At 40.2% G+C, this 144179-nt stretch overlaps 1 protein-coding gene across 1 annotated transcript; it reads right to left on the minus strand.

Annotated features, from left to right (window-relative positions):
- Nucleotides 1-27325: 27325 nt before the first annotated feature.
- Nucleotides 27326-93213, minus strand: pabpc1l (poly(A) binding protein, cytoplasmic 1-like). Its single transcript, XM_077223242.1, has 15 exons — nt 93002-93213; nt 73690-73883; nt 73330-73523; nt 72715-72830; nt 70496-70635; nt 67869-67963; nt 67650-67787; nt 67399-67494; nt 64365-64634; nt 64186-64267; nt 38977-39093; nt 38123-38253; nt 28146-28248; nt 27498-27628; nt 27326-27397 (listed from the first exon to the last, which is right to left on the minus strand). The coding sequence occupies exons 2-15, from the start codon at nt 73880-73882 to the stop codon at nt 27338-27340; spliced, it is 1866 nt and encodes a 621-aa protein (XP_077079357.1). The 5' UTR covers nt 73883; nt 93002-93213; the 3' UTR covers nt 27326-27337.
- Between the last annotated feature and the right edge of the window lie 50966 nt (nt 93214-144179).

The raw sequence follows: 144179 nt of genomic DNA on the forward strand, positions 1-144179 counted from the left end.
TAAAGGAAGATCTACGATAGATGCATTAGTGAAAGTTTGCAATGAAGCAGAAAAAGCAATTGGTGTGAAAGAGGTTATGAATATAGTATTTTTTGATATAGAGAAAGCGTATGATTCTATGTGGAGAGAAGGTTTAATGATTAAAATGCAGAGAATGGGGATTGGTGGAAGACTTTACAACTGGGTTTTAGATTTTCTAACTAATCGGACATTTCGTGTTAAAGTTGATGTTATGTCAGAAGATTGTAATATTATAAATGGTATCCCTCAAGGCAGTGCTATTAGCCCGATTCTATTTAATATTATGATAAATGATATTTTTATGAACGTTGGTAAAGACATTGGATCATCACTATATGCAGATGATGGGGCTATATGGAAAAGGGGGAAAAATATTAAACATGTGACAAATAGTATACAGAATGCTATATTGAATATTGAAAGATGTTCCTATGAGTGGAGATTTAAAATGTCAATTGAAAAGTCATGCTTCATGCTTTTTACTAGAAAGAAAAGGACAGATACGGTACAACTGAAATTATATGGTCAAAGAATGGAAAGGGTTACAAAGTTCAAATACTTAGGGCTATGGTTTGATGAGAAATGTACATGGAGGAATCATATTAATCAGATTGAAACTAAATGCAAAAAAGTAATAAATCTAATGAGATCAATTACTGGATATGAATGGGGAGCAGACAAAATATCACTTATGGATATTTATAGCGCATTAATAAGGTCGTGTATAGATTATGGGTGTATGGTATATGGAGCAGCAGCTAAAAGTATTTTGGAAAAACTTGATAAAATTCAGTTCAGAGCCTTAAGAATCAGTATTGGTGCAGTTAAAACAACATCTACTAATGCGCTGCTGGTAGAAGCTGGTGAGTTACCTCTTTATTTAAGACGTTCAAAGTTATCTTTAGCATATTGGGTAAAGCTAAAATGATCTGGAGAGGAGCAACCCGCTGTAAAGGTGTTAAGTGATTGCTGGGAGTATACACAACAAAGAAAATGTAAAGGATTTGTTTGGAATATTTCTCAGTAGCTGAGGAATATGGACTAAACAGGGTAGAGTATGGACCAAATACTGTATGGGGTAATGTTCCTCCATGGATATTCCCAGTGATCAAGGTTGATTTTCATCTTATAGAACTGAAGAGAACATGGGCTGAAAGGGAAGTGGATAATATTGGATGTTTGGTTCATAAATATGTGGGAATTAATTATTATGATTACATGACAATATTTACTGACGGATCTAAAGACCCAAGGAGTGAGCATGTAGGAGTAGGAGTATATATTCCAGAGTTTACCGTTGTAATATGCAAAAGAATTAATGATGGAGTATCTGTATTTACAGCTGAAATTACTGCTATAATCCTAGGATTACAATGGATAGAAGAGGTGAGGCCAGAGAGAGTTGTAATTTGCTCAGACTCTGCTGCAGCTCTTAGTAGCTTAAACTCAAAAGAAACCTCTAGAGATGATTTATTGTTGGAAATATTTACAACATTGTTAAGAATACAAAGAGTTGGAACTGATGTACAGTTTTGTTGGGTTCCTGCTCATGCTGGTGTAGAGGGAAATGAGAAGGCAGATGAGATTGCAAAGAGAGCGTTGAATTTAAATAATGTAATTATGAAAGTTCCATTTGGAAAAGGTGAGGCCAAATCATTAATTAATAAGGTAGTGAGGGATTTGTAGCAGAAGAAGTGGGACTCAGATAACAAAGGAAGACACTATTGTAATATACAAAAATCAATCACAGTAAAAACATATAAAGGAAAGTGTAGAAAAGAGGAAGTGGCTCTTGCAAGACTAAGACTTGGACACACCGGATTAAAGTCAACTTTGTTTTTAATGGCAAAATGCATTTCTGATAAATGTGGCAGTTGTAATGTACCAGAAAATGTTGAGCATGTTATTTTGTGGTGTAATAAGTATAGTGCTGAGAGGATCATTTTACGTGGAAAAATGTACTGATTAGAGCGTGGATGGAATTTGGAAGGGATTCTAGGAAGGAATGAGAAGATGAGGGAGTGTTGGGAGGCTCTCGTTCGTTTTCTAAGAAATACAGGATTAATTAACATTATATACATTATTACATTATTTTGCATATTTGTGTGAGTATGTATATATATATGTATGTATACATCAATCAAAAATCAAATCAAATCCTTTTATTGTCACACAACCATATACACAAGTGCAACAGTGGGTGAAATTCTTAGGTGCAGTTCCGAGCAACATAGCAGTATGACACGATGTGACGAAAACAATTACAGCAAACATCAGATTACATAGATTACACATCTAATGTGCGCACAATTACTCACAGTACCATATACACTAACAGAACAATAAATAATATACAATGTACAATATACAACAGTTTACAATATACAACAATATACAATATACAACAATTTACAATATACAACAGTATACAAAAATACAAAAAGAGGTAATTATACATAGAATAGATACTCGTAAGGTGCAAATATATATATATATATATATATATATATATATATATATATTATGTAAATGCAGTAGGTTATGTTGTGCTGTGTTGACAGTTAGAATGTTTATGGTTATTGATCATGAGGGATCAAGAGTTTAGAAATCTAATTACTTGTGGGAAGAAGCTGTCATGGAGTCGGCTGGTGTGTGTCCTGATGCTGCGGTACCGCCGGCCTGAGGGTAGCAGTGAGAGCAGCCCATGGCTCGGGTGGCTAGAGTCTCTGATGATCCTCCGAGCTTTCTTCACACACCGCCTGGCATAAATATCCTGGAGGGAGGGAAGCTCACCTCCGATGATACGGCTGGCAGTGCGCACCACCCTTCGCAAGGCTTTGCGGTTACGGCTGGTAGTATTGCCATACCAGGCAGTGATGCAGCCAGTCAGGATGCTCTCGACGGTGCTGGTGTAGAACTGTGTGAGGATGTGGCGGTTCATTCCAAACTTCCTCAGCCGTCTCAGGAAGAAGAGGCGCTGATGAGCCTTCTTCACGACGGCCTCAGTGTGGACGGACCATGTGAGTTCCTCTGTGATGTGGACACCAAGGAACTTGAAGCTGCTGACTCTCTCCACCGGTGCTCCATTGATGGTGATGGGGCTGTGTTCTCTGTCGTTCTTCCTGAAGTCGACCACTAGCTCCTTGGTTTTGCTGATGTTGAGGGAGAGGTTGTTCCTCTCACACCAGTGCGTCAGAGTGAGCACCTCCTCTCTGTAGGCCGTTTCATCGTTGTCGGTGATCAGACCTACGACCGTAGTATCATCAGCAAACTTGATGGTGGAATTAGAGCTGTGAGTTGCCACGCAGTCATATGTGTACAAGGAGTACAAGAGTGGGCTGAGAACACAGCCCTGTGGGGCTCCAGTGTTGAGGGTCAGTGATGAGGAGATGTTGCTGCCTATTCTAACCACCTGGCGTCTGTTTGACAGGAAGTCCAGGATCCAGCTGCACAGCAAGCTGTTTAAGCCCAGAGCCCGGAGTTTCACATCAAGCAAGGAGGGCACTATGGTATTGAATGCTGAGCTGTAGTCAACAAATAGCATTCTCACATATGTGTTCCTCTTTTCCAGGTGGGAGAGAGCAGTGTGTATTGTAGATGCAATAGCATCATCAGTGGAGCGGTTATTGCGGTATGCAAACTGCAGTGGGTCCAGTGAGGAAGGTAGAACAGAGCAGATGTAATCTCTGACTAGTCTCTCAAAGCATTTACTGATGATGGGGGTCAGAGCAACAGGGCGCCAGTCATTTAAGCAGGTGATGTTGGTTTGCTTCGGTACAGGTACGATGATGGACGTTTTGAAGCATGTGGGGACTACAGACAAGGAGAGGGACCAATTGAAAATGTCCGTAAAAACACCAGCTAGTTGGTTCGCGCACTTTCTGATGACGCGGCCCGGAATACCGTCTGGACCCGCGGCTTTACGGATGTTCACCCGACGGAAAGATCGGGTTACATCCGCTACAGAGACGGAGAGTGTACTAACCTCTGTAGCTTCAGCCGCGAGAACTCTCTCCGCGAGGGGGATGTTAGTTCCCTCAAATCGAGCATAAAAAGTGTTCAGCTCATCTGGGAGAGAGGCAGTGTTGTTCACTGTGGAGTTTATGTTTCCTTTATAGTCCGTAATGCTATTAATTCCCTTCCACATGCTTCTAGAGTCGGTGGTGTTGAACTGTCCTTCAATCTTGTCCCTGAATTGGCGTTTTGCTGCTCTGATAGTTTTTCGGAGGGCATAACTTGCTTGTTTTTGCTCCTCCGCACTCCCGGAGTTAAAAGCGGAGGTCCGCGCATTGAGTGCTGCACGAACATCGCCATTAATCCATGGTTTCTGGTTCGGGTAAATCCGTATTGTTTTGATCGGAACAACGTCTTCTACGCACTTCCTGATGAAACAGGTTACGCTATCAGCATAAGCCTCGATGTCGTCATCAGAGGCCGACCGGAACATCTCCCAGTCCGCGTGATCAAAACAGTCCTGAAGCATAGAGTCTGATTGGTCCGACCAGCACTGGATCGTTTTGAGGGCGGGTGTTTCCTGTTTCAGTTTCTGCCTGTAAGCGGGCAGAAGGAGAACGGAAGAGTGATCCGATTTGCCAAAAGGTGGGCGGGGGAGGGATTTGTAGCCATCCCGGAAAGGGGAGTAGCAATGATCCAAAACCCGGTCCCCTCGTGTGTTAAAGTTTATGTGTTGGTGGTATTTAGGTGCTATTTTCTTAAAGTTGGCTTTGTTAAAGTCCCCGGACACAATGAACGCGGCCTCAGGGTGCGCGGTTTCCTGCTCGCTTATTTCCCCATACAGTTCCTTTAGTGCCCGGTCTGTGTCGGCTTGTGGGGGAATGTACACAGCCGTGATAATGACCGCTGTGAATTCCCTCGGTAGCCAGAATGGTCGACACAGAAGCATGAGAAATTCCAGATCTGGAGAGCAGAAAGACTTGATAGAATGTACGTGCCTCTGATCACACCAGGATTTGTTGATCATAAAACATACACCCCCACCTCTGCTTTTACCTGAGAGGTCTTTAACTCTATCCGCTCGGTGCACTGAGAACCCCGCGGTTTCGATGGCCGAGTCTGGAATCTCAGCAGACATCCAAGTTTCTGTAAGGCAGATAATGCAGCAGTCCCTCGTCTCCCGTTGGAAAGAGATCCGCGCTCTCAGCTCACAGAGCTTGTTGTCTAGAGACTGAACGTTTGCTAGCAGAATACTGGGAAGCGGGGGTCGATTTGCACGCCGTCTTACTCTGACGAGAACGCCGGCTCTTCTTCCCCTTCTCCGGCTGCGTTTCCGCGGCCAAGCTGCCCAGACAAAGGGCTCCGCTGCCGTGTTTGTAAACAGCGGGGCATCACTGAAGAAATGAAAGTCCGGTTTTCGGTGTTCGATTGCGGAACCAATGTCCAAAAGTGTTTGTATGTCGTACTGAATAAGACAGACAACATCCGAGACAAAAAACAAAAGAACTGTAAACAGAACAAACAAAAAACTACCATGTTGTGACGGAGCTCGCAACGCAGCAGCCATACTCGGCGCCATCTTGAACATACATACACTTACATGTAAGTGTATGTATGTATATGGGTGTATATGTGTAAGTGTGTGTGTGTTTAATAATAATTATAAGTAGTAGTAATATTATATATATATATATATATATATATATGTGTGTGTTTTTTTTTTTAAGACCTGAAGATGTAAAGCCCTGATATTACACACTCCTGTACAGTAGGTGGCGGTATGCACCTATAAATGCTGGTTTGCGATCCGCCATTAAACTGAAAGAAGAAGAAGAAGTCAGGAAAAGGTGTGGATGGAGGGGAACACACGATTCTTACCGTAGCCGTGAGCACCCACTTTACCGACAGCTCTTTATTACTTTGCACTGGGTGAAGTACATTTTATGTGAATTATTCCCTTTTTTACCTTTATAATAAACGGCCAAAACAACGCCCAAAGAGAGCTAATGTTTGGAATACCTGTATGCCGAGGCTTATAGGATAGCCTCCACACTGAGGTAAAAGCATGGTAAGTTTTGTGGTTACTGTGCATTTACAAAAAATGACACATTAAAACTGCAAATACTGTGGTAAAAGCACAAGTCTGTTCATTTGTGCGGACAGTTGCACAAACTGAACTGGCATTTTAGGGGTTTAAGATAACAAAACATAAAATATGTATTTAAATGTACTAAAATAGAACTGAAACTAAATAGGTTTTATAGATTAAAGTGATGTATGTCATGATTTTATCAAATTATGTTAAAAGGAAATATGCGTCTCGATTATCAGTGCGGTAGAACGTGTGCGCGCATCGTCTACGCTAAGCATTGTATGCGCCTAGTCGTAGTTTTAGATGGTACACCAGGTGTAAATATTCATTTAAAGCTGGATGTAACTAAGTCCAGCGTAGAGCTTACACCCACATTTTTTTTCGTCCAGCTGGTGTAGCCGGCCCCAGGTCGCTCCAGATGTTTCTGCCCGGTGGAGAAGAAAATCACCTCAGCCAAAACAGGATAACTAACAAGTATTGGGCATATGGGAAGTTAGTACAGACCAGATAGAGTTGAGACAACTGCATTTACTCCAATACATTTTTTTTTAAAACTATATTTTATATTATCATTTTTCATTTTAACAATGTTATGCATGGTCACAGACATCTGCACACATGCGCGCACATGCACACACACATAAACATAAATATAATATAGTTCATCAAGTTGTAGCTAGGACAGGAGGTTTAAGTAAAAACTTATGAAAAAGATGTTAAAAATACTGCTATGTGGTCTGTTTTTATATTTATGCATTGTACGGGGACAGTTGCAACAGTTGTTGCAACTGTCCCCGTTCCTGTGAGCCATGATAAAACCTCCTGTGCTAGCTAAACAATTGACCTTATTACATGCTAACCATACTATCTTAAAGTTAACATATCACTCATTTAAACCATATAAGTTTGAGCTGAATCACAAAAACAGTGACAACAGTTTAACAAAACAAAGCTCAAGAAAATAAATACTATCACACTTTAAAAACAGTTTTTCTTCAATAAATCCTGATGAAGCTCAGGAATCTCCTTGATTTTTCTCTGCAAGGGGGGGGCATCCAATTGAGCATGTGCAGTGTGAGTGTCATTACTCTACCTTGTTTCTGGTTGGAGAAAAATGACATGTTGCAACCATCCCCTGTTGCAACTGTAGGATTGCAAAAAGTGGTCTCCCCCACTTTAAAAAGGTAAGAGGTTTAAAGAAATAAGGTAGTATATTATCAGTACATCTGAATCAAATTAGCTTGTGTATTAAAGCATGATAGTTGATTATTGCTCTCTAAAGTAGTAGTTTTAGGGGACGTTATCAGATAAAAGATGGGTCATTGGATAAAGTTAGTAGCGCATAACAAACCACGAACAGTCTATTAATGGTTAAACTCATTCTATTAATGCAGTTATCCTTTGTGTAATAAGAGGGAAAGACTTCTAAACAGGGGTTCAATATAACATTGGGAAGTGTGATAGTGATGGGTGGAAGTGGTAATAAGAAAATAGCCAGTTCATCGCTTATTAAATGTGCAATAAAGGGGAAACATTTTTATATTTATATTTAAAATTTTATGCAATATTTTATATTGCATATTCGAGTAACAAAAATGTATGGGTTTTTTGGTATTGTGTTTCTGTTGACTATTATCTCTCTATATTATGTTTCAGCTCAGCTGATTTTTGGATTGATGGGAAAAGATGAAAGTTTATTCGTGAGATTAAAAACAATGCTTAATAGCAGCAGGCCGTTTAAAAAAAAACAAATCACACAAGGCTAAATGGGGAATCATACTAAATACCATAACTTTTATTATATACTACTAGTGTATATAATTTGTCCCGTTTTTGTCTCCTTTATCTCTTTCAACAAAAGAAGCACAAAAGGGATTCAGTGGATCCTGAAGACTCTCTGCACTAATGCTGTACTCACCTCCAGTCTCAGCTCCTTGGATTTTTCGAGACTTTCCTTGCTCCTTATTTTAATAAACATTAAACTTCCCAGTGTTGGTCTTTGTGAAAAAGTGCAGATACACCCAAGTTTGATTAGCACACAATTTAGCACAAAATCTTTAGTTCTATTTAGATCGCTCCTGCTGACTTGAGCATATTTTCTCCTCTCTGTTTCGGACACTACAAGAATAACATAGAGGAAAGGACAGACAACATGCTTGACATGCAGTTTATGAGACATTTATAAATCCATTGTGCTAAATCAGTCCAAAAGTATATATGTCATTGACAAATAAAGCCTCAAAAAAGTTAAAAAAAAAATATATATATCTTTCCAAAACTGTTGTATGTTTTTGAGTCATAAACAATGTATTTAACAGGCTTCAGTTAACATTTCTAAGTGTTTAAATTCACCTGAAATGGAAAGTGTGTACCAAACTAGCCATACTTGAAATCAGCAGTTTTTACCAGTATTTGAGAGATCTACAAACCTTTTCACTCTGCCACAAGGAACATTTTAGGGTCCTCTGGACGATGCATTATCATGAATTATATTCCTTGTAATTACCTTGTCAATTCATAAATAAGAGCCATGTTTTCAATTGTGCCACCCTGACAAATTGTTGGTCAAAAGTTTAATTATCTCAACAGCTTTAAAACTACACTGATATTTATATCATTTGTTTTATATGAAAGGTTTTAAACCTAAAATTATGCCATAGAATTTAGTTTTGAATTTTTTATCCTTAAAGGTGCAGTGTGTGATTTTTAGCGATATCTAGCAGTTTGGCTGCGAGTTGCACTAATGGCTCAGCCCACTGCTCACCCCTCCCTTTCGAAGAAGCTACGGTGGCTAAAATGGGACAAACATATCGTCGTCTGAAACAGCAGAGAATAGCCAGAGTAAGCCAAGAGTGTGTAACATTGTCACTGACTGTTTCTGTACCACAGACCATTATAAACCACATCATGGATAAAGTTTACAAAGCCATATAGTCAGGTGAGGATCAAGGGTATAATATATAATCTAATAGTAATCAGGTGATTGTCTCACAAACGTAACCAGCACATTTCCCACCACATCAAACCCACAATACAGTAAGGGAGAAGAACCACATGAAACTATGCAACTATATATTTTTTCTAACAGGGTAGTAAAAGATTAGCTGGCTAAATATGAGCTGTTACTGTGGCTGAGCTGGTTAAAGCGTAAAGCCTTGTTTAAACTTGACGCGTCTGCATGAGCCCAAAGGTGCGCGCGGCAAAAATGGCATGATTGTAACAGCGTGCACGCCTCCGCATCCCCTAGACACCATTTACTACTCACAATAGGCTTTTTTTATCTGATTTTGAAAACTCTTCGCGATCGACTTAAAATGCTTCCAAGATCGACTTGTCGACCGTGATCGACGGGTTGGTGATTCCTGTAACATTGTTTTACGGTCAATGACAAGAGTATTAATCAGCTGTCTCAGGAACGTAACCAGCACATTTATGCCCACATAGCAAAGCCATAACACAGCGAGGGAGAAGAACTAAGTTAGATGAAACAACCCAACTACATATTTTACACCACTGACAAGGGAAAAGTCACTACTCACGGTGTGTTAATAATAATAATAAATTTTATTTATAAAGCACTTTTCATAAAAGAATCTCAAAGTGCTACAGACCATAATACAATAACAACCACAATAATTCAATTCAATTCAATTCAAATTTATTTGTATAGCGCTTTTCACAATACACATTGTCTCAAAGCAGCTTTACAGAAATTGCATTTCGGAAATGTACATAGAAAAATACAGTTAGTTAATCAAGTATTAATGTATGGCATAACATATCGCCGGCTTTGAGTCGTCTCTTCACAGGCGTTGGGGCATCTGAAGTCTCCGTGAGAGGCTGGATACAAACTGGAGCTGACGAACGCTATTTACCTCGGGACTAGCGTCCCGAGATAACAGCAGAAAGGCAGATGGGAAATAATTAGCATAGCTGATGTTCATAATGTTAATGCATTCGAACTGATTCAGCAGTAGTATCAAAGGTTAAGCATTAAGTGAATGCTTGGTTAAAGAGATGCGTCTTTAATCTAGTTTTAAACTGGGACAGCGAGTCTGAGTCTCGTACAATATCAGGAAGGCTATTCCAGAGTTTAGGAGCTAAATGCGAGAACGCCCTCCCTCCTTTAGTGGACTTAGATATCCTAGGAATGACCAGAAGCCTCGAATTTAGTGATCTTAAAGAGCGCGATGGATTGTATGGCGATAGAAGGTCTGTTAAATACACAGGAGCTAAACCATTTAGGGCTTTATAGGTCAGTAGGAATACTTTGTAATTGATACGTAACTTAATAGGTAACCAGTGTAGAGATGATAAAATAGGTGTTATATGATCATATTTCCTTGATCTAGTAAGAACTCTAGCAGCTGCATTTTGCACTAACTGTAGCTTGTTGATTGAGGATGCAGGACAGCCAGCTAATAAAGCATTACAGTAATCTATTCTCGATGTCATGAATGCATGAACTAACTTTTCTGCATCAGAAACAGATAGCATGTTGCGTAGCTTAGCAATGTTTCTAAGGTGGAAAAAGGCTGTTCTTGTAATATATGAAATATGATTTTCGAAAGTCAAGTTGCGGTCTAGTATAACACCCAGGTCTTTTACTGTAGTGGATAAAGTAACAGGACATCCTTCTAAATTAAAGTTGTATTGTAAGGGATTTTGTGGGTAGTTTTTTGGACCAATAAGTAATACCTCCGTTTTATCTGAATTTAATAGCAGGAAATTACACGTCATCCAGCATTTTATATCATTTAGACACTCTGTCAATTTAGATAAGTTAGTGTTTTCATCTGGTCGTGATGAGATATATAATTGAGTGTCATCAGCATAACAGTGGAAATTAATTCCATGTTTTCTTATAATATTACCAAGTGGCAGCATATATATTGAGAATAGCAGAGGGCCTAACACCGATCCTTGCGGCACTCCATAGTCTACTGACGTTATCTTTGATTTTTCCCCATTTAAACAGACAAAATGGTAACGGTCTGATAAGTACGATCTAAACCAGCTTAATGCCTGTCCCTGAACACCAGTGTAGTAATAAAACAATAAAACAATCAAAAATCAGTAACCAATAAAATACATAAAAAGAAAGGAAAAATAACAAAGCCTAAGGACCACTTAGGAAAGCCTGCCTGAACAAAACAGTTTTTAGCTCTTTTTTAAAATTGTCCACTGACTGGGGTTTTCGCAGATGTTCTGGGAGGGAGTTCCAGATGCGAGGGGCAGCACAGCAGAAACCTCGGTCTCCCATGGTACATAGTCTTGAGCGTGGCTGATGGAGAAGGTTTGCAGTTAGGGACCGGAGGTTACGGGTGGAAGATTGAGGGGTAAGGAGATCTTTGAGGTATTGCGGGGCATTGTTATGGATGCAAAGATGAGTAATGAGGGCGATTTTGTATTGAATTCTTGAAGTTATGGGGAGCCAGTGAAATTTCTGAAGAATGGGAGTAATGTGTTCATATTTGCGTGCCTTCATCAGAGTTCGGGCAGCACAGTTCTGAATAAATTGAAGTTTTTGAAGGTGTTTACTTGATACACCAATAAGTAAGCTGTTACAGTAATCAAGCCTGGAGGAAATTAAGGCATGGACGAGTTTCTCTGCATCAGAGAAAGTGAGAAAGGGGCGGAGTTTTGAAATGTTTTTGACATGAAAAAAACAGGTTTTATACAGATGTTTGACATGATTGGCAAAGGTCAGTTGTGGGTCAAACTTTACGCAGAGGTTGGTAACAATAGCTGAGAGGGAGATGTCTTGACCAGAGAAAGAGATAGTAGTAATAGGTGATGACTTTACCTGATGAGGGGTGCCGATTAGTATGGCTTCGGTTTTTGAGCTGTTTAACTTAAGAAAATTTTGACTCATCCATGCCTTAATCTCCTCCAGGCAGTTAGAGAGGGCTAGAGATGTAGGTGAAGCAGAAAATGAAGGGAGAGCAGATAATGATGAAAGGTCCGGAGTAGAGCATAGGTTTGAGTCAGTTCGCAGGTATAACTGAGTGTCATCAGCATAACAGTGAAAAGAGATACCGTATTGACTGATGACACTACCCAATGGCAGCATGTATAGAATGAAAAGCAAAGGACCTAGAATAGATCCTTGGGGGACACCACAAGTGACCGGGGCTGTTCTGGACCTAGCAGATCCCAAGCGAACCTGCTCTGTCCTGTCAGCGAGGTAAGAGGTAAACCAGTCCAGTGTGGAATGACGGAGACCAATGTCAGAGTGGAGACGACTTAGTAGGATATGGTGATCTACAGTATCAAAAGCCGCTGAAAGGTCAAGTAGAATGAGCAAAGAGGGGGATCCAGAATCTGCAGAAATAAGAAGGTCATTAGTTACCCTCAACAGTGCTGTCTCTGAACTATGGGCAGTACGAAAACCAGATTGAAATGTTTCAAACAATGAGTGACATTGTAGATGTTCCTGTAACTGCACAGAAACAGCTTTTCTAGCACCTTGGACAAAAATGGAAGATGAGAAATTGGCCGATAATTGGCGAGACATTTTGGGTCGAGGTTGGGTTTCTTCAGAAGAGGTTTGATAATGGCGGTTTTAAGTGACGGTGGGACATGGCCAGCATTTAATGAATGGTTTATTATTTGTGTAAGAAGGGGACTAATGGCCGACAGATTTGATTTGATGAGTGCTGTAGGGAAGGGATCCAGGGGAGAGGTGGAAGGCTTCATCTTTTTGATGAGACTTTCTACTTCAATCTGTGTGACTGTAGTGAAAGTGTTTAAAAAAGGAGGATGTGAACCAGCGGGAGGTAAGGATGGAGCTGGGGAACCAGAAAGCTGAGACCGGATGGAGTTGACCTTATCTTGAAAAAATGCAAGAAACCTGTTGCAGAGTTCTGCTGTTGGTTCAGTCTGGATTTGATTTTTGTGATTGATGAGATGATTTATAGTGGCAAAAAGTTGTTTGGAATTTCCTGGACTGTTATTAATAATGTTAGAGTAGTAGATGGACCGGGCTTGTTTAAGGGCCGCTGCGTAGGCCATCTGGTGATGTTTATAGGCTAGCTTGTGAACCACCAAGCCAGATGATTTGACACGCCTCTCAATGGCACGGCCACCAGCCTTCATCTTGCGCAGTTCATCCGTAAACCAGGGGGCAGAACGAGAAAAAAAACACAGTTCTTGTTTTGAGTGGAGCATGTATATCCAGAAGGCAGTGGAGTGAAATGTTATAATGTTCAACTAATTCGTTGTGCAACTGTCGACATTTGTGCCGACAGTTGCACAAACTGAACTGGCTTTTTAGGGGATTAAGATAACAAAACATAAAATATGTATTTAAATGTACTAAAAATGAATTCAAACTAAATAGGTTTTATAGATTAAAGTGATGTATGTCATTAATTTATCAAATTATGTTAAAAGGAAATAATGCACGTGGGCACTTAGGAAATAATTTGTGTGTGTATAATTATGTTTTGTTTTAAAATTTAATATAGTATGTGTTAGTAATAAGTAGATGGGGTGCGTAAGCATTGAAAACATTAAGTCAAGTCATCCTCATTTATGTAGTGCTTTTAACAATGTAGATTGTTTCAAAGCAGCTTTACAAAGATAAACATATACTTTAAGGTAACAGAGATTGGTTTGGTTTTATAGTGGTTCTTGAAAAATGTTTTTTCCAGCTAAAGTTAGTTTTGATTGATTCACTTCCGTCTAAATGATCATTTGTTATTAAATTAGGGGCCGCTAAGACGACACCGTTCTCTCTAAACAGACTTTAAACGTGAACCTGTGATAGACGCTGATGGCGTTCACATGCGCATTAAGAATTGATTCTATAGTTATGTGCGTTTGAATATATGTGCACAGGTTTGTAATTCCTTACAAACCATGCCTAAACAAACTACTTGTCTTGTTTATAAATTTTGATGCAGAATTTTATTTTATCACTTTGGGTAGGTACGTGAACCGAAAAATTCCACAACGCTTTATCTGTAGAGTGGAATAGGGATCCTCCATAGGGAGAGGCTAGTTGGCACTTCAGGACTGAATTGTCATCAGGTCCAGGCGAAAGTCTTCAGATTTGGAAACGGCCTGGATCCGGCAGGCTGCGGGAAAACCTTGGGATAAACAAAGACATTAAAATTAGCGTAGATGCCATTCTTCTTATGCTGTAAACAGTACATCAGGATTTAAGGGAAGTGTTCCCAGTTCCGACTGACCTAATCTAAGCAGCCTAATATTGAATTATAGAAGTCTATAGAGTGTTATGTGAATGCTAGGTCAAAGAGATGTGTTTTTAGTCTAGCTTTGAACTGACAGACTGTCTGCTTCCCGGACAATGTTAGGAAGATTGTTCCAAAGTTTTGGTGCTAAATAGGAAAAGGATCTACCGCCAGCAGTCGATTTAGATATTGTAGGTATTATCAACTGGCCAGAACTTTGAGATCGCAATAGACGTGAAGGACTATGATGCGTTAAGAGCTCGCTCAAGTACTGGGGAGCTAAACCATTTAGTGCTTTGTAAGTAATCAGGAATATTTTAAAATTTATACTATGTTTAATAGGGAGCCAATGCAGTGTTGACAGAACCGGGCTAATATGGTCGTACTTCCTGGTTCTGGTTAGCCTGGTTAAAACCAGACCATTCTCAGTTGTAACTGAGTTAGGGTCTGGCAAAGCTTCATAGACAAATCATTTCCAAAGGGGCGTCACCAACGGACGTAGCTCAAATGCCTCTTGGAGCAATTGGATAGACCTAAAACGATGAAGAGCGATTCAGAGCGATGAAGATGACGTATGCAGAGCGACGTTCGTCTGTTATAGAACAACTTAGTTTGAATAAACGAGCAGACACTGATCAGCTACTTGCTCAACGTTTATTTAAAATTAACAGCAAGACAACTGGAAGTGAATGTGCTTTCCATTAAATAAATCACACACAGTAAACAAAACCTTAACAAAAAAAACTTTGCAATTTAGACGCGCAAACTGGGTGCCGGTGGTGTGAGACGAACGGCTCGGGCAGATTCGGCTTGAAGTCGTTCATCCTCGGATGCGGCGCCGCGCTCGCTGTTACAAAATACCCGTCCACACAGGCAAGCGAAATGGGGTCTTGCCGGTCTTGCGCACGAACGCATGATTTTTGCCCCGCGCACCTTCACGCTCGTGCGGACACGCCGTGTATAAACAAGGCTTTACTCCGTGTCAGCGCGCGCTCTGATCGGTAAAGCGGCACAGACCTCTCCCGAATCATCTCCAGCAGTAGGAGCCTCCGAAGCACAACTAACTCCGCCTCCGTTTCCCTCGTAAACTGATATTAGTATTTAAACATTCTCTATGATAAATGTTTGTGAAAAAAATATTTTAATAACATGGTTTTGGCGGTTATAGAGTTCTAATGACGGTGTTCAACTATAACCGTCATACATAGTTCCACAGCGGCATCCATCTTTGTAAATGTAAAAAATCTGCTTCACCGTCGCTGTGCTGTCGTCATCGTGTAAAGCCCGCCCCAACGTTTCTGATTGGTGCTGCGCTCTTTGCCTGACCTACTTGCAGAGCAAATCTAAATTTGCCGGAAGTGGTCTGGGTTTTCCCAGGCTAGGTTCTGGTAAGAACTCTAGCGGCTGCGTTTTGAACTAGCTGTAGTTTGTTTATTAAGCGTGCAGGGCAACCACCCAGTAGAGCATTACAATAATCTAGCCTTGATGTCATGAACGCATGAACTAGTTTTTTCCGCATTTGTCAGTGAGAGCATATGACGTAATTTAGATATATTTTTAAGATGGAAAAATGCGGTTTTACAGACACTAGACACGTGACTTTCAAATGAAAGATTGGTATCAAAGAGCACACCCAGGTTCCTAACTGACGACGAAGACTTAACAGAGCAGCCATCAAGTGTTAGACGGTATTCTAGGTTATTACGTGTGGAAGTTTTTTGTCCAATAATTAGGATCTCTGTTTTTTCAGAATTTAGTAGTAGGAAATTACTAGTTTTTGATATCAACTATGCATTCCGATAATTTTGTGAATTGGTGAGTTTCGTTAGGTTTGGAAGAAATATAGAGCTGAGTATCATCAGCATAACAGTGAAAGCTAATTCCATGTTTCCTTATGATATCTCCTAAAGGTAGCATGTACAGAGTGAACAGCAGCGGTCCTAGTACTGAGCCTTGCGGTACGCCATACTGAACTTGTGATCGATAAGACATCTCTTCATTTACTACTACAAACTGATAGCGGTCAGATAAATATGATTTAAACCATGCTAATGCAATTCCACTAATGCCAACATAGTTTTCTAGTCTATTTAAGAGAATGTTGTGGTCAATGGTGTCAAATGCAGCACTAAGATCAAGTAACATTTTATTGTTTGCAATGGATTTTTTCAGACAATCACCTGTCACCCGCAAGTCTCCTGTCCTTGTGAAACCATAGTGAACATTACGTGATACCCTTAACGAGCATAAAAGTTTAAGAACACAAAAATACTTAAAAACAACTGCAACAGTCTTTTAGCCAGAAAATATGTTACAAAGGCAGGCAATGCTGGTTGACCACACTAATCATCAAATATTAGCAGATTTTTAACTTTTAAAAACAACATTGCTGTAACTACATGCTACATTCACATGTCAGTGTATTATATACATATTGTAAATCAATGTATTTATTGACAACAAATTACCAAAAATCACAGATCTACTCTCTAACTCGTAACATCGATTTGAATTGGTGCCGAAGCACTTCCTGGAACTATCTGAGGTCTACGCGAATCACGTGACGACCAAACTTTTTGAACTTCCGTTGTTGCAACTCTGGCCATTTCTCAATATGCGTTCTGGTCTGTACTTTTGTTCTTGTGAACTTGTGAAACGTCATCAGTCGCTGCCTAAGGAGCCGAGTCCAGTTCAAATCCCCGGATGTGTTCTTGATCAGCCCCTTTTACCGAGGATGCATCGAGAGGTGACTTGTGCTGCGTTCCAGTCCACTTTTTGGTTGTGTCCCAATATCCACACTACGCCCTAAGGTCTTCCACGAAGTGGACACTTGTTGAAAGTGCACTTAGTGGAGTAAGTGCGCAAGGCCCCGAAACTGTGAAGAGCAGAATTGGGACAGTTTTACACAAGGCACTATCTAGGCATTAGATAGACACTTCTGTTGTGATCAGGAGACCAAACACTTTCAAATAACAAACTTGTATGCTCATGTTATGGGCATGTTAACTTACTCATATCCCTGGCTAGAGGCATTTCTGTACCCCGTGAATAGCCGCTCATTCTCTGCCCTGAACTTTATAAAATTGAAAGTCAGCTTGTCGGACCCTGACAAAAGAAAGGGAAATCATTGTATCATCATGTATTATGTTATTTATCGCTCATATTCTGATAAAAAACTATTTTCACTTACCCTTAAAGGGACATTGTGTAGGAATTTCTCCAATCTAGCGGTGAAATTTTATTTTGCATTCAAACGAATTGTGCTCTCCAGCTTTTTGTTGCATCTTGCGTGTTGCATCTATGGTAGCGGTTATGTACCAAAAAGCTATGACAGGATGTCTTCTAATGGCACTTCGTTGAGTTTGCCTTTGGGTGAACAGGTTTGTTATTTCAAACGAACTGCAACTTGACACAATGAACAAACGAATGTTACAGTATGAATAATGACAGTGCAATGCAGCCTTTTAAACTTGCCGGGGGAGTGACAAGCGCCTCTCACTGCTCTGCTCCTCCGGTTCTGCTGCTTTCAGTTACGTCACGTGACTTGATGCTGGCTCTGAATGAAAAACACATCGTGGAAACGGGTTGGCCTAGTACTTTTTGTCCCTCTCTGCTATTATAGTTTTTCAAGATGTGGGAACGACATGGAAGCCTCCGTGGACCTACCCGTCACATGTATATAAAGATAACATATTCTTCGTTTACGGGGATAAGTCAGATAATTGGCAGAGGTATTTGTACACCATTGAGGACATATTTATGAATAAAAATATTGATTTTAGATAATAAAATACCTAAAACACTACACATTGTCCCTTTAAAAAAACCACCCCATTGGTTAGCTGTTCGAAACGTCACGACACAAGCCATCTGGGTTGCCCATAGCAAAAGGCTTGTTTGAGATTGTAGTATCCTGAGTACTAGTAAAAGGAAAACAGACAGTGAGGTAGCGTTTATCTGGAGTTTACTGAACACCGGGGATGAGCAAAAACACAAGAGCATGACAGACTCCTGCTCTGCAACACACTACATACTTCTTTAGCTGAACTACTACTCCCACCTAGGGGACAATTATAATATGACAAAAATAACCTTCCCCATCTACAACATTCCTCCCCCCTTAAGCTATTGCCTTCTTCCTGGAACAAAGATCACCCTGCAACAAATAAATTTGGTGTGTCAGTCATTCCTCTTTAACCCTGAGACTGAGAAACAATCAACATCAACATTTTTTTGTTTTTTTTAACACTCATAGTCCTTCAAAAAACTTGCTTTCGACACAGGCCTCAACGAGCCGGCGCAGACGAAGATTGTGACTGCATTGGAGTACCTGGAGGTTGAAAGTCCAACACTGATGGTTTAGTCTTTTCTGAAACAGGTTTTCTCACGCCCTGAGTGTTTGCTTCTGGAACACAGCAGTTTCCCTCCGGAATGGAACTCTCTGATGCTGCAAAAGCTGCCGCTGGAGCTTCAGAAACCCCAGGGGTTTCATGATCTTTGGTTCCACCAAGTCCATGTCCTCAGAGCTGGCCAATATCTGGTCGACGTGTCTGCGCACAATGTTGCCATCTCCTAGCATGACCTTTTAGGGGAAAGGACCTGTTATTTTGGTAATGAACCTGGGGATCGACTTAGGTCCATGACTGAAATTCCTTGTGATCACTACGCAGCTCCCTCCTGGAAACTTCTCCCTGAACCTTGCTTGTCATGATGTTTCTTTTGAATGCTCCGTTTACGTTCCACCTTCATTTGGCGGTCCGGATGAATTAGGTCTAATGTCGATCTCAACTTCCTGCCTTGTAACATTTCAGCAGGCGACAGCCCAGTGGTGGACTGTGGTGTAATGTCTAGACAGACAGCAACTAGACAGCACCCTTGACACTTTAGTGGCCAGGCTTCCCTCACCTGCCTTCTTCATCATTGCCTTGAATGTCTGGACTGCGCGCTCAGCACAACCATTGGAGGAAGCATGATAAGGAGCAGAAGAGATGTGTTCGATCCCATTTTTCTGCATGAATTCTCTGAATTCTGCACTCACAAAACATGAGCCGTTATCGGACACAATAGTCTTTGGTATTCTTTGATTGCTAAAACTCTTCCTTAGACATTCAATCGTGCTGGCTGAAGTTGAGGTCGTTACAGGGTAAACATCCATCCATTTGGAATGAGTGTCCATCAAGATCAAAAACATGTGTCACATAAAAGGTCCGCATAGTCAACGTGTAACCTTTGCCATGGTTTGCTCGGCCACTCCCAGGGATGAAGTGGTGCTGGAGCTTGAGAGTTACGGTGTTCTTGGCATGCAACACATCTTTTAACTACAGCTTCAATGTCTGCATCTACCTTTGGCCACCAGAAGTAGCTTCGCGCTAATGCCTTCATTCTAGTGATGGCGATGTGACCGTGATGTAGCTGCTGTATCAAGGGGTTCCACTTCCAACCACTTCAAGGCGTTCCAAGGTTCCAACCACTTTGGACGAACTGCATCACTCTGGACAACACAATATCTCTGCTCGAAGTTCGACACCTGGTTGACAGTGAGTTTGTAGTTTCACAAATGCGCACAGAATTATCAGCTTTTAACAAAGGCACGATCGGTGCTGCCCACTCTGAGAATTTCACTGGCTCAATAATTCCCTGGTTTGTGAGTCTCTCTAACTCCATCTCCACCTTCTTTCTCATCGCATAGGGCACGGGCCTGGGTTTATAGAACTTTGGAGCCACGCCTTCTTTATTTTGAGTTATCCGCGTGTATGTCCACGCCGAAATCTTTTGCGTGTATGTCTACGCCATTAAATGTCCGAGTGATTCCGCGTGTATGTGTACGCCGTTAAATGTCCGAGCGAAACGAAGCAAAATCTATATCTACATCTGTGGAGCGATATTTCTTTTCCTAGAATGGTAGGAGAACACTCATAAATGGTATTAACCCCAGTGACGGGTAGGTTTAGGGACGGGGTTGGGGTAGGTCATATATTTATATATACATAATACATTAATATAACGTTAAGTCAAAGGCGTTGATAAACACGCTGAAAAGCGGTTATGCGTGTTGATAGCACGCCAAAAATGGAAATACGAATTGGCATGTCATACATACGCCATTTCATGAGATCAGTCTGTGTGTGCTCCCTGCGGTCAATAATTTGTCATATTCAGCCTTTGACAAAATTGTCACGATACAGCGAGTATCCACTTCGAATTCCACAATGTTCTCATTTATGTAAAGCTGCGCAGTAATGGGATCTATTTTCGTTAACTTTGGATCTGTTAGATTGTACATCGTAAATAAATCTTCATCACTAGTGACATTCTCTGGAGATTCACTTATGTGATGCGCCGACTGATTTTTATTGTTTCTGAAACGACAGTCTCTTGGCCATATGTTCACCCCCACACCTGTAACATGCCAATGGTGTTGCCTTTCCTTGCCCTTTATGGTTTGACTCCACATCATGCACTAGCAGTTGGGGTGCGGTGTTACTCACGGTGCCATCCAGAGTTTTCAGTTGCAGATCACGCACATCCCTATTTGCTGTCTCAATGGCCAGTGCAACTTTCAAGGCTTTTTCAAATGTGAGCTCAGGCTCCGCCAACATTCTCCTTTGCATGCGATCGTCCGCTATGCCACACACGAGCCTGTCGCGTAGCATCTCTTTTAACTTGTCGTCATAGTTGCAATGTTGAGCGAGCTCTCGTAGCCCAGCCACATACTCCGTCACAGTTTCATTCGCTGATCTAGTCCTCGAATTGAACTTAAATCTTTGGACTATTTCACTGGGCTTCGGGTTAAAATGTGACTGAAGCAGGTCAGTCAAATCTTTATTTGACTTTTCGCCAGGCTTGTTCGGGCTCAGTAAGTTTCTCATTATACTGTATGTCCGACTGCCTATGGAGCTTATCAATATTGCCCTCTTCTTTCCCTCATCCTCGATCCCATTCGCAACAAAAAAATGTCCCAACACTTCAACGTATCCCTCCCATGTTTAGGTCTGACTGTCAAAAGCAGTAAGTGTTCCTTCCATTGCTCTTGGTTAGCGTTAGATTCCTCGTCAACCGACTTCCACCGAGTTTTCGCGTAATTGAACTCTCAAGCTTCTTATTGTTGTCGTTAACAATTTTTTCCGAGCTCAACCGTTTTCCTCGTCACCAGATGTAGTATACTGAGTACTAGTAAAAGGAAAACAGACAGCGAGGTAGCGTTTATCTGGAGTTTACTGAACACTGGGGATGAGCAAAAACACATCAGCATGACAGAATCCTGCTCTGCTACACACTACATATTCATTTAGCTGAACTACTAATGCCACCTAGGGGACAATTTTTTTTTTTTTTTCAGACCGTACCATGAAACGCGTAGATCAGCGGCCCATTTGTTCTTTTCTTGATTGACACTGGGCTGGTCCAATCACATCTTTAAACTCCACCCCCTTTGGGCTCTGAGCAAGTGTGCAGTGTCAAGTCTGTTTTATGCTTCTGCGTCGAATCGACGGCGTACCCCCGCAGACCCCTCTGCGTCGCCACGAACCCCTCTCCGACCCCTCCGACGTAGCTCGACGTGTACCTCCAAAAATTTGTGCGTCGAGGCAACGCAGACCGCAAGGGCTGTGATTGGTCAGATGCACTGCGATGCAAGCAACCTGACGCAGAACCATGAAACAGCCATGACGCCGTAGGAGTGACGGCGTAGCTACGCTGTGGAGTTGACGCAGAAGCATAATGAGGCCTTCAGTGTGTATCTGTCAAAATAGTCAGAGATGGAGAAGAAACGCAAGGAATGTGCAGAGAAATAGTGTGAAAAAAAGAAACGGGCCCTTCAAGTGTCTGATGAGGATATTGAGGAGGATCAGGAGAGAATGAGTGAGTGTAGAGAACTGTGGTAAGCAGAACTAGGCTACTTTCAGGACACTTATGCTTTCTGCACACCTAAAGACTTTGAAAAGATTTAGAAAAGACTTCATAAGATTATCAGCTCACATCTAAAGACTTGGGTTCACAGTTTTTAGTCTCAGACTAAAGACTTGCGATAATATCAAACATGTTTGATATGAAAGACTAGAGAAAGACTGGCATAAATCGGGTCGCCGACTGCAGATTATCACCTCACATTTGAGACTCCAGTAAGATTCCTGAAGACTGCCGGTCTTTTGTTTGGGACTGTGAAAATCCTTTGGTGTAAGCCCGGCATTAGGCTATGAGTGTAGGAACCCTTTACCCAGTTACGCATTATTTACACATCTGCATATAGTTGACGATTACGCATTTTACTAGAATTGTAATGAGACGCGTTTGTAAAACATTTTTCTGCCAAAATAAAAGATCATGTGTTTATCTCTTTCAATCATAGAAATTAGTACAAAACTAATTATGAAAGTTGCTTTTATTTTTCAGTGCATTTGTTTTACAATATATGGCTATTACTGTCATGGGATTAATTATAACTATTATTATGTAGTAATGTAATGCAGACAGACACTATCACAGCTAAAAGAGTTTTGAGTTTTTCTTTGTTCAATTTGCACACTGATTATGGGTTGGAGCTCTTAATTCTTAACTCTCAAAGTGCACCAGATTGATGAATTTAACATTAAAAAGCACAAATATTTCTTACGGAGACTCCCCTGAACCCCCCTGAAGGGACAGAGGTCCACCCACCAAAGATTTACCAAAAATCCTGTGTCAAACACTAGTATTGTTATGCCAATGCAGCTTATAGCTTGTTTTAGGATTCATTGTTGTGGAGTAGTTCGATTGTATTTTACAATTAGTAGTTATTTCATCTATTAACTCTTACTCATTCCTACTCACTCATTACATGGCTTTAATAGGAGTAAGTATACATATTCAGGGGCGTGAAAAGATTGGCTCTGTTTATGATTATATGTAGTGGGCCAGTCTAGGCCAAAATGCCAGGGCCGATTTTTAGTCCCAGTCCAGCCCTGGACAGAAATAACCTTCCCCATCTACAACAGAGATGCGCCTTGCTTCGCCTGAAATGTCGTCGAGAGTAGGCGGCTGCATTGAGAGGAGTGTTAAAAGCGCAGGCAAGCCTGACAGTTCTCGCTTCTCGCAGTGGATCTGACACCTGCGAGATCAATGATGGATTCACGGGATTCACGCTCGTGCACAGTGTTGCTAATAAACTGGATGTAATTTAAGTTCAGTTGCTTTTATATGAAAATAAATATAATGAACAAGACACCCAAAGTACTTATTTAATTTCATTCCAAATAAGTGTTTTTCTTTAATACAGACATAGGCTATGTGTGCGTGTGCGTGTGTTTTAAAATAATAAAATGATATTGCATAACCCATAGAGATCACCCACTGTCCGAGAGTTTGGGAATATTCACACATAACATACAGGTCCTTCTAAAAAAATTAGCATATTGTGATAAAGTTCATTATTTTCCATAATGTAATGATAAAAATTTAACTTTCATATATTTTAGATTCATTGCACACCAACTGAAATATTTCAGGTATTTTATTGTTTCAATACTGATGATTTTGGCATACAGCTCGTGAAAACCCAAAATTCCTACCTCAAAAAAATAGTATATTTCATCCAAACCAATAAAAGTGTTTTTAATACAAAAAAAGTCAACCTTCAAATAATTATGTTCAGTTATGCACTCAATACTTGGTCGGGAATCCTTTTGCAGAAATGACTGCTTCAATGCGGCGTGGCATGGAGGCAATCAGCCTGTGGCACTGCTGAGGTGTTATGGAGGCCCAGGATGCTCCGATAGCGGCCTTAAGCTCATCCAGAGTGTTGGGTCTTGCGTCTCTCAACTTTCTCTTCACAATATCCCACAGATTCTCTATGGGGTTCAGGTCAGGAGAGTTGGCAGGCCAATTGAGCACAGTAATACCATCCTCAGTAAACCATTTACCAGTGGTTTTGGCACTGTGAGCAGGTGCCAGGTCGTGCTGGAAAATGAAATCTTCATCTCCATAAAGCTTTTCAGCAGATAGAAGCATGAAGTGCTCCAAAATCTCATGATAGCTAGCTGCATTGACCCTGCCCTTGATAAAACACAGAGGACCAACACCAGCAGCTGACATGGCACCCCAGACCATCACTGACTGTGGGTACTTGACACTGGACTTCAGGCATTTTGGCATTTCCTTCTCCCCAGCCTTCCTCCAGACTCTGGCACCTTGATTTCAGAATGACATGCAAAATTTGCTTTCTTCTGAAAAAAGTACTTTGGACCACTGAGCAACAGTCCAGTGCTGCTTCTCTGTAGCCCAGGTCAGGCGCTTCTGCCACTGTTTCTGGTTCAAAAGTGGCTTGACCTGGGGAATGCGGCACCTGTAGCCCATTCGGCCACTCGGATACATTTCTAACTGGCATGCATTACGCGCTGATCACCGGTGATCGGTTCTGCACAGATTTTGCTCATCTCAAACAAGCCTAATGTGAGGTCTCTTTTACTGTCTATGGGTCTGATGCGCACTTGCGAAAGGGATGCATTAAGTGCGCTAATGATCACCCATGGAGAACACCATTAGAGGATCGGGACACCCTACGGTCTTGCACCCCTTAGCGAGAATGCGCATTGGACAGGGCCTTAGACACACACTTGCGAACATCCCTAAGCAATTCCCCTCAGGGGAACATAGACATCTATGCAGGGGAATCCCTGCCGCCATTTTGAAGTGCGTTCCACTTCATAAAGTGGACGAGGGAAGTTTATATGGACAGACCCTCGCTCCCTCGATTTTGACCGAGGGAGGGGAGATAACTAGCCTGGATGCCAGCCCGAACCCCGCCCACAAAATTTTAGGTCGAGAAGTTCGGTCTGGACTCGATCTGTTGAGGAGCTATTGTGGCCGAACAGAAAATTGTTCGGACCAATCAAATTTGTCAGGGTGGGCTTTATATGATGATGGATAGATGAGCAACGGTAACGTAACCATCCACGTCATCAGAGCGCTTGTGTTGAATTCATGGCTGCTGCTGGAGAATTGAGTTGTGTGTATTGTACAGGTAAAGCTGACTGAACTCACAGGTTTGAAGGGCTGGTATCTGCAGTCTGGCACGTTATATTCTGCTATTGCGTGTGTTATAGAATATATAGACTGCGCATTAATTTTAGAAGAGGAACAGAGAACCACAGTGCACATAGCTCCCAATACACTCAAACATTCTCTGCTTCCACATCTATTGAAATGTATTGCAGTTAATCAGTTTTCATTCGTTTTATGTTTTTTTTTGTCATTTTAAGTTTAAAATGTTCAAACGGTGTGCATGGAGTACATGCAACTCCGACACTAGGTATCCCGAGAGGCTGGGCGACAGTGTGTATTTTTTACCCTTTCCAAATTAAGCCACATCTCAACTGAGATGTGTGTCTGCTCTGGATTAAGTTATGCGGTAGACCACAACACCAACTAAACGTGGATAAATTAAACAAGGATGTCTACATCTGTTCTAAGGTAATGTTAAGTCAACAACGTATTTGAACGTTATTTTTAACATCTCTAACGTTAGCCTAACATTAGAAAACGTTAACGTTAGCTTCTAGCTGCATTGTACATCATGTCACTTAGCTTCAATAGCGCATCTGTAAATAACAGAGATAACAAATGTTAGCAGTGTTGTGCTGAATGATTCATGTAAATACTGTAGCACCAAACTAACGGAGAGGTACTCTTGGTAAAGATGGTAAAAAGGCTTGTCCTGGAAACGTATGCAACTTAGACCTGTATATATTTAACTTGATCATGAACCATTAATTACATATTAAAGCAAAACATTTTAGACAACTTTCTACCAAAACAACTGGGTGAACTTTGTGGGTTTTTTTTTTAGCAAAACATGTAGCCTTTTCACTCTTCAACATAACTAAACAGTCGGTTTAGTTGTCCGAGTGAGTGGAGGGGGAGTGGCTTAGCCATAGGTCAATTGAGTGCAGAGGCCTTTTATTTCCTGGTTCGGTTGACACACGCCCCATAATCACAGCCGAATGGAGCAGTATCAGACTCACATTCTGACTAGAATTTAAGTATGACGACGTCAGGCTAGAAGATAACCACTCTACCGACATTTGTTCTCCTTCCTTTTATTTGCCTCTTTCTCTTTGTGAACTGAGTAGGATGTTTATTTGTGTACTTTTTTTTAAACCCCCGTGTATGTTGAGGAGTGATGGCGAGTTTTCGTTTAAAAACCAAACAAAACTTTAGTAGCAAATTGTCATGTTAAAAAATATTAGTTTTATGTATTTTTTAACTGTCGTTGTTTGATGCACACGTTTGAAACATTGTTTTAGAAAACATTCTGGTAGCCTATAAAGTCGTTCGTGAAAGACATTCTATAACTTTTTTTGTTTTAAAATCTGAATGTGAAGGAAAACATTCTAACTTGTTTTACATGCCTACATCTTTGTATTTTAATAATAAGCAAATACAAAAATGAAAGTAAAGATGGCAGTCCCTCACGGTCGACTGCCGCCACACATAAAACAAAACATCAAATAAAATCCAGGCCTGGCCTCTCTCGATCTCCACTGTCGTCGCTCCCTCTTTTATGCTTCCGCTCCTCAGTGAGAGACACTAGACCGGTGCATCGCGCAGGTGTCGCTCATCAGTAATCACGGCACCGGCCTCGTACCGTTTTCTCACGGCCCTCGACCTCGTCCTGCTCGCCACACCTACTACTAGACTTAATTTAAGGCATGATATATATTAAATATTAATTTCTGTATTTCTGAATGTGTACACCGAGTAATTGGCAGCATGTAATTTGATTCCTGTTTTTTTTCTCCCTCTATTGTATTGTTGTCAATAAAAACCTCAGGAAAAAAAATATTCCCACATAAAAATACAATAAAAAAAAGATAAAAAAAAAAGAAGACACTTATGAATTCCATTTGCATGTCTATTAAGCCAGGATCATTTTATTGCACAGAAATTTCAAAAAATATTTTTTTAGCTTTCTTGTCATTTTCCTTTTTTCCTGTTTTTCTTTTTTTTTTTTTTAAACAAAATCAGAACAAACTTAACATTGTGGAGAGAAAAAGGACATTTGCAGTGTGCAAACCATGGATTAAATAACATGAAATCCTCACTTAGTTGACAGTTCCTTGGCTTGATGAGCCTGAAGTACTGCTACTGCCTCCTCAACCTAAAGAATAATAAAAAAAAAAGTCACAATGATCAAACAAAAATTGATCTCTGAGACTGCATCTATACTGGCTTTGAGTATTAGTTTTGACTGGTGGAACCTTAGAGTCCAGGGACTCTGGAGACTCAAGCATGTGCAGTAGTTCAGAGTTGTCAATCTCCAGAAGCATGCCTGTGATCTTTCCCGAAAGTGCAGGATGCAAAGCCTGGATAAGAGGATATAGCCGCTCACCTGTATGGGATTACAATTTAATAATTTTAATTACAATATGATGGAACAAAGCACATAAGTTCTACGTACTACAAGTCTTTTGAAGCCATAAAATAACTGCCGCTTTTACTTTACTTTTTCCAGCAGTATTGCTCTAAAGGGGATGCATGTATTCATGTCCATTGTATTACAGTACTACAGAATAAAGTAGTGTATTCAATTTATTCACTGTACTACACAGGTGTACAATCCAGGTCCTAAAGGGCCAAATCCCTGCAGAGTTTAGCCTCAATTTGTCACAAAATACCTGGCTGTAAGTTTCTAGTAATCCTGAAGGACTTGGTTCAGGTGTCTAATTGGGGCTAGACAAACTCTGCAGGACAGTGGGCCTTAGACACCCCTGCTGTACTATTTCTAGTAATACACTCCCTATTGAAGAGTATTGTTATTTCAAGTCACCATCACTTGATGAGATAAAATTACTCAAAGTGCTCACATCTTCAAACCTAATGTTTAATTGACCGTGTGCGTAAAATACCCAGGAGTTGTTTCTGCTCTTTTAATGGTGCAGCTGCCAGCATTGAGGCAGTAAGGGGCTCCTGGCCTCTCATATGAACTGCCGGCTCTGTATTCTGCACCACCTAAAGAAAAAGAAAGTCTGTGTTATTTGTTATTTGCTAGTACAAAATATTTCCCAATTTAACTGCTCACAAGTGTCAAATCATAACATTGCTGAGGTCTAAAACTAAACTTTTACTTTATGAAAAAAGTTATTTTTGTTCCTTTTCTGCACATTTTCGATGAGGTAAGAGACCAAGATTTTTTTCTTCCTCTCTCGTCTCTTTCGCTCCTCATGCTTCAGTCTCCTTTTTCTTCCGCCTCATCTGTCCTTTACCCCCAGGTGCCACGGCCGCCCTGACTGGGGGGTGGGTGTGGGAGTGAGCAGTCTCGGGAGTACCCTCATATGTGGCAAGCAGGGCAGGTCCGAGAGCCGTGAAAGAACAGCACAAGGCCGGTGGCATGATTGATAAGGGTCACCTGCGCACTGTACCGGTCTTGTTTTTTTTGTGGCATTCATCTTTGAGGGATAAAGCTACTTTCGTTTTTTGTTTGTTTATTTTGGAATTAAGCTACTTTCGTTTTTGTTTGTTTATTTTGGAATTAAAGTAAGTTAAGTATTCACCAGTTCCCACATCCTTCTTTCCATAACAACATACCTTGTTACTAAGTAAAACTGTAAAGTGGTTGTAACTGTGCCACGCCATTGATGTCTAGCATTCTCTTTCAGCGATGACGGTTTCATATGTCATAAATGCAGGGAAATACAGAGTCATTATCTAGTCTCATGTATTCGCAGCATTTAGCCAAGGCTGCAAAACCGACTCCAGAACAAGATGCTATCAGTCCGCTTCAACTGTGTTTGCATCTGGTCAGTTGGCATGTCTGTTCTTCCTATGTGGAGCAGCGTATCAAATTAAAGTATAAACACTTTAGTTTAAACATGCTCATGTTAATAGCTTTTATACAGTAGTTCTGTTGCGTTTGTTTTATGTTTGTTCTGAGAATAGACATGACTTTGTTGCAAGTTAGAAATTCCAGTAAGAAAAACAATTCGAAAACAACATCCGGACGCAATAAATACATTAAGGAAATTCTAAGATGACATTCTATGCGTTTGTTCGTGTGTACTAAAGTATGTCAATCATCAGAGCACCACCCTCAGCCTGAATAACGCAATGACATTAGAATTCTGCCATGATATAATTCAATATTAGGCTGCTTAGATTAGGTCAGCCGGAACTGGGAACACTTCCCTCAAATCCTGATGTACTCATTACATCATAAGAAGAATGGCATCTACGCTAATTTTAGTGTCTTTGTTTATCTCTAGGTTTTCCCGCAGCCTGCTGGATCCAGGCCGTTTCCAGATCTGACGAAGGACCTTCGCCTGGACCCGATGACAATGCAGTGCTGAAGTGCCAACTAGCCTCTCCCTATGGAGGATCCCTATAACACTCTACAGATAAAGCGTTGTGGAATTTTTCGGTTCGCGTACCTACCCAAAGTGATAAGATAAAATAAAATTCTGCATCAAAATTTATAGACAAGACAAGTAGTTTGTTTAGGCATGGTTTGTAAGGAATTACAAACCTGCGCACATATATTCAAACGCACATAACTATACAATCAATTCTTAATGCGCATGTGAACGCCATCAGCGTCTATCACAGGTTCACGTTTAAAGTCTGTTTAGAGAGAACGGTGTCGTCTTAGCGGCCCCTAATTTAATAACAAATGATCATTTAGACGAATCAATCAAAACTAACTTTAGCTGGAAAAAACATTTTTCAAGAGCCACTATAAAACCAAACCAATCTCTGTTACCTTAAATTATATGTTTATCTCTGTAAAGCTGCTTTGAAACAATCTACATTGTTAAAAGCGCTATATAAATGAGGATAACTTGACTTGATGTGTCCGCGATTAGAATATAAAGCTTACAAAAATGTATATCATAAACTAGTGCTAAGACCCAGAATATGCCCTAACAAAATTTTTAAATTAACCCAAACCTAAAGCGCCAATACTGCTCAAGTGATAAATCACGTTTGACATTTGAGCTGGCTACTGTATGCAGGCCACAAGGGCACCATACAGGCTTTATCAAAGAATTTGCTGATTTTCTATCGGAGTTAGTACCGGCAGCATATCAGTCCTAATTGTTGGTGATTTTAATATCCATGTAGATAATGAAAAAGACTAATTGGGATTGGCATTTACAGACGTTCTAAACTCTACTGGAAACAACACGTGTCAGGACCCTTTCATTGTCTCATCATACTTTAGCGATATTTTAGTCACATGGAATCAATGTTGATGCCATTGAAATTCTGCAGCAGAGCGATGATCATTATCTAGTCTCATGTATTCGCAGCATTTAGCCAAGGCTGCAAAACCGACTCCCTGTCACAAATATGGTAGAACTAATCACTTCTGCCACTAACTATTGCTTTATATTTATATAAAGCAATACTCAATACATCATCCACCTGGATGATGCGACGGGAGCCATATTGCGCCAGAACACCCACCACACACCAGCTTATTGGTGGAAAGGAGACAGAGTAATGAAGCCAATCAGTATATATAGGGGGTGATTAGGAGGCCATGATGGAAAGAGGCCAATGGGCAAATTTGGCCAGGATGCTGGGGTTAAACCCAAGTTCAAGTTAGTTTATTTCTAGAGCACTTTAATACCGGCTTTTGGCCGACCAAAGTGCTGTACAATAATCACAACAAATACACATTGAACCAACAACATTCCTATCGTCAGTCAAAATATGGTGCATTAAAATTAGAAATAGAAGTAAATAAAAATAAAAACAAGTAAATTACACATTGAAAGCTAATCTAAATAAATAAGTTTTTAGCGCTGTTTTAAACTCAGATAAAGTGGAAGCCATTTTAAGTTGAATAGGAAGGTTATTCCATAAAGTGGGGCCCCCCACTTCAAAAGCTCTATTTCCCCTCTTTTTCAAACGGGTTCTAGGAATAAGGAGGAGGAATTTGTTTCCTGATCTCAATTCTCGATTTAAAGTATATGGGTAAAATAAATCCGATAAATAAGCTGGTGCAAGATTATTTAAGGATTTGTAGACTAGTAGTAAGATTTTATAGTTAATTCTATATTGAACAGGTAACCAATGGAGGGACCTCAGAAGTGGTGTAACGTGATAAATTTTTTTACCTCCCTTCAAAAAACGGGCTGCTGCATTCTGAACAACTTGTAATCGAGAGATTTGACTCTTAGAAACCCCGTAGTGATATCTTGCGTAGTGATGAAGTGAAATTTCCAATTTTAACAGAAAAAGTTCTGTTAGTTAGGAAAGATTTAAACCAGTTTAACACTACTCCACCTAGTCCTACATACGACTCCAGACGGGAGATGAGAATTCCGTGATCAACAGTATCAAAAGCTGAAGACAAGTCCAGCATTGATTAGAATGACAGAAGATCCCGAGTCAGTAATCATTAAGATATCATTTAGGACTCTTACAAGGGCCGTTTCAGTACTATGTAGAGATTTGAAACCTGATTGAAACACCTCATAAATGCGATTAGTAAATAAAAAAGACTGAAGTTGCAGAGAGACAAATCTTTCCATCACCTTGGAAATAAAAGGAAGGACAGACACGGGGCGAAAATTTGCTAATATAGATGTATCAAGTGTGGGTTTCTTTAGCACCGGAGTCACTGTGGCCCTTTTTAAGCTATCAGGGACCAACCCTGACTGCAAGCATTTATTAAGTAAAGTTACAAGGCCAGGTCCTACAATATCAATTAATAACTTCAGATAGCGAGGGTGTATAATGTCAAGGGGACTAGAAGAGGGGGGACTAAAACCCCTAATCTTTTTCAAAGAACATACTGGGGTTTTTAATGACCACAGAGAGTCAGGACCTCTGTTTAGCGTCTCATGCGAAGGACAGTGTTCTTCAACAGTATAGTGTCCCCATCACCTTACTGGGGCATTAGGACCCACACAGACACACTGCTGGCCTCATTAACAACTCTTCCAGCAGAAACTTAGTTTCCCCAAGAGATCTCCCATCCAGGTACTGACCAGGCTCAACCCTGCTAAGCTTCAGTGGGCAACCAGCCTTCAGGGTGATATGGCTGTTAGATTAATTTAGTAAACTTCAAGTGTGTTAATTAGTAAAAAGTTAGTTTAAAAATAGTACACTTCAAGGTAACCAAGTATATTTTAGCTGTAATTAAATTGCAGTAAAGCATAACTAAGTGCATTTAAGAATACTTGAAATTGTTCCAATTTAGTAGACAAGTACACTAAAGTATACTAAGAATATGCCTGTGTAGGGACTAAGTACATGCTGATTAGTGTCGCTTTATTAATAATATTTCTGATCAGTTTCATCTCCTCAGCATCCCAGATAGCTTAGAAGAACTCGATATTGCGACAAACGTTTGATGCTCTCTTTTCCAGCACTTTAGACACAGTTGCTCCTTTGCGCTTGAAGATTAAAAGAAAATAGTCCAACGCCGTGGTACAACGAGCACACTCAGGCCCTTAAGAGAGCAGCCAGAAAAATGGAGCACAACTGGAAGAAAACATATCCGTATCTGGATCTGATGAAGGAACTGGACACAACGACAACTGTGAAGGCCTCCTTCCCTCCTCTTTACCTCTGTAAAGATAAAACGTTGTCCGGATAATTCTGGTTCACGTGGCTACGCGGAAGTGATAAAGTCTGTATTATACATTTTTCAAGCCTTGTACCTTGGTACCTATGTCATGATTTGCGTTCTTGAGCCACCAGGCACTGTTTTGTGCAAATGAGCAGCCGGATCGCATTAAGGGTTTTCTGTTAGAACTGTGTTGTGTTAGGAGCCCCCAAGTTAATAACTAATGATCATGGAAATGAATCAATCAAAACTAACTTTAGCTAAAAAATTACTTTATTCTAGAGCTGCTGTAAAACAAAACAATCTCTGTTACTTTAAATTTCCTATTATCACTGTAAAGCTGCTTTGAAACAATTTATATTGTTAAAAGCGCTATATAAATGAAGGTGACTTGACAAGTTCAGAATGGAGTACCGCAACGCTCAGTACTAGGACCGTTTGTGGCGAGGAGGACGAGGCCCGAGGGACGCGAGAGAACGGCGCAAGGCCGGTGGCGTGAGTGATAATGAGCGACACCTGTGCGACGCACTGGTCTCACATCTCTCACGGAGGAGCGGAAGCATAAAAGGATGAGCGACGACGCTGATGATCGAGAGAGGAATAGGCCTGATTTTATGTTGTTTTGTTTCTGTTTTGTATGGCCAGCAGTCATCCATGAGGGGCTGCTGGCAGACTTTTGGTTTTTGTATTTGTTTTATTTTATTATTAAATTAATTTAATGTCTGCCGGTTCCCACCGCCTCCTTCCCTGAACTAAAACCTTGTTACACCGTTGCTTTTTACCCTGTACACCCTTGGGAGTTATCATTGGGAAGCATGGCATTAGCTTTCACGGCTACGCTGATAATACTCAAATATTCGGAACGGTGAGGTGCGAAGAAATATTGATCTAAGATGTACCTTTTGAAAAAAGTTTTCGAAGACCAAAATCTTGTCTTTTAAAGAAAATACTTCATTTGAAAACTTTCATATAGCATATTTTTCATATTTAAATTCTTTATTTTATTTTATTGAAAGTATGGTAAATACTGGTAAAATTGACCAACAACAATCACATTCATAAATATATGTATTATTGACCATTTACCATTTCAGCTGTCTCACTGCCCAGATACCACAGATGGTGCCCGAGTCTAGTCCACCATGGCTGCTGTCATTACACGCTAAAGACGTACGGAAACGGCTCACGGAACTAAGGGCCAGGCTGATGCCCATATATCACTCTGGCCAACTGGCCACTGACTCAGTGTAAAAAATGTTTAGAAGCTAGGAAGAAGCTAGTTTCTTAGCCTGCTGGAATAGCACATAGGTGCTGATTTAGGCTTCTGCTAGTGGGTGCCCACCCCCAATCCTCCGTGATGACAAATCCACCTATGTCTTATTTTTGTTTATTGGAAACTTTCAAGTGCAAATACATTACAAACCAAAAATAAACTTTGTATTTCACCTCCGTTTCCACAATCAAATGATAACTGGGCTAAGAAAGGTGATACAGATATGCCATTTATCTTGAATAAATTTCACAAAAGTTATTCATGTCTTGCTAAGAGAAAAGTACGGACTGCAAATACATTACCAACATACGCAGAGCGTTTGTAAGGCTGGGCAAGACTTTGCCTGCCCCTGGCCACAGACTTGAGACTAGAATGGACTTTTCTTACTCAAACCACTACCTACTGCTGCTTCTAATTGCTTTTAGAGGGAAAAGCTGTTGGTCTAGGATCCGTTTTCTCTGTAATAATAGGATATTGTAAAACAAATTTAACAAACGATTGTATACGTGTCTGCACTCTGGAGAGCAAAGGATTCTATTTACAACGAGTTTTGCTGCATTGAGCAATGTAGCCCATCATAAACACATCTGATAATTAATGCAATGGCCAATCAGAGGTGTTTTAGTTAGCACTGAAAAAAAACTCTGCGTTTCGAGCAGTGTGGGTATTCTGAGTTCTGCTCCCTTGCAAATCCTCCACTCCATGAAGTGTAGACAGACATTATGTAAATAAGAGATTCATTGTGTAGTCAGCTTCATCTATGCCATGGGTCACCAATCTCCGTCCTGGAGGGCCGCTGTCCTGCAGAGTTTAGCTCCAACCCTAATTAAACACACCTGAACCAGCTAATCAAGGTCTCACTAGGCATAATAGAAACTTTCAGGCAGGTGTGTTGGACCTGGTTGGAGCTAAACTCTGCAGGACATCGGCCCTCCAGGACCGAGATTGGTGATCCCCGATCTATGCTGTAAGATCACGAAATAAGATGAGTTTGATTATAAAGGTCACTCTTTGCCCGCTTTCTACCATGCCAAATCCTACATACTGTTTGCTTGCTTTTCTGCTAAAATTAACAGTGGTGTGTGAATGTGCTTTAATAAATAATTTATGTACAACACATGAATTGTAACTATTACGACGAAATTTGTTTTTAAAGGGGAAGTGCATCTCCTTAGCCTGGTTCACCCTTCAGCTACAATTACCAACCAAACTAAAACACACAGAAGACAGGACAGATGACCAAAGGAGGGTCATTCTGCCCTTGTACCACTGTGCACATGTCTCTACATCCCTTGAGTCATTCCACCTGCACCCGAATCGCTTCGTGCCAGGTTCGCATAACAAAAATGAAGAGAGGACAGACAAAATAGGCTAAAAGTCCTTGCACACCGAGTCCGAAATTTCACACGAAAAAGTAATTAAGAAACAAGCATAAATACATTTGTGTGAATATGTTTATTGTTTTAAATAATATTTGAAACAATACATGGTACATATTATATATACATATATAAATATACATTTATACTATTACATTCATTTGAAAAATATGTTGGAACTTTCTATTTATGTATACTATATTGCCATTTTACTATAAAGAAAAGAAGAGTATGGATGTGCATGTATTAATAAAAATCTATTTGCTCAAAATTTGGCTTTAGTTAGGGCAATATATCTCTGGTAAAAAAATAAAAAAATATCATGGCCCTGAAGGGTTGGTCAAAATCCCTTGCCTCTTCAAATACATCTATAATCATATCCTTTTGAATGCTTATATACTTCCTTTATAAAAATCAATAATCAAATATATTCATTATCACATAATCATTTTTATATTCTTTGTGCTTGTGAAATTATATTGTCTTAAATGCATGTGATGCAAGTAACCAGTTTCTTTTAGGTGCATTCCAATCTTACTTTGAGATTGCACGCAGTACACGCAGGACACGAAGGCCACGTAACCCACAAGGCCGTTTGTCTCTTTCTCTGGTATCAGTAGAGGGTCCTAAAGGCAGAGTGGACACATATGATTCTTCGCTGGACATATGGTCAAGCTATATTGAGCGTTACTATATCGAACTTTAATTGTTGTATTAAAATGTATTCTTTCCAGTATATTTCCTTCCTTCGGAGTAAATGCCAGTGATCTGTTTTTCTCCCAAATGACTGAATGTTTTAGCATTATGTTTTGGTATACTTATATATACTGATAATAAGGAGCTCAGACTCTCTTCAGCCTTGATGGGAGCTGTTATTTGCTAGTGTCTGTTATGTGTGTGTGTGTGTGTGTGCGTATGACATTCTATGTAGGTTCTGGACGTTCGGACCAGACACCCTGGCGCCCTTCTCTAACCTGCCAGGCCACCACAGACCTAAATCTAATGAGTGGATGACAACTATCTTGACTAATGGCGATAGGCACCCCCATCTGCTCACATGTGTTAAATTGTTTAGGCTCTTAATGTTTCTTAGCCAATGAGAATCATTCAACCTGTAAGCAATGACGTAGCTTAGACCTTGGAAATGGTATAACTGCTGTGATCTTTGTAACTGTAAGCGGGGCGGCCTACGAACTCCTGTGCGAGTATTGAAGCTGACTTCTGCTGATGAAACTGCAAACTATCTTCAGTAAATATTTTCTTTAATTTTTTATAATTCTGACTCTGGGTCTTCATTCATCACTGTACACCCCTTACAGCCCTATGTCTGCTTTAACGCATCCTGTGAGACAGCCGAAAAACCGCGCCATGAAATGGGCTGATGGCACAATATGGTTGTGTGCATTGTCATTATTTACCAAGTTCAAGTCTCCATACTCTAATTTTCTTCATAGTATTAGTGGCAGTGATTATATATTATACATTTTTTTTTATCTGTCTTTTAAGTAATATAAATGATATTCATAAAATTTTTATGTAATATACATTAAATATATACATTATACGTCATCTGCATATAAGGAGATTTTGTTATGCCCATCTCCCAGACACACCCCCGACACGGCCACATCCTCTCTAAACATCTGAGCAAGAGGCTCTATTGCCATTGCAAAAAGCAATGGAGAGAGGGGGCAGTCCTGTCTCGTAGCCCGAAATAAAGGAAAATTGTTGGAAAAATGTGACCATTTGTAAGGACCGCTGCAAGATGATCTGTATAGAGTAGTCGCACCCACTTAATGATGTATTCCCTATGGCCGAATTTTTCTAATCTATAAAATAATACCTCTCCACAGAATCAAAAGCTTTTTTCGCATCAAGGGACTGAATGAGAGAATTAAAACTAAGGTCATGAGAAAGCTCAACTATATTTAAAAGCCGCTAAACACTGAGAAGATCTTCTACCTTTAATAAACCAAAATAAAACATTACATCCAGATCGGAATCAGAAAGATGATCAAAACATAGATGGAGATGATCGACTCCAACACCCCTAATACTTGCACAGTCCTATAGCTCGTCCTGGATTTACATTTCATTCAGTAACATTAGGCAGTTTTGATTTTATGCTGTTTAATGTTGGTGATCGCATTGTTTTTACATACGCATTTGATTACATATGATATTGCTTGTTTCTGCATCATCGGAAGTGTTTTGATCAGAAGTTTCAGTACTCTTTCAGAAGATGTGTAATAGCACCCTCTACCGTATAACAGTGTAAACACGGAAAGCCAGAAAATTGTAAACAGTGGGGAAGTGTTCTCACACAAATTACGGAAATTTTTGTCAATGGTGGGGAAAGATCTAACAGTACAAGCATCCCTCAACCCCACAGGTGAGCCCATTTGTATTTGGGGGGCATTTGCCTTGAATTTTAGGGACATTGTGTGTTCCCTGTGGTGCTTGGGGGCCAAAGATAAGATCTATCATGTTCTTTTTTGCAATATGCTCCATTCTGTTATGCTCCATCTCACAATCATGTTCGAATGGTCCGTTAAGTAGCTAATGGCTCGAATAATACTTGCCACACAAGCTCTGCTTCACGACAGCGTTCTGCTCGAATACGGAATAACAAAGTACAGGTGTGCATCTTCATTTTACCTGGTGAACAACAGGAGCTGGAGTATTGATGACCTGCTGCACATTTCGGACTCCTGCAGAGTACTTGTATTGACCGACTCCTCTGACTACAGCTCCAGTTCTCCCACCAGCAGTCTGTGTCCCGATATTGGCTAAGCCAAGAGAGAAACGGCACATTCAACAAGAAAAGACACTTCACATTCCAGCCAACAGGACACACATTATGAAACTTAATCTACTCAGCTAGAATTGATGAATGTTAATGTATAGATGTACCAAAGGTGATAGAGATACAAGGCTCACAAGCATCCATACCCAATGCATAAGTCCCATTTTTTAAAACTTATGGTTTCACTTTATTTTTATGGTCCCTTTAACCCATTCCGTTGACTATGAGTAACTTTGCACCTACATGTCTACTAACTCTCAGTAAAGTGTTAGTAGAGTAATTAGGGTTAAAATAAGTGGACATGTAGTTGCTAAGTTACTTATAGTAACTTTGTGGGGGACCAATGACCCTCACAATAAAGGGTTAACATATATTAATCAGACAGTCTACTAATACTCTGCAACTACATGTCATCTAACTCTCAGAGTTACTTGGTTAAAAATGTTCAAAAGGGACCAAGGCACCAACGTATAAATACAAGTACACGCACGTTTATTTTAGTTTTTTCATTATTCGTGGGGACATTACATTGACTTAGTTCATTTACTGATCTAATGATTAAAAAAAAAAAAAAAACATTCCATATCCATATTACTCATATTCCACTGGCTGTTCCCCACTGTATCGTTATTGAGGACATTTGGACACCACAATGTAGGACGCACACATGCACGTACACACACACACACACACACGAACACCTTACCCATTCGCTGGGTGTTAACAATGTGAGGAACCTGGGTGGAGGCCTGGCGGACTGTGCTGATGGTAGTGCAGGGCCTGCGTGGCACTGCTTGCCTCACAAACTGAGCTGTAAATGGAGCTGCAGCCAATAACAGAAATTAACTCATCCAAATAAAATAACAGAACATATAAGCAGACTAAATAGTTTAAACAAAGTATTTGAATGATTGTAGTGACATTTTATAATTGTATAATTATAAATGTTATCCAGTGTAAGTGATAAATCCTGTTTGACATTTGTACTGGCTACTGTATACAGGCCACCAGGGCACCATACGGACCAGCAAATTATTTGATAATTTTCTGCTTCGAAATTAGAACTGGCTGCAGACAAAGTCTTAAATGTTGGCGATTTTAATATAGATGTAGATAATGAAAAAGACACACTGGGATTGGCATTTACAGACAGACATTCTAAACTGTACTGGAGTTAGAAAACACGTGGCAGGACCCACTCATTGTTGCAATCATACTTCAGGTCTTTTAGCCAAGGCTGCAAAACAAACCTCCTTTTACAAATATGGTAGAATAATCCCTACCACTAAATATTGCTTTATAAATAATTTTCCTGATCAGTTTCTACTCCTCTGCATACCAGATAGCTTAGAAGAACTATGTTACAACAGAAACTATGGACTCTTTTTCAGCACTTTAGATATGGTTGCTCCTTTACGCTTAAAGATAAAGGAAAATAGTCTGACACCGTGGGGAGTTGAACAGACGACAGATGAATGCGTTTCCCAAAAGCATTGTATGCCCAAGTAGATTGTAGAACCATTGCCAGCAATGGTCTCTATGATAATCTTAGCTCACGATGCTTCTGGGAAACGCAGCCCTCGTTCTGTTCCTTTTTGGAAAGATATTGTATAGCCGAGGATTTCCAGTCAGGATTTAGACCGTATCATAGTACTGAGACTGCACTCAGAGTTATACATTATTTGCTCTTATCCATTCATGGTTATATCGCTCTATTAGTGTTACTGGATCTTAGTGCTGCATTGGATATTAACCACAACATTCTTTTGAATGGACTTAATTGCATTGGCATGGTTTAAATTATACTTGTCTATTACTTGATCGATTGCTCATTGCTGCTGCTGCCGAGTTACTTTTGCGTCTGTAAGCTTTTTATATCTTTGTTTTGAATCATTTACCATCATTCCCTGTTGTTTATACTGCTAAATATAACTTACTCAACATCACATATTAACCTGACATCACTAGCTTCAATCTAAATCGTTGCTAGCACAACACGCTAGTAATTCGCTAGCCTGTTAGCATGCCATCCGTGTGCTCATTTATTTAGCACCTTTAACAAGTCCATCAACTGTGGTGAGTAGGATCAGTCAACCAACACGGTGAGTCATGTCATCATTCCCTCTTATTGACACTTGCACTTCATGTAACATGTATGGCATAGCCTTCTAAAAGCATAAAGCAAGGGATTTACATTTGATAAATGCAGGCTGACAGAAGATTTCAGAACTAGAGACACGCATCCAAACTTTAATGGGGTTAATTGTAAGAGTGCAAGGGCTTTAGATACTGCTTTCGATGCGACTAGCTTAGTGAACACTGTACATTGTTCGGTTCTGGCTGTAGAGCCCGTGCAGCAGTGAAATTGGGTGACGGTGAGACGCTGTAGTCACGGGACAAAACACCGCTCTTCTGTTCCGATTACCATAACAAATAGATTCTTCTCACTCAGTGAAACACCCACTAATATACCTGTTGAATGTGCCCAAGTTATTGGCGATTCTATTACACAGAATGTGAAAATAGAGACACCAGCCACCAGTCACGTTTGCCTGGAGCCAGAGCACCTGACAAAGTAAATTTAAAAGTGCTGGCTAATGCTAATTGTAAACTCTATGATTATTATTCACGTCGGCACTAATGATGTTCGAATTCGCCAGTTGGAGATCACCAAAATTAACGTTAAAGAAGTGTGTGAACTCGCAAGTACGATGTCAGGCACTGTAATTTGCTTTGGCCCCCATCCTGTTCGCCGGAGTGACGAGATACTTGGTAGACTGTGCTCACTCAATGGCTGGCTGTCTAAGTGGTGTCCGCAAAATAATATAGAATTCATAGACAATTGGAAAAGTTTTTGGGGCAGACCTGATCTGTTGAAAAGAGATGGTATTCATCTCTCCTGGGATGGTGCTGCTCTTCTCTCTAGTAATATGGCACATAATCTTAGAGCTTGAACATGACAATCATGCTTAGGTCAGGAAGCAGACAGACTGGCTAAACCGACCATCTGCTAGCTGTCTCACGTCACTGAGGTCAGATAAATCACATAGCCTAGAGACTATTTCACCTAGATATCATTATATAGGGACTGTGTCCGTTTCCTGAATTAGGAAACAAAAAAACAAAAAATACACACCCATTTAAGGGTATTAGATCAATTAAAATGTAATTGATGTTCAACAAATAAAAAACAGATAATACAAATGATAAAGCTTGGGTTGCTGAATATTCGATCCCTTACTTCAAAAGCACTTATTGTTAAAGATATGATTACAGACTATAACCTAGATGTGCTGTGTTTGACAGAAACCTGGCTAAAACCAAACAATTACTTTAAATGAGTCCACCCCCAAGATCCCCAAAAGACCTCATCTGAAAGGCAAAGGGGGAGATGTTGCGGTAATGTATAGTAATATTTTCAGAATTACAGTAATATTTTCAGAATTACTAAGTCGTCTAGTTTCAGATATAATTCTTTTGAAGTGTTGGTACTTAATGTAACAATATCTAGTGTAAATGATAAATCACGTTTGAGATTTGTGGTGGCTACTGTATACAGGTCACCAGGGCTCCATACAGACTTTGTCAAAAAATTTGCTGACTTTCTATCAGAGTTAGTACTGGCTGCAGATAAAGCCCTAATTGCTGGTGATTTTAATATACATGTAAATAATGAAAAAGATGAATTGGGATTGGCATTTAAAGACATTCCTAACTCTATTGGAGTTAGACGACACATGTCAGGACCTACTCATTGTCATAATCATACTCTAGAACTAATATGATCATATGGAATCAATGTTGATGCCATGGAAATTCTGCAGCAGAGCGATGACATCTCAGATCATTATCTAGTCTTGTGTAAACTTTATTTAGTCAAGGCTGCAAAGCCGACTCAGTGTTACAAATACAAATATGTTAGACCCATCACTTCTGCCACTAAAGATTGCTTATTAATAATATTCCTGATCAGTTTCCTCATCTCAGCATCCCATGTAGCTTAGAAAAACTCGATATTGCGACAAACTTTTAACTCTCTCTTTTCCAGCATTTTAGACAGTTTTGCTTTGCGCTTAAAGATTAAAGAAAATAGTCTAACGCCATGGTACAACGAGTACACTCTGGCCCTTAAGAGAGCGGCCAGACAAATGGAGCGCAACTGGAAGAAAACAAAACTAGAGGCATTTCACCTTTCATGGAAGAATAGCTCCATTGCATAGAGAGGCCTTAAAAGCTGCTAGATCTGCTTATTTTTCATCCCTATTAGAAGAAAATAAACAAACCCTAGGTATTTATTTGAAACAGTGGCTAAACTAACGAAAAATAAAGCTTCTAGCGCAGACGTTTCCAAGCAGCACAGCAGTAATGACTTTATGAACTTCTTTACCTACAAGATTGATAATATCAGGGAGAAAATTATAACTATGCAACCATCTACTACAGTATTGCATCAGGCAGTGCATAGTAGTCTCCCTGACGAAAAATTAGATTCATTCATTGCTATAGGAGAGGAAGATTTTTTTAAACTCGTTAAATCTAAATCGACATGTATGTTAGACCCTATACCGACTAAGCTACTGAAAGAGATGCTTCCAGAGGTCATAGATCCTCATCCTAATGACAAAGATGATTTAATGATAATAAGAAATGTACCAAACTTAAGCTGGCTATGATTAAACCGCTTGTTAAAAAAAACGCAACTTGATCCTAGAGAATTTAATCAATTACAGGCCGATCTAAAATCTACTTTTTTGGTCAAAGGTACTAGAAAAGGCAGTATCTTCACAACTATGTTCCTTTTTTAGAAAGAAATGATATCTGCAGGGATTTTCAATCAGGATTTAGACCGTACCATAATACTGAGACAGCTCTCAGAGTCACAATTTGCTCTTATCCAAGCGTGGTTGCATCTCTATTAGTGTCACTCGATCTTATTGCTGAATTTGACACCATCGACCACAATAATCTTTTAAATACTTGAAAATTATGTTGGCATTAGTAGAATTACACTAGTATGGTTTAAACTTTAAATCATACTTATCTGACCACTATCAGTTTGTAGCAGTAAATGAAGAGATGTCTTATCAAAATTAGAAACAAGGTATGGTGTACCACAAGGCTCAGTACTAGGACTGTTGCTGTTCACTCTGTACATGCTACCCTTAGGAAGCATGGCATTAGTTTTCACTGTTATGCTGATGATACTCAGCTCTATATATTTATAACGGAAGGCATAGCAGATATAAAAAAACTGGATGACTAGCAATTTACTACTAAATTCTGAAAAAACAGATTCCAATTATTGGACAAAAACTTAATGTAAAAACCTAGAATACCGTTTAACACTCGTCAAGTCCTCGACGACGGTTAGGAACCTAGGTGTGCTCTTTGATACCAATCTTTTTGAAAGAACGTGTCTAGTATCTGTAAAACCGCATTTTTTCATCTTAAAAATATACCTAAATTACGTCATATGCTCTCAATGAAAAATGCAGAACAATTAGTTAATGCATTCATGACATCAAGGCTAGGTTATTGTAATGCTATTGTGGTTGCCCTGCACGGTTAATAAAACTACAGCTTGTCCAAAACACAGCCGCTAGAGTTTTTACCAGAACCAGGAAGTATGACCATATTAGCCTGATTCTGTCAACACTGCATTGGCTCCCTGTTAAACATCGTATACACTAAAATATTGCTGATTACTTACAAAGCACTAAATGGTTTAGCTCCCCAGTACTTGAGCGAGCACTTAACGCATTATTGTCCTTCACGTCTTCACGTCTATTGCGATCTCAAAATACCGGCTAGTTGATAATACCTAATATCAAAATTGACTGGTTGCGGTAGATCGTTTTCCTATTTGGCACCAAAACTTTTGAACAATCTTCCTAACATTGTCCGGGAAGCAGGCACACACTGTCAGTTCAAATCTAGACTAAAAATACATCTTTGGCCTAGCATACACAACACATTATAGACTTTAATTCAATGTTAGGCTGTATAGTTTAGATCAGCCGCAACCGGGAACACTTCCTATAAATCCTGATGTACTTGATACATCATGAATAGGATGGATGTATTATAAATTAAGCCAGACAAGTAGTTTGTTGAGGGTTGATTTGTGAAGGACTACACGCCTGCGGCCATATATATTTAAACGCGCATACCTATCGACTGAACACATGATGCACATGTGCGCACGGTCTTCATTTTTCTCGGGTTTGCGTTTGAGATTTGCGCAGATTTAATGGATAATCGTTTGCAACTTCAAACCTATTTCAGGGAGTGCATTCGAGACGCCAGGCACTTCAATGCAGATGGGAGGCCGGAGCGCGTTAATGGTTTTTCTGTTAGAGCGGTGTCGTGTTAGCGGATCTTCGCAACGGAAGTGAATCAATCAAAACTAACTTTAGCTGGACAATAACTTTATCCTAGAAATGTGGTAAAGCCTAAACAATCTGTTACGGTAATTTCTATTCTCACTATAAAGCTGCTTTGAAACAATCCATACTGTTAAAGCGCTTTATAAAATGAAGGTGACTTGACTGGACTTATCTGACAGTTACCAATTTGTAGCAGTAAGTGAAGGTGTCATATATCACAAGTTCAGTATAGAGTACCACAAGGGTCATACTGTTGCTTTTTATCCTGTACATGCTATCCTTGGGAGATTTCATTAGGAAGCATGGTGCTAGTTTTCACTGTTTTGCTGATAATACTCAGTTCTATATTTCTTTGCACCCTGACGAAACATACCAATTCACAAAATTAACAAAATGCATAGGTTGATACAAAAAAATTTAATGACTAAATCATGGATATTCAAGTGTTTAGTGGGGACCCACTTCAGTACACATTCTTTGTCAGAGGATTTGAACATGGGGTAGAGAATAAAACACAGAACAACAAGGATAGGTTGAATTTTATAGAGCAGTTCACCTCAGGCTTTACCCTGGGAACTGCCTCAGGGTAAAGTGCCTGTGCGTAGCGGTCAGCACATGCCTTCTGACAGAGGCTACAGTGAGGCTAGAAGACTTCTGCACCAACATTTTGGAAATGCATTGCCACAACATACACAGACTTGATAGCAGGCCAGTTCAGTGCTTTTTCTGTGGATAATAAAGCCTTAACTGATTTAGCCGTTTTCCTCACTGGTTGTTGCACTACTATAGGCAGTGTAGAGTACGTAGAGGAGATGGACAGTCCAAGTAACATGCATGTCATTATGTCCAAGCTCCCATTCAAATTGAGAGAAAGGTGGAGAGGTGTTACTTGTGAGCATCAAGAAAGGACAGGTGTTTCGCTGACCTGGTCAATTTCGTGGACAGACAGGCTATCCTTGCAAGGATAGCTTCACATCCACTCTTTGGCAATATTCAGCACTTCAGCAAAAGTTGGTACAAACACAAGGACAAACAAATCTGTCAGCTTAAGAATCAAGGAAAGGAAAAATACCTTTGGACACAAGAACAGGTACCACACTCGTTGCAAACCAAAAATCAATGGAAAAGGAGCCAGTAAAGTTAAGTAAAAGCAAAGCATGTCTGTGCTGCAATAAAGAACATGGACTGGAAGTGTGAAACACAAAGCGCATAAAGAAAAGCTTGATTTTCTGAAGTCACAGGGTTTGTGTTATGGGTGCTTGTCACCAGGACACTTCAGCAAAGGGTGTCAGCAAATGCTCACTTGTGAAAAAATGCTCACTAAAGCACCCAACTGTCCTGTACATGGCTGATAAAACCAAAGAAAGTGACAGCCCTCCAGATAGAAACAACCCCATAACTGGCATAAATTGCAGTACTATGGACAGTGAAACATCTGGATGTATAGGGGCCGGTCAATCAGCTTGCTCTTGGCTATTGTGGAGTAAAGTCCAAGAAAAGCAGTAATGAAGTCACCACGTATGCATTTCTGGACCCAGGAAGTTCAGCAACTTTTTGCATAGAGGAATTAATGAAGGACCTGAAAGTAGTTGGTAAAAAAACAAACATCTCACTACGCACCATGGGACAAGAAAAGGCAGTTAGCACACAGGTGGTCAACTAGGGCTGTGCTCAGAATATCGATACGATGATTAATAGTCATGAACTCCTGACGATGCGCGTATCGATACAGATACTGTCGTGCTTTTGAATGTAGCCAATTCAGGGCTCGAATTTCAGCACGGGATTGCGAGTATTACGCATTATTCTAATCATTCCCGCAGGTCTCCCACTTATAATGCGGGAAGTTCCCTCAAACATTGAGTGTCCGGCTGTGCCGCGTCTTCTGTCTCTCAAAATGGGTTGCTCAAGGCAATCGTCAAACGCGCTGAAGGCGGTGATGCTACACTCTCTCTTTTAGGAGTTGGGACATGATGGAATATTCACTTGCATATCGGGCAAGCATTGCATTGTCACTTAAGTTTACCATTCGCTCGTCTTTTTAAGTCTTACCACGCTAAACATTCAAGCGCCAAAAACAAGCAAAATGATGTCAAAAATGTCGGTCTTGGTGAGTATCCAACACAGTCGGTTGTCTTAAGCATAAAATGCATGTGATGTGACAGGATCCGTGCACTAGCTCTTAAAGTGACAGCAGCCATTTGTGTCTGTCATTAATATTGTTGTCAAAACAACAAAAGATAGCTTTAATAAGGAATCTGGATTTTCAGTCGATGTATTTAATTTAGTCAGGACTAAAATACTACCAAATGTTATTTTACATTTAATTACTTTATTAAGTTCTTAATACTAGTGCTAGACCTATTCAAAAATGTTTCTCTTTATTGGTAGGCTATCTTTATTCTATTGTATTTATTTGTTTAAAATGATTTCAACAATGTAAAGAAATTACTGTGTTTGGTGCACATTCCAACACTTATTCAAAACTAAATAGTTTTTCAGTTATCAACTGTTATAACACTGTTTATTCAATAAAGATATTACTGTTACTAAACTCTGCTCAAAAGAATTTTAAATTCCAAATTGATCCATATCGTGATACGTATCGTATTGTGGCTTTAGTATCGTGATGCGTATCGTATCGTGACATTGTTGGTGATACACAGCCCTAGTGGTCACTGGTCTAGAAATCAGCGGACTAGTGGAGAACAATGTTGTGGAACTCCCTCAAGTGTTCTCTCAAAAAGGACATTCCAGTCAACATTCAAAACATTCCACAGCAAGAGGATATTAAAAGATGAAAATACCTTGACAAGGTTTATATTCCTCAGATTGATGCAGGTGTTATTTTGTTAATAGGAACAAACGTTCTCAAGGCATTTGAGCCATGGAAAGTCATCAATAGCAGGGGTGAAGGGCCATATGTTGTAAAGACCATCCTAGGCAGGATTATGAATGGAACTTTGCAGACAGAGCGCATTCAAGAAAGTTGATACGTAGAGTGACCAAAGGTGATGGCAAACAGGATTTAACTGGTGAGTTTGGAGGACCTCATCCAACAGCAAATGAGGTATGATTTCCCTGAGTGCCAGCAGCGTGACAAATTAGAGCGGTCTATAGAGGATAGACAGTTTATGGACTCCATGTCACAGTCTATGAAACTGGTTGATGGGCACTGCAGCATTGAGCTCCCTCTAAGAAAAAAATATGTAGTGTTTCCCAATAACCATTGCATTGCTGTCCAGCGAGCTCAGTCCCTGAAGATGAAATTGAAAAGAAATCCATATTTCCACCAGGATTATTGCAACTTCATTGAAGACGCGTTGCAGAAGGGTCATGCTGAAAAGGTCCCTACAGGACAAATCGAAGGAAGACTCTGTAGGATTTGGTATCTGCGACACCATGGCATGTTCCACCCACAAAAGAACAAATTGCGAGTGGTCTTTGACGATGCAGTGACTAACCAAGGGATATCGCTTAACACTCAGCTGTAATAAGGACCTGATTTAAAAACTCTTGTTGGTGTGCTGACAAGATTTAGACAAGAGACCGTTGCCCTTGCAGCAGATGTGGAAGGGATGTTTCATCAGGTTGACCCTCTGGGGTCGGCGGTTTCGCAGGCGATACCAGCTCACTTTTTTTCTTATCAGTGCAAAAGAGACTCAAAATAGTCTGTTGATTTTGATCTTACATAAGTGTTATACATCATTCAAAACGGGTTAAATGTCTTTTATTTGTGTACACTCATGATAAAAACAAAATGTTGTGTTTTTCATAAAATAAAGAAAATAAACATGATGCGCGTTCTGCCGTCTCTCTCAATGTGAAGTTCATTCTGAAACACGACAGTTCATGATCTGTAACTCATCGAATGTTTGTCAGACAGACTTGAAATGTATGTCTTTACAAAGCTTGGAATCTCCATTTTTAAATTATGTAAATTATATCAAAAGCAAATATTCTCCGTTTAAGTAATCAGTATTAAAAGCAAAGACATGTATAGTTTCTCAAATACGTCCTAGTATAGTTTCTCAAACACGTCCTAATTAACTGTGACCACACCCACGCACGCAAGAGCGATTGACATGCAAATTATCCACGTGAAGGAGCAGACCTGAAAACGCCCTCGTCACCTCAAAACAAAGAATCAGCGACTTCAGTTTGGAAGACTGTTTATGCTGTGTTGCGCAGAGCACCTTGGATTTATCTCAGAGGAACGCGATTTGAAGATGAGAAAGATTTTTGAGGTAAGACATCCACTCATAATGTTATTGTTAAATAAACTTTAGATTGGCAACTAGTCAAACTGGTGCCAGATGGTGTTTACTCTAATATAGCAAATATTATAATGTTTGTGTTTGTGGATATCTGCTCAAACGTAGATATGTATATGTGGTAACAATAATGTTTCATAGTTTGGAGCGGCTCGATCGCTTCAGTAAAACAATAGGCTTCATGTCTTTAATCCAATCTCATTTCATAACGTCATAAAGAATGGAAACATTTGAAGTAACATATGATCCATATATTTTTCTCTAGTGTAGCGTTTCCGAAGTGTTCATTTTTAATGATTTATAGGTCACCTGCTAGGCTATTGTAATTTTATGCAGCTCTACAACAAAATGAACACCAGGTTGGTTGTGCCTTATAGGCATATTTATGTGTAGCCTACATGTATATGCCTATACAACCAACCTGGTGTTCATTATTTATATATATATATATATATATATATATATATATATATATATTAGTGGTGGGCCGTTATCGGCGTTAACGTGCTGCGTTAACGTGAGACTCTTATCGGGCGATAAAAAAATATCGCCGTTAATCTATTCTCAAAATTGGGTTGGGATCATAAAATAGCTTTTTCGAATATCGTTATATTTTCGCGCAATTCCAATGTGTCATAATTGACGCCGCGCCTACTGTCACAGATCGCGCAGCAGGGTATTTTCCTGTTAGGGACACAAGGTGTATACTTTTACATGTTACGTTGGGCGACGTTTCTCGTTACTTTATTTTAATGCAATACATGTTGTTAAATGAGTTTAAGCGCGCTGTATCTTTTTTATGGGCATGAGCGTTGCTCAATTTACAAATGAATCACTCTTTTGAGTCGATTCTGTTCAAAGACTTCATCAAACAAGTTGGGAGATCTGTCTAAATCGGTTCGCGAATCAGTTTGAATGATCTGTTCAGTTCCTCACGCACTGAATCGTCTGAAGCGCTTTAATTCACACTCGACACGGAGTAATAGCAGGAAGATTTAAGAAAATCAAGAGCGTTAAAGTGGCCGTGGATCTACAGTTTAGTCTAGTGAAAGCAAATCTGCAAATGCATCATATTTTTGCCAGCGATGAAGATCTTTATTAGTTGAACATCTGTCTGTGAATGAATGATTCCACAGGACGATATATTCGATTTCATTTCATTCAGGTAATACATTTTTACAATCAAACAGATTATTACCCCACGATAGCACAACTAAAAAGTATGACATTATCCGTTTTTGGACATATACATTAATTTATAGGCTACAAAAAAAAAACGCTTCAGAGCGTCGGTGCACTGGCAAAGGTTAACAGGTTTAAGCTACCATTGTCCACAGTGAAATGAACACCCACGGTAATGTGTGTGTGTATTGCGCAGTGGCATAGTCACACGAATAGTTTACATTGATTGAAACTAATTTGTTTAAAAAGGAGAAGGCTATTGCCGGTAACAAGGCAGGTTCACATAAAATCATTATGACATGACATTATTTTTTGATCTAACGAGCATCTGGTTTGGCGATGCAAAAACGGACTGTAGCTACGTCGTGTTTATTGTTTTTTTCTTCTTCCAATTAGCCTACTATGTTAAAAAAACGACGAAAACATGTTACTTGTTCAATTAATAAACAGTTTGTTTGATGACAAATGAAATTGTCATTTTCGCTAAAGATGAAATTGGCCTCCCTTTCTGTCATTGTGATTGTGCGTTTTTCCCCCTCTTTTTTTTTCGAACGATATTCGACTTTTGCTCCTCGATTGTCGAATGGCATTTTTGGCAGAAATTCACATCCCTACGCGAGGCGAACTATTCTCAAAGACTTACTTTTAGTCATTATTTGGGTAGCACACATATTCTGAATGCCTTCGGCAAAATTCAAATGAGCCATTTTAATCTAGATTAATTCCAAGATTACAGTGAGATTAATCTAGATAAAAAAAAATTAATCTATGCCCACCTCTAATATATATATATATATATATATATATATATATATATATATATATATATATGTGTGTGTGTGTGTGTGTGTGTGTGTGTGTGTGTGTGTGTGTGTGTGTGTGTTTTGTACATTTTAAAATCGCAATTTTATCCAGAAAAATCAAAAATGTATTCCCAAAATCATGCAGCCTATAGTTTATCTTGATAAATCAGCATGTTCACAGTTGTTTCTTTTTTTGTTTATGTTTTTTTTTTTTTTTTTTTTTTTACACGGACCAGATTATACTGCTACAGTCCTGCTGACTTCAACATTCACATGAGTCTGTACATGAACATGGTAAAATGAAAAATCAAACACCTTGGAAATGACAGGTATGTAGGCTACTATGTTTCAGGAATGGCATAAAGTTATGTGACTGTTCAAGTCTGTCTTTAGATCAATGTGTTCAATAATGTGCTTTTTTGTCCTTTGTTGTGCATCTCTGGATTATGTTGTGTTGTAAATTCAAACAATCAAAAATCCATTATTTTTTAAATCTCCTCATTCTTTGTGCAAGGATCCTCATAATGACTGGGCCTGATAGCACCTGATAGGGCCATTAGGGGAGGGTCTTTGTCTTTCTATTAGAAAAGGCAGTATCCTCACAACTGTGTTCCTTTCTTGAAGGAAATGCTATCTGCGAGGGATTTTCAGTCCGGATTTACATCGTACCATAGTACTGAGAATGCTCTCATTAAAGTCACAAATGATTTGCTCTTATCATCCGATTGTGGTTGTATCTCTCTATTAGCGTTACTTGATCTTAGTGCTGCATTTGACACCATTGACCACAACATTCTATTAAAAAGACTAGAAAACTATGTTGGCATTAGTGGAATTGCAACTAGCATGGTTTAAAATCATACTTATCTGACCATTATCAGTTTGTAGCAGTAAATGAAGAGATGTCTTATCGGTCAAAAGTTCAGTATGGCGTACCACAAGGCTCAGTACGAGGACTGCTGCTGTTCACTCTGTACATGCTCCCGTTAGGAGATATCATTAGGAAACATGGAATTAGTTTTCACTGTTATGCTGATGATACTCAGCTCTATATTTCCTCAAAACCTAACGTAACTTACCAATTCACAAAATTAACGAAATGCATAGCTCATATAAAAAATTGGATGACTAGTAATTTCCTTCTAAATTCTGAAAAAACAGATTCTAATTATTGGACAAAAAACTTCCACATGTAATAACCTAGAAAACTGTTTAACACTTGATGGCTGCTCTGTCAAGTCTTCGTCGTCAGTTAGGAACCTGGATGTGCTCTTTGATACCAATCTCTCATTTGAAAGTCACGTGTCTAGTATCTGTAAAAGCACATTTTTCCTTCTTAAAAATATATCTAAATTACGTCATATGCTCTCATTGACAAATCCGGAACAATTAGTTAATGCGTTCATGACATCAAGGCAAGATTATTGTAATGCTCTACTGGGTGGTTGCCCTGCACGCTTAATAAACTACAACTGGTCCAAAACGCAGCTGCTATAGTTGTTACCAGAACCAGGAAGTATGACCATATTAGCCCGGTTCTGTCAACACTGCATTGGCTCCCTATTAAACATCGTATACATTTTAAAATTTTGCTGATTAATTACAAAAGCACTAAATGGTTTAGCTCCGCAGTACTTGAGCGAGCTCTTAACCCATTATACCTGTAGTCCTTCACGTCTATTGCGATCCTAGAATACCAAAATCAACTGCTGGCGGTAGATCCTTTTCCTACTTGGCACCAAAACTTTGGAACAATCTTCCTAACATTGAACTGACAGACTGTGTCTGCTTCCCGGACAAATCTAGACAAAAAAAACATCTCTTTGGTTTAGCATACACATAACACATTATAGATTGCTATAATTCAATGTTAGGCTGCATAGTTTAGATCAGCCGGAACCAGGAACACTTCGCATAAATCCTGATGTACTTTGTACATCATAAGAAGGATGGCGTCTACGCTAATATTAGTCTCTCTGTTTATCCCGAGGTTTACCGCAGTCCGCCGGATCCAGGCCATATCCAGATCTGATGAAGGACCATCACATGGACACGACGACAACACATCCCTGAAGTGCCAGCCTCATCAACACTGTGAAGGCCTCATGGACACCTCAACAAACTCATCTCCATACCGGCGTGATGACTCTGACCCTAACCAGATGAACTGGATAAATATTGTGAAAGTTCTGATCCAATCTGACTTCTGACCTATTATGCCGCCTAAATCATAATCATACACTGTTCGATTGTTGGCCAAAGGAGGACTGAGCTTGGGTTCTCCCAAGGGTTTTTTCTCCATTCTGTCACCTGATGGAGTTTTGGTTCCTTGCCACGGTCGCCTTTTTTCAGCCTTCATTCGCCATTGGCTTTTGGTTTTCTTAGTTGGGGACATTTAACATTTAATTTTGAATTTAACAATACTATTACAACTTTACTTTCCTGTTATCTCTGTAAATCTGCTTTGAAACAATTTGTATTGTAAAAGCGCTATATAAATAAAAGTGACTTGACTTGCTCAGGTGTGAAAAACTATACATTAATGGGTGGTTTACGCCTCCTCGTATAAAGCTTTTACACAAACCATGTCTTACAAATTTTAAATCAATATATTGTCTTATCTGAATGAGTAGTCAGGATAATTTTCACAGTTTTGAAGCAAATATTCTAGGCCATGTGATACAATTTTCAAAAGTCTTGTCAAGAAATAATCAGTATGGGTTTTATGACCTTATTTCAGTGACATTTTTGTTTTGTTTTTTCACAAACCACGCATAAACGTCATTATCTCAAAACTAAAACTAACGTCATTATCTCAAAACTAAAACTAACTTGCATACATGCTGCTGACATATTACTGTAGCAGAGTTTGTGCTAAATACAGTGTAATCAGACTTAAGCCATGAAAATGTCACAAGTAACAGAAATAAGCACAAATGTCACAAGTAACAGAAATAAGCACAAATGTCAGAGCATGTCAGAACACCTCCAGGACCCAGAAAACACCTCAGACCCCAGAGGGTTAATGTTCCAGCTAAGGATACAGACCTGTTAAGGTTGCTGTGGTGGCCACAAGGGAACACCGCTTTGGAAATGGAGTATAGGATGACTGTACACTTATTTGGTGCCACATCATCTCCAGGTTGTGCGATTTATGCTTTGAAAGAGTGTGTACAGGACAATAAAGCACAGCTTAGGCCAGTGGTCATCAAAACAGTCATGAAAAACTTATGTGGAAGACTGTCTAAAGACCGTGGCTACGGAGCAGCAGGCTATTGCTCTGATGCATGATCTAAATGCACTGTGTGCATCAGGAGGATTTAACTTGACTAAGTGGATTGCTAACAGTTGATCTGTGCTTGCATCAGTATGCAAGGAAGACAAGGCAAAACCAGTCAAAGACCTGGATCTGTCAAAGGATAGGTTACCTATGGAAAGAGCCTTGGGGGTTCAGTGGTGTGAGACTGACACTTTAAGGTTCAAAGTCATGTTGAAAGAAAAGACACTGACCAGGAGAGGGATTTTATCTATGGTCAGCTCTATTTATGACCCTCTTGGGATACTTGCTCCAGTCATTCTTCCTGTAAAGCAAATACTGCAAGAGCTGCGTAGAACAAGGCATGGATGGGATGAAAGTATTCCAGAAACTCTTGGACAACAGTGGAACTCGTGGCTGTCAAATCTACACCAGCAAAACAACTTCAAAGTCAGATGTGAGAAGCCACCAAATTTTGGTGAAATTACCTCAGCACAATTCCATCACTTTGCAGATGCCAGTAAACAAGGCTATGGCACTGTCACATACTTGCTAATGGAAAACCACATAGGTATGAGGCACAGTGCATTCATAATGGGAAAACCACGGGTAACCCCATTGAAACCTGTTACCATTCCATGACTCGAACTAACTGCTACAACAGTGGCTGCTAAGATAGACAATGCGTTTCAGATCTGAACTGGATTTGGAGCTTCAGGAGTCTGTATTCTGGACAGACAGTACATCAGTCCTGAAGTATCTATCAAATAAGAGCTCCAGGTTCCACACTTTCGTGGCCAATAGAATCAGTGTGATCAGGGAACATTCAAAGGTATCACAGTGGAGGTATGCGAGCACCACATCAAATGCAGCTGATTGTGCCTTGAGGGGCCTGCATTTCTTAAAGAGAAGTTATGGATTACAGGTCGACCCTTCCTCACCATGGCAGAATCAGAATGGCCAAAAACACTGTCTGTTGAATACAATACAATTCAATGTCTGTTGTAAAGCCCGATTATACATCCCAGCTCATTCAGCATTATTCAGACTGGTATCGTTTGAAAAAGGCTGTTCAATGGTTCCTCAAATTGAAAAGCTTGCTAAGGATACTGGCGGAGAAAGGAAAGATATGTCCCACTGTATCAGGCCAAATGGGCCACAAAGGTACACATAACTTGGGTAACACAACCAGATGAAGGCCTTCAAAACTTCTCTGCCAGGTTTGTCACTGGCTGTAAATGACTTCCAAGAAGCAGAGGAAGAGATTATCTGCTACAGCCAAAAACGCATGTTCTCTGAAGAAATCTATTTGCTCCAACAAGGAAGAACTGTACAACGTACAAGTTGTCTCTAATTATACAAGACTGCATTCTAAGAGTAGGCGGCAGACTATGCAAATCAGCTTTGCCAGAATAGTTCAAAAGACCATCATGTTTCACACCTTATACTCAAATCCATTCATGAGGAACTGGGCCATAGTGGCCGTAACCACATGTTATCAAAATTATGGCAAAGATATTGGATACCTAAAGCCATTACTGTCATAAAGGAAGATCCTGTCCCAGTGCACAGTTTGTAAACTGCAGCATGGCACCGCAGGTCGTCAATTCATGGCTGACCTACCCCGTGACAGACTTATTCCAGATGAACCCCCCTTCACAAGTGTTGGCATAGACTATTTTGGCCCATTTGAGATAAAAAGGGGTAGAACATTGGTTAAAAGATATGGAGTGATTTTCACTTGCCTTACATTGAGAGCTTTCCATATTGAAGTTGCCAGTTCATTAGACACAGACTCGTGCATTCGAGCCCTAGGAAGCTTCATTTCCAGGAGAGGTCAAGTTCAGATAATGGAACAAATTTTGTTGGGGCAGAAAGAGAGCTACGCGAGGCTGTGCAAGGTTTGGTTAATGAAAAGATTCACGGCAACTTGGTCACATTCAGTGGTTGTTTAATCCACACACCTCCTTGAGGAGATGCAGTTGGTGTGAATGTCAGATAAGTACAATAAGGAATGTTCTTAACTCAGTTTTAAACAACAGACTCTGGATGAAGAAAGTTTGCAAACTCTGTTATGCGATGTAGAAGCAATCCTCAACAGCCGCCCCATTACTAGAGTTTTCAATGACCCCAAATAATTTATTGCTGTTTAAGGTCAAGCCATCAATACCCCCAGGACCTTTGATAGTGCAGATTTGTATTCCAAACGTAGGTGGCGTCAAGTCCAGTATATGGCAGACCTATTTTGTAAGCGATTGGTCAAAGAATACCTGCCAGATTTACAAGAAAGACAGAAGTGGCACATCCCTAAAAGAAATTTCAAACCTGAAGATGTTGTGCTAGTGGTTGATGACTCAGCACCAAGAAATTCTTGGGTTATGGGACCCATTTTACAGGTGTTCTCTGGTCATAAGGGACCGGCACAAGTAAAGACTAGCACAAACATTATTTTATGGCCCATTACTAGTGGAATTGCATTAGCATGGTTTAAATCATACTTATCTGACCGTTATCAGTTTGTAGCAGTAAATGAAGAGATGTCTTATCGATCAAAAGTTCAGAATGGCTTACCACAAGGCTCAGTACTAGGACCGTTGCTGTTCCCTCTGTACATGCTACCCCAAAGAGATATCATTAGGAAACATGGAATTAGTTTTCACTGTTATTTTGATGATACTCAACTCTATTTCTTCACGCCCTGACGAAACCTACCAATTTAAAAAAAATTAACAGATAAATGCATAGCTGATATAAAAAAAACTGGATAACTAGTAATTTCCTACTACTTAATTCTGAAAAAAAAAGGTTCCAATTATTGGACAAAAAACTTCCCTCACATGCTAACCTAGAATACTGTCTAACACTTGGCTGCTCCGTCAAGTCTTCGTCGTCAGTTAGGAACCTGGGTGTGCTCTTTGATACCAGTGTTAATTTTGACACCAAATTTTTATTTAGTTTTAGTGTTATTTTAGTAATCTGAATTGTTTGTTTTGGTCTAGTTTTATTCGACGAAATACAATAAGATTTTAGTCGACTAGATTTAGTAGACTAAAATATAATGGGTTTAGTTAAATTATTAATTTCCAAATCCCTATACTCCTGGAGAAAAAATCTAATAACCTGTTAATATGAATGATTTTAAAGTTTGAACATGCAATACAGATTAACTACTTTGACTTAAATATCTTAAAATAAAATAAATAAACTACTTGCATACATCTTAATTCTTTCAAGCAGCAGACATAATTATTTGTATGAATTAAATATAATGAATCCTTATTAAAGCTTTTAACGAGCAGTGAATGCGTTTCTACATGACATGCGGATCTAATTGCACTGATGCACATCTGATACACTCACAACTGTTTAAGACATAACAAATAGTGTTTATATGAATGCTCTCCAAAACGGACATTTAGACAATGTTGTGTGTATTTGTCTATTCCGACACAAAAGAGAGCTCAATTCACTCGCGAGCAGCATAGGTGTCTATGTGAATGGCTGCACACTTCGGGCCGGGTGTGCGCGCACAGAAAACCGTACCGAATAGAGCTCTTTTTTGCTTCGTCACTCTTATTCAGATCTATATGTCCGCTCTACTCATAAAATGTTAAATGTAAACGTCTGGGAGAATGAGACATGCAGCGCATGCAAACTCGTGTTCTGCTGGGTAGATTAGCACATTACAGTACAAATGTGCGCATCTACCACAAACGCAGGACATCAGTTCTGATTGGATAGCTTCCCAAATCGTCACTATCTAACATTTTCTGTCTAGTTTTTATGCGTTGACGAAAATGTATATAGATTTGTCATATTTTTTGTCATTCAAAACTAGTTCAGTTATCGTCTCGTTTTCATCTGTGAAAAATTGTCATGACGAAAATGATTCGTCAAACGAAATGAACACTGTTTGATACCAATCTTTCATTTGAAAGTCACGTGTCTAGTATCTGTAAAACCACATTTTTCCATCTTAAAAATATATTTAAATTATGTCATATGCTCTCAATGACAAATGTGGAACAGTTAGTTCATGCGTTCATGACATCAAAGGCTAGATTATTGTAATGCTATTATGGGTGGATACCCTGCACGCTTAATAAACAAACTACAGCTGGTCCAAAACGCAACAGCTAGAGTTCTTACCAGAACCAGGAAGTATGACCATTTTAGCCCGGTTCTGTCAACACTGCATTGGCTCCCTATTAAATATTGTATACATTTTAAAATATTTGTTGATTACTTACCAGTCCAACCAGAAAAACGCGATTATGCGATTGCATGATTTAGTGCATAAACAGCCAAAGTCCGCATATTCATACAAACCCTGCGACGAAACCATGATGAAGCCCGCAAATCATCAGTCTCATTTGCCAACAAAAATAAGCGCAATGTTTTGTAAGTTTGTGTTTAACACCATGTGTTTATTAAGGTCTGAAATAAAAAAGATGAGAACTTAAATATCCCCAGCACTTTCTGTGATGTAGTATGCTTGCTTATCATAGGAAGTAATAAGAAATGACCCTTACATTAAAGGCCATGTTGCAGGTTAACCACCACTGTCGATTAATGGGTACACAAATCAATCAAGATATGTATATAATTTTTAAAATGTCTCAAAAATGGTCTTAAATACCAGTTTTTTTACATTTTTGGTAGTAACAGGTTTTTTTTACGCAATTCGTCTAGTATATGGCCACGGACTGGGATGAGGAAGAGGTGGCAAGAGCCAACATGTATGATGCATGTCGAACCTGCCAGACGTGAGAGGGCAAATGAGGAATTGCCAAGAACTGATGGCCGTCAAAGCCAATTAAATGCATTGTCAGAGGAGAATGAGTGGAGAGTTGGTGAAGTGTCCTGGTGAGTTGCTATCATTTAGCAACGCAGCAATGAGCACTGGAGCTAGTCTACGAGCAGCAGTGCACAATAACGACACAAATTTTTTTTTACTGTCATTGAATACCACAGAGTGAAATATTTGTCTTTTTATCTAGTGGCAGTGATTATGACATTACTTCAGATAAGTACCGGTAACCTTTGTCATAGTGTCGTAGTACTGGTAAACTTTGTCTTTGTCATCTAGAAATAAAAGGTATCATGCTAGCTAGAAATAGAAGGCATCATGCTAGCTATATGGGCGTGGTGTGTTCACACCGAACGCAAATTTAATTATTTGCGCTAGTAGATTACATACAAAGTCAATGCAAAGTCGCGAATGACGCGAATTGGGCGACGCGTTTGCCGCGAACGTCTTCCGCGCAAGTTGAAAAATTTGGACTCGAGCGAATGTTCAAGCTTCTAACTAGACGCGTATTTGACGCTCTATAACACACCATAAGCGTTTATCTCTTCCTCCGGTGAAAATGTTGTTGCAAACGTAGCCGCCGCGTGTCTGTCCCGTGTTTGGCAGGTGCTTGTGTGGGCGGTATAGAGAGAGATAGGCAGACAGCCAGACAGCATAACGTTAGCACAGATGGCTAGCAGCTAGATAGATAAATAGATAGAAATATATAGTAGGTAGATTGACAACGTAGAGTTGGTCGCACGTCAGAGGCGACCGCGCCCTTGGATGTGCAGTTGCCGCATATACTAGCCTATCTATCTATATATATCTGTCCGTCTAGTCAAGTCAAGTCATCCTCATTTATATAGCGCTTTTAACAATGTAGATTGTTTCAAAGCAGAGATAAACATAATTTAAGGTAAAAGAGATTGGTTTGGTTTTATAGTGGTTCTTGAAAAATGTTTTTTCCAGCTAAAGTTAGTTTTGATTGATTCACTTCCGTCAAAATGATCATTTGTTATTAAATTAGGGGCCGCTAAGACGACACCGTTCTCTCTAAACAGACTTTAAACGTGAACCTGTGATAGACGCTGATGGCGTTCACATGCGCATTAACAATTGATTGTATAGTTATGTGCGTTTGAATATATGTGCGCAGGTTTGTAATTCCTTACAAACCATGCCTAAACAAACTACTTGTCTATAAATTTAGATGCAGAATTTTATTTTATCTTATCACTTTGGGTAGGTACGCGAACCGAAAAATTCCATAACGCTTTATCTGTAGAGTGGTATAGGGATCTATATATATATATATATATATGTCTATCTATATATCCATCTATATCTATGTATTTATCCATTTAATTTATCTATAATCTGCCATCTGAATAATCTCGTCTACTACTCGTCTCTCTCTAGTCACTCTCAATGCTCTCAAGGCAGTCTTTGGTAAATTCTCTCCCCTAGGTGACGTAATGCAATGCATTGTGTTGGGGAAAGGAGAATCGTTGCAAACCGCTGTAAGATAGTACCTACTTTTTTGTATTATATTGTTTTGTGATACCCAACAACATAAAATACAATGGATAACAGTTTAAATGTTTATTACCAACAAGCAAATTGCACAAATTTGTTGAAAAATTAACCCTGCAACATGGCCTTTAAGGTAGTAGCCTAGTGAGAACCAAATGTTGGGGAATCAAATTGTTTTTTTTTTTCATCAAACAGTTTTTGCAAGTTCCCGCAGTTTTTGCAAGTTGCATAAATATCCCGCATATTCCATCGCATTTTTTAAGAAAACGTGCCGCATAATCAAGGATTTTTGCCCGCAACAATAACAAAAAAAAAAACTGGAAGGATTTTTTCTGGAAGGACTGACTTATAAAGCAGTAAATGGTTTAGCTCCCCAGTACTTGAGCGAGCTCTTAATGCACTATAGTCAGTCACGTCAATTGCGATCTCAAAATTCCGGCCAGTTGATAATACCTAAAATATCAAAATCAACTGCTGGCGGTAGATCCTTTTCCCATTTAGCACCAAAACTTTGGAACAGTCTTTCTAACATTGTCCGGGAAGCAGACATACTCTGTCAGTTCAAACTAGACTAAAAACATATCTCTTTGACCTAGCATGCACAACACATTATAGACTTCTATAATTCAACGTTAGGCTGCATAGATTAGGTCAGCCAGAACCGGGAACACTTCCCATAAATCCTGATGTACGTTACATCATAAGTAGGATGGTGTCTACGCTAATATTAGTCTCTCTGTTTATCCCAAGGTTTACCCCAGTCCGCCTGATCCAGGCGGTATTCAGACACAACGACAACAGTCCTCAAGTGTCAACTAGTCTCTCCACGTGGAAGCGATCAAAAATTCTGTATTATAAATTTTTCAAGGCTTGTACCTTGGAACCTATTTCATGGTTTGCGTTCTCAAACCACCAGGCACCGTTTTGTGCAAATGAGTGCAAATGAGCGGCCAGATCCCATTAAGGGTTTTCTGTTAGAACAGTGTCATGTTAGTGGTCCCCAAGTTAATAACTAATCATCGTTGCGACTGAAGGGAATTAATCAAAACTAACTTTAGCTAGTTAGCTAGTTTAAGACAACTTTATTCTAGAGCTGCTGTAAAGCCAAAACAATCTCGGTTACTTTAAATTTCCTATTATCACTGTAAAGCTGCTTTGAAAACAATCTATATTGTTAAAAGCACTATATAAATGAAGGGTGACTTATATAACACTAAGCTTTGCTTACATTTAGAGGCAGACATGTAGCCCACCACATAGTCTTAATAAATGAGATTTAATTGCAAGAAATCATGTGATAAATCCTTTAGTCTTCTTTCAGAACATTTTCAAATGAGATAAAGTTTGACATTGAATTTGAGGGTTTCATTTAGGCTCTTAGTAATGTGTATTTTTGTAATTGTTTTGTGAAACAAAGACAATTAGGGGCCAGAATGTAAGAGCCAATTTAATATGCGGTCAATTTGTATTATTCTCAGCTTAATTCTGTTTTATGTGCAGTGAAGTATTATTTGAGAATTTACTTGAAGTTATCCTGTATAGAGTTTCCTTAAAGTTTTCTTTGTATTATTTACTTGATGTTAGCTTTAAAGCCACTCCTCCTTATATGTTCATTCAAGGATATGCGGTATATAGCTCTATAGCTAGAGGGATTCAGTATAGGAAGGAGAAACAGTTATCTTACCGTCTGGCTGTCAAAAATTAAATTGAAATCTAAGGAATATATTACAGGGATTTAAGACATGTAAGAATCCAAAGGTATTGGAGCCATAATTGAGTGCTGTTTGGAAGTATTGGCCGAAAGAATTAAGGATTTTTCATGTTTTTGCTTTGTGTTTGTGAAAATAAATGTGAAGCACTTTAACGGACTGGCCGTGTATTTTTGATGCGCAAGACACTTCAACAACTCCTAATAAAAGCAAGAAAAGGTAGCTTTAGTTCTTGTTTCTTTACCTATATTACTGTAATAGTCTAGATTGGCAAGGTTTAATCTGCACTATATTAAACCATTTCTTTTTTGTTATTTATAAAAACAAAAAACAGCATGAATTATGTTTTTGATGTCACTTTGAAGACACAAATGAATAAGTCCTTTTACTCTAAGGCTATAAATGTCAATCAGCTGGTGGGTCATTATTTATAGTCTCTTATTTCTTTGCATGTTAAATCTAATGCCACATCCACAACAATATGTTTTAATTTTAAAATTATATTTTCAAATGAAAATCAATTTTTCTTAAGTACGACTTCAAGTTCCATTTTCACTTGAGGAAAACAATAGTGTGAGGAGGAGTGAACGCAGCGAAAAGTTTACAGTGGATGAGAAAATGTCTCAAATCGCACCTGCATCACGTTGTGTAAATGACATTTATGAGAAGGAACTGCAGATGAAGATATCCTGGCAACCTATCAATAAACACACATTGTCCACTGCTTTTCATACTGATGGGCCACTGCAGATATAAGAACACGTTGAATAGCGCTGACTAAAAGAGAGGGAAGAGCCGAAGCGGTTTTCATATGAGGTTAAAAGAGGACTGCGGCAATCACAAATCAGTGTATAGATTACGGAGCTAATCAATTTTTTAGGGTGCCGAGTAGAAGAAGGGTCTAGTGACACCCCTGGTACCGGCCACATGTGGGAAGTGCCGGTATGCGAGAAAAAGTGAGGGTACACTACATCTTAAAATATAACAGTCTATGGTCACATCCATGTGTAGGTCACAGAGTGAGTAGAGGTGGGTTGTGCAGCACTATTGGCTACAGCTAAATTCACATTTCATGAATGACACACGCACACAAACAGGTTGCACAATGTATCAACATTAAATAGAAATCACTATATTGCTTGGTGCAATTTTCGAATGGCAAAGGCTGCGATTTAATTTAATACAAAAAAATTGTCAATTGGGTTGACTTGTGATAATTTTCAGTCTCAGAATGTTCAGAGTTCATTGAGTAATATAGTGAAGGGAAAAATCCACTTAATTAAAAAATAAACTTGTACAGAATTTTATTCATAGACAATTTATGTGTGTACAAGCTAACTAAGTGTTTAGGACATAAAATAAATTGAAAAAAAGTTTAGGAATGAAAAATTATTCATGTTAAAGAAACAATAACTGTGTGCACTGCATTGTATAAGATTAAATGCATTTAGCTATGGATTCATTTTTAGAAAATATCTTGTTCACAAACCTGCTTTTGTTTGATCAAAAGAAAATAAATAAACTTTCTATATACATATTAAAAAGCATATTTTAAAATGTAATGTATGCCTGTGATGGCCAATTCAAGTATTCAGTGTCCCATGATCTTTCAGAATTAACTATAATATTTGGTGCTCAAAAAACATTTCTTAATATTATCAATGTTGATAATGTATATAAAAATATATTTATTTTTAATTAGGGATGTGTTTGTTTTTCAGGATTCTTAGATGGAAAGTTCAAAAGAACAGCATTTTTAATTTGTAACAATTATAAAAATAAAAACACTTTTCTGACCTCAAACCTTTAAATCAAAAAATATGAAATCTGTAGTGCTATGGCCTGTGCTGAATTGCATTGTCAGATGGGTTGTTTGCATTAAACTGAATTAAATATGTATTGACAGATGGGTTTCATTTTTAAAGCATTAAAGTATTTAATTTAGTAACTGACTTTATTTTGATGGTGAATAGACCTTACCTGGTGCCCTAGGAGCATGAGCTGTCCAGCGTGGCACAGGCCGCAGGTTTGGTAAAGTGTTGTATATTGAGCGAACCTGATGCTGGAAGAGCATATATGAAAGTTCACACAGCATAAGTAATGCAGATACTGCAATCATCATGCAAAACCAAACATGCATATTAACCCTTTCCACCCACTTGCGGCACAGAGGTCATGTAGTAACCAGAGCTCTGCTGGTAGGTGGTGGGTATTGCAGGACTGGGGATGGCTCGAATGCTGGCTAGTCTCTGCATGTACTGATTGGTGAGGATGGCTTTTCGCTCCTCTTTTCTCTGGGCAAGAGCCACATAAAGTGGCTTAGTGCTAACAATACGGCCATTCATCTCAGTCACTGCCTTTGTGGCCTCTTCGGGAGAAGAAAAACACACAAAGCCAAAGCCCCTACTGTGGCCTCCATCTGTCATCACCTATCCCAAAAATACACAACAATCAAATAAATGCGACTTAAATGTATTCATCTCAACGTGAAAATGCATAAAAAACTATTTAGACAAATTCCAATTTTCTCAATACTGGCATCTGGCATCTGCATGTAATATATATATTTTAAGTGGGTGGGACTTTATTAATTGTGATGTTACATAACAGAATGGAGCTAGAACGAATTTGAGTTTGCTAAAATAATGCCTAAATAGCTGTGCAAATTATGAAATTCCAGATGTGTTACCCAAATAAATTATTGTGACCGAGTTGCTACAGTGTGTCCTACCAATATGTGATGTATTGTAATAACTGCACAAGTTCACAATGTTAAAGCAGCACTATGTAGTCCTTCAACCTTCATAATATATTTCCAAGCCCCTTGAGATGGTACATCGAGTCACAATAGGTTGAATGACACGTCTGCCATAGCCTGATAGTGTCTGTATTGCTTTTACTGGCACTATGTAACTTTAGGTTTCGGGTAGTAACCCGAGCACAAAAAGAACTACAAAATTCGACTGCTTTACGGCATACCTCACTTCCCCCTCCACCCCCCACTTCCTCAAATTCTGACGTGAGAGCCCAACTAGCGTTTGATTGCCGTCTACATGTTGTCATGGCCGAAGCAACAACTAAAAGGAAGGCGGCAAAGTTTTTGTCAGAGGAGACTAAAAAAAATAAAAGGGAGAGTGACAAAATAAAAGACCGGATGAGGATCAATATTGATCCAGCGTTCGCTCTCTGGCGTGAGCTAGAGGAGGAGGAGGGGTGCCCGACCGACTAGTAAATATATTGCTTGATATATCTCTATTTTTTCTAATTTGTTGTCTGCCTGGCCATGTTACAGAATCTATCTGGTCCTCCATTTATCTTCATGATAGTCATGTTTGTTTATTTATTTTTCTGGTGAAAGTGTCTTGCCTCAGGCTACAATGCAAATCGATTTTTTTTGCAAATCGACAATGCAAATTTTCAGATTCATCTAAGGTAGCTTGATATTATAATTTTGACGATATATGGCTATTACCTACCACACAAACATTTAATTGAATTAGCATATCCATTTTGTAAAACAGTAGCCAATAGGCTACTATAATGGCTTGTAAACGTGAGCTATGCGTTAAAAAAAAATAAAACCCATGAAATTATATTCATATGACATGCTGAAATATATGCCAATGTACCTGTGATGAAGACAATTCACACGCAATGCTGGCAGTCTGCCCAAGATGTGAGAACTCGCGAGAACTCAAGACGGTATCGGCTTGACAACAAATGCACATGTATCCCCCATAGGTATCCCCTGGTGTAACCATGACAGATTTTACGACAGTAGAAGTCAATACTGTTTCCCAACTTTAGGGGCCCCCGCCCCCGAGACCAAAACTACATAGTGCTGCTTTAAAAATGCAAATAATGTAAAAAGTATTTCATTATTATTGTAATAAAATGTTCATAGTATAATAATTCTCAAATCATAAAATCTTGACCTCATAATGTAATAAGTTACATTATGAGAAATTTACAACATTATTAACTCACCAAAAACATGCAATTCATAACTGTAATGGCTTAAAAAAATAGCATTCTCTTACAGTACATTTTTAATCTAAATCCAACACCACCACCACTACTACTCAAAAGTTCTGTTTTCATTTCTCTCTTTTTTTTTACACATCACAAAACCAAATAGTTTTAGCAGGGGATTGGGGGTGACTTTTCACCACTGTACATGATTGTTAGTTGTACTGTATTTTTTCAATTTGCCCTCTGATGTACATTCAGGCTTTCTTTTATTGTAACTTGTATTAAAGTGAAGAAATGTTTGCCGTTGGCTGAAGCAGATAACGTGATCTATCACATACAGACACACACACACCTCATTGCTATATTGATACTGTGGGGTTTTCACAACATTTTTACACAATATTGGTATTTAACACTGTTTGTCATTTAACAGCATGTATACCGGATTTGTAGTAGTAATAATAATAATAATAATAATTTTTATTATTATTATTATTATTATTATTGTCTGGTACATTTTGTTGGCAGGTTAAGACTGGATTTAGATTTTTTACTGTACTGTAAAGTAATACCAATGCTTTAAGTTTAATAAAAATAATAATAGCATGAATATTTAAATCTGTTGCATTTCACATTTAGATTTTTAAAAATGTAATGTAGGGAATACTCATTTATGGGTGGTGGTGCTTTAAGACACATAAGTGGATAAGACACATGCCTTTGGTGTGAGAGACCCGGGTTCGAATCCACTGTGAGACACCAATGTGTCCCTGAGCAAGACACTTAACCCCTAGTTGCTCCAGAGGGGTGCGACCTCTGACATATATAGCAATTGTAAGTCGCTTTGGATAAAAGCGTGAGCTAAATGAATAAATGTAAATGTTATGTTTTAAAGCTATTATTACAATTATGAATATGACATGTTTTTGTTGAATTTATAATGTAATAAATTTCTCATAATGTAAAAATTGTTACATTATGAGCTAAGGTTTTTTTTACGTCTTGAGAAAGTTATTATAATGTAATGACTGCACAAAATATAAATCACATTATTATTATTATTGTGAGTCACTATACACACTAATAACCTTCATGTTAGATTAAGAATTTTATATTAGACTCCTACTCAACTTCCATATAATTTGTACTATACTTTGTAGTTGTCCTGTAACATTTGTTAAAAGTGTGTAAAGACATGTAATCTATTGTGCTTTACATTACTTTTGCACTAGTGATGGTTCCATAAGGTGCAAACTCTTTCCTCAACTTCTCATCATCAATGCCGTCATCTAGATTTTTTACATAGAGATTAACCCCCTAAAATGAAAAACAATGCATGCATCAAAACATATCCCTAAATATCAACATAAAATTAAGCATAAGCAAATCCTTCTCACATGATTAGGATGATATCCAATTCAGGTAGATTTGCAGATGTATAGAAGTAACCACGCAGGTAAGCGTGTGTGTACCTGGTAGCGTTGTATGCGCTCCTGCTTTATTTGCTCAAACTTGCGTTTGAGTTCTCCCTGCCTCTCCAGTCTTTTCTGAGCTCTACCCACATACAGGACCCTGCCATTCAGCTCTTTGCCATTCATTTCAGTCACTGCCTACCACAAAGAGAAGGAAAGACTTCAGCCTCCATATCTCTGGGCTACTAACACGTACAATATAACAATTTGTTGGATTACCCTTCTGGCATCTGTGTGGTTTTCAAAGTTGACAAATCCAAAGCCACGAGACCGTCCCCTTTCATCAGTCATCACACAGACACTAAGGGTCTTACCTGTGAACCAGAGGAAACTTCAAGTAAGAGATGCAGAATCCATTTTCTTTATGATATGTGCTTTCCTGGGTATTATAGATCCAGGGCTATATATATATATATATATATATATATATATATATATATATATATATATACACACACACACACACACACACAGGTCCTTCTCAAAAAATTAGCATATCATGAAAATGGTCTCTAAACGAGCTATTAACCTAATCATCTGAATCAACTAATTAACTCTAAACACCTGCAAAAGATTCCTGAGGCTTTTAAAAACTCCCAGCCTGTTTCATTATTCAAAACCGCAATCATGGGTAAGACTGCCGACCTGACTGCTGTCCAGAAGGCCATCATTGACACCCTCAAGCAAGAGGGTAACACACCGAAAGAAATTTCTGAACAAATAGACTGTTCCCAGACTGCTGTATCAAGGCACCTCAGTGGGAAGTCTGTGGGAAGGAAAAAGTGTGGCAAAAAACGCTGCACAACGAGAAGAGGTGACCGGACCCTGAGGAAGATTGTGGAGAATTACCGATTCCAGACCTTGGTGGACCTGCGGAAGCAGTGGACTGAGTCTGGAGTAGAAACATCCAGAGCCACCGTGCACAGGCGTGTGCAGGAAATGGGCTACAGGTGCCGCATTCCCCAGGTCAAGCCACTTTTGAACCAGAAACAGCGGCAGAAGCGCCTGACCTGGGCTACAGAGAAGCAGCACTGGACTGTTGCAGCCGCATTGAAGTAGTCATTTCTGCAAAAGGATTCCCGACCAAGTATTGAGTGCATAACTGAACATAATTATTTAAAGGTTGACTTTTTTTGTATTAAAAACACTTTTATTGGTCGGATGAAATATGCTAATTTTTTGAGATAGGAATTTTGGATCTTCATGAGCTGTATGCCAAAATCATCAGTATTAAAACAATAAAAGACCTGAAATATTTCAGTTGGTGTGCAATGAATCTAAAATATATGAACTTTTAATTTTTATCATTCCATTATGGGAAATAATGAACTTTATCACAATATGCTAATTTTTTGAGAAGGACCTGTGTGTGTATATATATATAATGAATTCTCAAAAATGCTCTTAAAGAAAACACTTAGGCTTTGACTAATTAAAAAGAAAAATCTTTGTAAAAAGTAGAACTTTTGCCAGAGCCAAGTTTAATTCTTAGGTGTTAACTGAAGTGACACTTAAGTGCTAGAAACTAAGGACTGCAATGATGTCAACCCCAAAATGGCCACCCTCAATCTCAGAATTAGCCAATAGTACACCTAAAATGGTAGTCTCAGCAGCATGACACCAATCATTTAATATAATTTTAATAAAACACACTTTTTTTAAATGTTTTAAATGTCTCTTATTACCAAGGCTGCATTTATTTGATTAAAATACAAAAAAAAAAACTAACATTGTGAATTACAATTTAAAATTAACTTTTCTATTTTAATACATTTTAAAATGGAATTTATTCCTGTGATGCAAAGCTGAATTTTCAGCATCATTACTCCAGTCCTCAGTGTCACATGATCCTTCAGAAATCATTCTAATACGATTTGCTGCTCAAGAAATTCTTCTTCTTATTATTTTTTATTATTATTATATTATCAATGTTGAAAACAGTTATGTACTTTTTTTCAGGATTCTGGTGAATAGAAAGTTCAAAAGAACAGCATTTATCTTAAATAAAAAGCTTGTGTAACATTATACACTACCGTTCAAAAGTTTAAGGTAAGATTTGTTTTTCAGGGGGGTGAAGAAATAAGAAGAAATCAATACTTTTACTCAGCAAGGATGCATTAAATTGTTCAAAACTTACTGTAAAAACATTTATAATTTTACAAAAGATTCCATTTCAAATAAATGAAATAGAACTTTCTATTCATCAAAGAATCCTGAAAAAAAAATGTACACAACTGTTTTAAGATTGACCATAATAAATGCTTTGAGCATCAAATCAGCATATTGATTTCTGAAGGATCATGTGACACTGAAGAAATTATGCTGAAAATTCAGCTTTGCATCACAGGAATGAATTGCATTTTAAAATAAATTCAAATAGAAAAAGTTATTTTAAATTGTCATAATATTTCACAATATTACTGGAGGTTTTTTGTGGTATTTTTAATCAAATAAATGCAGCCTTGGTGAGCATAAGAGACTTTTAAAAACATTAACCTAGTGATCGATATTATACGTTAAAGATTTTTAGTTACAAAAAGAATATACCTTGACAATCAAGCTTGTATCATTTTATTAAATCCCGGTCATCATATAACTCCAATATATTATATACATTTTCTGAAAAAATTATTTAGGAGCTGAGACCTTAACACAGGAATCTTTATGAAAAACACACTTATTCTAAAGTTTAGGAATAATACTAAAATTATGTAATTCTTAGAATTTTGACACTCAAGACTAAAATTTTACTCCGAGTGGCTACATATAATTTCATTATATATATATATATATATATATATATATATAAAGTCAGTGATAAAAAATCCCTTTATAAAATTGTTTACCAAATTCAGTGAAAATGGTCTTCAGTTTCTCACTGTCAATATCTTCACCAAAGTTCTTAATGTACACATTGGTGAACTCCATGGCTTTAGCTCCCAACTCTGCTTCACGCTCCTTACGAGATTTAAAATGACCCACAAACCTGTAAATGCAAAAAATATACAAAGACAATTGGCAAATAGGATTAATTTCTCCGCTTGAAATAAAGGTATATTCATATTTTGAGCTCTGATGTTTATGCATGAACTGAAACCATGGATAGCTGACAAGGACAAAACTCAAAGCACAAATGAAACTGCTTTTGAGTAAAAAAAAAGAGATGAAAACCACTGCTTTTTGTAGTCAACAAAACATTCTGTATATCCCACATACACTAAGATAACCCAGTATTCCAGAAGTAATTATGGCAAAGCAGCTGGTTTAAAAACCTCTCGATATATTAAATGAACATGGTTAAGTAATTTTATATCATCAATGAACTTCAATTCATTTTGTGATTCCAGAAGTTATGTTCTATATTACAGAACTCAATGTTCTACGTAAAAAAAAAAAAATGTTAAGGAAAAATAAAAATACATGATTCAGTTCTGAATCTTGATTTTGTTTTAGAGCATTTAAATTGAAATTAGAGTTGGATTGATATATATATATATAAATATAAAGTAAATTAACCTTTTCTTGAATTAAAACAAAAGTATATTGTAAAATGCTATAAAATCAAGAATCTGTGACTTGTTAATTCTTTAACAAAAGGTTTTCAATGTTTTTACAGACCAACTTAATTGTATTTTCATTTGGACGGCTGCAACACACTCCAAAAAAGTTGGGACAGAGGCATGTTTACCACATCACCTTTTCTTTTAATTGGACTTTTTAATCATTTAGCAATTGAAGATACTAATTGTTGCAGTTTTGCAAGTGGAATTTTTGCCCAAACTCACCTGATACAAGACAGCAGCTCAACAGTCAGTCATCATTGTCTGATTCTCCTTTTCATGATGTGCCATACATTTTTAATAAGAGACAGATCTGGACTGCAGGCAAGCACATCTCTTCTACGGTGTAGTGTAGAAGAAACCACTCTGTAACACGTGCAGAATGAGCCCTGGCATTGTCTTGCTTCCCATGAAAGAAGTCATCTTGATGGCAGTACATGTCTCTAATCCCAATATACGCCACCACCTCAATGGTACCTTCACACATATGCAAGTCACCCATGCTGTTCACACAGATGCACCTCTATTCCATGACTGAAGTTTGCTTTTGCACCTGTTGCTGATGAAAGTCTAGATGGTCCCTTCCGTCTTTGTGACCAAGATATCGATATCCGTTTTTCCCAAAAACAAGCTGAAACATGGGACTCATCTGACCACAGCACACATTTCCATTGTCTTTTGGACCATCAGAGATTTGCTCAGGCACACAGTACTCGGCGGCATCCCTGATTTTAATTGATGTATAGCTTTCTTCTTGCGTAACAGACTCAAGTTGCATTTTTTGATGCAGCGGCAGACTGTTACGTGACAACGGTTTTTACAAATCACTCCTGGCAATTTTTAACACAGTAGCATTTTCATGCAATGCTATAGAACAAATCTAAGGGCTCTAAGGTCACGCACATTCAACAGATGTTTTTCTGGATTCTTTTTAGAATATTATATATGGTAGATGGTGAAAGACCTAAATTCCTTGCAATCTTCTATTAAGAAATGTTAGATTGCTTGCAAACAAGCAAACATGTGTCATGGCTCACCTCTTTGTGCCAAATTTCATAAGAATTGTCTAAATTCAAAAATCACATTTCTTAATGCAAGATTGCAAGGAATTTAAGTCTTTAACAATATAATATTGCTCAGTCTTTACTAAGTCTTTGGTGGATCTTCATTTTATTCCCAATCATGATACCCTCAGCTATTACCAATTCACCTGCTTATTGTGAACGGTTTCAAAATAGTTTAACTTGGATATTTCATAATCTTTTCACTTTTATTTAGCCTCTGTCCCAACTTTTTTTAGAGTCTGTTGCAGCTATCAAAATCTGTTTATATTTACAAATTTCAATTAATTCGACTAGTAAAAATATATTTTTTTCTTTGTACTTTTGTCAGTTAAATGAAGGTTCAAGAGAATTAACACAGATATAACAGATTCTTCAACCCCCTAGTTGAGAACCACTGGTGTAAAGGAATGATGTACCACAAAGCCCATTGACAATACTTACACTTTGCGATCATTCAGAAGCATGCCGTTCATTGTGTCAATGGCTCTGTTGGCAGCTTCTTGGGTCTCAAAGTGCACAAACCCATAACCCTTTGAGCCGTTCTCATCACAAACCACCTAGAATGAAAAATAGGCTAACTGTTAATGCCCATTCAAACCAAGGACAACAACTATAACAATAATAATAGACATAGTTCTAAAAATCATTCTAAATGTAAAAGAATAGCGGAGTCCACAACACAACTATAAAGATAACGGCACAGTGAAACAATATATTTGGAATCACTTTCAGAACAATTTTTTTCCCCCCAGTTTATGAATGTTAGAAACATTGACAGCCAATAAAGATCCATACTAAAGTATCAAAAAGCAGCAGATGAAAAAACTGCAGCACATGCTTATAATAAACAAAATTATCATCCGCTGGTGTGGATGTCAATGTTTATATCTTTATGGTTTTGTTTTTGGTGTGAATGAGCCTTTACTGTGGGGAAAATTTGGTGCATTAGTTGCAATGATGATACTTATTTTTTGATTAATTTCAGTCATCTTTCATATAAAAATGCCTTTAAGAAATTAATAATCATTAAAAAAACAGTGATGAAAAAGGATGTACCTTACATGACAAGATGTTACCAAAAGCAGAAAAGGTGTCATAGAGAGCCTTGTTATCAATAGACTCATCCATGTTCTTGATGAAGATGTTTCCCACACCAGACTTTCTCAGACCTGGATCTCGCTGTGACCACATGATCCTGATTGGCCGACCCTTGATGACTTCATAGTTCATTGTGTCAAGGGCACATTCCGCTTACATATAGGGGGAGGGGGGAGTGAGATTCACCATTTATAGAAGTGCTCCGATCATTTAAAATGTAGTAAGAGTTCTTGCTTGCTAAATTCCAGAACCAAATTGCAATTAAAAAGAATCCTTACTTCAATTCTGAATGGTGCAAAACCCTAAGAGTGTCCTCACCATCAGCAGGCTGCTGGAAGTTGATGTACGCATATCCAAGGGATCTCCGTGTAATGACATCACGGCACACACGAATGGACATGATCTGACCAGCAGGAGAAAACTTCTGGTACAACATGGCCTCAGTGACGTCAGGATGAAGGTCGCCGACGTACAGAGAGGCTAACGGGTATGCTGGTCCACTACTATTCATCCTTCAAAAGCACCCCACAAAAAGAGTACTTTATCAGAGAAACTTGACTTTAAAGTGATTTTATTTTTACACTTATCATGGCCCTATTGGCTGACAAAGTTTAACATTATGTAGTCAATTAATGGTTTTCAAACTTAGACCTCATTAAAATAACCCTAATTATCTTCTCCAATTATCATCTCAATTCTCCATTTCCATTTGCCTGATCCAGCTGTTCAAGCATTAGCCATTTAAACAGCAAAATTCATTTTTGAATCATAGAGTGGTTTCAAACTAAAGGCTGGCCCACACTAAAAGATTTTTAATATCTCAGAGTGCTGGCGTAGGCAAGGGCAAAGCTTTGAGGTCACATCACCACATCATAACACGTATTTATATTGCAACAAATAAATATAAATAAATGGCGGTAAAACCGCATATCGCGATATTGAGCCACTCAAAATTACCGCAAGGGAAATTCCTTCAGCGCGACAGCCCTAGCTGTTCATGCATTAGCCATTTAAGCAGCAAAAGGCATTTTTGAAATCGTAGAGTGGTTTCAAACTAAAGGCTGGCCCACACTAAAAGATTTTTAATATCTTGTGGGATTTTCCAAATATGAGACCACAAATATTTTTTTTTCACCTCAGGCATAGCGATCAAGCTCAGAGTGCTGGCGTAGGCTCGGCAAGGGAAAAGCTTTGAGGCCACAGTGACACCTTGTGGTGTGACCAAACAAGATGCAAGAGGTGTGCGGACATGCCTTTTACACAGGGAATGAATGACATAAGGCTACAAAGCAGTGTCAGTACAAATACGATTATTGTGCATTGACTGAAATCGGATTTAAAATTATTAACTGTCCACATTGTGTATCGTTGCATTGGTAAATATGTCAAAAACAACAACATGGAGGGGTTTACAATACAGTCAGATCTTGTCTTATGTAGGCTACAACATCTAACCATGTACAGCCGCAGTGGCAGAAACGTAGGAGGATGGTATGCGTGGCTTTATTCTGTGCTGTCGTCTCAGCTGGTTTCAAAACAGGTCTCCGTTGTATTCTGTTTGTCCAGAACTTTCCAACACCACAACCTTTTTTCTGCGGCGACATTCAGCATGTTTCATATAACAACTGACGTTTATGTTTTACGTGGCGTGAGAAAGTCACAAGAGCTTGCGTTTATTGTCGATGAGACTCGCACACCAGATTAGAACGTTGAGAAGTAGCCTACCAGCGCGCATTTCAGTAAATCTCAGAGTCTACGCTCGCATTTTGATCAATGTGTTTGAAACATGACTGCAAATTCAGTTTATATTCACGTTTCCTGATTTTGCATTAAAAACTCGACAGTTCAAATGCTTAAGATATAACAATCCAGGTTTGTGTGTACCTTCTTTACGTATATTTCTTTAAAATATAGGCTACATCTTGTATAAAGCGCAACACTTCACTTCTTGGGTTGGCAGAGGTACTCTGGCTCAATCCCTTGCATTTTTACTGATAAAATCGGAAAGAACTTAACACTCCATTATCAATATAAATGAGTAATTTTGACAACATCATAGCAAACAAATATGCGCTGGTCACATGCACGATTTAATATGGGTCTGCAATGGGTCTATGAGAGTTTACCTGTCAGATGTTAAAGCGCATCGATTATGCAAAATCCACTTACATGGTGTTTATACATAAATGTGTGTTGGCAGCGTTTGAACAATCAGCCTACAATGATAAAAATCCACCCTCTCCTTTTATTTGAATCCCTATTAAACCAAAGCAGTGAAGTCAAGTCACCTTTATTTATATAGCGCTTTTTACAATGCAGATTGTTTCAAAGCAGCTTTACAGAGATAACAGGAAATTTTTTTTTTAATAATATTGTTAAATATAAAATTAAATGTCCCTTTTATAGTCTACAGTCTCACGAGGGTCAACACAAAGGGACAATACAAAACACAGGCTATGTTAAAAAGTTGTTTCTCAAGCCAAGGATGGATCACTACCAACTGTTCGTGATCCAGCTTAGTTTCCAGAGTGATACTTGTCACGGCAGTAATGAAGGGAGAGCACGCACTTTATTACAGTTCATAGGGGTTGTTTTATGGATATAAACTTTACGAGTTTAGCACCCCCAAAAAGTTTTTTGTTTTGTTTTATGCGGAAAATGTTTGCAAGACTAGCTTATATTGCTTTCGAATCTTACGAAGTATGAAATGACAGCTAGGCCTAGTTGTAAAACATGAAATAAATTGTACTATCAAATTAATACACACTCATGGTAATTATGGCTAAAAACCTACGCACCCCCAACTCTAAACCCATCTATCCTATCTATCGATCTATCCATGTTATACGATCCGTATGCCGTATCACTAAGTGGCGATAGTGAAGCTTAAAAAGTTAGGAAAGTGGAGAAGAGCAGTACTAGTGATAACATAGGGCAAATTCCAAACAGCATTTTTGCACCCTTGAAGGGTCCTTCGGAAAGGGGATGCCATTTGTAGGGGTGTTCCAGATGAAAAACGTAACAACTGGATCCCTTCCACAAGGCCACTAGCGAAGGCAACATGCGATGGTCACTTCAAGGAAGTAATTTTATAATTTATGGTCATGTGACCCAGTAAATAGCTACTCGTGATTCATTTTAAAAGTAGATGGCATGAGAGTTTAAACAGAGCAAACAGAGCGATTCAAGTGGTTTTGTTTGTGATATATTTCACACATTTTTGTCATGTTGTTTCATAGATAAGAAATGTTGTGGTGGTGGTGGTGGCGCAGTGGATAAGACAAATGCCTTTGGTGTGAGACACCCGGGTTCGAATCCACTGTGAGACACCAATGTGTCCCTGAGCAAGACACTTATCCCCTAGTTGCTCCAGAGGCGTGCGACCTCTGACATATATAGCAATTGTAAGTTGCTTTGGATAAAAGCGTCAGCTAAATGAATAAATGTAAATGTTAAACTTTCCGTCTCATCTTTGTACCCTGCATTACCTAAGTTGAGAGCAGAGAAATACACTCGCACACTTATAAATAAATGCATATTTCAATTTCATTACATTTTTGTATAAAAAGTACATTTATTTTGCAACAGTTATGTTAACAGCAATAATTAGAAATTTCTGTAGAAAGAACAGCTATTCAGCTGATGAACACTGTGCTGCGGTGTCAAGGGAACATCCCAGGAGAAGATAATGAGAAAATTATGTTGTCTTTCGTTGCTCCCTTCAAGTGCATTCCAAACCATTCCCTCTAAGTGGGGACTGGAGTAGCAGGGCACATGCGCGAACGCACTTGAAGAGAGCAATGAGTTCCTCATTATCTTCACCTGGGAATGTTCCCATAACAACGCAGCACAGTATCCATCAGCTGATAAGCTGTTCTTACGACAGAAATTTCTTATTATTGCTGGTAACAAAATAGTTGCAAATAAATACACATTTTTATCAAAGGTTTTTTTTTTTTATTATGCGTGATATATATATACATAAATAAATAAACCCATATGTGTGGTAAGTATTTCTCTGTTTTCAACTTTAAAACTTGCCATCCTCTTTCGACCCTGCATTAACCTGACACATTTCTTACCAATGAAACTTATTTAAACATAACATGACAAAAATGTGTGAAATATATCAAAAAAACAAACAAACATGAATTGCTCTGTTTGTAAATTAACTCAAACTCTCCTGCCATCCACTTACCTTTAAAATGAAACATGAGTATTCGCTGGGTCATATGACATAAATGGTCACTTCAAGCAAGTAAATTTATCATTGCATGTACTCTTCGCTAACGGCCTTGTGGAATGGCCCTTCGTGAAGGGATTCAACACCCCTACAAATGGCGTCTCCTCGCAAAAACCCCGTTTGGAATTTGACCACTGTGAGCATAATTAGTAATGGCGTGGTTTGTAGTACTGCGGGACTCGGTCGAACACACTTGGGCTGAATCCGAAATCTTCCCCTAAACCCTCAAATAGGGCGTTATTTGAAGGGACAGTAATTTGTAGTGGTGTATGAAACCATAGTGGACATTATGGAGTGGACTTATGAAATCTCACATTGCACAGCAATAATGAGTGTGCAACCGGTGTACGCTTAATGGCTGTCCGAATTTGCTCACTCGTTTTCATTCACTCCTTCAAGTGAAAAGTTTCAGTGGACTAATGTAAGGGATAGTAATGAGGCTTTTGGGGGCGATTTCAGATTCAGCCTTTGAAAAAAAGTCAAATGTGTGTGCATGGAGGGTGTGTGAAAAGAAATCTGATTGGCAAGATAGTTAATGTTTAAAACTAGGCTCAAACTCAGACAGCAACATAGTATCGCCCAGATCCAGCCCACATCTGGTGCACGTGGAGTCTACATGTACCAGATGTTGCCCGGATCTGGGCCGACACCATGTTGCTGTCTAGGAAATGAGTGAACAATCTCTAAAATAGCTAAACTTGATTGAAACATTTAAAAAAAGGCCTACAACCATGGAGTTGGGATGGAGAAATGAAGCCCTTTAAATCTTTGAAGCACTTCTCTGATTCTTTCTAAAGATTCAAAGCATCAAGCGTGTCGAAAACAGTGCCATCTTGTGGCAGGTAAAATTTACAGCAGCCATAAACCCAGCAGATAAAACCTATGTTTTATCTGTTAAAGGGATAGTTCACCCAAAAATGAAAATTCTGTCAGTAATTACTCACCCTCATGTTGTTCCAAGTATTCTTGTCGTTTGATAAACTTAAGATTAAGCCACTGTAGTCACTTGGACTATTTTAACGATGTCTTTAATAACTTTTCGGGGAACAAGTTTCAATCCCTTAGAAGCCTATGGAGGAGTGATCCAGCTCTCAGATTTAATCAAAAATACCTTAATTTGTGTTCCGAAGATGAACGAAGGTCTTATGGGGTTGGAACAACATGAGGGTGAGTATTTACTGACAATTTTCATTTTTGGGTGAACTATCCCTTTAAGCACAAATAAAAGCCTGGCACCAATAAATGTATTTAGTTTTCTGATAATATAATTCACATATTAAGGTGTTGCACTAAATAAAATGCAACAAAAACACTTATAATAATACTTGTAATAATCCCAACAGAGTTGTTTGAGGGAAATAAATGTTGCTCCAATACATTTTTCTATACTGTTAATATGGCAGAATATAAGATTATGATATATAGGCTATATTTTTATAAATAGAAATGTTAGTAAATGGGCTTAAAGTTAGTAAAAAGTCGACAAAAATCGGTAAAACGGAGGATTAACCGGTGTTTTCGCTATGTACATTAGCCAAAGTAGTGTCCCGGCCCGCCGCTGCTTCAGAATTGGGTAGGGGCAGACGCGGGCTGACACACAATAATAATCTACACCGGTCACCATTACTTTGTTTGTACCCACATTCTCACTATACGCTGTTCTGTTGTCAATAAACACACGATGCCATCATGCCACCGACGTTTACACTCTCTCTTCTGTGTGTGTGCTACGACTCCTGAGTGACGTCGCCGGGGTCCTATGAGGAGCTGGTAGCTGCCTCAATCGTGCATGTAGGGGCGGACCGGTAACCATAGTGATCATATACCATCTATGACTGAGCTGAGTCGGTGATTTTCTGAACTGAAAAAAATCGACAGTATAATTGCCACATAAAGGCAATGAAGAGACAAAAAACAATCACCTCATTTTTTCAAAAACCAAACAATGCAAGTATCCTATGCCTGTTGACTTTCCCAGATGTGGCAGATTAGATTTGTTAAGGGGAATAGCTAGTCTGACAATAATGGCAAGAAGGCTTTTGCACTTAGTAAACACAGCAAAATGTGGAGACCATAACTATGCATTTAGGTGAGTGGACAGAGACAAATAATGAATGAACACAAAAAGAATGGTTGGATAAATCAAACAATTTATCGTCATCAGGAAATAATGTTTTATCTTATCATTTAACCCATTGTACTGTATAAATTGACTGAGGTATGTTCACTGTCGTGTAAGCCACTATAAAAATAATTATAATAAGTAAATTTGTGTGGTGCAAGGTTTATGCAAACAACAAATAAAGGCCTACATAAACTTTTGACATCCTCTTATAGCAGGAAATCATGTTTTTTCTATTGTATGGATGGACTGGAGCAACGGAGAATATAGATTCTTAAATTATGGGTTATGAAAAACATTTCTTAATTTGTCATACATCATTTGAATGATATTTCTAATCTATAAATTGCAACAAACTTGTAATTAACACTTAAATTTAAAATTGAGTTATTCTTAGACATTTTTGAAATGGTAGTTTTAGCCATTAATTCTCAGGATTATGTTGTATTTCACATTGTTGTGAAATTCTATTGAGGTATAGAGGGTTAACTGAAATTATACGATTTAAAATGTTGTCCTCCTGGCCTGCAGGCGATTTCTGATTACAGTAAGGCAGGCCCTAGTCCAGAGGTCTTCAATCCTGCTCCTGGAGGTTCACAGTTTAGTTCCAACCTGCTTCAGCACACCTGCTTTTGTATATTCAAGCGATCCTGAAGAGCTTGATGAGCTGTGTGTTTCTGGTGTGTTTGATTAGGGTTGGAACTAAACTCTGGAGGACAGTGGCCCTCCAGGAGCAGGATTGAAGACCTCTGCCCTAGTCAGGCAAGTGAGGATCTGCAGGAGGGCAGCCACAAAAAATACTTTGCTGAAGACATGAAGTTTTGGTGGGTGATTGGTATACTAGTCAAATAATAGTATGATCATGCATTGCTAGTGGTGATCAGGTAGGCCTTTGTTTACCTTTGTTCATTGTTGTTTATCCATGATTTCAAATAAGAATCCCCCAATGGCTTTTTAGTGCAAATCATTAGCCCAAATTACGCAAAGTAACTACTTGAGCACTTGTTAAAGCCCAAATTACGCAAAATAACGAATTGAGTTTAAATCATTTGCTGACAGCTTGGTCCCCCCTAGTTAAAAAATCCTATCTGCGCCACTGGACTCCAGTGAAATGGGCGCTGATTCTTCTCAGTGTTCTGAGGTGGTGTGCAGGGAAGGTCTCATCGACAATAAACGCAAGCTCTTATCAGCCACATCCAGGGCATTTAAACGTGATTAATACTGGATATTTTCACACGCACGTACTTCCGTGTCTGTTATCTGAATCCTGACCTGACGATTTTTTACAGCCATGTTCGGGGGTAAAGATAATCCCCCGGATTCACAGACTTGGTTTAAACCTAGTCCCAGACTAAATTGGCCTGGTTGAGTTGCAGAAGACAGTGTTGTCGCAATGTCAAAGAGACACTGTTAAAATTAATTTTAACCACTCGGAAGTTCCTCAATGTGTTTTGGAAATGTTCTGGAAAAAACAATGTCAGGGTCTGAATCTGGCTCGAATTGGTTTACAATTGACACATTCATATTTACACTAGAGAAGAACTTGCAGTTATGGAGGGGCGGGACATTTCCCTAACACGTGCTACGCGCTGCCAATCACAACACCCTGGGCCAGCTAACCAATTACACCCCAAAAACAAAATCAAGACTTCATAAAAGGGCATAATAGGACCCCTTTAAAATATGTCAGTGCCATTTCTGTCTCAAGACGCACACGAGTAATGTGTTTTTTTTCTTTTTTTTCAAAGGCATGATTATGAAAGCTACTTAAAGGGGTCATATAATGGTACATGCACTTTTACAAGTTGATTGTACTGAAATGTGTGTTGGCAGTGCCTGTACACATCCATCATATAATGATAAAAATCCATCCAGTGATTTTGTTTTAATCTTCTTATACGTTTTCCCCTGCCTCAAATTGAGCCGTTCGAGCTTGTGACGTCACACGCTCGCACGGCCCTCCCACGATTGTTGATTGCCAGCAGCGTATCAACACAGACCCGCCCTCGCTCGTGATCGAGCTGTCAATCATAGTGCGCGCGAACCGGTGTTGTGCCTAAAAGTAAGCTGGAACACTTTCACAGAGCAGAATGGAGTCTAAGCGAAGTGGTGTTCTGTTCTTGGGTGCAATAAGGAACACAGCAATCATTTTAATGTTCCTAAATCCGATCCGCTGAAGACGCAGGTGCTGAATTTGTTTTCGAAGGGAAAATTCCCCACTATCAAATATCAATGCTTTCATGTTCATGTCGGGAATAATTTTTTCACACACCAGACTGCTTTATAAACAAGGAGTATAAAGCTGGTTTTGCTAAGAAGCTGCTTCTGAAAAAAGGAATCGATACCAACTATTCCTGTCCCTGCTGCACCTCCAGAAGAACTGAAGTGAGTGTAGCGTTTTCTTAACCTTTATATTATATTAATCCTTGCAAATGGCTAGCTTCACGATGAATGCGGCTAAGGTTTAAACTCAAGGAACATTACGACATGTTTTCTATATACGACGTTCTCAATATAATTCATAATCCCACGTTTATAATGAACAACGCGTTATGGTTATTGTGTTACAAACGGTGTACGCACAGAACAGAGGGGCAGAGTGAGCAAAACTCATCATTTAAAGGCATATGCACTGAAACGGCGTGCTGACAACAGAGCTGTTTTTGACCAGGTAAAATAGGTGTTTTCTTACAATACTAATGAGATTTTTTAAATAAAGTATATTACAAACTTTTAATTTAGACCCTAAAGAATCATATTAGCTTGTACAAAAATGGCATTATATGACCCCTTTAAATATCCTAATTGAACTAAGGCCTCATCCTGGCTTAATCTAAGCCCTGTTTGTGAAACCAGGCCAAAGAGTGTGGTTGTCCTATATACATACAGTTTAACAGTTATGGTGCTATTAAGTGACTTAAACTGTAATAAGGCCATACTGCTCATCTCCAAGTCATTCATTCCCTGTGTGACTTTCTCGATGTCTGCACACCTTTTGCATTTCGTTTGGTCACACCACAGATGTCAAAAAGTGGTTTTGGTCTATATAGCCAATTTTGCCCTTCATGATAACTGTGAGGGGGGTGAATTTTCATTCATCCATTAAAATTATATTAAGCATTAGTTCTGCATAATTAAGGGCGTGGCCACGTGAGTGACAGGTGGATTGCTGCTGCTGTCACTACTAGCCGTTTGTCTGCAGACTGTTAGCCATGACGGTTCAAGCATTTGAACCGTCAAGCAGTGACACTTGTCAGTGATTGGTTGGAACTGTCAGTGATTGGTTGGAACACTGCTTATTTTGGTTTTGAGTGGTGGTTGTACCCATTTGTTTTTGTGTGCTGATCTCAGAGCCTAGGCTGCCTACAGAGACGCGGTTTTTGGACGGCATGCTTATGGGGCGGGCAGCTAGCGGATCGTTAGGAAAGATTAGACATTTATTTTTGGGCCAGAAATCACTGATACAACCTTTAATTCTGCATTGGTATTGTTCGTGACCCGGAAGCGATCGTAAGTAGTAACCGGTTGCCATACATATAGGCCGTTTCTCAATACCAACAAGTATACGCAAACTTCGGACTTGCCGAGTTCGACTCAGGAGAACGAACTCCCGAGGACGAGAGGACGCAAGTCCGGTTATTCTGCAAATGGAACAGCGCGTTCTTGATCGCGTCGCTCAGCACGCTCTGGCTAATCCAGTTATATCTTTATGTATATTTTAGGCAACAATAAAACGAAATATGGTATAAAATACAACTCTGCCTCTTTTCATCAACAATAAAACGAAATATGTAATAAAACACCATGCCTCTTTTCATTTTAAAAAAATCTTCAACATTAATGGCCACACAAATGTGTTTCAGGCAATGCACATTGATTATCTTCACTGCATATATTTATAACAACACGAAATATAAAACAACCCTGCTTTTTGTTTTCATTTTAAAAATATGAAACATTATTGATCATTAAAACTGACATTTAACAAACAGAGACAGGGTGTCATTTTATTATACATGTACATACAGTTAAGATAATGCATAGTAAAATATATAAAATATTCTATATATTTTAGATTATAAAATTACACAACCCTGTCTTTTTGTTAAATGTCAGTTTTAATGATCAATAATATCCAATATAAAAGTATAAGTAGCCTAATAGGTATAAGAAGCTATACAATGCATAACAATAAAGCAAACAATGAAGTCAAACATAAGTCAGCTCTCTAATAGGCCACAAAGTTAAAGTTAAATAGCCTAAATATATAAAGTTATGAAACTTCACTTTGCCCTCAGCCAAAACGATTTGCTATGGAACAAACTATAGATTAATGAGACCAAAGATCGACTTATACACAAGAAAAATTATATCTCATGTTTAACCATTAGACTAAAGACATCAGAGCCAGCGGCAAACAGCAGAAGCACTAGCCGAGGAAAAGCTGTTCCAGTCGGGGTTAATGAGCGCTGAACGCCGGGTGATCGCCTGGATCCCACAACTCCGAAAACATCAGATACATTTTTCAAATAGGGCGGGTCTTGGCGTGGCGGGAGTAACTTCCGGGTCACGAAAAAATACCAGTGCAGAATTAGTTTTTATATCTATGGAATTAAGGAATACGATTTATAGGTCCGTGTACGTTTTGATAGTTTGTTTTCCAATTTGAAACGAAATAAGCAGAAACGAGAAAACGGCGCCTTATTCGTTTTTTCGTTTTTTCAAAAAAACGAAAAAACGAGATTTCTGCGATTTTTCGTTTTTTAGTTCACAGGCAAAAAACGAATGACTTCAAAATTCGTTTTCCACATGTGGGCGGTCCTGAGACGCCCCCTTCCGCCGATTGGTCAAGCAAATCTGAGCATGTAACGTCATCAATCGTCGCTCAGGTCTTTTCAACAAAGTAATAGTCCTCTACTATGGCTACCGATTCTTAAACTGTAAAGGGCAGGTCCTATTGGGCTTTCTTCTGTGCAACTTTACGCGTTTCACTGAAATCTTTACATGAGCAATATTAAATATTAGTCTGCAACCAGCCCGTTTTATTTAGCTGTGCGGAGTTAAATCTGTTTGGTGAAGCTGCGCTTGACAGCGGCGAGCGGGAGAGGCTCACAGACCAATGTTCAGTCAGCAGTCAGAAGTTTTCTTTTAGACAGTATACGCTCCGCACGGGATTGTGATTGCAAATACTGTTATGCCAATCGGCTGAGGTTGGGTACCGATGATGGTGAAATACATTTCTACTGAAACTGTAATCTCGACCTGCGAGAATGATTGACAGGACGATAGCCGAGGCAATTAAGCGCATTATAACTTCAGTTAACAAAAACACAATTAAAAAAGTGTTTAACCTTCATAACGTATTCGTTTCCCGTTTACACTTCAGGGCTTTGGGGTCCATATGACCCCAACAATTGATAGAGTAATTGTACAAAAAATATACATTTTTAATCATACAAATAATATATATATTTTTTTTTTGTTAACTTCTTATCTATTCAGTAATGCTGTGTTTTGGGAGATGTGAAGTACTTTTTTACCTATTTACTGCAGAATTCCTCCACTACACCATTAGCATACGAATTTTTTATGAAAAAAACACATTAATGATGATCAAATTTAAATAGGAATTGTTTCTGGATATTGATATAGGTGTTAGATGCATAATTCTGCCATCTGCTGGTTAGATGTTTTTTTTGTAGATAATATATTTTTAGTCTGCAAGTGTAATTACCATATGCATCCAGCAGAGGCCCCATAGAGATCCAATAATTTTTCTGGATGGGACTTACTGCTCTTATAACAGCTTTTGTAATGTATATTTAAACGTTTAAAATACATTAAATCAGTATTTTGTCAAAGTTTAGAATTATTTTTGTTGTTGTTTGAGGTCTTTTTAAGTATCTTGTTATTGCAAGAAAGCTATATAAATTTCCAGTAATGGCAAATAAATTTGCAATAATGCCACATAAGTTGCCTCTAAAAGAAAATACTTGATTGCAATTACATATTTCAATAATCAAAATGTATAAAATTATTAACTTTAGAATAAGGATTTAATTTTTAAAAAGTAAATAAAAACAAAAAACAAACAGCTATAGGCGGATATGAACAGGAGTGAAGAGTAAACACACCAGTGTGTCGGTGTGTGTATGTGTGACTAGACTAGACTAGACTGGTATGAAAATTTTCAGATTTATTGATTTGTTTTGACAAATGAAAAATAAAAAACATTTTTTTTCGATTTTCCCATTCATTTCAATGTGGGGTCATATTGACCCCGAAGACCAGAAGTGTAAAAAAAAATTGTACATATAGAACAACCGAATCAAGCCCAGTTTTTTTGTGTGTATAGATAGATAATGTAGGAAAAGTCACAAAATCTTATTCCACTGAGATGAAGGGAACCATTTTTTACTAAGGAAAAGTCGATTGGGGTCATATAGACCCCAGTGACCAATTGAAGGTTGATACAAGTGACTTTGTCTTTGTTTTATTGTTTTTGTTGTTTTTAATCTAATGTGAACCACAAACCGAGCCTTCGTTTTAAAGGGCTATTTCCAAATATATTTTATTTATTTGTTATAATATTGGTATTTTATGTCACCCGTCTTGTTGTTGTTGTTGTTGTACTATTTTATTGTTGTTTTTCAATTAGCAATATAACTTATAAAGATCAAAATCTACAGAATAGATTAACAAATAACTGGTGTTGTCATAAGTTAACTAATCAATGGGAAAATTTCCTCACCGGCACAACCCTATATTCTTCATGTTGGCTACATGTTACAGATTTAATGTTGAGAACATAATGTTAAAGGCTTCTTAAATACCATTACACTCGGTTGAAGAGTCAAGAAGGATGTGTTCATTTACATTGATTTCAATCTGTCCTTAGTTGGTGACCCAGTGTAATTATAATACAGCATAAATAAAAACAAACACACGTAATATGTATGCGGCAAAACACCGGGAAGTCACCTGTGGGGGGAAAAAAAAATCCGTGGCGACAGTTTTGCAATCCGTTCGCTCAGTTTATAAACTGTAGCCTAATCACGAATTCTTAAACTGTTCCCTCGGTTTAACAATTCGTGTCCACGGAATTAATAAACCGTACCCACGAGTAATGCTCTCAGATTTGTAAACCGTGCCTTCAGTTTTTGCAATCGGTTCCCACAAATTCATAAACCGTGCACGCCTTCGCAATCCGTAGGCTACTCACGGGGTTGCAATCCGTAGCCTACTCACGGATTTGTGGCCCCTCCCCCAGTCTGTGCCGCATGATTCAACCAGAATCAGCAAAAAACGACTTCACATATAAAAAAAGAAATATTACACAAACACATTTCCAAAACTGTAAAAGGTTAGGTTATATAAAAATAAAACATTCATAATTTTATGATAAACATATTACTGTCTTCAGTGAACTCAATTATAGTAATAAACGCAAATAATAATAATGATCATTATTTTTTTATTACATTTAGGCTACATAAGGCCTATTTAGAAGACGCTTTTATCCAAAAAACCCGAGGGAACAGTTTAAGAATTCGTGATTACAGTTTATAAACTGAGCGAACGGATTGCAAAACTGTCGCCACGGATTGTTTTTTCCCCCCCGCAGGTGACTTCCCGGTGTTTTACTACGGAGCCCGGGAAGTCACCTGTGGGGAAAAAAAACAATCCGTGGCAACGGTTTTGCAATCCGTTCGCTCAGTTTATAAACCGTAGGCTAGGCTACTCACGAATTCTTAAACCGTTCCCTCGGTTTAACAAATCGTGCCCACGGATTAATAAACCGTACCCACGAGTTTCTAATCCGTGGTCTCAGATTTGTAAACCGTGCCTTCAGTTTTTGCAATCTGTACCCACAAATTCATAAACCGTGCCCACGCTTTCGCAATCCGTTCCCACGGGTTTGTCAACTAGGCCTACTCACGGATTTGTGGCCTCTCCCCCAGTCTGTGCCGGATGATTCAACCCTGCCTCCTGTTTAGGGATGCATTTCATTGTTTAAACTTTAAATTTTTATGTTTAAATTTTTTTAAATGGATAATTTCTTGAATTTTCTACAAAACGACGTAGCCTATATCTTTGAAGTAATTTTTTGGGGGAGGAAAAAGTTCATTATAATAGAATAAGCAAAAAACGACTTCACATATAAAAAAGAAATATAACACAAACACATTTCCAAACCTGTAAAAGGTTAGGTTATATAAAAATTAAAACATTCATAAATCATTTTATGATAAACATATTACTGTCTTCAGTGAACTCATTTATAGTTATAAACGCAAATAATACTAATAATGATCATTAGCCTATTATTATTACATTGGGCTACATATTTAGAAGACGCTCCAAAAAAGAAAAAACAAAGCAATTTGTCAAATGTCAGTAATAATACAGGTTAGACAATAAAAATACAGGGCAAGGTTATCACAAATAAACAATATTTTGACGCATATCCAAGTGTTTGTGCGGAGTTCATTTGTTTTTCATTTTTTTTACCCGTAGGCTAATTGAAAAACGAAAAATTAACGGTTGTTGTATTTTTAAAAACGCAAAGTTGAACACAAAAATTTGAATTTTAACTGTAGGTTACACACCAAATGCTGCGCAAAAAAATTAACAAAATAAATACTGACGTGTTTTCAGATTTTTGTTTATGACTTTTTGCCCATTTAAACATTTAAAATATTCACAAATTAATATTGAAAAAATTTCGATTTTACTGGTTTTCTAAGGCCAAATTAGAACCTGGAAATAGTATTTTACCCCCAGTGCTGAATGATAAGCCATATCTCTGGAACCTTATTTATAGAGAGCTTATTTATAGGCTAATGATAATAAATGTGTCTGAAAAAATAACGAGACATTTTAATTGTTTGTTTAAAAGTGTACATTTCAAGCTTTATATAAGCAGGTTATATTTTGTTTTCAGTTCATTTATGAGACAGCGCTCCAGTTCATCATGAAAGCACGCCTGATTGTTTTATTTTACAAAAGCACAACGTTTTCTTGTTATTGTGAATTTGGACAAATAAAAGTAGTTGCGAATGATGTATTATTCTTTTCTGTATGACCAGAAATGATAGAGTATTTTAAGTTGTTTCCACTGTTGATAGGAAAAAAAATGCAAGTGTTCGCGCCCGCGCCTCCTCCGCACAAACTTGGGTAGCTATGGGTCAAAATCTTGTTTATTTGTGATAATCTTAGCCCTGTATTATTATGGTCTACCTGTATTATGACTGAAATTTGACGAATTGCTTTGTTCCTTTTTTGGATAAAAACGCCTTCTAAATATCTGGCCTAAATGTAATAATGATAATTATTATCATTTGCGTTTATAAATGAGTTCACTTGAAGACAATCATTAAATAATTTATGAAGGTTTTATTTTTTTATATAACCTAACCTTGTTTGTTATATTTATTTTTTATTGGCTATATATGTGAAGTCTTTTTTTGCTTATTCTATTATACTGAGCTTTTCCTCACAAAAAAAAGGACTTTAAAGATACACGTTTTTTAGAAAATTCAAGAAATTATCCATTTAAAAAAAAATAAGTTTAAACATAATGAAATGCATCTCTAAACAGGAGGCCTGGTTGAATCATCCGTCACAGACTGGGGGAGAGGCAACAAATCCGTGAGTACAATTTACAAACCCGTGGGTCGGCTACAGATTGCAAAAACTGAAGGCACGGTTTACAAATCTGAGAGCACGGATTAGAAACTCGTGGGTACGGTTTATTAATTCCGTGGGCACGATTTGTTAAACCGAGGGAACCATTTGAGAATTCGTGAGTAGGCTAGGCTACGGTTTATAAACTGAGCGAACGGATTGCAAAACCGTCGCCACGGATTCCCCCCCCCCCCCCCCCCCACAGGTCACTTCCCGGGCTCCGTAGCCTATTTTGCCGCATACATATTACGTGTGTTTGTTTTTATTTATGCTGCATTATAATTACACTGGGTCACCAACTAAGGACAGATTGAAATCACTGTAAATGAACACATCCTTCTTGACTCTTCAACCGAGTGTAATGGTATTTAAGAAGCCTTTAACATTATGTTCTCAACATTAAATCTGTAACATGTAGCCAACATGAAGAATAGGGTTGTGCCGGTGAGGAAATTTTCCCATTGATTAGTTAACTTATGACAACACCAGTTATTTGTTAATCTATTCTGTAGATTTTTATCTTTATAAGTTGTTATGATATATTGCTAATTGAAAAACAACAACAACAACAACAACAACAACCACAAAAAACTCGGGTATACTATAATCAAACTAAGACCATAGACAGTAAAAGAAAGAATAAGACGGGTGACATAAAATAGGCCTACCCATATTATAACAAATAAATAAAATATATTTGGAAATCGCTCTTTAAAACGAAGCCTCGGTTTGTGGTTCACAATTATTTGATTAAAAACAACAAAAACAATAAAACAAAGACAAAGTCACTTATATTTAACACTTTTTTAATTGTGTTTTTGTTAACTGAAGTTATATTGCGCTTAATTGCCGCCGCTACCGTCCTGTCAATCATTCTCGCAGGTCGATTACATTTTCAGTAGAAATGTATTTCACCATCATCGGTACCCACCCTCAGCCGATTGGCATAACAGTATTTGCAATCACAATCCCGTGCGGAGCGTATAGGCTACTGTCTAAAAGAAAAGTTCTGACTGCTGACTGAACATTGGTCTGTGAGCCTCTCCCGCTCGCCGCTGTCAAGCGCAGCTTCACCGAACAGATTTAACTCCGCACAGCTAAATAAAACGGGCTGGTTGCAGACTAATATTTAATATTTCTCATGTAAAGATTTCAGTGAAACTCGTAAAGTTGCACAGAAGAAAGCCCAATAGGACCTGCCCTTTACAGTTTAAGAATCGGTAGCCATAGTAGAGGACTATTATTTTGTTGAACAGACCTGAGCGACGACTGATGACGTTACATGCTCAGATTTGCTTGACCAATCGGCGGAAGGGGGCGTCTCAGGACCGCCCACATGTGGAAAACGAATTTTGAAGTCATTTATTCGTTTTTTGCCTGTGAACTAAAAAACGAAAAATCAAGCCGAAATCTCGTTTTTTCGTTTTTTTGAAAAAAACGAATAAGGCGCCGTTTTCTCGTTTCTGCTTATTTCGTTTCAAATTGGAAAACAAACTATCAAAACGTACACGGACCTTTATAGCAGGTATAGCCTACATACGTATTTTGATTTCCATCTATAAACCCATGAAGGACAATCGGATAACGAGATTGTTTTTCGTTTTCCGTTTTTTTATATCAAAACAGAAAACGAAAAATGGGTTGTTTTCTGTTTTTTGTTTTCCTATTTACTAATGATAATTTCCTTGTGATTCGCGGATTAATTGCAAAGTTTAACCATCATAGAGTGAGAGTTTATGAATTTGCAAGTCCTGTCAGTTTAAACATTGCGCGCCGTTTTCTGTCAGCTTTACTAACGCGTATTTTTGTCCCGCCAAAGCCTTATTTGACCGGTGAGTGATGTAGTAGATGACTGACTGCTGAGCTTGTTTAACTGAGAGAACGAGCTGAGAGAGTGAAAGCCTCGGTCGCGCGCGCGCACTCTCACCGTCTTCAAACTGTCTTGCTCTTTCTCTCCCTCCCTCGCGCATATTAATGAATTGAGTTGACTGATTATCTTTGAGAATACACGATGGTAAAAGGTCGGAAGACCGACGTTTTTTTTCTGAACTACCGCTGGTTGTGAATTGTGCTAAAATAACGTTGCCTTATCTTCTCTGAAAAGCGTTCCACACACACTCAGATGACATAAACCACACTTTCAATAAACAAACAAAAAATCTATCCAGTGATTAAATGTTTTCTGTGTTGACAAATCTTGTGCGATGTCCTAAACTGCCGGGATAATCACAACATTTGCCGTGGTCCGTTAATGACACGTCCGATTCACGACTAATGACTCCTTTGAACCGATTCACTTTAATGAATGGTTAAAACAACTGATATGTCCAACACTGAACTCAAGAGACATAACAAATCGGAAATACTTTACAATAAGGTTCCATTTATTAAACTCTAGTTAACTACATTAGTTAACATTCTATTAATATTAGTTTCTATGCGGATTTACTCCATGACAAAACCACCCCAGTCATTCTAGAATTCTTTCCAAATAGAGCTATTACAAGTCATCTGGTGAAATAGTTATATCGCAATATATATTGCAGAAAAATAAAATATCGCAATGTAATTTTTTACCAATATCGTGCAGCCCTGCTATCAATCATTCGTTCTTTAAAAACAATAACAACTCATTTTGTCGCTCCTATGGATGAGTGGCGCCCGGCCCTAGCATTTGCCTATTCCACGGGCCGGGCCTGCGATATCCACTCCGGGTCTGAGGGAGTAGCCTACCACTTTCTTGCCTATACCAGCACTCTGAGCTCAACTGCTATGTCTGAGGTAAAATACACCACCCTCATTACCATACAGACAAAGAAATGTGGAATAAATACATGTGGAAAAAATAATATTACACATAAATAAGGAAATTCAAGTATAAATATTTATAGTTTTGCCTTTTTACACATCTTTGTATAATTATGTATTTTTATAATTTATTTTTTACATGTCCTTGTACAGGCCTATTCATGTATTTATTTATTATTTTGGCAGCTTTGGAATTTCATACAAGACAGCACACCATAAAGATTTTACAACCCAGAGTCCCGACTGTGGACACGCGGAATCTCGACTTAAACTAACTAGGGCTTAAACGACTAGAGTAAACTAACATGGCACAATTTGGAATTTGGACTACTTTTTACAGAAAATTCTAAAGTAATTTGGCGTTTATTATCCCGTGATCCGGAGTGGAGCATGTCTGCCCTGCTGTAGGCCTACTCTCACTCTCTTGTGATCTGCTCTGCGGAACGAGTTGGGCATGGTGATGCTGCCATTTGCTTAACTTTTTATTAATAACGGACAACTACCTCACTTGTTTTCAATCACTGCTCATTTTCAAATTCACTGAAACGCGAAAAAGTTCCTTTCCACTTTCACATTTTTGCTAAATTTCACATGCATGAGTTACTATAGCATAGGCTATATTGAATACGTGAGTAGGCTAGGCCTATATGTGAATCGTTAAAATTCGGGCACTCGCCAGCCACTGCATCTTTGTCCAAAAACTTAATGAACATTTTATTTTAACAACTTTTAAAACAAGAAACCCTCTGTAGAAACAATGTTACAGTTACCTGGTGTAATGTGGAGCAAATAAGCATATCCTTCAGTGTAAGCTGCAAGAGGGCTCCACCCCGTTGAGACTGTTTTTGTGTCAGTTTAATTATTACTGAGGAACACCTGTCATTTGTAACGCGATCCACTGTGTACCAATTAAAACTCATCCGTGAGAACTTTTTTCCGTCTTGTTCCGCGTGGGAAAGTAGTTCTTGTGAGAGCTCAATTTACAATGAGGGAGGGAGGGGTCGCGGGAATGGGGTTGTTTCATGACAATATGTCCGTCATCGTGTGGTAACGAAAATATGACTAGGCTACTTGTTCTGAGCAGGTGTTGTCAGTGAACAGGCTGTAAAACGTTTGGCTCAGTAAGTCTATGCAAGCATATTGATCAATGCGTTTGAAACCCGCCTGCAAATTCAGATTACATTTTTGTTTCCTGATTTTGCATTCACGTGTAAGTTAAAATGCTTAAACCTAGGGCTGTAACCACCATAGACAATGAGAGATGCATCCCCCCCCCCGACCCGAATAATTAGAAATGGCCAAATTCTCCAATTATTGCCTTGATACCATAGCCTACTTGTTGCGCTCTATTGTGTCTTAGTGGGAACGATCTAGTGCTGTACAAATCGACTGTATCTTTCCTACATGCACTTAGAAAATCTGATGCACGTAACTGAGCATTCTGATGCTTGTGTAGACAGATCCTCTTACGGAGCAGCTTTGTCCAAGAGCTCGTAGCCTATTATTTGTGTCACATGAATGTTTCACTTTGCATGTAGGAATTTTTGAACCCAGACCACTATTCTATGGGTTTATGGAAGTTTACTAACTTTAAGCCCATTTACTAACATTTCTATATATAAAAATATAGCCTATATATCATAATCTTATATTCTGCCATATTAACAGTATAGAAAAATTAATTGGAGCAACATTTATTTCCCTCAAACAACTCTGTTGGGATTATTACAAGTATTATTATAAGTGTTTTTGTTGCATTTTATTTAGTGCAACACCTTAATATGTGAATTATATTATCAGAAAACTAAATACATTTATTGGTGCCAGGCTTTTATTTGTGCTTAAAGGGATAGTTCACCCAAAAATGAAAATTGTCAGTAAATACTCACCCTCATGTTGTTCCAACCCCATAAGACCTTCGTTCATCTTCGGAACACAAATTAAGGTATTTTTGATTAAATCTGAGAGCTGGATCACTCCTCCATAGGCTTCTAAGGGATTGAAACTTGTTCCCCGAAAAGTTATTAAAGACATCGTTAAAATAGTCCAAGTGACTACAGTGGCTTAATCTTAAGTTTATCAAACGACAAGAATACTTGGAACAACATGAGGGTGAGTAATTACTGACAGAATTTTCATTTTTGGGTGAATTATCCCTTTAACAGATAAAACATAGGTTTTATCTGCGCACTCGGGTTTATTGCTGCTGTAAATTTTACCTGCCACAAGATGGCACTGTTTTCGACACGCTTGATGCTTTGAATCTTTAGAAAGAATCAGAGAAGTGCTTCAAAGATTTAAAAGGCTTCATTTCTCCATCCCAACTCCATGGTTGTAGGCCTTTTTTTTTAAATGTTTCAATCAAGTTTAGCTATTTTAGAGATTGTTCACTCATTTCCTAGACAGCAACATGGTGTCGGCCCAGATCCGGGCAACATCTGGTACATGTAGACTCCACGTGCACCAGATGTGGGCTGGATCTGGGCGATACTATGTTGCTGTCTGAGTTTGAGCCTAGTTTTAAACATTAACTATCTTGCCAATCAGATTTCTTTTCACACACCCTCCATGCACACACATTTGACTTTTTTTCAAAGGCTGAATCTGAAATCGCCCCCAAAAGCCTCATTACTATCCCTTACATTAGTCCACTGATACTTTTCACTTGAAGGAGTGAATGAAAACGAGTGAGCAAATTCGGACAGCCATTAAGCGTACACCGGTTGCACACTCATTATTGCTGTGCAATGTGAGATTTCATAAGTCCACTCAATAATGTCCACTATGGTTTCATACACCACTACAAATTACTGTCCCTTCAAATAACGCCCTATTTGAGGGTTTAGGGGAAGATTTCGGATTCAGCCCAAGTGTGTTCGACCGAGTCCCGCAGTACAGTGGCGCAGATAGAATTTTTTAACTAGGGGGGACCAAGCTGTCAGCAAATGATTTAAACTCAATTCGTTATTTTGCGTAATTTGGGCTTTAACAAGTGCTCAAGTAGTTACTTTGCGTAATTTGGGCTAATGATTTGCACTAAAAAGCCATTGGGGGATTCTTATTTGAAATCATGGATAAACAACAATGAACAAAGGTAAACAAAGGCCTACCTGATCACCACTAGCAATGCATGATCATACTATTATTTAAATAGTATACCAATCACCCACCAAAACTTCATGTCTTCAGCAAAGTATTTTTGTGGCTGCCCTCCTGCAGATCCTCACTTGCCTGACTAGGGCAGAGGTCTTCAATCCTGCTCCTGAAGGGCCACTGTCCTGCAGAGTTTAGTTCCAACCCTAATCAAACACACCAGAAACACACAGCTCATCAAGCTCTTCAGGATCGCTTGAATATACAAAAGCAGGTGTGCTGAAGCAGGTTGGAACTAAACTGTGAACCTCCAGGAGCAGGATTGAAGACCTCTGGACTAGGGCCTACCTTACTGTAATCAGAAATCGCCTGCAGGCCAGGAGGACAACATTTTAAATCGTATAATTTCAGTTAACCCTCTATACCTCTATAGAATTTCACAACAATGTGAAATACAACATAATCCTGAGAATTAATGGCTAAAACTACTATTTCAAAAATGTCTAAGAATAACTCAATTTTAAATTTAAGTGTTAATTACAAGTTTGTTGCAATTTATAGATTAGAAATATCATTCAAATGATGTATGACCAATTAAGAAATGTTTTTCATAACCCATAATTTAAGAATCTATATCCTCCGTTGCTCCAGTCCATACAATAGAAAACATGATTTCCTGCTATAAGAGGATGTCAAAAGTTTATGTAGGCCTTTATTTGTTGTTTGCATAAACCTTGCACCACACAAATTTACTTATTATAATTATTTTTATAGTGGCTTACACGACAGTGAACATACCTCAGTCAATTTATACAGTACAATGGGTTAAATGATAAGATAAAACATTATTTCCTGATGACGATAAATTGTTTGATTTATCCAACCATTCTTTTTGTGTTCATTCATTATTTGTCTCTGTCCACTCACCTAAATGCATAGTTATGGTCTCCACATTTTGCTGTGTTTACTAAGTGCAAAAGCCTTCTTGCCATTATTGTCAGACTAGCTATTCCCCTTAACAAATCTAATCTGCCACATCTGGGAAAGTCAACAGGCATAGGATACTTACATTGTTTGGTTTTTGAAAAAATGAGGTGATTGTTTTTTGTCTCTTCATTGCCTTTATGTGGCATTTATACTGTCGATTTTTTTCAGTTCAGAAAATCACCGACTCAGCTCAGTCATAGATGGTATATGATCACTATGGTTACCGGTCCTCCCCTACAGGCACGATTGAGGCAGCTACCAGCTCCTCATAGGACCCCGGCGACGTCACTCAGGAGTCGTAGCACACACACAGAAGAGAGAGTGTAAACGTCGGTGGCATGATGGCATCGTGTGTTTATTGACAACAGAACAGCGTATAGTGAGAATGTGGGTACAAACAAAGTAATGGTGACCGGTGTAGATTATTATTGTGTGTCAGCCCGCGTCTGCCCCTACCCAATTCTGAAGCAGCGGCGGGCCGGGACACTACTTTGGCTAATGTACATAGCGAAAACACCGGTTAATCCTCCGTTTTACCGATTTTTGTCGCCTTTCGTAGGGATAGTGAGGGCGGGGGACGGATCGGGTCACTATGAATCTGGGGGGGGTCATGTCCCCCCCGTCCCTAGTGCCATCTGCGCCCCTGGCTCAGTTACAGACACTCATGAAAAACTGATGTTAATTATCTGGGAAACATTCTCTAACAGCAGTCAAGTTGTCATTGTTTGTGTCAAAGAAGTTGTGAATTTGTAGTAACATTAAAACAGGAGATGTTCAAAGTGATGTTTGGAGCTCCAGTGGTTTCCTCTGTGGGTGAACGAAACCAGAGCCGGTCTACGGAGAGCCTGTTCACTCCCTATTAAAGGGATAGTTCACCCAAAAATGAAAATTATGTCATTTATGACTCACCCTCATGTCGTTCCAAGCCCGTAAGACCTCCGTTCATCTTCGGAACACAGTTTAAGATATCTTAAACTGTGTTCCGAACATTAGCCAAAGTAGTGTCCCGGCCCGCCGCTGCTTCAGAAATGGCCGCCGACCATACTTGAGAGGCCCATATCTTTGCTTTCGGTTCCTTGCCACTGTTGCCTTTGGCTTGCTCAGTTGGGGATATTCAAATTAATTAACCAATCATACCATTGATCAGCTCTACCAAACTAGGATGTCTTTTTTTCCAGTAATAAACAAACATTGTTAAGGTGTTTTGATTGATACTGTGAAGCAGCTTTGATACAATCTGTATTGTGAAAAGCGCTATATAAATATATTTGACTTGACTTGACTTGATGCAGCTTCAGAGCTTGCCTCCGTGGCCTGTCCCGTTGAGGAGAGATCTACTCTCATAGGCCGGGGGTACGATTTGGCACCCACGATCCGAGCTTTGGGCTCTGCATGTGTGGGCTATCAACGAGTATCAACGGGTTCTCTCCTTCCTACAGGAGCTCTTGGATAAGGGTAGATCCCCATCCATGCTCAAGGTATATGTGGCGGCTATTGCTGCATTTGTCAAACATTCGCCTGGCCAGTCACTGGGTAGGAACGACCTTGTAGTCCGCTTCCTGAGGGGAGCTAGAAGGATGAAACCTCCTCGCCCCCCCTCGGACCTTTCCTTGGTCCTGGAGGCCATGAAGGGTTCCCCTTTCGAACCTCTACAGTCTGTGGACCTTAAGTATCTCTCATTGAAAACAGCCTTTCTGGTGGCTATCGCCTCAGTCAAGCTGGTGGGTGACTTACACGCACTTTCTGTTAGCGCGTCGTGCCTTGAGTTTGGGCCTAATGACTCCAAGGTCATCCTCAAACCAAGACATGATTATGTCCCCAAAGTACTTGCCACTCCTTTCAGAGCACAAGTCTCTGCGGATCTGACAGCGAGTCTGACATTCTCTCGTCACAGGTGATTTTTGAGATTCGCCTTCGAGGGCCAGACATATCAATACACAGTCCTACCGTTCGGCCTGTCCCTGGCATCCTGTATATTATGATGTGCATGGACGCTGCACTCGCGCCCCTGAAACTTCAGGGCATACAATTTGGACGATTGGCTGATTCTAGCTCGATCTCATTCAGAGCTCATAGAAAACAGGACCATATTACTCGAACACCTCGAGAATCTTGGTCTCACAGTCAATTGGGCGAAGAGCTCGCTGTCCCCCAGCCAGGAAATATCCTTTCTGGGCACAGAGCTGAACTCGCTGTCAATGACAGCGCGACTATCGCCAGAGCGCATACTGAACATTGCGGCACTATAGTCCCGCTCAAGAGTTTTCAGAAAATGCTGGGCCTCATGGCCTCATCATCATCAGTACTCCAACTGGGTCTGCTTCGCATGCGCCCACTGTAGTGGTGGCTGAAAGCACGAGTGCCGTCTCGAGCTTGGGCCTCCGATCTGTTTCGCCTCAGGGTCAATCAGAAATGCGTTGCAGCTCTGTAACCTTGGAAGGCGACCGACTGGTGCTGGAACCACCGCCTCTTCAATCTGACATTCTCTCTTCAGATCTGACAGCGAGTCTGACGTGAATCTCCTTTGCCTGGTTAGGGCCCTAAGAATTTACGTGGAACGTTCGGCTGCTTTCAGGCGGTCAGGATAGCTATTTGTTTCGTTTGGTGGCCGATCTAAAGGTCTAGCTGCCCATTTTTATATCCCCATATCATATAAACTCAGGGCACTCGCTCTTGGGTCAGTGTTGTGGTAGATTTAGCACGCACAGCGTTTTAAATTGGATTCCCGTAGCGTAAGCTAGCTTACGCAACATGAGAGTACTCTCGTAAGAGAACGTCACAGTTACTAACGTAACCTCGGTTCTCTCTAGAAGAGGGAATGAGTGTTGCGTAACCCTGCCGTGCTTGTACTACCATCTGGTTTCGCTTCAGTCGATGAAAACCAAGGAGCATCTTATCGAGCTCTGGCTTATATAGGCATAAGCCACGCCCATTCGCCCACACGCCCACTCATTGGTGCTTACGTCACGTGCAGTGCCTCGATAGGTTGCAGCAGTTGCCGCATAGCATCCAATAGGCGCACGAGCTGCCTCGCCTAGGTCTGCTAGCTACAGCAAGTGTGTTTAAAATTAATAAAAATTATAAGGATAATTTTTGGCTTCAGTATTCTCAAGAAAAGAGGTTTTCCCTCTAAGGTTTTTTTTCCATAGTCAACTAGCTAGCTATTTATTAGTTATCTAACATTAAAAACATTTTTCTATTTAATGAGAAAGTCATACGAACCTCAAAGTGTTAGCCTGTCACCTCTGACCTTCAACAGCTGTCACAGCTCCTGGTGCAGATGGGATGTGTTGTTGCAGGAACTGATATGCTATAGGCTACTCCTGACTGGTCGAAATCTCATGCTACTTAGGACAAATGTAATTTACAGAAGTAGCTGCACTGCTTAAATACAAATTTTTTTTTTTTTGAACGAAAACATAAGTAAAGTCACTCTGATGACAATTTTTATGTGAAATGTGCATATTTACCCCCAATTGTCATGGTATGGGGAAAATTATTATTTTTTTAAACTTGAAACCAATTTTATTGGATTCCTTGACCCCAAAAATGTACATTTTTGAAAAAACATGTTTATTTCTGATATAAGTGTGATCTCACTTGTGTCTTAGGATAAATTGATTTGTATGACCCTACTTCCATACCAAAGGAGACCTTTGCATCATGACTTGAAGTCAAAAGCCTATTTTTTGGGCTTAACCTCCCTACTATATCGCGGGATTCACGCTCGTGCACAGTTTTGCTAATAAACTGGATACAATTTAAGTTCTGTTGCTTTTATATGAAAATAAAAAGTACTTGTTATTTAATTCCATTCCAAATAAGTGTTTATCAATCATTTTTTCTTTAATACAGACATATATATATATATATATATATATATATATATATATATGTATATATGAAGAGTTCAGATGCAAAAGCCTTTTCATCTACAATGATAATTTTTATCAAGCTCGTATATTTAAGTTCAGTAATTTCACTTAAATGACAATTAACTGGCATTTTTCATTGACATTTAATTGAAATTAATGAACTAAAATATACGAGCTTGATAAAAATTATCATTCTAGAAGAAATTTTCAGATGGCACTTAGAGGATTTTGCATCTGAACTCTTTATATATATAATAAAATGACATTGCATAACCCATAGAGATCGCACTGTCCGAGAGTTTGGGAATATTCACACATAACATATGTATATGCATATCGGTTGTTTAAACCAATCAACATGAAGCTGTGTCGTCAGCAAGTCGTTTCCCATCATGCTTTTGATCAGCGCAGTCGGTGGAGAGCAACTGCGCGCGACTGCAGAATCCGACACTTGCGCCTTGCGCTCGCGAGAGCTTTCTGACACACGTCAGCATGACATCAGAGCAAGGCGTACCGCACTTGGACACATTTCTAACCAGCATGCATTGCGCGTTGATCACCGGTGATCGGTTCTGCGCAGATTTTGCTCATCTCAAACAAGCATATTGACTAAACGTGACGCACGTATAAATTCTCCTCCCCCTTCACATCGTCACAATAATTTTAATTAAATCCTATACCCTTGCAGTTTATATAAACCACACATCTCACAGATCCTTTGAGCGCAGCTGATGACGCTGTGAAGTGACGCTCAAGTGATCAAGTATTCCAATATATATAAAAAGCGTTCATTCAATTCCTCCGTTCTCATTTTCTTTCCTTGCGTCCTTCCCTCACAACCTACAGGGGGTGGAGCTGAGACGCTAGGAAAGGAAGCGAGGAAAGGAAACGAGGATGCACAAATAAGAAATGAGAAGAACCCCGGCTTGCCTGCACTTATTTCACTCCTCGTCTCACTGCAGCCGGCTACTCGAGACTACATACATTTCAGGCGAGGCAAGGCTCATCTCAAACAAGCCTATTTCCAGGATATGCTTTTTTTCATTGGTTGTTGCATTAAATCTTACCCAAATACAATAGTGCTATTTTCTGATTGGCTATTGTGTAGCCCATTTCTTTTTTTTATTGGCTGATAAGTGGCGGGCTTGACCAGACTATTATGGGGGTAGAATTGTTGCATTAATCCAAATAAATAGATTATGATCCACAAATAAATGTAAAGAGATTCACAAAAATATATCAAATTCACAAATAAATAGATTAAGAACCACACATAAATGTAAAGAGTTTCACAAAGAATTATAAAACTCACAAATAAATAGAATGAGATTTGCAAATAAAAAATATATTTACAAATGTTGTTTATTCCACAAACACAACTCTGCCTGGCATTTATTTGTGAACCGTTTTTTGTGCATTTGTGAATCGTTCCTGTGCATTTGTAAATCCCCTCACGCATTTGTGAATCGGTTCCTGTGCATTTGTAAATCCCCTCGCATTTGTGAATTTTGAAACACTTCTAGCGTCGATGTGCAGACAAATCCACAAATAAGTGGACTCCACCCACCCTTTACCTAGGCCAATCAGATTACGGCCACATTGAGCTGACCAATCCCAGCACGTTCTGGCTACAACCAATCACGTTAGGCTTTACAACCAGAGTGGTCTTGCCCTGAAATAACTTTGCTCGTTCATCTGCATTGGCTCAAATAGGAAGTGTAAGGCTATAAGGCTCATAATATTGCTTTAGTAAAATGTTTAAAATTTGGATTTCGTTAGAGTTAGACCATTAGACTGTGTATCAAGCCAAGACACATTTTTATGAGCCTTTGAAAATGCCAGAGAAACAGCGCTTATGTTATGGGAACAACGCGTTATGGAAGCATCATGTTATTCATGATAAAACAGAAAAGCATCAATGCGTTGCTGAATAATGAATAACTGGATTCAACCTCGTGATAAATACGCGAGTTTGTGTAATATTGGGGAAATTACTGTCACAACAGCTTTCCCCACTTCTTCTTTCAAGTTTTAAATAGCAGGTCCGTTGATCTAATGATTAAATATATAACATGCATTTAAAAGTGAAATGCCCAGCAGACAAGCGATTTGAATTTATCCGTTAAAACGCTTGATCACATAAATAATATTTCATATGAATCAGACTTAATAATATTGTATTGTAAAAGTTACTTACAGCATCCAATATAAATGCAAATATGTATTTTTTCAGCATTCCATAATCCACTCAAAACCCCATTAGCCTACACGCTGTTACATCTTCAATGATGGTAATTTGGGCTGATATTTTGTCTTGTACATAATATTTATGTCCTATAGCTAGCTATTTGTCACAACGATTGTGCTTTAAATCACATTTGTGCCGCTTGACTCCGGTAGAGAGGGTGTTAAGATGCTCGGGATCTGTGATGATCATTTGTGTGTAATCCTGAGTTAATAATAAAGAATAATAAATATAAAGAAGCCTTAAACTCCAACAATTTTTTGGAAACGGGGTGTTTTAACCACATAAACAGCTAATTTTAATGAAGCTCCCATTACAGCTGCTTTCAATGGTGTCGATATCTGCAAAATTAATCAGATCCATGCAGTTCTCACCCCGAGTGTAAAGCCTAACGGGATTGGTTGTAGCGAGAACGTGCTACGATTGGTCAGCTCAATGTGGCCGTTATCTGATTGGCTTAGGTAAAGGGTGGGTGGAGTCCACTTATTTGTGGATTAGTCTGCATGTTGATACGGAAGCCCTAAGAGGCCATGGAATATTATTTTTTCTATCTTGTTTTCTCGTGATCACGACTTATTTTTCTCGTGATCTCGAGATAAAAAGTTGTTTTCTCGTGATCACGACTTGTTTTTATCCTGATCTCGAGATAACAAAGGTTGTTTTCTCGTGATCACGACTTAATTTTCTCGTGATCTCGATGTAGTGGGTTGTCAGTGTTTATAATTTTTTACTATTGTGACTGACGTCACGGCAGAATGCGTCCAGCATCATTTCCGCCTAAACGAGTTAAAGGGGGGTGTGGCACAATGGTGTGGGAGACACGCACATGTTTGTTTGGCGTGGAATTGCTGTGAGTGAGAAGAGCTGCTGCACGCTGAGGGTACCGCTTACCGTTTATGTTGCCAATAATCCTCGGTAACAGACCTGGCATTGCGACGCAGTCATTCACTTGGATCTGTACGTATCACATCGTTCAGTTTCCCCTGTTCATGTTGCGGACAATTCCCGGTAACCTAACAAGCTTACCATCGCGTTCGGGACTTGTGATATGACGTGTTCAGTATAAGATAGGACACACTGTGGAGATTCATCTGGCAGCTGATGGTGCACTACACCACTGTTTTTCCCAGTATATGGTTTATTTACAATTGTGTCTATTTGGATTTGTTTCTGGTTTTCGAAATTTCATGTTAATATGGTATTGATTATTTGTGTTCTTTTTCTTTAGTTGATTTTCGTCCATTGTATAGTGTAATTTTCTTTTTTTCTTTTTTTTCTTTTGTTTGGCCAGCTAGGGGTTTTTCTTTACTGGACGTGACTATATCTTCCTTATTCGGAGATGGTGTGATGCAGTGATAGTGGTATCTTTTGATTTGAGTGTTGTGTATTACATTTGGCACGTGTGTTACAATTTTCCTGGGTTGCACTAAATTAGCGGAGATTGTTACTTCCAGTCCAAGACTTTGTCTAAGTAAATCAATCTGGCCCCTATTGCGGCCCCGTTATTTTGTGAATGTTTATTTTGTTTGGTATTTGTTGAATTAATGTTTATATATGTTTTTTTTTTAAAAGAAGAAATAAAGAAACCGTGTACCTCACCAGAGCCTATACTTTCATCTAGTTGAACAACTTGAGCGGGTCTACTCCCCCATTAATTATAGACTTCGTATATCTCTCCGTTACATTTGCTGTAGTCGGGCAGGATTCTAGTACTGGGTGTATGGTGCACGGTTTTTCTTTCTTTTTTATTTGTTTGTTGTATGGTGTTGTGTACTGGGAAAGGCAGTGGTTGAAGATTTGGATCATGGTCAAAGGGCTCTGAGAATTGGCTGGGAACATCAGATTGTCCATCTCTTGAGTGGTACACGCATGCAATTATTATTTTTTTCTCTCTCTTTTTTTTCTTTTTTTTTTCTTTATTATAATATGGCAGAGGAAATGGCAGCGCAAGTGCAGGTATTAACTGAATTGGTACAACAATTGAAGTCAGAAAATGCCAGGCTTAGAGAAGAAACCACTCAGAGAGTAATCCCTGCCCCTGCTAATGATTTGTTGGAGGGCCCTTCTTCAGTGCCTATCCCGTTGACTAATTTTCTACCAACTCCTGTGTCTATACCATCTCTTCCAGTGGTATCCGAGCGATATGTTTATGTCCCAAGGGAAAGAAAGTGTCCTCGTTTCTCAGGAAAGGCTTCCCAGGATTCGTTGGGAGTTGAGGACTGGATAGAGGAGGTGCGTAGCTCTTTGACTTTACGTCATATGTCAGACAATGAACAAGTTTTTTTTGTGTTTGATTTACTGGAAGGCGAGGCAAAGGCTGAGATGAAGTTTAGGATCCCTGCAGAAAGAATTACTCCAGAAAAGATTTTTTCCATTCTTCGGGAGACCTATGGTTGTTCTAAATCTTACATAGGGCTGCAGACTCAGTTCTTTCAACAAAAACAGATGGAGGGAGAATCGCTGAGGGAATATTCTCACGCCCTTATGTCCCTTATTGAGGCAGTTAAGCGGAGAGATCCACAATGTTTTGCCAATCCTGATTTTGTTCTTAGGGACCAGTTTATTGAGCATGTTAAGGACAGCATGTTGCGACGAGAGTTAAAGCGAAGGGTACGTATGGATCCTTCTGTCTCCTTCTTGGATATTCGTACTGAAGCTATCCAGTGGGTAGAGGAAGGAGAACGCTTGGCTAGTCAAAGGCCCCGTGCTTACTCATATAGTGCTCAGGGCAGGGCTGGGGAGATTCAAACAAATGTCGCTGCAGTACAGTCAGTAGATGAGTTGACTGAATTAAAGGAGTGCTTGCGTAAGCAACAACCACAATTAGACTCTATCATGAGACACCTTGAACCACCAGTGTTTCCTAAGAGGTATGATGTGCGTCCACGTGGTAATAATTTTCCCTACCAGCCAGATGGTAAACCTATTTGTATTAGTTGCAATAAAGCAGGTCACATTGCTAGGTTTTGCAAGGTAGATCTGAAGTCATCTCAGAATGTTGCTGGAGGGGATGGCCCACGAAGTTCAAGTCAGTCCAATGTTACATCTAGACCCACTCTTGATCATTCGGAAAACTAGAACCCTCTGGTGTTGTTGCCCAGGCAACGGAAGGGGAGTTTTCGGGCTTTAAAGGACATGATGGTACTAAGCTTATAGGAGACTGTCCTACAGTAGAAATGATGATTGGGGGGTTATCTTTAACTTGCTTGCTAGACACCGGTTCTATGGTGACCACGATTACCGAACAGTTTTTTCTTGAACATCTTCAGCCGGCTTTGGGAACAGAGTTGCAGTCTTGCAACTGGCTATAGTTAAAGGCCGCTAATGGTCTCGCCATCCCATATTTGGGCTACTTGGAGGTGGATGTCTAAGTATTGGGCAGATTACTTCCTGGTATGGGAATTCTGGTAGTGAAGAACCCAGAAGGAGTGCGGGGTCAGGGGCAGCATGGCCAGATTGCCGGCTTGTTAGGAATGAACGTGATCAATCAGTGTTATCAAGAGTTATTTATACAGCATGGAGATTCTTTGTTTCAACATCTAGGGGTACAAGCTGCAGGAAAAGAATGGAAGAAGGCAATGGCGGAATGCAGACAGCTTGACCCGGGCCCTGGAGACTGCGTTGGTTGGCCACGTTCGGGTTCGTCCTGGACCTGCTGTTCTGGTTCCAGCTGGTACTTAAAAAGTTTGTTCCTGCTATTTGTCATACTGGGCTGGGATCCACATTTTCTTCAGGTTTGCTGGAGCCTTTGCCTTTGGAGAATTGTCACTTACCCTGTGATTCGATTATATCTTCTGCCTTTCTGCCAGTAACTCAAGGGAGGCTGGAGGTTCCGGTCGTAAATGTAGGGACTCAGGACCGATGGATTCGGCCTAAGGTAGTCCTTGGAGACTTTCATCTAATTTCAATGCAGTCAACAACACAAGTAGAGCTAAATTCACAGAGATCCACTGGAGAACAGATAGCTGTAGTTCAAGCTGTGGCAGTTGAAGAACTCCCTCCCATGGATTTTTCACATTTAGTTTGCCCTAATTTGTCTTCTCAGGAAGTATTGGAGGCCCGCACTCTACTGGAGAGGTATAGTGACATCTTTAGTCGTGGGGAGTGTGATTTGGGCTGTGCTACCTTGGTTGAGCATACAATACCTTTGATGGATAAGACTACAGTGCGACAGCGTTATCGTAGGCTACCTCCTTCGCAATACGATCAGGTAAAGAGGCATATTCAAGAGCTGGTAGATCAAGGGGTAGTAAAACAAAGTTGCAGTCCATATGCATCTCCAATTGTTGTTGTACAAAAGAAGGATGGTTCAATTAGGCTGTGTGTAGACTATCGACAACTAAATTCAAGAACTCGTAAGGACGCCTTCCCTCTCCCACGGATAGAGGAGTCCTTGGACGCTTGGCTGGGGCTGGGTTGTTTAGTACCTTAGATCTAGCGAGCGGATATAACCAGGTTCCCGTAGCCCGTCAAGATCAAGAGAAGACTGCGTTTTGCACTCCCTTTGGGCTCTTTGAGTTTACTAGAATGCCCTTTGGGTTGTGCAATGCGCCTAGTACCTTCCAGCGCCTCATGGAAAGGATATTTGGTGACCAACGATTTCATGCTTTGCTTTTATATCTTGACGATATAGTGGTCTTTTCAATTTCTTTCCAGCAGCATTAGGAGAGGTTAGAAATGGTGCTGGGACATCTCCAGCAATATCACTTGAAATTGAAGCTACAAAAATGCCATCTGTTCCAGACGGAGGTGAAATATTTGGGGCACATTATTTCGGCAGAGGGAGTGGCTACTGACCCTGAAAAGGTTAGTGTTGTTGCCCAGTGGCAAAGGCCTAGTAGTGTGACAGAATTGCGTTCCTTTTTAGGCTTTGCTTAATATTATCGCCGATTTGTTGAAGGGTTTGCTTCGGTTGCTGCACCCTTGCATAAGCTGGTGGGAGTACTGCAAGGCGGTAAGAGGGCGGCTCGTAGAACTACAGGCTCCTTTGAACAACATTGGACTGAAAATTGTGAGAGAGCTTTTGGGACCCTTAAAGAGAAGTTGGTGCATACTCCGGTGTTGGGGTATGCCGACTTTTCTAAACCTTTTATTTTGGAAATTGACGCGAGTCACCATGGTCTCGGAGCAGTTTTGTCTCAAGACCAGGGGGGACAGACTAGGCCGATCGCATTTGCAAGTAGAGGTTTGCGGCCCCCTGAAACAAATATGTCAAACTATAGCTCGATGAAATTGGAGCTTTTGGCTTTAAAATGGTCAATAACGGAGAAGTTCAGGGAATACCTGATGGGCAACAAGTTCATTGTCTATACCGATAATAACCCTTTGAGTTATTTGCAAACCGCTAAATTGGCAGCCTTAGAACAGCGTTGGGCTTCTCAACTGGCTGTTTTCGATTTTGAACTTCGGTATCGACCTGGGGCGGCTAATCGTAATGCGGACGCATTGTCACGTCTTACCTCCCCCGCTATGAGTAGTCAGATGATGAGCAATGCAGGGACCGTAGTTCCAGTTGAGGTTATTGCGCACCAGTCGGGGTTAAAGTTAAACCCCTACGATGCTAGAGCCTCAGCTATAAATGCTGTACCGGTGCGAGAGAAATGTGATCTATTTGCACTGCAGTTCTCCGATCCGGTGATTGGAACTTTCTTGAGACACTGGAGGAGGGGAACACCGCCCTCAAAGGGAGAAGTAGATCGGAGCCATGAAGGTCTTAGAGAGTTGGTTAGGCAGTGGCCTCGGATTAGGGAGGATCAAGGAGTCTTATATCGACAAGTACAGCTTCCACCAGCAGGAGAGACCGTTGTAAAGACTCTGGGGCGGATCTAATCCGTGGGGAATTTGCATATCATAATTAATAATTGGTAATTAATAATTATTCATACATGTTTGGATTAGATCAGTCTTACATGTTAATAAAACTCCCGATAAGGGATGATATGTCATTTTACCTGCATGCATGTCTGTGTATCCTTGCACTTAACCACAAGTTGATTGCAATTAACTACACGGACCACGTCTTACAAAACAGGCTAAATTAATTAGCTCAATTGTCAGACTAATATCTGTGGGAATCCACAATATCATCTTACTTTATAGGATTTCAGGAAAAGCAATTCTGTGGCCACAAGAATTGGGTTTCCTGCCCTATAAACACATACTCTTTAAAGTATCTTTAATTTGTAAGCTTGTTGCTATAAGATCTTTTGGCACTTAAGGGACTTAAAAATGAGCAAAAAGGCAGTACATCAATCAGATGAATATAATGAATTTAATAAGGCAGAACTACTTATGTATTTACTACGGTTACATGGGATATATGTATTTACAAACATAATAAACAACAATACACGATAAGGCATCGATGAACGAGAAATGCATAGAGTGTGGACAATGGAAACACGTGTGAGAGGGGAAGGGAGAGAGAGAGAGAGAGAGAGAGAGCATTGGCAACATTCCCCGGACAGTCCCCTGTCTGTGACAACACGAAAACATCATCTTAATGCTTCTTAGAAGCTCTATAAAGAGATATACTTAAGTTTCTGGGTCTCTCTGTGTCGCGGCATTCCTGCGCGTGCGTGAGCGGAGTCCTTTAGGAAGCGTCACTGGGCGCTGCTAGGCGCGCGTGTTGAACGGAGTTTCCAAGTCTTTGGGGTAACATTACCGAAGGAAAATAGTTCGGCTAAGTTCGTTTCACTTGGTGGAAGTGAACAGAGTCGACTACGGAAAACAAAACTTTGACTAACAAAGAAAAGAAATAAAGATCTCTACGGGGAAATCACGTGGAGTTAACGTCACATCTCCGCATGGCTGGTGACGAAGCGTGTGTGCGTCTCTCGCCACGTGGTCATGTGCGCGTGTTTCTCCTTCAAAACGAGCGCGCGCTCGTTTAAAGGTCCCTGGTAGATGGATTTGCTGAAGAGATATGTCACGCGGTGTTCTTTTCACTCGTCGATTGGAATTAAACACGGAGACTTATCTAAGACTGAAAAACACAAACTAAACTAGAAACAAATAAAAGAAAGGCGAAGAGCTCGCCCGGAGGCGAGACCTTACATTATGACACAAAGACAGGCGTAACAGAGCGAGCGAAGGGGGGAAGCGTCATTTATCACCTTGGAGAAATCCGGCCTCTTCCTGTTGACTTGGCCAATTAGAGGGTTGGAATTTCACAGGCGGGACTTTGGTTTTTATTGCTCTTTGTCTAAGAGAGAGACATTTGAAACCCTAATTTCGTCGGTGTTTAAGAGCAGAATCTTCACAATTCTTATAATACTAATGTGTCACAAGTTTAGCAAAATGCAATGTCAATTAACAAATGGGGAATGAAGATTGGAGTTTATCGAGACCAAACTTGCCACAAATGGATTTGGTTAAACATTAGTTGGCAAAGTTTAAAACATTATCGCATTAGAGTTGTCGAGAAACATAGACCAAACCACAAAAAGGCAACTCATGAAATAGGGAACTTAGATACATTGTTCATACAATTCTCATGTGGATATATAATAGCATATATATATATATGAATACAGGATTCATTTCTCCTCCTTGGTTAGAATTCAGAGAGGGCCTACAGTTCTGTGAACATTCCTTTGGGTCGTAAACGCCGTTATCTAAGAACACCAGTGATGTTAGTTTTGGTCTCTTTTCACTCCAAAGATGGAAAACATAGTAAACTATATTTTACTGGATATTATGTACGTATTCTGATTGATCACACCGAAAGCATTCTGGAGGTGTCCAGAACTATGTGTACAAGTTATGGGAATAGACATTTATATTTAAAATGCATAATGAAGGTATTTATAATTCACTTTAAGCTACGATAAAATCATAGTCATTCCAATGTGACATGGGCAAATGGACACACATAAAAACACATTGAATATATCTGGTTAAATGTCTTTTAAAGAAAATAAGTTTCTTTTCGCTTTGGAATCCACTTCCTTTGGGACATTCCGATCAGTCATAAAATGTCTTGTAATCGGACACCACGCTCTGTCCTGAGTGTGGTCTTCACTGGTGGGGGAATGTGTGTGTGTGTGTTTGTGTGTGTGTTTGGGTTAATTTACATTCAGAGATTTTTGGTCTTTAGCCGGATGTATTTAGTTATTCAGATTCACCCACTTAGCCCAGTCCTTACAGTCCCCCTTTTTGTCTGATGAAGTCCCTGTGTGGACTTAATCGGACAACAATCATCACAATGGACGGATGCCAGGTGAATCATGATGATCGGGTGGCAGGTGCTCTCAGGCTGAGGCTGAGGGCTCAGCTTGATTAAGTTCGACGCAGCCTCCAGCGTGGTACCCCCTTCCTGAGGGTCCCGTGGGCTTGGCTGTAGATGTTCACACCTCGTTGAGCCTCTTGCGCAGGATGACTGTCGAGCGTCTGGGTGTGGTTGATAGAGGTACCCAGCGTAGGGTCGGCCGCAATCCAGGATTGGACAGCAGGTGTGGTGGTTAAGTAGGGCAGTTGAGACAAAGCTTGGAGGGCTGTGTCGATAGGATAAACGTCAATTCGCTGGGACCCCCCCCCCCCCCTTTCGCAAACCACAACTCCCGTTCTGGAGTTAGGGTGAAAGTGTGGTGACTGGAGAAGGATGGGATTTCCAGTTCTAATTTGTGCTCTTTGCTTGGAAGATGGTACCATGCCAGGTTGTCACGGTGAAGGATGGCACCTTTCGGTACTTGGATTCACATGCTCTGGTGGAGCGAGGTGACACAGGTGTCAGTGTCATTCTGGTCGTAATTGAGTGCAGCTGTGCGCACAGGAGTGTTAACGAGCCATGTCACCTACAATCTCTGCTTGGGTCTCGATGATTTGAGTGCGAGGCTTAGCTTTAGCAGGGCAGCGGTTGTCGCTGATCTGCAGCCTGCAGATTCCGTCAGTCTCCGAGGAAGGGTTTGTTAGGGCAGAGATAGTGAGTGTCTTTGGTCAATGTGCACACGTACGGGTTCGGAGCTAAGGACAGCTTTGTGTAGCTGTCGTTGAAGTCAACCACGTCCGGCGTGCGGATCTCGATGTGAGTGTTACTTTTCAAAATCTGACATTGACAATGTTCTTGAGCCGGTAGATTCGGCCTGGCTCTATGATGGGTAAGTTCCGGAGCAAAACCCACTTCTCTCTGCTTGGGGTCGACTCAGGGGGGCTGGCACTACCCAGCGAGTAGGCAAGGTGTATTTGTAGAGAGTCAGTTGGCGTGGTGATGGCGGAAGCCAGCACGGTTTGCACAAGGCTTAAGGGTATCGGGTGCGGTGGAATTCTACCCATGGCTAGGCTGTCAATGGAGGAGTTCACCTCCAACAGCAGGTCTGTCATCAGGGCTGTTACCAGCTGAGTTTGACCAAAGTCATTCTGGAAGACCGTAAACAGCCGTTTCATGGAGTTCACTGTCTGGGTCAGCCGAACGCTGTGGGTGTTGAAAATTACCACAGTTCGCTTTAATGTCTTGTCGATGGTCTGCAGGGATGCACTCTGTGTTGGGAGTTGCTCTGTTATCTGTGGAATCTCAGTCTGAATTTCGGCTGCATGCCGTCTCACGTTGGCTAGGTTTACTGCATTCATGCTGGACATACAAGTGTTAAACATAGTGGCGGCGGCTCCGGGCAAAGCTCCCCGGAACTGTTTGGAGCGGTGGTTGTGTCCACCTAACTCCGCTTGTGTGATAGTCATTTTCTCAAGTTCTTTGAGCATGTGCTCGACATCGGCCTCAGCGTGAGTGAGGGCGTCTTCTGTCCATCGGCCCCTACCCAGCTGTATTGTGTTCTGTAGGCGTTGCGAGGATCAGGTGGCACATACACTTTCTGAGTGCGGGTCCGGCAGAAAAGGAGTCCTGGTTGTTCCCTTAGGACGATGCCTGATGCCGGACCTGGTGAGATGTCCGATTGCGGCTGCCCTCTGGTTGGCTGGAGGCACAGCAGCATCCTGGTAAAAGTGAAAGGGAGAGAGAAAGAGAAAGGGAGGAAAAATTTCAGCGAGTGTCGTCCTTGGTTGGCTAGGACAGTCTTTCCGCTTTTGAGGACGCCGGTATGCCACTTGGTTCGGTGTTTTGCAAGTGTCTCTGGTGCTGCGGTGTGCAGCACATGGTGCGTCATGGGCATACATTGGCATGACCCCCCTTTTGCACTGTGGCACCACAAGCTGTGGCGCAGAGATGGCATCAGGTGCAGAACGCTGAATGTTGTCTTGTGCACGCAGCATGTGCCCGTTGACGTCGGTTGTCTGGGGCATTGGTTGTCGGTGGGTGCAGACGGCGCTCGTGGGTGGTTGGAGGGGTATGAGAGGTGGTTTCTCATAGTGTCCATTGTTTGACATAGTCTTTGGTAAGCTGGAACGTTAAGGTCAGGTTAAGCAGAGGCTCTGTGACATTTTGTCGCACTTGTGGTGAGACTAATGCATGACCCTAAAAGTTCAGAACCAAGGTTTAATTGGTTCGCTAGGAATGTAGCATAAAGCTATGCGTTTCACGTGTATCTATCTAGTGAAGTGTGTCTTGTATCCTTATCTTAGCTGTGGCTGTTAGGAGGCTAAGACTTATGTTGGTTCCGATAGTATTTCCTGGAAAGGGCCTATCCGAGATTAAATAAATGACTTAAGATGGTTCTTATGACTAAATTATTTCTCTGGACTTTTGTAGTGGTTCACTACGGCTTGACGAAGTGAATGATAGGGGGAAAAAGGACAGCTTTCCTATTCAAATTGTGCTTATTATCAATCCTCAGGACTATAGTTATGCCCTAGTAATCGTTGAAATTACTTGTGTTGCAGGGTCATAAAAAAGAGTGCACTTGTTGAAAATAAACAAAATCACAAATAAAGGTGTCTCTGTTTCCTTTCTGGGCCCTATGGGAAATGGAACCACATTCCAACAAGAGAGGAAATGGAATTGAATCATATAGATGACCGAAAAGACAAGGTAATAGCTGACTGCTATTATTATTAAAGAAAAAATAAAAATAAAACGTAGGTGAGTGGTCAAAACAGCGGGAATGATCTGAACGTGAGAATAGTCAGTAGCACTAGTGACTAAACTTTGAATTCGCTTGGACCAACACTCCATGGTGGGTTACAGCGGTTGCGTGTTCACGACCACTCTGTGTGTCCCTTCAAAGGTTTAGTCAACATGCTGATGAAAATTCTCATTACTATACAGATTCTTCTCTAGCTACACATTTTACATGTACTTAAGCTTAAGTTTAATTGGCGATTTAGCCTACAGTGCTCAGCAAGGACTATGCCTAAACTACTGAAGGTGAACTTTAGCTGAGCAGAATTGGAAGTACGGAAAGTGAAGAATTACAAACCCTAACTGGGGTTAAAGAAAGTATTCTAGAATACTTTGGGCTGTATAAACAGCAGCTGTAATTAAGGCTTAAAGTAAATGATGCTAACTGCTAACTGTAGAAGTTATTATTTAACTTAGCCTAAGCGGGATGGATGTTAGGTTAGGTTAGCTTAGCCTAAGCTAGATGGATGCTAGGTTAGGTTAGCTTAGCCTAAGCTGGATGGATGGATGCTAGGTTAGGTTAGCTTAGCCTAAGCTGGATGGACGCTAGGTTAGGTTAGCTTAGCCACCTAGGCTGGTTTGTTTACAAAGTGATATCACGAGTTAGCACTTCCTGTGACAAGTCGTTGTCATGGGAACCAGAGCATGTCAGAACAATTCGACAGTACCTGAAGAATGTCTGCACCTTTTAACGGGTTAAAAGGGTTATAAGGGGGCGCCTATACTTTAAAGTCTTTTGAGAACTTGACGTTACATTAAGTAAAATGCGACTGTGTTTTGGCATTTGCTAGTTTTACTTATGTAACTCTTCTCTTTACTTTACACAACTTATTCTATTTGTTTACCGAGTAAGGACATAGATTTGCTGTAAGTCAAAGGTTGTCTAAGCATCTATAGTTACGTCCCTCTCATGCACAAATGCTGGCTCTTCAGCGAGTGAACAGTTTTGATCGCTAGGTAGCTCTCTGCTTGTAGATGCAGCTAAAATTTTTAGGTGAATTACATCAATCTAACAATAATTTGTAAGGCCTTTACATTGTAGAAAGGGGAGCATCACCCAGGTCTACGTATATATAACACTGTCCTGAGCTTTCTTTGTCAGAAACAGGTTTAGCAATACTGCAATTTGGATTTCTTTAACCAAAGCAGGATAGATATCGGTACCGTTTACAAGCTGCTGAGATGAGATTTTTTTTTTTTGTCAAACAGACTTACGCTTTACTGCTGAACTTACTTATATTAGTTGGAAATCTAAGACTCTTTCACTTACAGTAGAGATGTCAATTCCAGCTATTGTTTTATCTGCTTTTAGACAAGCCAGCAACCAGTGATCAAAATGCTTATCGCATGTTGTGTTCCGTTTGGATCGCAATGATCAAATGCACACCTGTAGGTTTACAGTAGTTTAAACTCAGGTGGTTTTCCTACACTATGGCGTCAAGGTGACGTATGCCTTATTTGGAGCTAGTGTTTCCTGTAACCCTTTATTGTCATGGAAACTAATGTTTAGCAGTGTCATTTCAACCAGCATGTTTAGAAAAAGTTGTGCACAGTGTGTTGGCAGGTGAGGCTTACACGTCCATTCAAGATTTTCTTTAAATCAGTTAAATTCTAAATTGTGTAACGCAGAGTCTTGCTTCTCTTCGAGCGCACATTTTCATCTACTTTAAAAGTTTTATGTTTTATGCTGACCAGGGACCCTTTTACAGAGTCTTGCATTATGTTCATTCTGTGTGCCTTCTGGTTTTGCAGTTCGGAAACAATGGGATCTTAGGGGACCCTTTCTGAGGAGGCCTTATGTGTTAGAGGCCTTCTGTATCAGTTCACGCATCGTTGAGCAGCATTTCTTGGTCTCTGGCGAGCTGGAAGGTGCAGGGTAGCGAACTTGAATCTTGACTTGGTGCTGAGGCTGTGTACCCATGGATGGCTGCTGGAGTTCCTGGGAACTACCTGTTCGAGCCGGATGTTGTTCTGGCTGTACGACTGCACGTTCAGCTGTCAAGTTTGGGGTATAAGAGTTCGATCTTTGCTCTTAGCTTTAGTGCCGAGTCTTTCAAAGGGCTGAGCTGACATTAAAGTGAGGTCTGAGCCGGTGTCTACCAGGGCTTCCAGGCTCACCTCATTTTCCAAAGTGATGGCTAGGTAGAGTTTCCGGGCCACCCCCTTTTTCGATCAGGTTCCCCAGGAGTCTTAGCGTTGGGGCTGATGTGGTGATCGATGGGCGGTTAGGGCCGGTCTTGTGTAGTTCTCTGCGGAGACAGACAGACAAGCAGCATTTCTAGGTATTTTGGGCTTTTGGACCCAGCGGTGGGAAACTGTGCTGTGTCGCTCAGGCTGTGCAGCTGTCAGCTGTGGTGGCTGGGTGATGCTGTCATTTTGTGATGTGGTCTGAGGCTGACGAGCAGTGTTCTGGTTGCCTGGTTCAGGTCTTACGCTTAGACATAGGATGTCTGTCTTGTCCCTCTTGTCTCCTTTGGAAAGTCTTTTGTGAAGAAGCTCTTTCAGCGACTTCAGGGTCTCAGCTGTCTCAGATGTGGCGGCACTGTTTTTTCTGATGTGGGTTCAGACTTGTGCTTACCAGTGGCATGTCGAGAGGGGTTCCACTCTGGGCTGTCTGGGCTTGATGGTCTGGTCGATGGGGCTCGGCTCTTTCTGGGCCATTGGTCGGTTTCCCATGTGGCTCCACCTTTTGGGTGGTCGGGTGGTTGTTGCAGGTCCCAGAATCTGTCAAAGCCCTCGCTCTGGTGTCTTGGAGGAGCACCATCGCAGTAGTGCTGCCCTCTGTTGGCCTGGAACGGTCATGACTCTCTGTAAACAGGGCTATGGTGTTGTGGGGCGCCCTCTAGAGGCAGCTCTGAGTAGGGCTCAGAGACAGAGTAGATTGTGGGGTTTTTCAAAGTCTTTTCGGACACAGTCTTTTGCTTTGTGTAAGCTTCTTTTAGCTGTTGAGTAGTCATGCTATGTGGTCAGGCCAGGATGTCTAGATGATGACTCACTGTGGGGTGCAGATTTCGGAGAGACAAAGTTCTGAAGTTGAAATCATCCTCCATGCCGGAATGATTGAGGTCCATGGCTGTGATTAGTCTTTGGTCTGATTCTGGATCAGAGAATTCTTTAGTGAAGGCCTGCCGCAGCGGCTGGTAGTCCGACTTGACTGTCTCTGGTTGACGGTCGAGGAAGCTGCGCGCATCACGACTGGACGTGATTCTGAGCAGGTACAATCTGTCCCACGCGGTGACGTTGGTAACAGTTTGTAAGTGAAAGTCAATGTCCTTCGGATGGCGTGCACGTTGTGGCCTCCTGCATGGTTCAGAGTGAACATAGGGATGTTTCTGGCCAGCTTGTTAAGTCTTTTGGGAGCCATGCCGTGGTTAGTGGCCGGGGCTCTCCTGGAAAGGCTCTTCCCCCCTCGCTGCTGACGGGGGTTCTTGTGGGCTGGCTGGTGATGTTTTGAACAGTGGGCTTTCACCCCCCTGTACAGCTCTGGGTTCCGGTTGGAATTTCACAGGCGGGACTTTGGTTTTTATTAATGAGAGGAAACAGAACCGTATGAGACATTTGTCAGTTGCATCGCCTGTGAAATCACCAGGTGACTGCAGTTCTTTGAACGTATCGATCCAGTAATTTGCGTTTTGTCGTCTGTAGATACCCCACCAACTTTCTATTCTCTGGTTTGCTGGGCTTGTTCCTTGAAAGACACACGGTCCATGCACAGTTCCTGTTGAGTCTTCACGAAGATACTCTTGTAGCCTGTTGACGTGAACATTTTCGGTACCAAAATCGGATCTGATTATTTGAGGACAACCGACTCTTTGAGCAACAGCGCGGAAATAATAACCAGCAATTTACTCTGGGATTATTATTGGTGAAGTAGGCTTGCATCCAGATGATGTGCCTCGAGAAACCATCAATGCACCCGTTAACTGCTATGCCATACGGCTTCAATTTGTCATAAGAATCCATATGCCATAGATAGTTAGGGCCTGGCACTCGGTAATGTCGTCCCGACCTTTAGAAATTCTCGCAATTGATTTCACTCTCATGGAACGAGCTAGCAACGGCCAAGAGAATTTTCTGGTGGTGACTGACGTGTTCTCCAAGTTTACACAAGCCTTTGCTACCTCAGATCAGAGAGCAAGAACCGTGGCTAAAATACTGGTGGACAAGTGGTTTTGTGTGTATGGCGTACCTAAGCGTATACATTCTGATCAAGGCCGTAGCTTTGAGAGCGAGTTGTTTAAACATCTCTGTGACATTTATGGGATCCAGAAGAGTCGGACTACCCCATATCACCCTCAGGGGAATGGGCAGTGCGAACGGTTTAATCGAACGTTGCACGATTTGTTGAGGACTTTGCCTCCAGATAAGAAAGGGAAGTGGCCCCACTTCCTTCCGCAACTGTTGATTGCGTATAACACCACTGTTCATCAGTCCACCCAGCACTCCCCTTACGAACTCATGTTTGGCCAGAAGCCTCAGTTACCGATTGATTTCCTCTTGGGTGTAGCGGAAGAAGAGTTGGTAGGAGGTTGTGTGAGCGACTGGATTCTCCAACATAAAGAACATTTGTCTTTAGTTTACGATAGTGCACGGAGATGTCTGGAGGAGAAGGCCCCGTACCAGGGAATAGTGCCACCAAATGGTCCCCTTATACTTGCTCCAGGCACGTTGGTTTATTGTAGGAGTCACCCTTTGGGGCGCAATAAGATCCAAGATGCATGGTCTCCTAACTTGTTTGAAGTGGTAGAATGCAAGGATGACCTTGGAAATGTTTATGAAGTGCGACGTCGAGATGGCACAGGTCCTTCTAAGTGCCTTCATAGATCTGAGTTAAAGCCGGTTCCTACCTCACATATCAGCATGGCCCCTGTGGCGGAGGGAGGAATACTGAGTAGTGAAGGAGTGGAGGAAGAGATTGAATTTGAGGAAGGTGATGGATTGGTTGTGGAAGTCACGGTTTCCCACCCAAGTGTTTTCGGTCGAATAATTAAGGGGCCAATTGAACCAGGAATGCAGTCGCATCCTTATCCTTGTACTGGAGGTCAGGTAGATTGTGTTAGGGACCCTGGGTACCAGAATGTTGCTACAACAAGTGAAAGTTTGGCTTCACCTGAAAATGCAGAGTGTGGTGGTCCATCTGCTCTAATTGGTAATGAATTAGGTAGAGCGGATATAATCCCTTCCTCAGTCAGGCGTACTACACGTCCAACTGCTGGATGTCACACAAATCCATTTCGGCTACCTCAGCCTGTATCCCAGGAGTTGGGTCCTAGTGATGCGGTAGTGAATTCACATTTAATAGTATTTAGACCATGGTTATAGGAGTATTATGAGGTATTCACCGGGACGGCGAATTTTTAAAGTAGGGGTGTGTGTAGTGGGTTGTCAGTGTTTATAATTTTTTACTATTGTGACTGACGTCACGGCAGAATGCGTCCAACATCATTTCCGCCTAAGCGAGTTAAAAGGGGGGTGTGGCACAATGGTGTGGGAGACACGCACATGTTTGTTTGGCGTGGAATTGCTGTGAGTGAGAAGAGCTGCTGCACGCTGGGGGTACCGCTTACCGTTTATGTTGCCAATAATCCTCGGTAACAGACCTGGCATTGCGACGCGGTCATTCACTTGGATCTGTACGTATCACATCGTTCAGTTTCCCCTGTTCATGTTGCGGACAATTCCCGGTAACCTAACAGGCTTCCCATCGCGTTCGGCACTTGTGATATGACGTGTTCAGTATAAGATAGGACACACTGTGGAGATTCATCTGGCAGCTGATGGTGCACTACACCACTGTTTTTCCCAGTATATGGTTTATTTACAATTGTGTCTGTTTGGATCTGTTTCTGGTTTTCGAAATTTCATGTTAATATGGTATTGTTTATTTGTGTTCTTTTTCTTTAGTTGATTTTCATCCATTGTATAGTGTAATTTTCTTTTTTTCTTTTTTTTCTTTTGTTTGGCCAGCTAGGGGTTTTTCTTTACTGGACGTGACTATATCTTCCTCATTCGGAGATGGTGTGATGCAGTGATAGTGGTATCTTTTGATTTGAGTGTTGTGTATTACATTTGGCACGTGAGTTACAATTTTCCTGGGTTGCACTAAATTAGCGGAGATTGTTACTTCCAGTCCAAGACTTTGTCTAAGTAAATCAATTTGGCCCCTATTGCGGCCCGTTATTTTGTGAATGTTTATTTTGTTTGGTATTTGTTGAATCAATGTTTATATATGTTTTTTTTTAAAGAAGAAATAAAGAAACCGTGTACCTCACCAGAGCCTATACTTTCATTTAGTTGAACAACTTGAGCGGGTCTACTCCCCCATTAATGATAGACGTCGGATATCTCTCCGTTACATCGAGATAACAAAAGTTGTTATCTCGAGATCACAACTTAGTTTTCTCGTGATCTCGAGATAACAAAGGTTGTTTTCTCGTGATCACGACTTAATTTTCTCGTGATCTCGAGATAACAAAAGTTGTTTTCTTGTGATCACGACTTGTTCTTGGCAAGAAAAGAATAAGCAGAATAAAAGCAGAATAAAGCAGCATCATGGATGATCGCATTCGCTTTTATTTTGATAACGGACTCACTCAAAATGAAATCGCTCTCTGTCTGTCAGTGATTGACGACTTCCACATTAGTGTCCGACACTTGAGAAGGAGGCTGTCAGGTCTGCAACTTTATCGTAGAAGACAATATAGCGACCCTGAACGTGTAGTCAGTTTCATTGCCAGCCAACTTCAGGGACCGGGACGTCTGCATGGCTAGAGAATGATGTTTGAAAGATGCCGATTAAATGGTTTGCGGCTGACCAGAGAAATGGTCAGAGAGGTACAGTTAAGTCTGGATCCATCAGGTGTGGAGGAAAGAAGAGGGAGAAGGTTGCGGAGACGACATTACCGAGTGCCAGGCCCTAACTATCTATGGCATATGGATTCTTATGACAAATTGAAGCCGTATGGCATAGCAGTTAACGGGTGCATTGATGGTTTCTCGAGGCACATCATCTGGATGCAAGCCTACTTCACCAATAATAATCCCAGAGTAAATTGCTGGTTATTATTTCCGCGCTGTTGCTCAAAGAGTCGGTTGTCCTCAAATAATCAGATCCGATTTTGGTACCGAAAATGTTCACGTCAACAGGCTACAAGAGTATCTTCGTGAAGACTCAACAGGAACTGTGCATGGACCGTGTGTCTTTCAAGGAACAAGCCCAGCAAACCAGAGAATAGAAAGTTGGTGGGGTATCTACAGACGACAAAACGCAAATTACTGGATCGATACGTTCAAAGAACTGCAATCAACTGGTGATTTCACAGGCGATGCAACTGACAAATGTCTCATACGGTTCTGTTTCCTCTCATTAATACAGGTAACTGTTGTTAAGTCTGCTATTAATCTATCTTGAACATTTGTCCAAAACAATTTAAACGGGGCACATCTCTTTTGGCAAGTTCAGGCCAATTGCTCAGTCTATTAGGCCAATAGCCCAACTGTCCAATTGACCTTTATTATTATTGCTGTTGGTATTATCTTCTTATAGCCTGCTATTCAGTACAGATATACTGCTTTTTATCAGGCATTATCTGCTTTACATATAAAATATTGTGCGGTCAATGATAAAGGCTGTTGTGTAGGCTAGGCTAACCCTATTAGAGTTTAATTAATCGCGCACATGCTTAAGTTAAATAGGTTGTTCAAATAATAGTCTATTTTTAATGTATTTGAAATAAATAAATACATTTTTAAGTGAATTCATCTCTTTCCCAGTCGCTGTTCGTTTGCTGTGGTGCTGAATTTCGTGATCACATTTGCGGCGTAGGCTACACACATAGTGAAGTAGTAGACCGCGGCATTCAGCACTTATCAGATACTTAAATAATATCGCTCAGATCTAAGCTAAGCTCTAATATTTTAATTTATTTCATGTTTTTACATGCTACTAGACAATTATGGTTTTTGGAAAGAGATTGAGTAGTTTTTTTTTTTGTTTTTTTTTTGCAATTAAGTAGCCTAGTTTATGGCAATTGATGTTCAAGTTCTACTGCTTCAGTAAACCCTGCGTACGGTGTTACGGTGTACATTTTAGGACATCCTCAGACCTCAGACATATGAAGACAAGGCATCATGCCTCAGACTAAAAGGCTTCAGTCATTGGACAAAACGGCATCGACGGGCCTTCTCAGACTGAAAAGCTTTAGGTCTCACTCAGGAAAAACAGTGTCAGTCAGGTGTCAGGTCTCGTACAATTAGGCATCAGACGAAACAGCCTCAGACAAAAGACATCAGACATAAAGGCATCGGACGAGACGGCATCAGACGAAACAGCCTCCGAGAAAAAGGCATCAGACATAAAGGCATCGGACGAACGGCATCAGACAAAACAGCCTCAGACAAAAAGGCATCAGACATAAACGCATCTACGAAGCGGCATCAGACAAAACAGCCTCAGACAATACCATACCATAGCAACCATCCAGAAAACCCTAGCAACCGCCTAGCAGCCACCTGAACACATGAATAAGACATATCAATGCAAGTGATGCACCGGCGCCTCCATGTCCTAAGGATTATATTGTCTGCTATATTTGCTTCTTATTGATTAAATCCAGGTAATCGGTTGATGAAAATTTATTAAAATTAAGATACAATTTATACAAAACGAAATTCACTTTAAAGAAAGGCTTTCTACAAAACAAAACTTAATGATGTGGTCAAAATTATGTCTGACCCATATTTGCGCATCTTATCTTACTCATGCTGTTCACTTTTCATAATCAACATGGGAATAAATAACATTATAATATTTTAACAAATATGAAACTAAATGCGCTTATTTAATGGCTATAGCAGGGGCGGGCAAACTACGGCCCGCGGGAATCCGGCCCGTCGAGTATTAAAAAAATTGTCTTAAAGATCACATTCATTTAGCCTTTTTCCTACAATACTTTGCGTTATAAATTTGTGATTAAGTGTAGGCTACACAAATTCGTGTTCGCTTCAGTTATAATCAGATTCAGCGCGTTCTTCATCTTCAGCCCTTCATTAATCCATTATATGCTGTTTTTATTAATCCCTGATATGATTTGTTTTTATTAATCGCTAATATGGTTTGTTTAGGATGAACTGGACACTGTTGTAAATATGTGGAATAACCATCGAATCCGACGTAGCAATGGTCGTGACTTACAACATGGAAAACCCTTCCTCATGTACAACGTACCAGAACTTTATAAATCAAAAGACTTCTTGAATCCTGTAGATGCTGAAAAGCTGGATGTGATTATAGGCATTGAGACTCTACGAAAACATTCGACCTCTGGTTAGAGAACTTTTAGGTTTATAGATGTCACAATCTATAAAATATGCCATAATTGTTTTTGTGTGTAAACATGAAATGTTAGTTTTTCTAGGTTGCAGGTTATACCCTTTAGTTTCATAATTTAATGTTTTTTTATTTTTTTATTTTGTCACCTAATGGAAAAAGAAACAAAGTACAGTAAAGGATGAGTCAAAGAACTTCGTTTTAATATGACAGCAATAGAAAGATCCATACAACTGTGTAGAAAAATAAATGAATCAGTTGATGCAAATAAAACTATTTAAGAGCAGCTCCTGCTTCAACAACAGATTATTTAGCTTAAATGTTGGATGTATAAATAATCATGGAAGAAAAACCTGATGGGAAAACAAAACTGTCCCATATAAATCAACCACTCGACTTCTATTAGAAATAATGTAAAATTGAAAAGCCCATATTAGGCAACCATTCTATTCACAATAGTTTTTAAAAATGACTCCCATTTTAACTTCATGAACTGGATATAATATGAAAACATTTCTTTCAATTTATAATGATAATGTAGTAGACTATTGTTTACAAAAATATATGAATCATTTGATGCAAATAAAAAAAATCATGTGCAACAATATTGTTTCAACCATAGATTTAGATTTAGTGCTGGATATATAAATGGGAAAAAGTGTAAACATGGAATAAAAACCTGACAGGAGAACATAAAACTGTCCCATTCAAACTAAATCAAATAATATTAAAATAATGTAAATTCATTGACCACCACTCAATTTCTTTTCAATTTCAACTTCATGAACAGCATATAACATAACATTACCTTGAGTTTATAATGATAATTTATCAACTCATAGACATTTTTTTCTTTTATGCAGGCACTTCAACTTTAACCTTCATGTGTCTATGACATATCCATGACCCACACTCCACTGTTTAACACAGAGCAAAACTCTGCCCTAAATTCTGAATAGGTGCTGTAGTCGCTCGCCAGTTCCAGGTTCTGTGTACAAGTGTGGGCAATGGGCCTTCTTGAAAACTCACTCATTTCTTTAAATGTTACTTCAATTGTCTTAGAGAGAAATAAATCAGACCCTGTGCAATGTCTGAGAAAAAGACCAAGCTCCTTCTGGTCTCTCTCCCTAATGAATCGCAAGAGATGATTTCATACAATTGTTACAGACTGGGACATTGATTGTGGGAACTTAATGGATTTTGCCACATTTCTTGCCTTTGGTTGGAGATTTTCAGTAATATTGTCCATATTTTCAGCAGTCATGGTTTCTCCAATAGATCGCAGAATGGGTTTCCAGCATTTTATTATGTAGGCTGGTTGTTGCACCATCTCTTTATGTGCAATTTCTTCCAGCATTTTCTGGAGATTGTTTTCATCAGGTAGCACTGTGCAGCTGTGACTGCTAAGAACACTGAGTACTTCATCCATGTCAGCACTTTGGAAGTCTTGGAGCGCTTCACTTAAAACATCCTTCTCTGTTGGACTAATGTAATTGAAAAACACCTCCATAAGACTGGTTTCTGGTGAAGGAAGAGACAGTGCTTCTTTTAGAAAAGGAGGTGCTAGCTGAATTGGCAAGTAACCAAAGCGCAGCCATCCAATGGCAAAAATACGTGCAACAGCTTCCCATTCGCTTTCTTGGTAAGTGTGATGTAGAGTAGGTATCTTGTAAGTTGTTCCACAAGTTCGTGTTGCAAAAAATGTGTCCCAGAATTCAGTAATACAGTCCTGGAACACTCCATCACCAATGCCAGCTTCCTCCTCACCATTTTCGAGTACCCGTTTAAATGTTACATTTGCATGCAGAATGTTTTTGTCTGAGAAAGCTTGAATCATATCACTTACACAGTGAACTTTGCGAATCATAACTGTTTCACTTTCAGTCACATGTCTTGGATTTCCAAAGAACGAGTCATTGTTCATTGGCTCCTGGGAATCAGTTGTCTGTGGTGAATCTTGAGGCACTTCTGGCACAGTTCCTTCAGCATCTGTAACTTCATAGAATGTGCTACCTGGAATGAAGATTGAATCTGACTCGGATGGAACTGATTCCAGTATTGTTTCAACAAATGTTTCGTTCCCCACATAATCAACATGTACAGGTGAATAATATACAAGCGTGTCAGAAACCATGTCAAAAGATGTGTTCACATCATTACCCAGAAACACCACTTCATCATCAGAAGATGGGAGAACATCATCATAGGAGCTTACAGGCGTAGAAGGAGGGGAATGCAAAGTTTGATTTCTGGTCTGATTATTGCATCCTGAAGTACATGGAGTGACGTCTGGCGTGGAAGTAATCCGGGGTCTCTTTAGAGTCAGATTCCTGTCAGTTTCATCACTCTGATCAGAATCCTGATCTTTCAGTCTTGTGCACACATACAGTCTAAGAACTTTGTAATGTGTTGCCTCGTACAAGCCACCAATTGTCTGAACTTCTTTGAGTGGTTCTTCAGACCCACTGACACATACGTAAATCATCAGCATAAGTTGAAATCATCAGCATTCCCTTTTGCTGATTCACCATCAGGGAAAAAAAGTTTTCTCCCGATATCCAGAACATTTGACACAGTGTCTTCTTTTTTAACAACAATTTCTCGTGTTCCACCACCTTTGGGTCTTCTAACTTGTTTATAACTGCCATCTTGGTAGCTCATCCAGCCAAGCTCAATTTTCCTTGTCTTGCTTTCAGCATTCTTATTGCCAACTCCATACTTTTTTTTCTGATTTTTAATTGCTGGAAGTTTAATTTTTTCTCTGATTTGGTTAATCAATTTCTGTTTTCTGTCTTCATTCCCATGATCCTCTACATTTCTCAGCATCCAGTTCTTTGCAAAGATCCTGTCGCCATAACGAGGAATATACTTAGACAGTTCCTCTTCATTCAGAAGTCTGGTAACAGCAGGATCAATCTGAAACACATCATCATAATATTTTTTTTTAGTATGCGTTTAGTTTTAGGTGTTAAAGTGTTTTCAAAAAAGGACTAAAGAAGTTATCTGAGCCGCAATTCTGCATATTCATATTATATGTATCTCTCTCTCTCTCTCTCTCTCTCTCTAATATATATATATATATATATATATATATATATATATATATAATATTCATATTACATAAATACAACATTAGTATTTTCACCCCCAAAAAGTTTGTATGCACCAGGAGTCTGTTATGATCTGATCTCACCATCATCGAGTCTGTCTGTGATTACATGAAGAAACAAACAGACAAAAACAGACAAACAGAAAAAAACAGACAAAGCTACAATACAGTGAAACATTTTCGGTACTTGTGCTCTTACACTTGCTGTAAAGTGAGGATGGTTTAAAAAAATAATGTCATAAACAGATTTTATTTATCAATTAACTTATATTAACTAAATGAAAGAAATATTTGGTATGACCACCCTTTGTTTTTAAAACTGTTTTTGTCCTCTATACACTTGCGCATAGTTTTGCGCATAGTTAGTTTTATAGGAAGGTTTCTTCAAACATCTTATATATATTGCCACAGTTCTTCTGGATTAAGTCTCAGTTTTTTTCTGTTTCTTCATATAAACATATAAAACCTCAACGATGTTGAGATCAGTTCTCCGTGTGGATCAGATGCTGCTGTAAGGCTCCTAGTGCATACAAAAATGTCACTGGATTTTAACAATTAATAGCAAAAGGAATGTTTAGAAATGTAAACTGATTTTCTTACTGACACACTACAGCAAAAGATATAAATAACTGGCTTTTTTGTGTGTGTGAAAATATATAAATGAGACAAAAATGGCTACAAATCATTAAAAAAAATGCAGTTACACCATTAAGAACACATTCACAGTTTTTGGCACTGTGTTCTGCAGAGTGTGGTATAGACATTTAAATTAATTTTGTTCAGTATTAACTTATTAAGCCCAACTATAGGGGATGGTTTGCATATACATACAAATATAAAGAGCAAACAATTACACAAGTCAGTGATTTCTAGTTTTCCAACGACATCTAGTGGTGGAAAATCGAAAATCGTATCTCCTTTACAGCTGCTTTACAGAGGAATTATGAATAGAATTCTCTTTGCATATTTGAATAATTATTTTACTGTTTATCCCTGGTAAGGTGAAGGTGCTTTGAAACAATCCGTATTGTATAATACGTTATAAATAATGATGAAAAAGTAATTGATTGTCAAATCCGATATTAGCCTACTGGATGTGTTGTGTTCTCGTCCCGTTAAGACATAGGGCCTATTGGTTTTCAAATCAGGTGCTATCAGCTCGACCATTTCAATAATCATTAAATGAAGTTGCAATAGCACAAGTAAACACCACGTTAATCTAGCAAGTGGCATAGGCCTACCTTATCTTCCTCCATTTTTTTCAGGTTCTCCTCTGGGACACCCCTCTCTCTCAATGCAGTTATAAAATTCATATTTCTTCTGCGGGCTTTAATGAAGGAGATTTCAAACTCAAAGACGCAAGCTCGCACATAGGCTGCACCATGATATACACAACATTCAGAGAAGGCGCGAGATTTTCTCGCGAGAAAGCGGTTTAATGTCGAGATCATACATTAGAAATGATGTCGTGATCACGAGAAAACAACTTTTCTTATGTCAAGATCACGAGAAAATTATGTCGTGATCACGAGAAAACAGCTTTTGTTATCTCGAGATAACGAGAAAATTTAGTTGTGATCTCGAGATAACAACTTTTGTTATCTCGAGATCACGAGAAAAATAAGTCGTGATCACGAGAAAACAAGATAGAAAAAAATAACATTCCATGGCCTCTTAGGCCGTGTGTCCACCAAAGCGTTTTTTCACGCAGCTGGCGTAAAATTCCAATTGTTTTCAATGGGAGCGCCGCGTTTTTTAAACGCCATGAGCGTAACGAGGCGCTGAGGCCGTGTGTCCACCAAAGCGTTTTTTCACGCTCCTGGCGTAAAATTCTAATTGTTTTCAATGGGAGCGCCGCGTTTTTTAAACGCCATGAGCGTAGCGAGGCGCTGAGCGAGTATTTAACGCTCAAGCGCTGAGCGTTCGGCGTTTTTTTCACGCTGAAGCGCTGAGCGCCCGGCGTTTTTACTGGTCGCCGAGAGTTGAAAAATGTTCAACTTTGGGTAAAACGCTGCGCTCATCACTGTCACTTTTTACCCAGACGTCCAATCACAGTGGAGGAGGGGCGGGACAAATACCACACGACCAACTGTCACAACATCCTTTCTGTACAACGACGTCAACCAGCAGAGCTAACCGAACAAAATGGATGAAAAATACATTTTTAGTATGAAACAAAATTATCTGCGAAATCAGTTACAAGTAAACTGTGCTGCTGATATTCTGTATCATAGCAACGAATCGTCTCAACTGAAAAAACGCAGCGCTGCCAAAACGCTCTCAAGCGCCCACAGCTAGGCGTTTTCAGCAGAGCGTCCAGCGTTTTCAGCCGACTAAAAACGCTTTGGTGGACACACGGCCTGAGCGAGTATTTAACGCTCAAGCGCTGAGCGCCCGGCGTTTTTTACTGGTCGCCGAGAGTTGAAAAATGTTCAACTTTGGGTAAAACGCTGCGCTCATCACTGTCACTTTTTACACAGCCGTCCAATCACAGTGGAGGAGGGGCGGGACAAATACCACACGACCAACTGTCACAACATTCTTTCTGTACAACGACGTCTACCAGCAGAGCTAACCGAACAAAATGGATGAAAAATACATTTTTAGTATGAAACAAAATTATCTGCGAAATCAGTTACAAGTAAACTGTGCTGCTGATATTCTGTATCATAGCAACGAATCGTCTCAACTGAAAAAACGCAGCGCTGCCAAAACGCTCTCAAGCGCCCACAGCTAGGCGTTTTCAGCAGAGCGTCCAGCGTTTTCAGCCGGCTAAAAACGCTTTGGTGGACACACGGCCTTTGGTCGTGTGGTATTTGTCCCGCCCCTCCTCCACTGTGATTGGACGTCTGGGTAAAAAGTGACAGTGATGAGCGCAGCGTTTTACCCAAAGTTGAACATTTTTCAACTCTCGGCGACCAGTAAAAACGCCGGGCGCTCAGCGCTTCAGCGTGAAAAAAACGCCGAACGCTCAGCGCTTGAGCGTTAAATACTCGCTCAGCGCCTCGCTACGCTCATGGCGTTTAAAAAACGCGGCGCTCCCATTGAAAACAATTAGAATTTTACGCCAGGAGCGTGAAAAAACGCTTTGGTGGACACACGGCCTTAGGCTTCCGTTTGACGCTAGAAGTGTTTCAAAATCCACAAATCCGCGAGGGGATTTACTAAAATGCACAGGAACCGATTCACAAATGCATGAGGGGATCTACAAACGCACAGGAACCGATTCACAAATGCACAAAAAACGGTTCAAAAATAAATGCCAGGCAGAGTTGTGTTTGTGGCATTTAACAACATTTGTAAATATATTTTTTATATTCAAATCTCATTCTATTTATTTGTGAGTTTTATAATTCTTTGTGAAACTCTTTACATTTATTTGTGGATCTTAATCAATTTATTTGTGAATTTTATATATTTTTGTGAATCTCTTTACATTTATTTGTGGATCATAATCTATTTATTTGGAATAATGCAACAATTCTACCTAGACTCTGGACCAGACTAAGTAGCCTACACCAGGGGGGAGACGCGCTTGTATCCGTCCGGTTCTGTTATGAGAGCGGAGCGGCCAGAGAAATTTTGGTCGCTGCGGTATATTAAATATATTAAAAATAGTTTTTCCGCGTGAGAAATACAATGTATGGCGGGAGTGCGTGACAAAAGACCGAAATGAGTGACTGTCACGATCAATGCGTGACACTTGAAAGCCCTGTAGGCCTACTTCCTATGTACGATAAATTGGAAAAAATGTGGTCAACAACGATGTTGTTTATTTATTGTGCCGTAGTAGGCTTACATTCAATAATCATCTATAGCCTATTTTGGGAACATATCTTCATTCTGGACCAGTAATACAAGAGTGCCTAGCTCTCCAAGTGTGTGTGAGACATCTTTAATTTTCAGCAACATTTGAGTAATTAATATGTAGGCTATAGGCTACTTTATCTTTTGGTTTATATTCTTGGCTTCAGTTCTTCAATAAATTATACATTGCAATAAATAATCAAGCTCAGAGATTATTTTGCCAAATTTTTTACTTTGAAAAAAAAAAAAAAGAACTTGAGACTGCAAAGACCACAATCCAACGCTTATTGATTTAGAACAAATAAAAAGATTTCATTATTCTTATGAAGAACAAAACACTTAGCAGCCTGAAACAATATTCATCCTTAGTTTTAACATTTCAGATACAGGGCATAAACATTTCAGCACTACTAAAATCACAGACATAAGCCATTTGAAATTGAAATTTAACATTATGTATGTTGCAATTGTTGAAAATGTATGCATTTCATCACAGTACATTGTTCACAGACACGCCATTTGTGCTTCTTGCATATTGTATATAACATTATATATTTTGTGTCTTTGATATATGTTAGGCTCGTTTGAGCCTCAAACTCGTTTGAGATGCATGGCATGCCTGAAATTTAGACAAGAATAGGCGGCTGTAGTGAGGGGAGGAGTGAAAAAAGTACAGCCAAGACAGACAATGGATTATACTCCTACAAGAGTAAAGTCGGATATTGCGTGATTTACACCCATGTGGTGCTAAATAAACAATGTAATTTAAGTTCTGTTGCTGTTTTATGAAAATAAATATGATGAACAAGACACCTAAAGTAGATTACCTGTTACTTAATTCGATTCGAAAAAACGTGTTACAGGTAAATTATAATTTTTTACTTTAAAGCTGCAGTAGGGAGTTTTGAGAAAATGTTGACTCAGCCTGAAAATTTGAACAAGCACAACTTACAGGTCCAACCCACTTGCTCTCTGCTGCGCTACAGCCCTCCCTCCACAGCTCCTCCCCCACAGCGGAGCCTGCCGTGAACGCAGGCTAGTAAGCAGGACCACCGATGACGGCGGATTATAAACAGTTATGGAACATTCCCTAATAGGGACGAAACATCAACTATATGCTTTACATTGACTATGGCCTGCCCATACTTTGATTACAAACTTGGTCCTCAAATCATTATGTATTTTGCAATACATGTAACTTTATAACATTGCACTCTTTCTATAAGTTATAAATAGCTAGTAAGATAAAGTTAAAGGATTAGTTCATTTTTAAAAAACTTTTGCTGATAATTTACTCACCCCCATGTCATCCAAGATGTCCATGACTTTCTTTCTTCAGTCGAAAAGAAATTAAGGTTTTTGATGAAAACATTCCAGACTTTTTCTCCATATAATGGACTTCAATAGGACACAAACGTTTCATGGACCAAATGACAGTTTCAGTGCAGCTTCAAAGGGCTTTAAACGATACCAGGCGATGAATAAGGGTCTTATCTAGCGATCGGTCATTTAAAAAATAAATGAAAAACTTCAAGTTTTATAAGCACAAATGCTCGCCTTGCTCTGCTCTGTGATGCACGTTCGTGATCCTGTTCGAACTCGTTCATCAAAATGAACAAATCTTTTTTCGAGTCATTTGTTCGTTGAATGAACGAAATGACTCCGAAAAAGACTCGTTCAAAATGAACAAATCTTTTTGCGAGTCATTTCGTTCGTTGAATGAACGAAATGACTCGAAAAAAGATTCGTTCATTTGGATGAACGAGTTCGAACAGGAGAGTCACGAACGACGGTATGCGCTCGCGCTGTGCAAGAGGGGTGATCCGCGCGTACACGAGCGTGATTGACACTGCTAAGACATTCCTCCTGGCTCTGATTGGTTGTTTCAGACCGGGAGCGGTGTATTTCTGCAAATGGCAATAGGACCACCGGGAGGAGCCAGAGGAGCTTGATTTTTTCACAGATTATCTGTCTCATATTCTACTGTCAGGACATAATGAAAGTTTTAACAAATATTTGTTTACAAAAGTTACCTACTGGAGCTTTAATACAGATATGTTTTTATATATTTTTTATTAATATACCCACCTGCAGTGATGGCATGTATGAAAAATTGTGCACCTGCTGCGGACTGTCTCCCCCATTTACATAGGCCTGCAGTAATTGATTTAATGGTATAATAAATATCTGATTTTGCATGCAGTCAATTATCAATTGATGCATTCAATGTTATATCAATATAATATTTATAACATACAGGTGTAGCGTCTGGACCAATCACACACACACAAATTATTGATTATATTTAATGAATAGTACGGCGAACCTAGGCCCCATCCACACTACTTCGTTTTAGTTTAGAAATGGAGAATTCAAACGAATACGATCTCCGTCCACACCAGCGTTTTAGCTGCATATTAGAACTGATCTCCGTCCACATTAAAACGACTGAAAACGCGGATCACGTCACCATTCACCTACACTGGGCGTGCGCATGCCGGTGTAAACAGGAAACAGATGGACTATTCCTCAGATTTCGCTGAGGTTGATAAGTGCCGATCTGAACATTCGAAAGTTTTCGCACCATTCCTCAGGAACTACAAATTCATTGATAAAATTATCCAACCATGCGCTGATTCTTCCCGGCTTAACCCAAAACCGACGCTCCATGTATGATCGATACCGCCGCTGCACACGGGAATTGTCACAGATCACTCGAATAATAGCTTGCCTCCAGCGCATGTAGGCAGTTATAGCATTGTAAAATGCAGTATTTACTTGTACTAACGTGACTGGCAGTCCATGGTGTTGTTGTATGTTTTCTTCCGTTGTATGACACCCAATCAGAGAGCCAAGCGTGAGCCTCTGCGTCATCGTTTCTAAAGTCCTCCGTTTTGACCCGTCTTCACTAAAACAATTCAAAATGCAAAACGGGGTCGGCGGCGTTTCTAAACTTCTCCGGTTTAGGTCTTCGTTTTTGCCGTTTTAGGCTATGTTTACAAAGAAACGATCTGAAGAGAAAACGCAAAAGTGGCGTTGCGTTATCACTTTTTATTCTGCGTTTAGACGAGCGTTATGGGGGGGGAAATAGCAGAAAAAAGTGTGTGAAATTCGATGTAGTATGCACTCCAGGCGGCTAGGTGGCAATGTGAAGCACTACCAGACAACAACACCAATATCTAAGAATATTTTGTACAACTCTTGTACGTTTATCAGAGCTGCTAGGGCAACATGAAGGTCCAACGTATTTGAAATAATCCGACATGTTGGTTGTTATTTTCCTGTACTGGCGCATGCCTGTGACGTAAACGCGTACGTGACGAGAGCCACCGTGAGCAGATTTGCGTTTTTACCCTCTAGACGGGAACGCGACGGTGGAGCGTTTTTAAGATTTCCACTCTGGAGGGTGTTTTTTTTGCGTTTTTAAGCCCCCAAAACGCGTCACCGTGTAAACAAAAGGCACATTCGATAAAATATGTTTACGTTTTCACCCGGAATCGTTCTTGTGTAAACAGGGCCTCAGTCTGGACGGGAGGTGCAAACGTAGCAAAAGGTCTCCGTTTCTAAACTAAAACGTAGTAGTGTGGATGGGGCCTTACTCTCCCAACAAAGATCTGTGTAACTTTCCCCGAAGCTAACACCACTGGCAGAACTCAGACACTCACAGTGTCCTGTTACATTGATAAGAACTTTTACGACCCCTACAAGGGAATTCCTGAGAGATGTGACACTCACTTAATTCTTCTGAGAAGGAGAAATAAACCCTGTTAATCTTATATATTCTATATATAACCACTTGAGAAATGTATAAACGTATCTAATTATCCCATCTCATGATTTTCCTGTTGTGTTGTTTTGGCCTATGTTTTCTTGTAAACTCTAATGGGTTAATGTTTTAGACTTTGCATACTATGGTTAAACAAAATCATATGTGTTGCATGTTTGGTCTCTATAAACTCCAATCTTCGGTCCCCATTCGTTAATTTACATTAGATTCTGCTAACTTCGAGACCATGGGTATTATAAGAATCTTGAAGATTCTTTTTCTTGAACACCCAATGAAATTACAGATTCAAACGCCTTGCTCGAACACAAAGGGTCTTAAAAACTCCATCCAAAGGGACAGCTTCTTATTGGCTCCCACACCTCCAAAGGCTGTGGCATCTTTACACTTTAAATTCACTGAACACAAGATCAGCTGCCTCTTGACCCTCTTGACTCTCTTAGCTCTCTCTTTCTCCTGTTGCCTTCCTTGGAAGTCCTGATGTGAAGATGATGCTGAAATAGAAGTGTTCTAAGGACCCCCAAGCTTGTGCCGGGCTGCGGCCTTGTCTTTCCATTCACCAAAGATCCTCTGACTTCAGCTGGTTCTCTCTCATCAAAAGAACATCAGCAAAGATCACCTGGAGCCTCAACAAATTGCATCAGGACAGTTTAATTCAAATGGGCGAGACATGCAAATATCAAACTTAGTCTCATTATTTGATACATTAAGTATCCTTACACCTTTTAAAGGACGTGTTAGAACTAAACTGATGTTTTGCTCAAGTCAGTTGATCTGCTGAATTTCAAACAATGCTATAACTTCTTGCTTTCCTGTATTCTTCTTCAGCTCTCTTTCCCTTGGTAAACTGTATGCATGTATGTATGTATTTATGTATGTATGTGTATGTTAGAGTAGTTTAAATATTAAATCTAGTTAATAAAGTCTTGTTCATAACACATGTAAAGTTGTCCGTGTCTCAAGCTCATATCCGGAGTCACTAATCATATCGATCTTAACTACTTGCTCTTAGTAGTACTTAGTAAGAAAGACATTTCCCATGCCCCAGAAATGTACATTTCTATTAATTAATAACCAATATTGAGGGTTCACAGGATGAACTGAGTAATTGGTTGTAATGTTAATGTAGCTACATCAAGATAACCCGATTAACTGACACAAATATTCATAATCAATTGTAACAAGTTATGATTGGTTATTAATATTTCATAGAGCTAATTCGCTACAAAGGTCTAGGCTATATGTAGGCAGTGTTGGGGAAGCTACTCTGAAACTGTAGCTTGACAAGCTACAAGCTACTCATTAAAGTAGTTAAGATAAATAGTTAAGATACATTCAAGCTACCCTTCTGGCAAAAAAATAGTTAGCTACACAAGTTACTATCAAAAGTAGCTTACTACATTTACACTGCTTTGATTTTTTTTTCAATGACGTATATTACAAATAACTGAATAATTGTTAATGAAGAATGTTATAATTAATGAAGATTTGGGGTGAAAACGACAATGCAATACAATTATGATTTTGTAAACTATCCAAAGATAAACACAATATTCAAATATAGCCTATATCTCAAACTGACAGTCAATGTGCCAAATTAAATGTAACCAATTTTTTATTTAATTCATTCAAGAAAAAAAAATGCAAATTAAATTGTATACACAGGAGTAGTAAAACATGTTGGTTAAACTCACAGCACATGTAGTGATGGAGCATTTACTATGAATGGAGCCAGTCTGAAATGCGAATCATAAACCGCTTGACATTTGGTATTGTTAAAGTTATAGTATGTCCTGTTAGTGTTCATGGATTTTTGGTCTGTATTCATTATTTCTGTCACGGTATACTCATTCTCTGGTTCCTTCTCGTCTTGTGTTTATGTTGTTGTTTGAATGCACGTGTGTAGTGGGCGTGAGTGTTATGTCATTACCTGATCCGCTCCAGCTGATCATCATCATCATCACCAGCTGCAGCCCATTTCCTCACCTCATAAATACTCAACAGTTTTTGTACTCCTTGTCAGATCGTTGTTTGATGTCTCCTTGTCGGTGTTCCAGTCCTGTCTTCCTGCTCGTCCAGTTTGCGTGTTTCTCCGTGGATTATCGTTGGGTTGGATTATCGTTTGTCTTGGTGTGGATTTCGTCGTCATCTTCATCTCACCTCCACCGTTCCTGTTTCACCCATGACCATCGAAGTCCCTGCGCCATCCTTCCACGCCCGTGTCATCAGTCTACTATCTGTGTTCCTAATAAATATTGAGTACTCGCTTTTGCTTCCTGATCTTTGATTTACCGGCATGACAGAACGATCTGACCAGACTATGGAAGCAGCGAGTGTTTCATCGACGGCGTTGGAGGATTTCATACATAACAGCATACGAAGGATTGATTCCCAGGAAAGGAATTTAAATGACACGGGTCGTGCGGTACAATCTTTGGGGGCGCAGGTGTCCGAGCTCACCCAGCAAATCCAACTTCTGCGAGCTCCCACTGCGCCACCCACACCAGCCGTTCCCCTCACACCACCAGAGGTCCCTCCCCAGTCAGAGCCACGCCTACCAGTCCCGGAAGCCTACTCCGGTGAGTCGAAGTTTTGCAGAGCCTTTCTGACTAGATGTTCAATGCACTTCGCTTTACAACCCAGAACTTTCCAGACTGAACAAGCCAAAGTAGCATTCGTGCTCACACTCCTGACTGGGAGAGCGGCGGTATGGGGGATGGCAGTGTGGGAGAACCAAGACCCATGCTGCGCCTCGTTCCAGACACTCTCCGCCGAAATAAGACGAGTCTTTGATCGTGCCGTCGCAGGGAGAGAGGCTGCCAGGATTTTGGCCGACCTGCATCAGGGAGAGAGGTCGGTCTCGGACTATTCCAACGAGTTCCAGACCCTGGCGGCCGAATTCCAATGGAACGAGGAGGCACAGTGGGACATATTCCTGCATGGGTTGGCTGACCGCGTCCAGAGGGAGATCTACGCCCTGGACCTCCCTACATCTCTGAATGGACTCATCGAGTTGGCACTGCGGGTGGACGCTCGACTCTCACGGGTCGAGCGACGAGTGGCGTCCACCCGCACACCGGAGGGAGCCGAGAGTCCAAGGTCCAGCGGCAGGGACGTGGTCAGCCCCGTCCACGATCACGAACCCATGCAGGTGGGGCGAGCTCGGCTTTCACGGGAGGAGAGGGAGAGGCGGAGATCCCAGGGCCTTTGCCTCTACTGCGGTGGGACGGGACACTTCGCTTACAACTGCCCGGTAAAAGGTCAAGCCCGATAGTAAGTATGAGGCTACTATCGGGTGGGATCTCCGCCGAGAAGACCCCATCCACATCCACCCTCCTCCCGGTAAGACTAAGATGGTCCATCCACCAGCACGACTGTAGAGCACTCTTGGATTCCGGGGCCGAAGGTAATTTCATGGACAGATCATTCGCACTCAAGCTTCAGATTCCCCTCAAACCCCTCACTCACAAGATAGCAGTGCACGCACTTAGCGGTCAAGAACTTCCCACCCTTTCTTTCACCACTGAAGACATCACCCTCATCACATCAGGCAACCATTCTGAGACTATTTTTTTTTACATACTGGATTCACCCCTCCCACCCATCGTTCTTGGACACCCCTGGCTCATCCATCACAACCCCCGAATAGACTGGCATCAAAGAGCTGTGCTGGAGTGGAGCAAGGAATGTCATAAGTCTTGTCTTGTGTCTGCTTGCCCGTCTATACCTGTTTCTATGTTTCAAGAGGAGGCAGGGGATTTATCTAACGTGCCCATAGAGTACCAGGACCTGAAGGAAGTGTTAGTAAGTCTCGTGCTGCTTCTCTCCCTCCTCATAGTCCCTATGACTGTGCTATAGAGCTACTGCCAGGTAAGTCTCCGCCTAAAGGCAAGTTATACTCGCTTTCTGTTCCTGAGAGGGAGGCCATGGAGAAATATATTTCTGATTCTTTGGCAACCAAGTTCATTCGCCCTTCCTCTTCTCCAGCGGGGGCGGGGTTCTTTTTTGTGGGGAAGAAGGACGGTTCTCTGCGACCTTGTATGGATTACCGGGGGCTAAACAGCATCACGGTAAAGAATACTTATCCTTTGCCGTTGATGTTTTCAGCCTTCGAGAGGTTACAGGGCGCCTCCATCTTCACGAAATTGGACTTACGTAACGCATACCATTTGGTTCGCATTAGGGAGGGGGATGAGTGGAAGAGTGCGTTTAACACCCCCAGGGGGCACTTTGAATATTTGGTCATGCCGTTCAGGCTGTCCAACTCCCCTGCGGTCTTCCAAGCACTCGTTAATGATGTGCTGCGAGACATGATAGATCAGTTCATTTATGTCTACCTGGACGACATATTGATTTTTTCTTCGTCTCTCCAGGAACATGTGCAGCACGTCAGACGAGTACTTCAGAGGTTGCTAGAGAATGGGCTTTTTGTCAAGGTGGAGAAATGCGATTTTCATGCACAGTCTGTTCCTTTTCTAGGGCAAATCATCTCGTCTGAAGGAATGCGTATGGATCCTGAAAAGGATAAGGCTGTGGTGGAGTGGCCAAGCCCAGATTCCCGTAAGGCCCTACAGAGGTTTCTGGGGTTCGCCAATTTCTACCGGCGTTTTATTCGCAACTTCAGCCAACTAGCCGCACCTCTGACTGCCTTGAGCTCCCCCAGAACTACGTTCAGGTGATCAGACACAGCTGAAGCTTTGTTTGCCAAACTGAAAGGGCGCTTTGTTTCAGCCCCATCCTTATTGCCCCTGATCCTTCACGTCAGTTCGTGGTGGAGGTTGATGCGTCAGAGGTGGGGGTAGGGGCAGTACTATCCCAACGCTCTTCTACAGACGACAAGATGCATCCCTGCGCGTTTTTGTCTTATCGTTTATCCCCAGCCGAACGTAATTACGACATCGGTAACAGAGAGTTGTTGGCAGTCAAAGTAGCGTTGGAGGAGTAGCGTCACTGGTTAGAAGGGTCGGGGGTACCTTTTATCGTCTGGACTGATCATAAGAATCTAGAATATATCAGAACTGCCAAAAGGTTGAACTCTAGGCAGGCTCGGTGGGCACTTTTTTTCGGTCGTTTTGATTTTACTCTCTCGTACCGCCCGGGTTCCAAGAACATCAACCCGATGCCTTATCTCATATTTTTGATCACTCCGAACGCCCGTCTACTCCCGAGTGCATTTTACCCGAAACCTTATTTGTTTCCACACTCACATGGGAGGTCGAATCGAAGGTCGAGACGGCCTTAGCAGGGGTAACGCCTCCGCCCGGTTGCCCACCGAATCGTTTATTTGTGCCAGAGGGATTACGGTCCGACGTTATTCAGTGGGGTCATTGCTCCAACATGGCTTGCCATCCAGGAGTTAACCGAACAAGTTTTTCAAGCAACGATTTTGGTGGCCACTTATGGCTCGTGACATTCACAGTTTTGTTTTGGCTTGCTCAGTTTGTGCCACTGGTAAGACTTCCAATCGACCTCCAGATGGGCTACTCCAACCGCTGCCAGTCCCTTCGAGACCCTGGTCCCACATCGCTCTATATTTTATTACCGCCCTCCCGCCCTCTCAGGGGAACACAGTCGTTTTGACCGTGGTGGACCGGTTCTCGAAGGCGGCTCACTTTATTCCCTTACCCAAATTACCCTCAGCTAAGGAGACAGCGTTGGCCGTCGTAGACCACGTCTTTCGCTTACATGGCCTTCCGATGGACGTGGTCTCCGATAGGGGACCCCAGTTTGTGTCCAAATTTTGGAGAGAGTTTTGTAAATTACTGGGTGCGACGGTTAGTCTGTCCTCAGGGTTTCATCCCCAGAGCAATGGCCAAACTGAGAGGGCCAACCAAGATCTGGAGAGAGTGTTACGATGTTTGGTCTCCAAGAATCCTTCCTCATGGAGCCAGCAACTTTCTATGGTAGAGTACGCCCATAGTACATTACCGGTGTCAGCCACGGGCCTTTCTCCGCTTAAGTGTAGTTTAGGTTACCAGCCACCTATTTTTCCCAGCCTGGAATCCGAGATCGCGGTCCCCTCTGCCCACGCCTTTTTCCAGAGGTGCCACCGTACCTGGACTAGAGCCCGCGAGACTCTACTCCAGGTGGGGGCGCGCACCAAGGCCAAGGCCGATCGGCACCGGTCAAGGCCTCCCGTATATATCGTCGGTCAAAAAGTGTGGCTTTCTACTAGAAACATTCCTCTCCGCTCCGTCTCCAATAAGCTTGCTCCCAAATTTATTGGCCCGTTCACTGTCACCAAGATTATTAGTCCGGTGGCAGTCCGCCTCAATTTACCTCCAGCGTACAGGAGGGTTCATCCCGTCTTCCATGTGTCCAAAATCAAGCCCGTTTTTCATTCTCACATTAATCCGCCTGTCCCGGTCCCCCCCCCCCCCCCCCCCCCCACGACTCGTAGATGGGGAGACCACTTATTCGGTCAATCGCATTCTGGACTCTAGGCGGAGGGGACGCGGATTCCAGTACTTGGTGGACTAGGAAGGTTACGGTCCGGAGGAGAGAAGTTGCGTTCCTGCTAGAGACATCCTGGATCACTCCCTTATCGATGATTACAATCGACAGGTAAGGGGTTCTGAGAACGCCAGGAGGCGTTCTTAGGAGGAGGGGTACTGTCACGGTATACTCATTCTCTGGTTCCTTCTCGTCTTGTGTTTATGTTGTTGTTTGAATGCACGTGTGTAGTGGGCGTGAGTGTTATGTCATTACCTGATCCGCTCCAGCTGATCATCATTATCATCACCAGCTGCAGCCCATTTCCTCACCTCATAAATACTCACCAGTTTTTGTACTCCTTGTCAGATCGTTGTTTGATGTCTCCGTGTCGGTGTTCCAGTCCTATCTTCCTGCTCGTCCGGTGTTCGTGTTACTCCGTGGATTATCGTTGGGTTGGATTATCGTTTGTCTTGGTGTGGATTTCGTCGTCATCTTCATCTCACCTCCACCGTTCCTGTTTCACCCACGACCATCGAAGTCCCTGCGCCATCCTTCCACGCCCGTGTCATCAGTCTACTATCTGTGTTCCTAATAAATATTGAGTACTCGCTTTTGCTTCCTGATCTTTGATTTACCGGCATGACAATTTCATGTTTTCTTTGTTCAAGTTTCTTGCCAATCGTTAGTTTCTATGGACACTGATTATCATCACAGCTGTTTGTCATTATTTCATTATCGCTGTGTATTTAATTTCCTCCTTGTTCCTCCTTGTAACCATCCAACGGAGAACTCTCAGAAAGACATATCACACACAAATGTATAAGGAGGACTCTGTTGACTAATGGCTTTAACCAGACTCAGAAACACTCAAACCATAAGTCCAAACACAGAATTAGTTGCAGAAGTGTTTATATCAAATATTCCACAAAAAACATCAAAACAGTGAGTCAACATATAAAGATAGTTGCATGTACATTTTCTTTGTTGTCATGGTGAATAAAAATAAGAAACCAAGCTTATCTGGTCATTGTCCCAGAAATGGTTTTCCTTTAGAGATCTTTGAGAACGGTGCAGGCGAAGATAGGGGTTTGTTAAACAAGAAAGGAGTAAACAGCCCAGTAGATCATTTAAAATGATAGCTTCAGTCAATTCATGCTTCAGTTTAGGGTATGTTGCAATAACGATGTCCTTGCAACAATCAAACATCCCTGTTATCAGTTGATTCAATTTATCCAATAATGGTAGCAGAGGATGGTTGATGTCTCAACCCCGTAGAATAAGAAAGATAAACATGTGATGAGGGATGTACGAGAAGTCCTTCCAAATAGAAACATATAGACTAATATTAGCACCAAACATATCACATGAAATGACCAAAATAAGATGTAAACCACTAACTACAATGTTAACAATACAAAAATGAACAAAACACTTACTTGGACGAGCTTAAAACAATAGTTCCCTTTTGAACGGTCACTTCGTATTGCGTAGCTATACGCAGTGGGGAAACTCCTTTCCCTCGATTTACTGAAGCCTTTATGTAAAGCGCATTTGCAGCTGCACAGCTAGAACATGAGGGTCTGGCTCGCTCATAGGCTGCGCTGCGGCAACTGAGAGCATGCCTATCTCCGTGCTGCGAACTCGGCTATCCCTCTCCAGTGACAGCGATGCCGCCTTTCCCGCGCTTCCCTCTCTGGCCCTACTTCAGCCGAGGAACGAGAAGCACCGCAGCCAACGGCAACCGGAGAGCATGGATGTTAGTGAACGCACCCCGGCCACGTCCCCACGTGCCTCACTCTCTCCAGCTCGTTCATCCTCGGTCCTGTTTGAAGAACGCTCTGTTCAGCGCCTTCAGCGCTTTCTCCTCTGAGACATCAGGGAGGGCGCGTCTTAAATTATCTCGACGACTGGCTGGTGCTGACACAGTCGAGAATCAACCTATTAGCTCACAGGGATTTGATTCTCGGCCATCTAAAATGCCTGGGTTTCACAATCAATGTTTCAAAAAGCAAACTAACCCCCAGTAACTCCCAGCTCTCAGTACGAGCACTTGCAGGCACTTGCCCGCCACTGAAGAAATTTCAGAAACTGCTTGGTCTCATGGAAGCAGCATCGCCAGTACTCCGCTTGGGATTACTGCACATGCGCCCGCTGCAGCATTGGCTGAAACGCCGTGTGCCAACTCACGCATGGCAGTCAGCCAGCTTTATGGTATGGCGTTATGGTAAATCATGGTTGTTTAAGAACCCTGATTCCCTGGCGGGCTCAGAACTGGTACCACGAGGGGGTGACAATGAGAACAATTTCCAGGAGGAAAGTGGTTCTTACAGATGCGTCCAACCTGGGTTGGGGAGCGCTGCACGAGGGCATGCCTGCATCCGGCCTCTGGTCGAGCACAGAGCAGAGCTTACATATCAACTGTCTGGAGATGAAAGCAGTTGGGTTGGCCCTGAAGGCATTTCTGTTGAACCTCAGAGATCACCACGTCTTAGTCCGCACAGACAATATGTCAGTAGTGGCCTACATAAATCGCCAGGGGGCATAAGGTCAGGAAACCTGCATGCGATGGCTAGAGACCTCCTCTCATGGGCACAAACCAACAGGAGCTCTATGAGAGCAGCGCATATCCCTGGCGTCCAGAATGTGGGCGCGGATATGCTCTCACGGGGCAACACTTCCCTCTGGGAGTGGTCCCTGAACCCACAGACGGTCAGTCTGAAATGAAAGGTCTTTTGCGAGACCGAAATCGACCTTTTCGCCTCGAGAATCAACACCCATTGCAAATTGTTCTTCTCGAAGAACAGGGACGCGCTGGCCCATGTCTGGCCCAACCTCCCCTTTATGCCTTTCCCCCCGACTCGATGATTCCACAAGTCATCAAACGGGTCAGAGAGAGCGGGTGCCCAGTCCTTCTGGTGGCCACTCTCTGGAAAACCAGACCGTGGTTCCCGGAACTGGTTCAGTTGTTCGGACACAATCCCATGGCCTGTCCCACTGAGGAAAGACCTCGTCACATAGGCGAACGGGACATTGTGGCATCCGAGACCCGATTTATGGGCCCTCCATGTTTGGCCCCTCAACGGGTACCCAAGGACCTTCCTGAGAAGGTTTTAAGCACTATATCTGAAGCCAGGGCCCCGTCGACTCGGTGCCTTTATGCTTCGAAATGGTCAGGTTTTTCCAGCTGGTGCTTGAAAAATCTGGCTGACCCAGAGTCATGTGAGATATCTGTGGTTCTCTCATTCTTACAGGAGCTACTGGACGCGTGTCGCTCCCCATCCACGCTCAAAGTGTATGTGGCAGTCATAGCAGCACATCATGTTCTGGTGGCTGGCTAGTCACTGGGAAGAAACGACCTGGTCTTGAGATTCCTTAAAGGTGCTAGGAGAATGAACCCCTCCAGACCTCCGTCTGTGCCACCTTGGGACCTCTCCACGGTCCTGGGGGCTCTGAAAGGTCCGCCTTTCGAACCGCTCCAATCGGTTGATCTAAAACCCCTCTCGCTGAAGACCGCTCTCCTTATGGCGTTGGCATCTATCAAGCGAGTGGGAGATCTGCAGGCGCTCTCTGTGAGCCCTGCATGTTTGGAGTTGGGTCCAGATGACTCCAGAGTCATCATCAAGCCCAGACATGGTTACGTTCCTAAAGTGCTCTCAACACCGTTCAGAGCACAGGTGGTGACTTTATCAGCCCTCCCTCCTTCTGCAGAGGATGGAGAGGTTAATCTTCTCTGCCCTGTCAGAGCGCTGAGAATCTATCTGGAGCGTTCTGCGTCTTTTAGACAATCAGAACAGCTTTTTGTCTGCTTTGGTGGTTTATCCAAGGGGGATCCAGTCACTAAGCAAAGACTGTCTAGATGGATAGTGGATGCTATTTCTATGGCTTATACCACGGTGGTTCAAGTTAACTGATGCGTACTATTTTAGACCTAGACGGTGTCTGGTCTATTTATACATAATTATGCGGTTATGCCTTGTTCTGTATGCTCAGGGGTCCTGAGTTGCAGGGGCAGCCAGTTACTCAGTGCGGCATTTTGCATGGCGTCCCCACTATGTATAGCTACGCAATACGAAGTGACAGTTCGAAAGGGAACTACTCGGTTACTCACGTAACCTCAGTTCCCTGAGTTAGGGAACGAGTATTGCATAGCCAGCCGCACTATAGTAACATGGCAAGTTGTCGCTTCAGTCGTTAAACCTGCTATAATGGCGAATTCGGGGACTATTATAGACTGAGGTCACGCCCCCTTGGCGGGCTCTGACGTGTATGACGCAGAG

The sequence above is a fragment of the Siphateles boraxobius genome, unplaced genomic scaffold (assembly GCF_051911475.1).
Source record: "Siphateles boraxobius isolate OS27281-9 unplaced genomic scaffold, OSU_SipBor_1 9, whole genome shotgun sequence".
NCBI lineage: Eukaryota > Metazoa > Chordata > Actinopteri > Cypriniformes > Leuciscidae > Siphateles > Siphateles boraxobius.

What these genes read in the sequence shown, in the direction of transcription:
- pabpc1l (XM_077223242.1), bottom strand. Translation starts at nt 73,882, where the DNA reads ATGAATAGTAGTGGACCAGCATACCCGTTAGCCTCTCTGTACGTCGGC. An exon ending in CTTCTGAATGATCGCAAAGT is followed by an intron (nt 70,636 to 72,714) that starts GTAAGTATTGTC and finishes TTGCATTTACAG; the next exon opens with GTTTGTGGGTCATTTTAAAT. An exon ending in CAGCTCCTGTTGTTCACCAG is followed by an intron (nt 28,249 to 38,122) that starts GTAAAATGAAGA and finishes CTTTTTCTTTAG; the next exon opens with GTGGTGCAGAATACAGAGCC.